General features: G+C 42.1%; 17 protein-coding genes and 2 long non-coding RNA genes across 36 annotated transcripts in view; 12 read left to right on the top strand and 7 right to left on the bottom strand.

Moving 5' to 3' along the window:
- Positions 1 to 4,865, bottom strand: part of gde1 (glycerophosphodiester phosphodiesterase 1) — a 6,247-nt gene extending 1,382 nt beyond the window's left edge. The window contains exons 1-7 of one of the 2 annotated variants that reach the window (XR_014535255.1): positions 4,355 to 4,861; positions 3,145 to 3,320; positions 2,772 to 2,877; positions 1,535 to 1,627; positions 1,212 to 1,423; positions 522 to 812; positions 1 to 461 (exon numbers count right to left, since the gene is read on the bottom strand). The exon at positions 1 to 461 is cut by the window's left edge and continues 92 nt beyond it. Coding sequence is in view for 1 of the 2 variants with exons in the window: in XM_083551207.1 (XP_083407333.1) it covers positions 665 to 812; positions 1,212 to 1,423; positions 1,535 to 1,627; positions 2,772 to 2,877; positions 3,145 to 3,320; positions 4,355 to 4,618 (999 nt within the window). In the remaining variant the exon portion in view is untranslated. Of the gene's footprint in view, positions 813 to 1,211; positions 1,424 to 1,534; positions 1,628 to 2,771; positions 2,878 to 3,144; positions 3,321 to 4,354 lie in introns of both variants that reach the window. The other variant, XM_083551207.1, reaches the window with a different exon arrangement.
- Positions 4,866 to 5,025: 160 nt separating this feature from the next.
- On the top strand, positions 5,026 to 7,968 carry tmem186 (transmembrane protein 186). The gene is made up of 2 exons (XM_083551208.1): positions 5,026 to 5,160; positions 7,249 to 7,968. Exons 1-2 carry the CDS (start codon positions 5,158 to 5,160, stop codon positions 7,891 to 7,893), a joined length of 648 nt encoding a protein of 215 aa, XP_083407334.1. The 5' UTR covers positions 5,026 to 5,157; the 3' UTR covers positions 7,894 to 7,968.
- Positions 7,969 to 8,981: 1,013 nt separating this feature from the next.
- On the top strand, positions 8,982 to 18,111 carry LOC310731691 (B-cell receptor CD22-like). 2 transcript variants are annotated; one of them, XM_083551471.1, is made up of 12 exons: positions 8,982 to 9,046; positions 11,742 to 11,860; positions 14,371 to 14,706; positions 14,807 to 15,031; positions 15,330 to 15,671; positions 15,745 to 15,969; positions 16,070 to 16,339; positions 16,795 to 16,885; positions 17,016 to 17,052; positions 17,164 to 17,241; positions 17,361 to 17,439; positions 17,925 to 18,111. In XM_083551471.1, exons 1-11 carry the CDS (start codon positions 9,006 to 9,008, stop codon positions 17,400 to 17,402), a joined length of 1,806 nt encoding a protein of 601 aa, XP_083407597.1. In that variant the 5' UTR covers positions 8,982 to 9,005; the 3' UTR covers positions 17,403 to 17,439; positions 17,925 to 18,111. The 2 variants fall into 2 exon arrangements, with proteins under 2 accessions (XP_083407597.1, XP_083407598.1); XM_083551472.1 differs by lacking the exons at positions 8,982 to 9,046; positions 11,742 to 11,860 and adding an exon at positions 13,629 to 13,851.
- Positions 18,112 to 30,050: 11,939 nt separating this feature from the next.
- LOC310730694 (uncharacterized protein) lies at positions 30,051 to 31,809 on the top strand (the record flags this gene model as incomplete). The annotated part of the gene is made up of 6 exons (XM_083549754.1): positions 30,051 to 30,586; positions 30,681 to 30,938; positions 31,136 to 31,226; positions 31,318 to 31,372; positions 31,448 to 31,632; positions 31,740 to 31,809. The coding sequence occupies exons 1-6, from the start codon at positions 30,313 to 30,315 to the stop codon at positions 31,807 to 31,809; spliced, it is 933 nt and encodes a 310-aa protein (XP_083405880.1). The 5' UTR covers positions 30,051 to 30,312.
- Positions 31,810 to 36,909: 5,100 nt separating this feature from the next.
- Positions 36,910 to 41,756, bottom strand: LOC310731695 (sialoadhesin-like). Of its 2 annotated transcripts, XM_083551487.1 has the most exons (8): positions 41,565 to 41,756; positions 40,866 to 41,192; positions 40,547 to 40,771; positions 39,039 to 39,380; positions 38,734 to 38,949; positions 37,779 to 37,872; positions 37,615 to 37,669; positions 37,186 to 37,535 (listed from the first exon to the last, which is right to left on the bottom strand). In XM_083551487.1, the coding sequence occupies exons 1-8, from the start codon at positions 41,608 to 41,610 to the stop codon at positions 37,335 to 37,337; spliced, it is 1,506 nt and encodes a 501-aa protein (XP_083407613.1). In that variant the 5' UTR covers positions 41,611 to 41,756; the 3' UTR covers positions 37,186 to 37,334. The 2 variants fall into 2 exon arrangements, with proteins under 2 accessions (XP_083407614.1, XP_083407613.1); XM_083551488.1 differs by lacking the exon at positions 40,547 to 40,771 and having other exon boundaries at positions 36,910 to 37,535.
- Positions 41,757 to 42,448: 692 nt separating this feature from the next.
- aars2 (alanyl-tRNA synthetase 2, mitochondrial (putative)) lies at positions 42,449 to 52,182 on the bottom strand. The gene is made up of 22 exons (XM_083551486.1): positions 50,977 to 52,182; positions 49,507 to 49,695; positions 49,273 to 49,418; positions 48,792 to 48,983; positions 48,544 to 48,688; positions 48,323 to 48,468; positions 48,105 to 48,213; positions 47,698 to 47,736; positions 47,437 to 47,551; positions 47,071 to 47,198; positions 46,831 to 46,975; positions 46,560 to 46,729; positions 46,339 to 46,452; positions 46,114 to 46,254; positions 45,781 to 45,918; positions 45,391 to 45,494; positions 45,041 to 45,149; positions 43,625 to 43,750; positions 43,428 to 43,538; positions 43,264 to 43,347; positions 43,029 to 43,142; positions 42,449 to 42,930 (listed from the first exon to the last, which is right to left on the bottom strand). The coding sequence occupies exons 1-22, from the start codon at positions 51,223 to 51,225 to the stop codon at positions 42,733 to 42,735; spliced, it is 3,012 nt and encodes a 1,003-aa protein (XP_083407612.1). The 5' UTR covers positions 51,226 to 52,182; the 3' UTR covers positions 42,449 to 42,732.
- A 14-nt stretch (positions 52,183 to 52,196) lies between these two features.
- rrbp1b (ribosome binding protein 1b) lies at positions 52,197 to 65,468 on the bottom strand. 9 transcript variants are annotated; one of them, XM_083551481.1, is made up of 27 exons: positions 65,335 to 65,468; positions 61,183 to 61,827; positions 60,358 to 60,954; positions 59,971 to 60,119; positions 59,698 to 59,820; positions 59,307 to 59,459; positions 59,050 to 59,168; positions 58,594 to 58,747; positions 58,190 to 58,328; positions 57,855 to 58,044; positions 57,395 to 57,467; positions 57,077 to 57,193; positions 56,663 to 56,779; positions 56,543 to 56,577; positions 56,365 to 56,452; positions 56,088 to 56,180; positions 55,907 to 55,999; positions 55,708 to 55,800; positions 55,525 to 55,614; positions 55,326 to 55,418; positions 55,166 to 55,237; positions 54,971 to 55,063; positions 54,800 to 54,883; positions 54,633 to 54,698; positions 53,596 to 53,676; positions 53,348 to 53,503; positions 52,197 to 52,695 (listed from the first exon to the last, which is right to left on the bottom strand). In XM_083551481.1, the coding sequence occupies exons 2-27, from the start codon at positions 61,790 to 61,792 to the stop codon at positions 52,660 to 52,662; spliced, it is 3,714 nt and encodes a 1,237-aa protein (XP_083407607.1). In that variant the 5' UTR covers positions 61,793 to 61,827; positions 65,335 to 65,468; the 3' UTR covers positions 52,197 to 52,659. The 9 variants fall into 9 exon arrangements, with proteins under 9 accessions (XP_083407607.1, XP_083407601.1, XP_083407599.1 ...); XM_083551475.1 differs by having other exon boundaries at positions 53,297 to 53,503; positions 60,358 to 61,827; XM_083551473.1 differs by having other exon boundaries at positions 60,358 to 61,827.
- Positions 65,469 to 65,922: 454 nt separating this feature from the next.
- LOC310731541 lies at positions 65,923 to 67,065 on the top strand. The gene is made up of 2 exons (XR_014535251.1): positions 65,923 to 66,113; positions 66,277 to 67,065. It is a non-coding gene; the product is annotated as an uncharacterized lncRNA (long non-coding RNA).
- Positions 67,066 to 70,871: 3,806 nt separating this feature from the next.
- Positions 70,872 to 71,716, top strand: pet117 (PET117 cytochrome c oxidase chaperone; the record flags this gene model as incomplete). The annotated part of the gene is made up of 2 exons (XM_083550768.1): positions 70,872 to 71,150; positions 71,558 to 71,716. Exons 1-2 carry the CDS (start codon positions 71,055 to 71,057, stop codon positions 71,714 to 71,716), a joined length of 255 nt encoding a protein of 84 aa, XP_083406894.1. The 5' UTR covers positions 70,872 to 71,054.
- Positions 71,717 to 72,027: 311 nt separating this feature from the next.
- Positions 72,028 to 75,700, top strand: kat14 (lysine acetyltransferase 14; the record flags this gene model as incomplete). Its single annotated transcript, XM_083550767.1, has 10 exons — positions 72,028 to 72,286; positions 72,394 to 72,515; positions 72,654 to 72,775; positions 73,126 to 73,307; positions 73,382 to 73,759; positions 73,840 to 74,342; positions 74,434 to 74,567; positions 74,776 to 74,951; positions 75,032 to 75,222; positions 75,313 to 75,700. 10 exons carry the CDS (start codon positions 72,028 to 72,030, stop codon positions 75,484 to 75,486), a joined length of 2,241 nt encoding a protein of 746 aa, XP_083406893.1. The 3' UTR covers positions 75,487 to 75,700.
- Positions 75,701 to 75,919: 219 nt separating this feature from the next.
- dzank1 (double zinc ribbon and ankyrin repeat domains 1) lies at positions 75,920 to 86,172 on the bottom strand. The gene is made up of 21 exons (XM_083550766.1): positions 86,000 to 86,172; positions 85,419 to 85,569; positions 84,209 to 84,362; positions 83,109 to 83,244; positions 82,965 to 83,007; positions 82,684 to 82,799; positions 81,611 to 81,693; positions 80,567 to 80,684; positions 80,209 to 80,322; positions 79,624 to 79,716; positions 79,220 to 79,342; positions 78,791 to 78,955; positions 78,519 to 78,696; positions 78,342 to 78,445; positions 78,132 to 78,215; positions 77,900 to 78,008; positions 77,181 to 77,260; positions 77,004 to 77,087; positions 76,776 to 76,903; positions 76,384 to 76,458; positions 75,920 to 76,267 (listed from the first exon to the last, which is right to left on the bottom strand). Exons 1-21 carry the CDS (start codon positions 86,045 to 86,047, stop codon positions 76,126 to 76,128), a joined length of 2,328 nt encoding a protein of 775 aa, XP_083406892.1. The 5' UTR covers positions 86,048 to 86,172; the 3' UTR covers positions 75,920 to 76,125.
- Positions 86,173 to 86,601: 429 nt separating this feature from the next.
- Positions 86,602 to 90,349, top strand: polr3f (polymerase (RNA) III (DNA directed) polypeptide F). The gene is made up of 9 exons (XM_083549774.1): positions 86,602 to 86,759; positions 86,973 to 87,090; positions 87,928 to 87,995; positions 88,077 to 88,144; positions 88,238 to 88,350; positions 88,448 to 88,591; positions 88,710 to 88,817; positions 89,296 to 89,487; positions 89,886 to 90,349. Exons 1-9 carry the CDS (start codon positions 86,704 to 86,706, stop codon positions 89,961 to 89,963), a joined length of 945 nt encoding a protein of 314 aa, XP_083405900.1. The 5' UTR covers positions 86,602 to 86,703; the 3' UTR covers positions 89,964 to 90,349.
- A 904-nt stretch (positions 90,350 to 91,253) lies between these two features.
- Positions 91,254 to 97,722, top strand: nptxrb (neuronal pentraxin receptor b). Of its 2 annotated transcripts, none has more exons than XM_083550745.1 (5): positions 91,254 to 92,410; positions 93,283 to 93,520; positions 93,906 to 94,147; positions 94,440 to 94,619; positions 96,078 to 97,722. In XM_083550745.1, the coding sequence occupies exons 1-5, from the start codon at positions 91,721 to 91,723 to the stop codon at positions 96,309 to 96,311; spliced, it is 1,584 nt and encodes a 527-aa protein (XP_083406871.1). In that variant the 5' UTR covers positions 91,254 to 91,720; the 3' UTR covers positions 96,312 to 97,722. The 2 variants fall into 2 exon arrangements, 1 of the variants encoding a protein (XP_083406871.1); XR_014535138.1 differs by having other exon boundaries at positions 91,509 to 92,410; positions 94,440 to 95,427; positions 95,872 to 97,204.
- A 2,877-nt stretch (positions 97,723 to 100,599) lies between these two features.
- On the top strand, positions 100,600 to 103,046 carry dnal4b (dynein, axonemal, light chain 4b). Of its 3 annotated transcripts, none has more exons than XM_083550743.1 (4): positions 100,600 to 100,711; positions 101,393 to 101,552; positions 102,142 to 102,225; positions 102,366 to 103,046. In XM_083550743.1, the coding sequence occupies exons 2-4, from the start codon at positions 101,481 to 101,483 to the stop codon at positions 102,528 to 102,530; spliced, it is 321 nt and encodes a 106-aa protein (XP_083406869.1). In that variant the 5' UTR covers positions 100,600 to 100,711; positions 101,393 to 101,480; the 3' UTR covers positions 102,531 to 103,046. The 3 variants fall into 3 exon arrangements, with proteins under 3 accessions (XP_083406869.1, XP_083406868.1, XP_083406870.1); XM_083550742.1 differs by having other exon boundaries at positions 101,396 to 101,552; positions 102,366 to 103,045; XM_083550744.1 differs by lacking the exon at positions 100,600 to 100,711 and adding an exon at positions 100,854 to 101,115.
- Positions 103,047 to 104,841: 1,795 nt separating this feature from the next.
- On the top strand, positions 104,842 to 109,141 carry fam20cl (family with sequence similarity 20 member C, like). 2 transcript variants are annotated; one of them, XM_083550706.1, is made up of 11 exons: positions 104,842 to 105,221; positions 105,303 to 105,656; positions 106,189 to 106,364; positions 106,600 to 106,678; positions 106,872 to 106,964; positions 107,076 to 107,191; positions 107,524 to 107,704; positions 107,888 to 107,997; positions 108,098 to 108,179; positions 108,310 to 108,369; positions 108,710 to 109,141. In XM_083550706.1, the coding sequence occupies exons 2-11, from the start codon at positions 105,304 to 105,306 to the stop codon at positions 108,954 to 108,956; spliced, it is 1,497 nt and encodes a 498-aa protein (XP_083406832.1). In that variant the 5' UTR covers positions 104,842 to 105,221; position 105,303; the 3' UTR covers positions 108,957 to 109,141. The 2 variants fall into 2 exon arrangements, with proteins under 2 accessions (XP_083406832.1, XP_083406831.1); XM_083550705.1 differs by having other exon boundaries at positions 104,842 to 105,656.
- LOC310731200 (sialoadhesin-like) lies at positions 108,708 to 130,391 on the bottom strand. 3 transcript variants are annotated; one of them, XR_014535096.1, is made up of 14 exons: positions 128,860 to 130,391; positions 125,965 to 126,032; positions 125,412 to 125,735; positions 125,002 to 125,214; positions 124,491 to 124,835; positions 124,187 to 124,408; positions 123,823 to 124,089; positions 123,509 to 123,748; positions 123,307 to 123,388; positions 122,737 to 122,785; positions 122,423 to 122,649; positions 121,742 to 121,817; positions 109,137 to 109,356; positions 108,708 to 108,896 (listed from the first exon to the last, which is right to left on the bottom strand). XR_014535096.1 is itself a non-coding variant. In XM_083550679.1 (13 exons), the coding sequence occupies exons 1-12, from the start codon at positions 128,943 to 128,945 to the stop codon at positions 121,778 to 121,780; spliced, it is 2,163 nt and encodes a 720-aa protein (XP_083406805.1). In that variant the 5' UTR covers positions 128,946 to 130,391; the 3' UTR covers positions 117,230 to 117,885; positions 121,742 to 121,777. The 3 variants fall into 3 exon arrangements, 2 of the variants coding, with proteins under 2 accessions (XP_083406805.1, XP_083406806.1); XM_083550679.1 differs by lacking the exons at positions 108,708 to 108,896; positions 109,137 to 109,356 and adding an exon at positions 117,230 to 117,885; XM_083550680.1 differs by lacking the exons at positions 108,708 to 108,896; positions 109,137 to 109,356; positions 125,002 to 125,214 and having other exon boundaries at positions 121,701 to 121,817.
- Positions 111,745 to 118,289, top strand: LOC310731214 (uncharacterized protein). The gene is made up of 9 exons (XM_083550708.1): positions 111,745 to 111,844; positions 112,278 to 112,336; positions 115,166 to 115,519; positions 115,599 to 115,805; positions 115,991 to 116,311; positions 116,394 to 116,642; positions 116,728 to 116,815; positions 116,913 to 116,964; positions 117,761 to 118,289. The coding sequence occupies exons 2-9, from the start codon at positions 112,285 to 112,287 to the stop codon at positions 117,887 to 117,889; spliced, it is 1,452 nt and encodes a 483-aa protein (XP_083406834.1). The 5' UTR covers positions 111,745 to 111,844; positions 112,278 to 112,284; the 3' UTR covers positions 117,890 to 118,289.
- LOC310731257 lies at positions 112,343 to 113,880 on the top strand. Its single transcript, XR_014535133.1, has 2 exons — positions 112,343 to 113,263; positions 113,395 to 113,880. It is a non-coding gene; the product is annotated as an uncharacterized lncRNA (long non-coding RNA).
- Positions 130,392 to 130,847: 456 nt separating the features above from the next.
- LOC310731194 (uncharacterized protein) overlaps positions 130,848 to 136,420 on the bottom strand; it is a 9,153-nt gene continuing 3,580 nt past the window's right edge. Inside the window, exons 9-16 of the mRNA XM_083550664.1 lie at positions 135,695 to 135,958; positions 134,815 to 135,078; positions 134,483 to 134,731; positions 134,313 to 134,391; positions 133,309 to 133,354; positions 132,633 to 132,686; positions 132,322 to 132,515; positions 130,848 to 131,409 (exon numbers count right to left, since the gene is read on the bottom strand). Coding sequence (XP_083406790.1) covers positions 131,370 to 131,409; positions 132,322 to 132,515; positions 132,633 to 132,686; positions 133,309 to 133,354; positions 134,313 to 134,391; positions 134,483 to 134,731; positions 134,815 to 135,078; positions 135,695 to 135,958 — 1,190 coding nt within the window. The 3' untranslated portion in view covers positions 130,848 to 131,369. The remainder of the gene's footprint in view (positions 131,410 to 132,321; positions 132,516 to 132,632; positions 132,687 to 133,308; positions 133,355 to 134,312; positions 134,392 to 134,482; positions 134,732 to 134,814; positions 135,079 to 135,694; positions 135,959 to 136,420) is intronic.

Genomic DNA, 136,420 nt, shown 5'->3' with positions numbered 1-136,420 from the left:
TAAAGTATTAATTATTATGCATTCAGGCTGGTGTATCTGCCATATTAAAGAGCTGTTGCTATAGCAACAGTGACCTATCAGGACATGCGTATGGACCTGCCATTTGTGCACTGTGGTATAAGAGCTTTTACTGTGTTTGCTCTGAAGCGCCTCAAAGGCCTGGAATTAGGATCGCTCTCTGGGTTCAGTAGTTTCTCAGTGAACTTCACTTCCACACTTTACTCCCTGAAAAAAGTGTAGCAGAAATAATGCTTTCTGTGGTTTTTTTTCTGTAGAGACTCCACCAAAAGTGAGCTGATGCACGCCGGTGCTGCCTGGTGGCATACACAAGCCTAGATTTTGCCCGAGGTTATGATAGCACCTTTTTCGGGTCTACCGTGACGATATAACCCAACATTTATGATTTATGTTTAACTTATAGCACACGAGGTTTTTTTCACTGCTTATTAAAGGAAATGTAACTTTTTTTTTTTTTTATTATTAACCAAATACTGTCTGACTTGTGTATCGAAACACAGCACACTACTCACTTCATTTATTGTTTTATATGGTGTTACTAAAAACGAATCATTTATGGCCGAATGCTGCATGCTTTGGAAATGAAATGTTTTAAAAGATGTGTGGAGAAAGAGAGAGAGTAAAAGAGTGTAGGTGTGTGTTTGTGTCAGTAGTGCGGCTCACAGTCCTCTGTCAGACTGTCTGTGATGTAGTTGATGTTCAGTTGTTGCTGGTAGAAGTTCTTCTCCACAGCTGTGTTCACGGTCCAGGCCACAACCTCCACGCCACGATCGGCCCAGTACTGCACCGTGTCCCTAAGACACACGCAAACACACACGCGATTACTACATAGTGAAATACACTCACCAATAGTGTGTTTCCTTGGGGCCCTTGAGCAAGGCCCTAAATACTCAACTGGGAAATGAATGAGTGCGGGCAAACGGCAGAGGTGCCAATACTTTAAAATCACTTAAATTGAAGAGAAATTCTGAATTCAAATGAGTCAAAGTTACAATTTTAACCAGAATACCAATTAGAGTTTCCCATGTAGGGGTTATAACAGATTATATCACACCCTACGTAGGGAGCCAAAACAAGGAAGCCATCCAAAATTGTTCCTGACTTGTGGATGTTGGTTGTGTTAAAAAGTAGCAATTAAATACAAATAAATCCAAAATATCCAAATCAAAGTAGACGATGCGGAGTAGACTCACATGGAGATGTAGTTTTTCTGCAGTAGGAATGCCGACACACCGCACAGTTTCCACAGCAGGTGATGATGCGCCCAGTCCAATACGACATCCAACGCCTGCATCCAGTGCTGTTTCCATGCCGACGAGAACCGCGGCGACCCGTCGCCTAAATGACTCAGGCTCCACGGACGATGAGTCAGCGCAGTCACGACGTCTGGATCGGCCTGCCTCATCTGGAGGAAGACAATTTCTCTTATCGTTAGAATATGGCGAGTTGCTGTGTGGTGTTGCTTATCCAGAGAACCGATGAAGATCAATTTGCCATTGTGTGGTAGAGGTGTTACCCTGTAGATGACTTTGGGCTCGAAGGAGCACACCACGCTGGAGTTGTAGAGCGCCGGGTTTTTCTCATAGAGATGCTTCAGAGCCGTTGCAGCCTGCAGAGAGCGAGAATGAACTCAAACCCTCGGGTCGAGTACTGCTTTTATTTCATCTACACAAAGAACGTGCACAACATACACGCAAGTTTGTGGAGACCCGACCTTAAGATTGGGGTGTGTCTGAACATCCAATTCCACATTTAGTCCTCGTTTATTATTATAAAACCCTCCACTCAGGTCAGAGGTCTATACAGCAGGCCACTCAAGATCTTCCACTACAGCTCATGAAAACCTACACAGGGTCATTGTCATGCTGGAACAGGTTTGGGTGTTCTAGTTTAAGTGAAAAGGGCAATGTCATGCCACCGCACACTAAGACATCCTATACATTTGTGTGCCTCCATCAGCAAATGCAGAAAAAACACATATAGCTGGAAATGTCAGGTGTCCTAATACTTTTGTCCATATAGTGTACATATTTTAGCCTTCAATCAACAGCCACAATTTCAGCAATAGCAAACAGTGGCTTTTAATCTAGGAATAAAAAAGATATTGTAAATGTGTGTATTAAGAGCTCATATGGCCACCTAGTGGACAGAAGTAAAAAATGATGTTGAACCTGAATTTTTCAGCAACGCTACATACATAAAAATGCATCTAAAATACATGCAAATCAGATGTTTTTAAAACCAAAGCTCTTTCTGAGACTCTTCTTTCATTTGGCCATTTAGCATTAACAAAGCTATGAGCAATCCCTATTTTGGACAGAATCACAGGAGCTTCCATCTAATTATCTGATTCCTATTTCTGAAGTGACACCATTTCTTCATCTTTCGCAGGTTTATTAATGTAATGATTGAAACTATTAGCGCTGTATCTGAAATTCACAATATTGCAAATCAATACATTTCAATTATTTCCTCATTCAAGGCTGTTTAGATCATCTCAGATCCTGCGTGTTTTATATATATATATATATATATGTGTTTCCACAAAGAGTTGAAATTAATTGGAGGGAAGCACTGAGGTAGTGTTTTTACACATGAAGGCTACAGATGCAGCAAAAAGACGCCAAATTACACATAACTAAAAAGATCCTGAATAAATTCTCTGGACAGTTTGAACGATTGTGTAGGCAGGTCTTGATGTAGTAACAGCAAGTAACGAAAACACACACTGTTCATCTCGGAGATGACCCTACCTCATCTGGGTGACCTTTGACATCGAAATAGATAATCAGCTGGTGTCTGATGCATTCCTCCACTGCCTCCTGCAGAGTCGGAACCTTCTCGCCACGGAAACGGTCCCTGCGGGAAGAACGGATAAACGTTGAATTTATGGAGGTTAGTCAACGTTCTCACGCATTCCCAAAAGAATGATGATTCCCTGCTTATTATCTACATACAAACGCCACCAAGCTCCTGGAAAACGAGCCTTTCGCAGGCTATAAACACATCTTTCAGTGCATCTTAAGGCTGGGATTAAACAGGGATTGTCAACACAGTGATGACAGTAAAACAAACAAAAAAACTACTGAATGTCATGATCTGAAAACTCTTCTGTAGGTCTCCTACCCGAGTCTGTGTTTGGCGGCGGCGTCCAATTTGCTGACCTCAGAGAAACGCAGCTTGCTCAGTGGTCCCGATCCGTTGGTGGTTCGGTCCACGGTATCGTCGTGCATCAGGATGGGAACGCCGTCGGCGGTGAACTCCAAATCCAGCTCCACTCCAGTCGCTCCATTCGCGCTGGCCTAGGAGAAGACGTCAGGAAAAGAACACAACACTTCCTTATGGTGCTTCGGTGTTTAAACTCTCCAGTGTTTGAGGAAATACAGGCTCAGGCTTAGTGAGATAGAGGGTCTTACAATCATTACCTACAGAGTTGGTGTGTTTGTATTGTAATGGGTGTGGTTTAAATTATTGCCATTTCTTGACTTAGGAACGCAACAGAGCCAAAAGTATGCAATCACATCCTCATTGCCTCCTCCTTCGCTTACAAATTTCGTCGGCATTCTACAGCATCCCATAGGGGTTGAGGGTGAGATTCTGGGAGTTCTAAGGAAAGTGTTGGCTGAAAAGAAAGTCATGAGTTCAAATTCCAGCATCACCATGCTTCAACTGCTGGACCCCTGAGCAAAAGGCCCTTAATAATAGTGTCTGCCAAATATATTAAATGTAAATGGTTTTATATCAAAAACATCCAAATGATAGGGGAACACCCAAGATCCAGGGAAGGGGAATTGTACTGAACACGAGTAAAAGTAATGAAGTACAAACACTTTGTTACTGTACTTAAGTAGATTTTTTCTGATATCGGTACTTTACCTCTACTTACTTTTTTCTTTCACTCAATACAATTTTACACAAATATCTATTTTCTACGTCGTACATTTTCAAACCAGACTGTTTACTTTATTTTTAATCTATTTTTTGACATGATCGATATTTTTCCTTTTCATCGCTCGCCGTTTTTACCCCACCAACCTATTTCTTGTCTTTGAGGGCTTTTTTTCAATCTGTGTGTGATGGACGATGGTCAATATTTTTTGAAAATGGGCGTGGTGTGAAAATATAGGTGCGTTCCTGATTTGCATATTCATACACCATAGGTGAGGTGTTCAATCGTTTCCACAAAGAGTAGGCGTGGCTGCAGGTATTCATTCCAACCAATTAACGGCCACACCTGATAGTTATGAATAAATGAAAGGATGCCCCAGGTGTTTAACGGGAACAGGAAAAGGAATTTCTGATGGATTAAAAGTAAATATAAATAAACCGAACCCACCGCTCGTATTGCTGCTATGGTGTTCTCAGGTGCGTCGTGAGCACCGGCACGGTGAGCCACCACAGACACGCCGCCGGGGGCGAGCCCGGAGGGCCGCAGCACTTGCCTGGCACGGCTCGCTGGGATTTGCGGGAAGCGGAAGACGATTAGGAAGAGATAGAGGACCGCGGTGAGGCCGATGGAGCACACGGCGCTCCTGGTGCCGAGCAACACGAGCACGAACAGGGCCGAGAAGCAGGTCAGACCGTCCCCTAACTGCAGCATCTTCTACCACACAAGCACACTGAGGGACAAACGTGTCGCGCGCAGATAAGATAAATAAATACAATTTCAAATAAAAACAGTTCAGTAACTGGAGCGTGTTCTCATTTACACCCGGACAGAGGTCTCACTTCATGTTAGTTTACTGTCCAGGGTCGAATACAAAGCGCAAATGAAGAAGACATTTTTTTTCCTCCACCGGCTGTCAAACTCCATCCGGCCTGGCAGCGCACTGCGCATGCGCGAAACAACACTACGGCTGCTCGGCCTTTGTAGTGCACAATTACATATACTGTGAAATAAAATTACAATCCCAATAAGGATTAATCATTTATGATATTCATAATCATTATCACTCATTTATTTAATATTGGACGATCTGAATGATTATATATAGATATGTACATATATTTTTTTCATTTTTAAACGTTAGATTAACCTTAAAGTCCTAAACAGACACAAGTCTTTTATTTTGATTTTTTTTTTCACGATCTCTTATTTTGAAAGCCGAAGTCACGTGTAGAGACTGCAGTGTTGGGGAAATGGTGAGTGAAAGGTCTGAGTTTGTCTTGGATAAAAGGCTACGAATCAATCTGAAGGTGAAACATTAGTGATGATGAACCCTTTAGCTGTAAAAGACGTGTTAAATCAGATTTGCACCTCAGAGGTTCACCATCATTGTGACCCCGTGCTTACAGAAATCATGAATATACAGAAACGCAGAATCACAGACTGAATGAATGGAGATACTGAAGCAAGAGAAACGAGGACATGAAAAAAGCTTAACGTGATTTAATGCGATAAGACTGTAACTCAGTAAACACATTCAGAATCATTAATACTTGTATTATGTAATGGCAATGTTTTCCCCCCAAGTCCCCTTTAATCTCCCACCCTGGTGCTAACCAACATTACCAATGCAACAGTTACAACAATTATGTAATCTAAAGAAATAAGTTCTTCTTGACTCGCCTCAACATGCTTTCACAGGTTTGAGTTTTAACCACATCTCACACTGCTTCAGAAAGCTGTTGCCTTTCTTGCACTTGAAGTCAAAGTGGTCACTTAGATGTGGTCAGTGTTCTTTTTGTTTTTTTTCCCCTCATAAAAATTCAACCGCTTTTCGCTTTCAGATACACAAATAATCTGATCTTTATGCTATTATGTCATTATCATTCATCGTAACACTTATTGTGTATCCAATCATTGTGTATGTGAGAGACAATAAATAACTAAATTTCTACAGTCGATTAAATTAACTGAAATGATGCATATTGTGTATACAGTAAAGAAATTGACACTATTGTATGGTCTGAGTGATAAAGATGATAAAACAGCAGCTCCAGAAAGAAACGAAGACATTGTATCTCCAATTCAATTAAAACCAACGACTCAAAAGATTCATTATTACAACAATCTAATTGTTATTACCACAACATTTATTCATAAACCATACAGAATGCTGTTCCAATGCTTTCCAAACCTTTATAGATCATTGTGTTGTGATTTTTCAGCCTTTTAAAGTTTAAGGTTGTTCTATTACTGTTGCTCGATTGCATGGAAAATCTTCCAGAGGACAAAAGTCTGGTAACAACTGAGAGAATTTATTTTGTACGTTCATTGAAACAACAACATATGGACTGGCTAAAGAATCATAACACAAAACAGGGAACATAAATCACTTTTTTTATTATTATTATTATTATTGATTTGGTGATTAGCTGATTTTCCTCATCTTTTTCTGTCCCCTTTCTGAAGTTTTTCTTGTCCCATTTGACATCCTGATTTTCTCTGTGCTATTGCATTTTACATCTACAGTAGTTTCTGGGGCACAAGTTTCGCTTTGTTTCTCTTTCTTTTTTCCGTTTTTTTTCTCTCAGTAACGGATCTGATTTTAAGATAAAGCGAAGTACAATACTTTAAACAAAACATACAATTACTGATTTTAAAATTAGAAGTACACAAAAAACTACTCCATTAAAGTAAATGTAATTCATTAATTTCCACCTCTGGCAATAAGACTTTGAATTAGACCCAACCTCAACCACACTGTCTGTGCCTAGTACATGCTTTATTATTAATGTGTTTACTGAGTTTGGTCTTTTAAAAATGCCGTCTCGTCGCATTAAAGCTCGTTAAGCGTTTTTTTAGTATGTCTTTAGCAAGTCTCCTTTCACTGCAGCCACAGCTTCCTGGATACATCATCTGTAGCGGAAGCATGGATATTAATCTCATGAAATGTCAGTTTATCGTGGATTTTCTCAGCATTGCAATTTCCACAGGGTTTTAAAATAAAGGGAAATTGTATGTTTTTGTATACGTTTCATGAAAAAGCTTGACAACTCTTTAGAACTATTTTGGCAGACCTCTCCTCGTGATGTCCGTCTTTTCTTGAGAGGTCCGTTTTATAAATGTCCATGTAAATATATCTGCAATCAAATCGGCTATTAAATCCGCAAATAGTTTTGAGCCTGTGCAGTTTGCAGCTGATCCGGTTTGCGAGGATCAGTGGTATGAAATAAAGAGATTGAACTATTGAGAATAATGTAACAGCCCACCACTGATCTACACCCACCCCATGTTGATTCTGAATCCTCACATTGTAATAGTTTCCTTTTTTCTCTTTCTTCCAGCTGAGATCACTGCGTGCGATCCGTGTGAGTTTATCGTTACTGACACCCAGACTCCAATGTTGCCGCCCGTGCCAGACACGGACAAACCAGCAGCTGTTGAGGGCCAGTTGTCTGTCCGTTCGTTCCCCACAGCGTCAAGCAGCCGTTCCATGCTCTGACCTCGCGTCGAGGAAGTACACCTTAATCTATGCGTTCCCTGCCATCCGAGTCCTTCGTGCGCTCTCCAGGCTCAAACTGGCTCAAACCGGCATCACCGGCGTCCTTCTGCCGGCAGTCTATTGTTTCTACCTTCAGGGCCACGCGTCGTTCGGTCTTCTGAGCTACACCACGGGCATTGCTGCGTTCGCCGGCGTCATGCTGTACGCCATCAGCCACTATGTCCGGCGAGTGGTGGGAATGATGTACCTGGATCACACAAACACCACTCTAAAGGTGGCCCATCTGTCTTTCTGGGGCTACCGAAGGGACATGCATCTGCCTGTGTCAGATGTAATGACTCTGGGAGACACGGGAGACTCGCCAGGCGAAGTTATATTACGGTTGAAGCGCTACAGCTGCTCAGAAACACTCTATTTCTCCACCCGGGTGGGGCACGTGATCGATAAAGATGCGTTTGAAAAAGTGTTTGGGACTTTGTCTCGATAGACTCCTTCTGTGTTCTCATCTATGTCTGAAATGATCATGCATTCCGAATTTGAAATAAATGTTTTAATCACAGGCCGTCTAGTGTGTTTGAAGTTCTTCTGTGATTATCACCACTATGTTTAGTAGCTGAACTCCTGTCAAAGATTTGGAGACACCTAGTCCTTTATGGTTTTTGAGAGACACATGAATGTCCTGGTGCTACACTAAACAACATAGAGCTACAACGCAAAGCTACATAAAGTGCAACCTAGTGCAAACAGTGGAGACGAAAAACAGTACAGACAGACAACACAAGACAACACTCGTAACACAAGATGGTGCCGACCAGTAAACCTACTGTATACTCTGAATATACAGTACTGTGCAAAGAGAACTGTAAAAACTATAACTGGGACTTTGAATGCAATAGCAGAAGACCACAACACGTTTCACTTCTGTCAGCCAAAAACGGAAAGCTGAGGCTGCAGTGGGAACAAGTTCACCCACACTGGACAGTTGCTAGGCCTAATGTGAATATTCCAGGTTAGCGGAGGTGGTGTAATGTGGTGGGAAGTTTTTTTCTTGGCACACTTTTGCCCTTTCAATTCTAACCTTAACCCAAAAACTTTGCGTCCACATGTTCCTCTTCTAACGGCTACTTCGTGAATAGCTGTTTACAGGAAGCTGAAACCGGGTGGCGTCATAAAAACAATTCATTTATCTTCCAGGTCTTTGCTGGAAGTGTCCTAATGAAGATCATAATTGCTTACAAGTGCAGTAGGAGTGAAGGAAGAACAGAATTGAAAGAACTGATTAAAAGAGATTTCACAAAAAGTAAAACATGGATTTTTGCTTTCTTTTCGTTGCTATTCTAACAATATGGTTGCTATGGTGTTCCTAAGTGGATGCTGAGGTATTCCACTGTGCTGAAGGCATGTTGATTATTGGTTGTCATTATAATCCAGGTGGTTGTAGCGTCAAAGGCAAGAGCTATAGAAGCAAATTAATTACAGATAAAAAATAAATTAGGTCTCAGATCATTACCATATTGCTAAACTAATGAATGTATTATGTAATACATTTATGCCCTGCAAAATATTTATTGTCTGTGCAATTGTTTGTACAGGAGACGGATGAGCTCCAGCCTTATCTGGAGTTTACCTTACTGTTACAGGTAACACACGCTCATACAGTTTGGAGTCTTTTATTATATATGGGCCAAAGTGGAAATTGTTTAAGCTTTTAATGCAAGAATTAAAGAAATGTATCTCTGAGACCATTTTAGATTAATTAGCAACTTTGCCCAAGAGTGTCCTAACCTCTTTCTCTATGTAAAGCTGATTTGGGACAATGTCCACTGTTGAAATCACTATACAAATAAAGTTGAATTGAATTGTATGTGTAATTGTGTATATGGTAGACACTATTTGCAGATGTGAAGGTAATTTGATCAGATTTGCAGCGCTGGAGAAAGAAGCTGAGCTGCTTTATCACATGCACTCTGTCTAACAACTCCATATACATCTGGTACAAGAATGGACACCCGGTTGAAGGTGGCTACTCCTGTGAACTAAGAGGACATGAGATCTCTTGCTGTTTGTAGGAACCCAGTTTACACTGTTACAGTAACTCCAGCTGAGATATTTCTTTCCTCTGTCCATAATGAACATGAGGTGATATTCCTCCTAATCTCCTTCTCTCGGGTCTTTTATTGTAAGGGTCTCTCTAAAGTTTGCCTTCTCCGTGTATCTCGCAAGTCCGGCGTAGTCTGAATCTAAAGCTAAATCCTCGAAATGTTTCTTTTCACCATTTAGCTTTGTCCTTTTATACTGAACCGGAAGTCAGTAATTTAACTTTCAGAAAGAGAAGAGCTTCTTATTGTGATCAGACTTTTAATCAAACTTTTGCCACAGTACAACTAAACTCAGCAGCTGTGACAGTAGTACCAGCTATAAACTAAATCAGCTTTAATGCCCAAGTATGACGTTATCTTTTTTGATCTTTGAATGAAATCCGAAATAAATGAAAAATATAAAAAGTGCATTAGTGAAAGTGTTCTTACTCCTGATCCCCCCAAAATCGTACAAAGACGAAGCAGAAATTGGGATACTTAAAATTACACAGTATGCGCTGGTGCCATCTACAGCAGATTCTTGAAATCCAGCTAACAATCCTGTGCTTCAACAAAATGTTAACAAAATAATCTTGTATCATTCCAACAGCAATAGTAATAATTTTAGTTTTTGACTAAAACTGAAATCTACTAAACTTAATCAGGTTTATCTTAATGCGCTCATTTTTTTTATGTGAATACAGTATTTCTTTAGTGAGAAATATCGCAAGCAACTAAATTTAACCAAAGGGAGGTGGTAGCACAGCGGTTAAGGCATCGGACTCTTGATCAGAAGGTAATGAGTTCAAATACGAGCGCCACTGCTTGGTCCTAGAGCAAGGCCCTTAAACCCCACCTGCTCAGTTGTAAGTAAATGTAAATGAGACCACCACCAGAATTGTCATTGTCATTGTGGACCCTTACTGATCTCTCATACTGCATACTGGTTAAGGTCTGAGCTTTTTTTTTTTGTGTGTGTGTGTGTATGAAAGCCTTGCCATGTTTCTGTCCCCTTCATAGACTTGACTATTCTTGAAATTTGTCTTGCTATGGTTTCTGAACATTTTGGGCTTCTGTCTGTTACACTGTCCCTGTGTTTTTTGTAGTTGTTTTTAAGGTTAAAAATTACAGTGAATTATGTTCACTAAAACTGTATAACAAAAATTCATAGTCATTCATAGTTTTATTGATCTTTGGCCATGCCATGAAACTGCAGTAAAAAAAAACCTGTCTGGTTCTGCCCAAGGCTAAAAGCTGAAGATGTGACTGTCCGGCACTGAAAGCAGCTTCCACAGTTTACATCCTGTCTGAAAACATTACGCATTCATACATGTGCGTTTATTTACAAAAATTTTACATTTTAGGGCATGGTGTCCATACTATAATTTTTTTTCCCTAAACGTACTACTAACAGAACACACTATTACCAAAATTTTTATTCGAATAAATTTGGATTAAATCTGCTCAATTCTTAGTCTTTTGCTCTGGCTGACTAATATTAATCCTGACTGTGAAAGCTGTCTTTTCAGTGCCTGTTACTTAAATACCCTGCTCTTTCCTCATTTTGGTTTTCAGTTTTCAACTTCCTGTTACTCATTACTCCTATATTATTCCACCCTTATAAAACCTACGTTAGGAAAATCTCATGCTGACATATTCTATGTTGCAATACAGCTTCATCTCAATATTCAACTTGTACAGTAACCCTACCTGTAATATTCAACAAGAGGATCAGCAACAGCAGCATTATGCATTCAACGTTCACACTCCCAGTTAGAACCCTATATATTTTATATTTTTTTTTGTGAACTGAACATATGGCAATAATCACAGATATTTTTCTTACAACCTGTGTTGTGGAGTGTGCATGCATGATTGGGTGAAAGTATGCGGTGGGATGAAAGAGAGGCCATTTTTCCTTCCTGTTTTTTAGTTTTTCTTTATCAGCAGGTGAACCGGAATGAAACTCCTACACCATAAATATAATAAATGACATTTTACTCCATCTACTTTTGGCAACTTTTCAACAAAATATACCCAGATCACGCTCTCAGGTGGTACTGGGGTTTCTGTACACAAGAAGACAAAATAAAACCTTGCACACAAATTAATTAATAAATTCTGTATAGCTGGAAGTGTAAACTGTTTCAAACTGAGTTGTGTTTCTGGTTTTCTGTTGTTTTTTTTTTTTGTGTGTGTGTATTTCAATTTGTACTTTTTGGCTGTGTGTGTGTGTGTGTTTGTGTGTTTTCAAAAGTTCGGGATCAGCAAAATTTAGGTTTTCCTCTCGGAGTCTCTTTAAAGCAGCAGAAAATCAAGAAGTGACCCAAATGTTGAGCTTGGATTCAGGAGTGAGCACCATCTGCTGGCGACAAGGTGAAATACATCACTTACAGTGTGACAGTAATGTGAGTAAAGGACACGTGTCTCTCGTGCTAATAATACACACTTAAACATTCGCTAAAGTCAATCTGCATAGATTCAATAAATAAAATTGTAACGTATGTAATATTGGGTATCAGCATTCTGTAATAAGCCTGCCCTCTAGTGGTGACTCATGTAGTGATGTAGTAGTAGGTGTAGTTCTGAGTAAAGACTGTAATGTGAGCTAGCGCGACACAATCGTTATGCTGCGTATTATTCTTCTGTCGGCATACACAACAAAAATAATACACCTAGGCTGTTTTTTACTCGCAAATTTGGAAGTTACATGATCGGAAGTTGACCTTCTGAAATTCTGCATCACCACCTGCACTCTGTGTAACCAGCATGGACACCATGCTCTTCACCATATGACATTGACAAATGCCCTCAACACTGTACCCTGCACCCTAAACACTGTACCCTATGCTTTAAATACTATACCATATGCCGTGAACATTATACATTATAGCTTGCATCCTAAACACTATACCCTATACGGTACATTCCAAAAACAATCCCCTACCCTCTAAACATTATACCCTAAACACTACACTATATGCAATAAACACTACACATTACACCCTAAACACTATGTAGCCTACACTTGAAAGTGTGAAAGTGAACAAAGTTAAAACCCAACTAGACTACACATGTAAATGCATCACTGACCAACAGTATTTAAACAATCAATCAATTAAATAGTAAACGTACATTTCTTAAATAAAAACAATTACTGGTGATATGTAATGCCTTGCTGTCCAGTGTAAAGTCTACCTGAGATGTTCCAATATGCTGTATTTGCTTTTAAAGTTGATCCTTTTGGTGAAAAACAATGTTCTCTGTATGACACTATTTTCTGCAATGGATTGTTTAAATAAAGGACTAGTTATCATCAGCAATATCCATTAGCTACGTCCGATACAGACTAGTTCATATGTTTGCTATGAGGAACTGAAAAAATCGAAAATAAAACTACAAATGTAAAATTTCATGAGGTTCAACTCCAGGTCTCGTTGGGCTGACTGACTCATATTAATCCTGATTCTAAAAGTTTTCACTCTGGCCCCTGCTACTTCAATACCCTTTCCTTTCCTTATTTTTGCTTTCAGTTTTCAACACCCTTTTGATCATTTCCTATTTTTTTTAAACTATTCCACCCTTGCTGGAAATGAGCAAATTTATCATATTCGAGTGTTCTAGCACTATCCAGATGCAGTCACGTGACTGTTTTTCTTGTTTTGGGGTGTCAGATATTCTTCCAAAATTCAACTGGTTGTCCATCACCATCTCCATTTACTGCACTTTGGCATTTTATCATGGCGCTGTAATCGAAAGCATTCTAGACTAAACAGGACACGTTCAGCAATCGAATTAATTTAAATCGCAGGCCTTATTTTTTTACCTTTTCACATTTAGCAGTCTAAAAAACTAAAGGTTGACTATTCAGCAATCACAGCCCTTTGAAGGAACTGAGACTGACACACAGCCAAAACAGATTAAACTAAAAAGGACACAAAAACTAAACACAGGACACTGTATATCTTTACTATGAAATAAAGACAAATAGACACTTTTTATAGCATGAAATGAGGCCATTTAGAGTGAGAAATCGGCATTTTTAACACTTAAATATCTCTTATTAAGAAAAGGAAAAAAAAAAAAGAGGGAAGGATATTGTGGGGTAGCAACAATGCTGTGGCAACTTCCTCATCTCTAGTATTATAAAGAAGCTCATCAACTGCTTACAAGGCCAGTGAGAGTGAAGGAGTAAGACCCTGATTACCGCAATTACTGTTAATTAAAATAAAAATTTTTGAGGAGGAGATTTCTACATTCTACACATAGTGGATCTTTAAATATCATCTGTCTGAAGGCCGATGCCACCGTCTTTTACAGAATGTTGAGAAATATCACCATAGCAGCAATCCTCATGTTACTGACAGGTACAAGTTTTCAAAATTCCATCTTTTTTTTTTTTTTTTTATTGTCACTAATGCAAAAGTTCAGAAAAGCTCTCAACATGTTAATGTTTGGAAGGGTATTTTTCTTTTTGTATTTTTATGGTATGTATGCAAAAGGATATTGTACAGTAAAAGACCAGAGTTCTAGAAACAAAATCAAATCTGGGATCATCCTTTCAAATTTAGAGATATCGAGTCATTGTATATGTGAATTTGATAACGTGCCAATCAATTTGTACCTTTCTTTAATTTGTTAATTGATGAAGTTTGAAACATTCCAGACCTGTTTTTGTCGTAATGTTCATATATTACCCAGTGTATGCGGCTCAGAACAGGAGCATCATCATCGGTTGTTATAATTGTAGTTACAGTTTTACTGATCAGTGCGAAAGAAGAACCTGTTTAAGACTCCTTTACGTTTCTGCTTCTGGTGTGTGTGTGTGTGTGTGTGTGTGTGTGTGTGTGTGTGTGTGTGTGTGTGTGTGTGTGTGTGTTTTGCAGGAACTCAGGCTCATCACAGAGTAACTTTCTCCTCTCATAGTGCCTGTGCTGTTATTGAATCTACAGTAAAAATGTCCTGTAGATTTACAACACCTAATCCCTCCAGAGTCACAAAGAGAGAATGGTATCGTGTCCAGAACCATGAAAAAGAGCCACAGGTTCTTGATACGGATCCAAAATACTCAGGACGAGTGTCTGTAAGTACAGTGACGTCTAACTGCGAGCTGACTCTGAGCAACGTGAGTGTGATTGACTCTGGATTTTACAACTTCAGATTTAAAACACAGAGCAGCGACTGGATTTCAGGCTCATTTGGAGTTCATCTGACAGTCACAGGTAACACACAGACACACACAGTTCATTCTATATGTAGCATGTATTTCAGGTACGTATGTGTGTATGTAAAATTGTGCTGCATGAGGTGAAATGTGTGTAGACTTGCAGGTGAAAGTGGATCCTAAAACTATACGACAGAAAGAAGTGAAATTGGCCTGTAGCTCCACCTGCCCTCTCAGCGCATCTCGTTTCTGCTGGTACAGGAATGGTCAATTCAAGAAATGCACAAATGACTCCTCCATTATTCTTGACTCCACCCGTCCATCTAATGTGGGCAGCTACTCCTGTGGAGTGCATGAGATGTCATACCGCTCTCCTCCAGTGTGTAAGTGTCCGAGTCGGTCAGAGATTAAACACCACAGATTTTACTAAAATCTTTACTGTGATCTTGACTCGGTTTTGCCTTTTTTTTTTTTTTTGGTCAGTCAATACATTTTCAGCGTTCATATACTTCATAATTTCCATTAATGTGTATTCAGCTAGCTAATTAGCTCCCCACGTAAGCCACGAAAACATAGACCTGGGCAATACACTGGAACTTCCACTTGCCCAGTAAGTCACCTTTGTATTATGTATTCAATGTATTACTCAGCAGTCATAGTGTGTATCTCTGTGTGTTTCAGGTGTACTGGGAAAAGAGTGTTGGGGTGTGACTTACACTCTTAATCATGTTTGTACTCTGAAAGGCACATCGATTAATCTCTTCTGCTCTTATAAAAATTCTGCACGCCACACAGTGACTAAATCTGTGTGGTTCATTAAACAGCAGACTGATGGTGAGCCTGTGGATGTGAGGGAAGACGAGTCGTATCAGGGCCGAGTGCAGTACCTACAGAGCTCCCAGAATAACTGCGGTCTGAGAATCACTAATCTGAAAGAGACAGACACTCAAACATATAGACTGAGAATCTACAGTGAGGAGGCTCATTACACAGGCGAACCCGGGGTCTCTCTGTCTGTCACAGGTAACACTGTGGTGATCAAATATTAATTAACCCTAGATTTACATTGTACAATTTTCTGTTTTTTTTATTTCAGGTCTGCGGGTGACAGTGGGATCGACCACAATAGATGGAGAAACAGTAACACTGAGCTGTATGACCACTTGCGCTCTGTCTAACAACCGCACTTACATCTGGTACAAGAACGGACAGCGTGTGTCTGACTGTAAATCTGCCTCCTGCACTGTAGCCGCACTCAATAATGCAGTCAGTTACAGCTGTGCTCTTGAAGGCCACGATGGTCTCGAATCTCCTCCAGTGTGTGAGTGTGGATTTTACTCCCTTCAGTCATGGCGAATTTACATCAAATGCACATCCTTAACACACACCACTTGATTCGGGTGTCATTTTTCTTCATTCAGATTCCCCTAAAAACACCAGAGCAGTGGTTCTTTCCTCTGGAGAGACGGTAGAGGGGGATTTAGTGACTCTGAGCTGTAGCAGCGAGGCAAAACCTCCTGTTCACACCTACTCCTGGTTTAAGCAGAGAGCAACTGCAGACACACTGCTGACAACAGGCCAGAATTACAGCATCAGGAACGTCAGCTCTCAGCACAGCGGACTCTACTACTGCACCGCTCACAGCCAGATGGGACGGCACAACTCTACACCCGTACACCTGGATGTGTTGGGTAAAGTTCCTGCTTTTTTTTTTTTAAATAAACATTTAACAATTTTGAAATGCTGAAGTATTGAAGTCTTTTTTTAAATCATAGACATTGTTTTCCATATATGGAACAGAATAAAACTGATTATAAACCAGAACAGGTTAATTTTCTATACAACACCATTGTTTTTACAGTAACACTTTACACAAGGACTCGTATGGCGGAGACGCCACGTAATCGAATACTAATTTTAAATTAATGCAAAATGCAAGAAAATGAACATCAGCATTTACGGAAAGAGCCTCCATATTAGCAATCGTTCAATTTTACATGTTTACACTTCTGGTTTTACAGGCTGTGGTTTATTATTATTATTATTATTTATTTATTTTTTCTGCACAAGAGAGACTAAGGAGTGAATGGGCTGTTTATAGCTGTTGTAGTAGAAGTGATAACAGGAACTAACTTGTTTTACGTAGCCGTGGCGTGGAAGCTGCATGCTGTATGGGGAGCTGCTGCACTCATTACTGCTCTGCTTCTTTCGCTTCTTGCTGCTGCGCTGTGCATTAAGTGAGTGACTAAATTCTTTCTTTTTTCTTTCAATGAATCTGTATCATAAACTTAATCCAGTGTGAAGCATTAGCTGAATGAAGCAGGGACAAATTGAAGAGTTGTGTTTCTATGGCATTTGTGTGAATAGGAGGAAGAGAAGAGCAAAGAAAGTGACAGACATTCAGGTACTGAAAGAACTATTCACTTTGTGTTCATCTTCATCAATCGCTACAAAAAGTTCCTATAAAACCACTATTAAACAAATACTAAAGAGATTTTCTCTTCATTTCTCTCAGTGTGTTCCAACGTCTGAAGATGACACATACACAGCAATAAACCCAATAAATATGTCCCCGGATTATGACAGTCTACTGGTAATCGTGTGTGTGTGTGTGTGTGTGTGTGTGTGTGTGTGTGTGTGTGTGTGTGTGTGTTAGTTACCATGCACCTTTTTATATCATGTTTGCCATATTCTTATTTACACTTGTTCCAGATTGTCCAAGACTCTGCTAATAACTCCCCAATACGACAATGAAACCTGTGATCAGGCCTTGTGAGCAGGCACAGTGACGGTAAATTTATACGATGCTAATTTATACTATACTAATCAACTGGGAAGATTTTTTTTTTCCTGTTCTGCTGAAATAATAAACGCCCTTCCTTTTAGTAAATAGTAAGATTAAGTAAGATTAGCTACTGATATTTTATCAAAGACAGAAGGACAATTTATCAGGTTTGCACCTCAGTGAGATTTTTCCAGTTCCAGATGTTCCTACGTTTTGCTTAATAATAAGTTTTATAAATGAAATTTAATGTTAATGGGTTTTTGTTTGAGTAGCAGCTGTGATATTTCTAACAAAACCGCGCCACGTGTGTAACAGGAGACGTGTAGAGATTATCCGTTTAAAATACCAATACTTATTATACAGAACTGACACATTCAGATGGTGGAAACCTGTAACTATGTCCTCTGAGAGTAAATGTAAAGCCTGTAATTGTATGTTTGTGCACCATATGTTTGTTATAATGTAAAATGTGATCCGTGTGTCGTTTGCAGGACGCGGCTACTCGACTCGGTGAGGAGAAGAACTGGAGAATGGGAACTAAAAGTTGGGTTTGGTTTGTGACTTTAAATTAAGCATCATAACAAACACAGGACGGATGCTCTGAGTGAGTTTTAATATCAGAATTGAGGATTTGAGCTTAGCAGCTTTTTAGATCACAATAAACTAATTTCTGTCTTATTTGTCATTCATTTATATTACTTTTTAAAATTGTCTGTCAAACTGTCACACACACACACACACACACACACACACACACACACACACACACACACACACACACAGTCACACAGTACATATACTATCTATCTATCTATCTATCTATCTATCTATCTATCTATCTATCTATCTATCTATCTATCTATCTATCTATCTATCTATCTATCTATCTATCTATCTATCTATCTATCCTTTTAATATTAACATCTTGTTTTTTGAACTGTTGTATAAAATATTAAATGTTGTATAAAAAAAATCACATTTGTAATCATGCTGATTTTGAGAGATAAAAACAGCACTGTGTGATAATGATTAACTATATGAAATTATATAAATGTACATATTCTGCCCACATATCTTGAATTTTGTGATCATTGTAAATGCGTTTTAATAGACTGAATCATGCAGTGAAACAGAGGCACTCACGCGTGCACTGGTCTAACCTACTAGACTTCACGTAATTGGCGCGTGCACTCTGTCGGTGTGTTTTGTTTGGGTATTGCGATATACTCAATAATGTCAAAACGCACATCGTTAAAACCACAATTGCGATTATCATAGTCTACATACATCGTACACCCCTAGCAGCCTGGACAAACCCTTCACATTGTTATGTTGTTTATATAGTATTCTGTCTTGGTGTACTGAAGTGAAAAGCTGGCTAACGATGATTAAAAACTGATAATGATGACCTCCATGAAGGTTGACTTCTACTTTGCTTAAACTGTTACTGTCAAATTGTACTGTCCTGTGAACAATAAACCTCTGAGGACAGAATACTGAACATTGTTTGTATTTAGTCCTGTAACAACTGTTATCCTAAAACATGTGAGTGACATGAAGCTCTGCAGCTCTGAGAATGGATGATCTTGAACCTAAACCCAGAAAGTCTGGAATACTACTTATTTTAAACCACGGAAGCACCTTTTAATTGTTTGAACTTTTTAAAACCACAATCAATATTAAGAAGACGACTTTATATAAATGTAAAGAGTTGGACTAAACTATTAGTACCAGTAATTCGGTTGTTAATGTTTGATTTGGCCAGTGGAGGGCAGCAAAGCCTTCTCTGCTGGCCTAAACACTATCAGAAGCACTGACCTATATTTACAATATAAATTCTACTATTTGTTCTATTAAATTTTATTAATTTATTCCCAACAGTTTTTTTCTCTTCATTTCGTAGCATTTCTCTTGGCTGCACTGCTTCCAGTACGTGTATGTGGATGTTAAATTTTCTTTTCGATTAAGATTTCAGCCTCTATGTGCTGCCATGTCAATCTAATCTGCCCAGGGCCTTCAAAGTCAGTACTGCTGGCCTTTTTACCTTAGAGAATAGGTTTGTTCTTCACTTCCAGACCAGTGAATATGAGCGTTAACACTGGCTTACAGCCTTTGAGGAGCGGTACAAATTATGAGTCTGCATCTTTGGTGAGTAGGTTTTATTTTATTTAAATGTTTTATGTTTTTGTCATGTTATTAGACAAATGTTGATTCTAAACTGCTTCAGGTGATGTGGGAGCACAGTTGTGGTTGAAGTGTAGCGGTTTGGAGCTTGCTTTAGTAAAATGGTATTCCCCCTCCATATGTAAAATGCCTCTCTCTCTGTAATGCCACGCGTTGCTATATTGCGTTTATGTATACTATTGATGGTTTCTATAATTGCAAGGTGATAGTGGTGGTATTAAGAGGTGGATTGAGTCGGGTAAGTTCCCACTGAAGGCCCACGTACCAAATGCTCTCCTCTCTCTCTTCGGCATCCGTCCGTCTTCGAAAGACGATGGTGTAGCTTCCAGTTTGGGTGTCCTTTCTGCACCTTCGCGAGTGGCTGAATGCATTGTCTAATAAACGAAAACTCGGTGGGCATGTTCATAAAAAAACTCGGTGACAGTCATAAAAAACAAAGTGGTGCCTCGATGCCTACGGCATAAGAAAGAAGACATTAGGAACATGCCCACCGAGTTTCGTTTTAATACGCCTCTGGTAACGTTGTCTAACGGGTGCTCACCTTATGGCACAATGGACAGAGACACTGAGGTACAAGTAGTTATAAACGTTTTTTTTTTTTCTTCTTTGTTTAGCGAGTCTACCAAGTGGAAAAGCTATGAATTTTTTTTATTTGACCAAAGATTGAGCTCTTCCACCAAGTTTGGTAAAGTAATCTCATTCCGTTCATGAGTTATAGCCATTTTTGTCATAGTGAATCATCTACTTTGAACATTTTGCCGATCCTTTGAACAGTAAATAGAAAGTGCAATGTTTGTTTTTTGATGATTATTGATAAGCACTGTCCATTATTTCTAAACGGAGTTAGTTCCGATTAGGTGAAAAACCTAGGAGTTGTTTGCAAAAGTAGGTTTTCAAAATAGTTAAGAATGATGAATGAAGGATTTGATTGACATCAGTGGTTCTTGAGGCAGATATTCAGCGTTGTGCTCGTTACTAAAAAATAGTAACTAGTTACAGTTACTCGTTACTTCATTCAAAAAGTAACTCTGTTACTTTGTTGATTACTTTCACCAAAAAGTAATGCGTTACTGTTAAAAGTAACTTTTTAGTTACTTTTTTAAAGAACATTCTTTAATGTTCCCATTAATGCCCTTTTATGCGTTATGATCTATACAAACACAAAACTGACTTAAACACAAAGTAATTTTTAAACACTATTTTATTAAAGTCAGACCAACACAAACTGAATATATCACAAGGATTTCTGAAATAAACAACAAAACAAGCTGAATAATATATTCACAATCAAAAACTAAAGTGGCTTCTGCTGTTGTGTTGAGCTCTAAAACAGAACACACCGGGTTCGCTTCTAGCTTCTAGCTTCGTCGAGGCATGTAGATTCTGAAGGAGCTTCGGCAGATTGGAGTTGCTGTTTATCGCAGTAGATACGAGCTTCGAACCAGAAAGACACAGCTTACATTTGACAGTTTTTGTCTTTATACTCAACTAAAGTGAAATTATGAGCATATTTCCACTTTGAGAAACTCGTCTTGCTCTCGCCTCGACTCGTTATTACTGCCGAACAGACCTGAATAAACGGAGACACGCCCACAGTGCGTCTACTTGAAAAACACAGTATTTGTAATGAAAAATCGAACTCTGTAGAGCAAATATGTCAATAGGCGTTTTCTATGCCAAAAATGTGTGAAATAATTTTTTTTGGACTGTAGCGCCCCCCCCCCCCTTTGGCCAACTGGGTTGATACTTTGTCACCCTCTCCCCAAACTGAGCTCTACCATCTGGCCAAGTTTAAACTCTCTAGGCCTTAACGGTACGGTCTGCACCATCAGTTTTGGGGTGGAATAATAATAATTAATAATAATAATAACAACAACAAAAATTTCTACAATAACAATAGGGTTTCAGCATTTCATGCTTGAACCGCTAATTATAGGACAATCACAGCATGAATAAAATACTCTAATAAATGTACTGCTCTGTTAGTTCTTGTATACATACTGTATTTGTGTTATGTTCATTATATCAGTGCAAATAAAGTTCACAAGATATTTCCATAATACAGAAAGTAACAAAAAGAAAAACATGCAGTAAACATGACTGCATAGGACTGTTAAATTACCCCAAAATGTAAGATTTTATATATGTATATAATTTATCAGAATAAAAACTAAAGTACCTTGTTTTAACCAGATTACTTTTTCGAAGATACTTATTTATTATACACTTTCTAATCTCAAATTTTTATTAGGAATATTTTAAAGCAAGTATTTTGGTTTAGAACAATATTGTATTTTTTCTTTACCCGCCCACTGCACTGCGTGCTGAAATAAATATGCAATATGCAGTGGTCCCCTGGAACTCGTGGGGATGAGGTTCTAAGACCCAGCCAAAATCATCAAAATTAAAAGAAATAAAAACTTGAAATATATCAGTCTGAGTGTGATGAATCTGTATAATATACAAGTTTCACTTTTTATATTGAATTACTACATAAAAAGGCTTGCTTTGATTTATTTATAGTAGATGGTATGTGATAGTTTTGGTCATAAATGAATTGAATGACATGGGTGAGTGATGATAGAGGTGCTTTTGAAGGATGTGAAATGTGTCAATATTTAAAGGGATGCTAGTAGTGATTATTAAATGGAGATTGCCTACTCTCAACTATATCCAAGTTAAATTTGTCTATTATTGTCCTGTGAGAAATCTAAAAAAAATGTTACTGAAATGTGAGTGGTGCACTCTTGTTCAGCAGATTTTGTGTGTGTGTGTTTGTTTATACAGTGTATGCAGACCCAGAGTTCTGGCAGCTGGGGCTGTTCCCTAGTCGAGGAGAGAACGTAGCGTGTCTGATTCCAGCGTGCTCCCTCCAGTGCTTCCCTGAGCGTAGTAGAGTCTCAGCTCCTCATCAGGAGAACGTAAACCGGAGCACTGGACGTTTTGAACTTTTTACATCTCGCTTACATTTATACTTACAATCCCATCTGAAAGGTCCTCGTGTAACTGATTGTCACCTGCAGTCTGATTTCTCAAATTTGTTTGATTGTTTCAGAGCAACTCCCACTTTAATATATTTTTATATATCATACATTATGTATATTTTATGATCATGTGCATTTTAAAGCATATGGGTGTGGTGAACACTGTTTACTCATGTAACATTGCAAAACTGTTTGTGAGTGACTTTTTAGCAACACTCTGTTCCAGTACAGTGTATCACACTTTTATTATCTGCCTGTCCCGGTGTACAATCTCTCTCTCTCTCTCGCTCTCTGTCTCTGTCTATCTTTCATTCTCTCCCTCCCACCCACTGTTCCTAAGACAGTAGAGTTACCTGTTTCTTCTGTGAAAAGTAGCAGGTCTGGTGCAGCTTTTTAACTATATATTTTTGTGCCTGTTTTTTTTACTGAGTCAGATCCTAAACATTGTCTCACTACTGGACACTTGCAGAGCCAGAAGAAGAAGAAGAGCTGATCAACCATAATATGCCTTCTCTCCAGACATTAATATCAAATCAAAAGTTCCTCGTTATTTTAAAGCGTTAAATTGCACTAAGTTCTCCGTCCAACGCTGACGTGGAAGTGCTTGTTTTCATCTCCTCCATCTAATAAATGTATTGGAATGTAGGCAAGGGCATGTACGATAACGGAACTGATAGATAATCATTTGCTCACTTGTTAGGACTTTAAACATTTATCCTGTTCGCGAGCTGGTTTTATGATAAACCGGCTCAAGCAACCTTGGGTGCAGTGGCTTCCCCGTAATTGACGGTTCAAGACTGTCAGAGCACGACCACGCGCACGTCAGTATTATTGTTTCATGCTCCGGCTCTGCTTAATGTTCCGGATTAATGCAAACACATACTTTGTGAACGTGATTTTTGACATCTGTATACAGTGATCGGTATTTAGGAAAAACTGCAACTAATCAACTGTTCAGTGAATTTTTCGTTTCTTTCTGGTTTGGGGATGTGTTTTTCTTTTTTTTTTTTTTACAAACATTTACTGTTCTAAAAATTACATATATGAAATAAACACTGATCTAACAGAACACACCCTTATCCAGCGTGACTTACAAGTGAGCAGGAGAAGCTTAAGGACCCAACAGTGGTAATTTGGTGGTGGTGGGATTTGAACTTGTGACCCGCCGATTCAAAGTCGAATGGCTTACCCGCTGAGCTACCACCTCCCTAGTGGCAAAATTCCCTGAGCATTTAATTAAACATTTAGACACATAAACATACCTTTAGTGTTCAAGTTTTCAACAGGAACATGCTTAACCTTTTAGAGCACCACAAACCTCCTATACACACATGAACACTGCTGAGGAACAGGCAGCAGTCCAAATGGGTCTTGGAATGTGTGGTGTCCCAATGATTGACAAACGATTTGGGTTTTATTTTAGAGGATAAGGCCTGCCCAGAAAGGAGGTGCTTCACGCAGGACTTGGTGGCTCAGTGGTAAGAGCCTTGCCTCTCATGTCTGAGGTTCTCGGTTTGAATCCGACCTCGTCTCTGCGCCGTGTTTGTCTGTCTGTCTGTGTTTGTAAAAGGTAAGTTAGGAGTGTGAAAGAGGTAAGTAGGTGAGGTGTAAGGAGATGTAGGTAGAGTAGCTGGGTGGGGTGAGGAGGAGGAGTGGGTGGTGATAGTAGGGGGCGGTATGTGAGGGTTGAGGAGGGGGCGGTGTAAGAGTAGCGGGTGAGGGAGGAGGGGTGTAAGAGTAGTGGAGGAGGGGTGTAAGAGGAGGGGGCGGTGTGTGAGGGTTGAGGAGGGGGCGGTGTGTGAGGGTTGAGGAGGGGGCGGTGTAAGAGTAGCGGGTGAGGGAGGAGGGGTGTAAGAGTAGCGGGTGAGGGAGGAGGGGTGTAAGAGTAGCGGAGGAGGGGTGTAAGAGTAGCGGGTGAGGGGTGGGTTGAGAAGGGGGTGGAGTAGGTGACAGGCAGGGGTCCTGTCTTCAGAATAAGGAGGCCTGAGTTGGTAAGGTGGAAGGAGGACAGGACCCGGAGGAGGGGATAGAGTAGGAGTAGCTGGGTAGGAAGGAGGGGGTGGAGTAGGTGACAGGCAGGGGTCCTGTCCTCAGAATAAGGAGGCCTGAAGAGGACAGGCGGTAAAGTAGTGGAGGTGGTAGAAGTAGAGAGAGGGGAGGATTATATTATATTAAAAAAAATAATAAATTACAATAAATACAGCAGCAGTTCCACTCTAATTACAGACCAGATTTAAAAAAAAAAAAAAAAAAAAAAAAAAAAAAAGGCGAAAATATACAAGCTCCGGTATGTACACAGCAAAGATAGAAAAATTCATATTATTAACCCACCCAGGTCCAGTCCAGTCCTCCCCCCAACTCAGGCCTCCCCCCAACTCAGGCCTCCTTATTTTGAGGAGGGGACCCCTGCCCCTCACCTACTCTTTCTCCTTTCCCTCACCTATCCAGCTACCCACTCTTCCAGGTGCTGTCCTCCCACCCTCTCTCTACTTCTCTCCACCCTACCCAGCTACTCTTACTCTATCCTCTCCAGGTCCTGTTTTCCTCCCCACTTACCAACTCAGGCCACCTTATTCTGAGGACAGGACCCCTGCCTGTCACCTACTCCACCCCCTCTTTCCTACCCAGCTACTCCTACTCTATCCCCTCCTCCTCCCCACTTACCAACTCAGGCCACCTTATTCTGAGGACAGGACCCCTGCCTGTCACCTACTCCACCCCCTTCCTCTACTCTTACACCACCCCTCCGCCATCACCCGCTACTCTTACTTATTCTGAAGACAGGACCCCTACCCCTGCCTGTCACCTACCCCACCCCCTTCCTCTACTCTTACACCACCCCTCCGCCATCACCCGCTATTCTTACTTATTCTGAAGACAGGACCCCTACCCCTGCCTGTCACCTACCCCCTTCTCAACTCTCACCCTCTACTCTTGCACCACCCCTCCGCCATCACCGGCTACTCTTACTTATTCTGAAGACAGGACCCCTACCCCTGCCTGTCACCTACCCCCTTCTCAACCCTCGCCCTCTACTCTTACACCACCCCTCCTCCCTCACCATTTACTCTCTCACCACCCCCTCCCTATCCTGCTACTCTCACACAACCTTTTTACTTACCTTTTACACAAATAGACAGACAGAAACAGCGCAGAGACGAGGTCGGATTCAAACCGAGAACCTTAGACATGAGCGGCAAGGCTCTTACCACTGAGCCACCAAGTCCTGCGTGAAGCACATCATTTCTGGGCAGGCCTTATCTTCTAAAATAAAACTCCAGCCTTTCTTTAAACACCCAAATTGTATGTCAATCGTTGGGAACACCACAGATTCCAAGACACATTTAGACTACTACCTGCTCCTCAGCAGTGTTCATGTGTGTATGGGAGGTTTGTGGTGCTCTAAACAGTTAAGCGTGTTTCTGTTGGAAACTTAAACAATAAAGGTAGGTTTAGGTGTCAAAATAAATGTTTAATTAACTGCTCAGGAAATTCAGCACTTTGTCACTGGGGAGGTGGTAGCTAAGCGGTTTAGGCATTGGACTTTGAATCGGAACGTTACAAGTTCAAATCCCACCATCACCAACCTGCCACTTTTGAGCTTTTAAACCTCTCCTGCTCAGTTGTAAGTTGCTCTGGAGAAGGGCGTGTTCTGTAAGATCACTGTGTGTGTATATATACAGACTCTGCTCCTCCAACAGCTTGTTAAAAAAAAGATTTTTTTTTTAGATTTTAAAAAGAAATTTAATATTCACTAAACAATTAAATAGTTTATTAATATAGCATATTAATATAGATTTAAAAAACCACGTTAATCCGGAACATTACACAGCGTTGAAACATTAATTACTGCAAGGCTGCGTGGGCCAGTTTATCATAAAACTAGCTCGCAAACAGGCTAGATGTTTAAAGTCCCAACAAGCGAGCAAATAATCATCTATAAGTTCTATTATCGTACACGCCCTCGCCTACATTCCCATCCATTTATTATGTGGATTATATGGATTATACGAAGGAGATGAAAACGAGCACTTAAGGGGGGAGAGCACTTCCACGTCAGCATGGATGAAGAAATTAGCGCAATTTGACGCTTTAAAATAACGAGGAACTTTTTATTTGATAATATATGGAGAGAAGGCATACTCTGGGTGATTAGCTCTTCTTCTTCTTGCTCTGCAAGTGTCCAGTAGTGAGACAATGTTTAGGATCTGACTCAGTAAAAGACCTGCTATCTTTCACAAGAGAAACCGGTAACTCTACTGTCTTAGGACAGTGGGTGGGAGGGAGAGAATGAAAGATAGACAGAGAGTGAGTAATAGAGAGAGGGGGAGAGAGAGATTGTACACTGGAACAGGAAGATAATAAAAGTGTGATACACTGTACTGGAACAGGGTGCAAAAGCTTAAAAGTCATTACAACTGGACACACACACACACACACACACACACACACACACACACACACACACACACACACACACACACACACACACAGTTTTGCATTAGTACATGAGTGAACAGTGTGTAAGGGAGCTTTCACCACAAACAGATATGCTTTAAAATGCATATGAATAATAAAATATACATAATGTATGATATATAGAAATATATTAAAGTGGGAGTTGATCTGAAACAATCGGATGAATTTGAGAAATCAAACTGAAGGTGACAATCAGTTACACAAGGACCTTTCAGATGGAATTGTAAGTGTAAATCTAAGTGAGATGTAAAGCGTTCAAAATGTCCAGCAGGTGAGATCTCCTCCTCCCGCTTCCGATTCACTTTCTCTCTTCGACCAGGAAACAGGAAACTTCGACCAGGAAACACTGTGTAAACACACCTATAACACAGCAAAGTCTATTTATTTTTATAACACACAAACACACACACACACTTAACTCCACAGGAACAACAAAACCTGAAAAAAAAAAAAAGCCACATACATTAGGACAGGACAACATCAGTCCTGATCTAAGAACATTTATTTTACCAGCTGCTAACCTCTGTTCCTCACACAATCCCTCATATATTGTACCATTCTTTCTCTTAGAAACGAGTCCTCTGCAGCTTTGCACTGCTCACACACTGGTTTTGTTGCTAAGTGTCCCTTTGCAATGTGGGCTTGGAAACGTTTGACAGAATTCACTTTATTCGGGTTGCATGGCTTTTTCACAGCTATCCTTGATTTGGTCTCTGAAACCAGTCAACATATATATATACACATTCACATGCAATTTATGGATAAAATTCATTATTTTACTCAAAACATCCACACAGCATGATGCTGCCTTCGCCATAATTGACTGTAGGGATGGCAGCGGATGAAAGCTTGCCATTCAGGTCAAAAAGTTCAATCTTTATTTCATTAGGCCAAAGAATTTTGTTCAGGTGCCTTCTGGCAAACACCAGTCATGCTGTCATGTGCCTTTTACTGAGGAGTGATTCCATCTTGTCACTCTACCACACAGTTTTGATTGGTGGAGTGCTGCATGGATGGTTGTTCTTCTGGAAGGTTCTTCTCTCTTCACAGAGAAACCCTGGAGCTTTTTCAGTGACCATCAGGTTCTTGGTCTCCTCACTGACTAAGGACCTTCTCCCCTGCTATAGGAAGTGTCCTGGTGGTTCCAAACTTTTATTTACGGATGATGGAGGCCACTGTGCTCAATGCTGCAGTACAGATGTTTCTGTACCTCTTCTGTGCTTCGATACGATCCTGTCTCGGGGGTGTACGGACAATTCCTTGAACAGACTGTAAGGCTGTGTGGGGGAGTTTATCTTTCTATTTCTCCTGAGTGAAAGACAGACACAGTGACAGAAGAAATGACAATCTGAAGCAGGGTTTGAACCCTCACTGAGGCCTACAGACCAGACCACAGCCTAACCCACTGAGCCACCAGGGAGGACAGAGTGTCTTTTCGGGGGAGTTTATTTTTCTATTTGTACCGAGCCCAAGAACGACACAGCGACCACAAAAAAGACATCACCTCAAGCAGGGTTTGAACCCTCACTGAGGCCTACAGACCAGACCATGTCTTAAACCACTGGGCCAACAGGGGTTAAGCTTTTGTTTTATTCCCCTTCCAGCAGAGAAAAAATGATTGCTCAAGAAAGACACAAACATCACCAGAAGTACACATACAAACCGGGATCTGAACCACATCTATCTATCACCATTAGAGGGGTCCAGGTCTTAGCCCACTGAGTCTACCTGCTGCCACAATGACTATAAAGTGACAAGACTTGAACTTGGAGTGCTTCAAAGTGACAGGCAGGTGTCCCAAAGACACACAGATATAAGTACACACAATTTGTTACATTGTGGTGGCCAAGTACTCGGATGCTGGACTCGCAGATACACTCTAATCAATCACAGAAGCCAGAATTTTATGTCACAGTCACACAAAGATGGAAGTCTATAAGATGAAACACCTGACTTGCAGAAACTGATGTTTAATAAAAGCCTACTTCATACTTCATTTTTTTAGTTTTCAAATAGATTGTGCTGGTGTTTGTGCTGGCAATTGTAGCCTACAAATACAATCAAAGTCAACTGTTCTTTCTGTTTAGTACTTTGTCTCTCACTTCCACTGTTAATTTGGTTATAAAGTTTATATTTAGCACTATATTTTTAAATCCAATAGATAGCATGACAATGTATAGTCTATATTGCTTCAGTAGGGGAAAAAATTATGTCCATATCAGCTAGAAACGTGCTAGAAAGTGAATTCTTACACGAAGCACGAAAGACACGTGACCTAGAATGACCCCCACAGTCACACTGTGATTGATGCATTTCCAATCATCACCAGCAGAGGCCGGTCGTTCCTAAACTTGGGCACAACCACGGACTCTTGCGGGCTTTTTGGTTTCTCGCTATTTTAAATAAAACTCTGGGAGTAGAGATTTACACTGTGTTAATCCTGAAAAACACACAAAAAAGACATTGTATACACAATTTAAAAGAATACTGAGTACAACAGCTCTCAGTCACACACAGCACAGCAGCAAATATGTGTGAAAACCAAAAAAAAAAGAGCTAAATGGGTGCAGTCCACACTTCAGGATTTATACAATTAAAAGACTAAATAAACTTATACAGATAAAGAAGGTGCAGCATGTTAATGCATTTTGACACCAGTTGCAATAATTTATGTGGTTGCATTTAAAACCCTTTTTCTTTCATTCTTGTCATGTGAGTATTCATTTGGCCTCATCATATAATGGAACTCATAATTTCAGTGTTGAGATAGAAGTTGTTCAAATACTCAGAATAAGTCACCAGATGATGTCATAGAATGAGTTGCTTATTCAGTGTAATGGATCAGTTGTACATCAAACTGGATTAAGAAGAAAAATTATGCTATGATATTATGAAAAATAAAATGGCTTTATCTAAATAGAAAATTATAAGTAAAATTGCTGCATGTTAAAAAATTATAATAAAGAAAAAATAAGTTATGATCCATCACTGCAAATTCAGACTTTATATGCTTTACATTTTTATCCATCAAAAGACACAATCATCAGTAAGCAGGTAATGTTTAACAATGTTGTGTTTTTTTTAAAGAGTCTGTCATCAGGACTGAAACACTGATCTCACCAAAATAACTTTGTAATCAATTTCAAATAATATCTTCTAATCAGATGTTACTGTTGCAGGTGTTGGAAGAAATTGTTGGAATGTGACCTACACAGATAAAAGAGTGTGTGCTATGGAAGGATCTTCAGTGGAATTTGCTGGAATTTACTCACATCCCAGTGATCTGAGTGTTAATAAAGTTTTCTGGCATTATTTTCAGCCTCGTACAAGTATTGATCTGAAGACTGTAACACATGTTGCTAATCGAGTTGAATACAGTAAGAATAATCTAACTTTGAAAATAAACCAGCTGACAAAAGATGACTCTAGAGAATATTGCCTTAGATTCATTACTAATGATGGTAATGGTTTCTCTGGTAGACCTGGAGTGATTCTGAAAGTCACAGGTAATGACCTACACTAAACTGTCTCTAGTTCTGGTCTTTCTGGATCAATGTAAATCTATTACATCACTTTTCTGCATGTTTTGTTCACATTCAGTTCTGCAGGTACGAGTGAGTCAGTCTGCAGTGGATTCAGAAGAACAGACTACAGTAACGCTGAGCTGCATCACCTCCTGCACCCTGTCTAACAATCCCACTTACATGTGGTACAAGAACAGACAGCCTGTTACAAACAAACCCACCAAACACAACAAGCTCTACCTGAGCTCCAGTGAAGATGCAGGAAACTACTCCTGTGCTGTGAGAGGATCTGAGGAACTCTGCTCTCCTGAAGAAACTGTGACATTCAAACCAGGTTTGTTCAGGTGGCCTTTAATGTTCTGACAGTTATAATGTTCTCCAGCTACAAGAGAACCACATCAGAACAATATGTTAATAACAGTGCACACACACAGACAAGTCTATTTGGATCAAATTCAAATAGCAACTCAGCATTTTACTTACAGAGGCAAACCAACTCAACCACATTTTGCTTATGATTTATTTGTGAAGGTTCAGAGGATCACACAGTGTTAAAGCACATCATAATGGGACTGACTGCGTTCCTGGTAGTAACACTCCTCTCAGGAGCTCTGTGTGTGTGGTATGTAAAATGTACTGTGTTTGTTGTAAACATAATAAAAAAAAAAATAGTAATTTGCTTCCATCATGAACATGTGCTTGTGGTTTCTCAGGAAAAGAAAGTCAAGTTCAGCTAATGGCCACAGTGGCAGTGGTGAGAACGGACAGGTTAGTAAGGCTGAAAGGAGCAACTGTGTGATCATGTGACATTATTACATTAACTTATTTTGTTCTCAATTTCAGCATCACTTTGCCTCAGACCTCGTTGAAAGTGTTCCCTCAGACGATCAGGATAATGTTCAGTATGCCAGTGTTTTCTTTAAACACTCCCAGGCACCCAAACCTTGTCCAGACACCAATGAGGAAGATGATGTCCAGTATGCTGCTGTGAACATAAGAAGGAGCGCTGCTGCCACCCAGGGAGCAAAGTATTATCAGTACCACACTAATTGTCATTAGTTCATTAAGTAACTGTTTAGAAATGAAGACTCAATACAGTATTCCTGATTTAAGATCACCTCTTTTCATTCCACAGACTTGTAGCAGATGAAGCGGCTGATGATCCATCTCAGATTTACAGCAAGGTCCAGAAACGCCCCACTTAACCATGTAACCCATCATTAGTTTCTTTTCCTGGGAAATCTAAAGAGATGTTGTAACAGTATCATTGCTTCAGAAGTGTATTTAAATGCTTTTATAATAGTCTATGCTCTTCAACCTAAAACAATCTTTTGATAGGATCTTTATTTAAAATTGTTTTATATTCATCATAAGCTTTGATTAATATGTAATTGTTATTTTTTTACTTGCTGCCTATTATGTTCACTAGTGTAATCATTGTTTTAATTAAAATGCTTTTTTATTTTATGCTGTTTAACAATTAGATTTAAGGTTACTCTAATTTATTTATTTTCTGGTACGACAAACACATAGTTATTATAGTATGCCAAAATAAATGTATGTAAGTCATTTTTACATTACTTATTGGTTATACTTTATTTAAAGGATTTTTAAAAGCTTTTCATGGAACATCAACAGCCACAGCAATGGTGCTCGTCTTTGTGTAATGGGTATAAAACATGTACATGTATGTTATGAGCTCACTTTGATTGACCATATATTCAAACAATGGTGAGGAGTTGTAACATATGATAAAAGATTTGTGTAAAATACACTATATGTGGTTGAATTTTCGATTCTGGTCAAAGGTTTAATATAAATGAGCTCACTGTAATACATTATAGCGTCTATATTGAAAACTCTCAGGTTAATTACACTAAGCGTTTCAGCAGTGTACCCGAGTGACATCTAGTGGGCAAAGGTTGAAGTGCAGTAAAGATATTTAGAAGGTAAATTATGGAATTAACTAGCATATTATTGTTTCTCTTTTCCTAAATCTAACCCGAATTATAATTTTCTGAATTCTACACACAACCATAACTCTGATTTTGCAGTACTGTCAACCCCCTATAATTCGCGGTTTGGAAATCTGGGCTCTGAAAATTTGCGGGTTCTAATTTGTAACATAACTAACAGCAAGTTGCAGATTATTAAAAATTCGCAGGAATCTGCAGTGGGACCGGATGTTCAGGAATGTTAGGAATACCATTTTAAACTGTTTTCACTAACAAATTTCATAAAAGTCTTTAAAACACTATTGTATTATTTATTTCAATTGATAAATAAAGCATTTATGCCCATTACTTCATATTTTCTGTTGAGTATGCTTCAAAAAGGAACAAACTTACTGGTGTAATATCTAGATGAATTCACTAAAGGTACCATAGGGGCTGCAGGGGTGCGTCCAAAATTTTTCCGGATTTTCGGAACTCCAGGGGGTCTTAGAAGCGAGATCTGAGTAACCACTGTAATACAAAGATACTGTTGCTTCAACCAATCAGATTTCGAGTTGGCAAAACCGGGGCCATCTAGCAGGCATACAATAAAAGTGGCATGTTCATGTTCTTTGGTTGGATGGTCAGAGAACGCATCTTTAGCCAACTGCCCAAGCTATATAAAAATATATTCTTTTAGACTCAATGGCAGTATTTTTCAATCCACAATGGCTGACACAGGAGAAAGCATTTAATTTGGTTGCAGATATATTTACAAGGTAATTTTCAAAACAGACCAGAGACTGAATTGTGTTAATCAGGTTTCTCACATAAGTAATGGAATTCACTTGCTGCATGAGATACCTACCCGCAATCCTCTGTTATTGTGACGAGGAGGCAGAGGCAGATGATTTGGAATCCAGTTTTATTGGAGTTACATTGAAAACTAATAGACATATCCGAAAATCTAATCCAAAAGCAGAGTAGTAACAGGCAGGAAAATCCAATATACAAAAGAGACAGTCAGCGAAGCAATCAAATCCAAAATGGTTTTGTGTCAAGGAAGAGCACTACAGATGCGATATTTGCTTTGAGAATGTAGATAGAAAAATCTAGAGAAGGTCTACACTGTGTTTGTGGATCTAGAGACAGTGTACGACAGGGTGCAGAGAGGAGTTGTGGTATTGTATGAGGAAGTCAGGTGTGTCAAAAAAGTATTTGAGGGTGGTGCGGGACATTGTGACAGCAGTGAAGTGTGCAGTAGCAATTTAGAGATGGTCACAAATATAGAGAGAATTTAGAGACTGTTGCATCTTTGTTTTCACGGAACCGTTGCTCAGCGACAGAGTCCCGGACACCACCATTCAGCCAGATGGGCTAACCGTGTTTCGTGCAAACAGAAACGCAGCTCTGTGTGGTAAGACCCGTGGTGATGGCTTGTGTGTTTATATTAACACAGAATGGTGCAAGAACTCTGTGCTCGTCTCCAGCTATTGATAATCGCTAGTGGAGTACGTGACTAATATGCAGGCCTTTTTATTAACCACTGCTTTCATTGTTGGAATGTACATTCCTTCCAGTGCTAATGCTAAGGAGGCACTGTGTGAGCTTTATGGGGCTATTAGCAACCTGCAGATTGCTCACCCCGACAGACTTTATTATCGCCGGAGATTTCAACCATGCAAATCTCAAATCAGCGTTCCCTAAACGCCATCAACATGTGGACTTTGCAACGAAAGGGAAAAACACGTTGGCTCTTGTTTACACAAACATCCCCCATCTCGGCTACTCAGACCACATCTCTGTTATGCTAATTCGAGCATACAGACCACTCATCAGACGCTCTAAACCGGTTCTGAACCGACGACGATCTCATCAACTTCGAGGAGTACACATCATCAGTGACCAGATACATCAGCAAGTGCGTTGATGACATGACCATCTCCAAAACCATCACTACATGCTCCAACCAGAACCTGTGGATGACCTGGCTTTCAGCGCAGGGGACAAGAAGGCCTTAAGAACAGCAAGGGCCAAACTGTCCCAAGCCATCTGAGAGGCCTTTCTCCCAGATGAAAATCTTATGCCCAGTTTGAAGTGCAGAACTACATGGCGGCAAGGAAGACCACCCCTCCTCCCAATGACCAGGTACTCTGTCTATGTGTAGAAAACTCTATGCAGAGTTAACCCATGGAATTCCGCTGGACCAGACAACATAGTGCAGGCAGAGTGCTCAGGGAATTTGCAGAACAGTTAGCTGATGTCTTCATGGGCATCTTCAACCATGAGCAGTGCAATTGTTCCTACAAGCCTCAAGACTACGACCATTGTCCCAGTGGCAAAAAAGTCTAGAGTCTCCTGCCTCAATGACTGTCGAAGTGCTCCGAGAGGCTGGTCATGAGGCACATAAAGACCCAGCCACCACCCTTACTGTACCCCATGCAGTTTGCGTATAGGTCCAAACAGTTCCAGGGACGAGCATATCGGCACAACCCTCCATCTGGCCCCTCGCCCACCTGGACAATAAGGACACATGTACATCACCCCTTAGCACTTGATTGAAAAGCTGGGCCTGAACACCTCCCTCTGCAATTGGATCCTGGACTTCCTGACTGGGAAACCTCAATCAGTCCAGATCGGGAACAGCATCTCCAGCACCACCACACTAAGCACTGGGGCCCCTCAGGGCTGTGTGCTCAGCCCACTGCTGTTCACTCTGCTGACTCACAACAGTGTAGCAATGCACAGCTCGAATCACATCATTAAATTTGCCAATGATAAACCTCAGAAATAACAACAAGTCAGCATACAGAGAGAAGGTGTAGCCTGGTGTAGTACCAACAACCTGTCTCTGAACATTGACAAAACTGGAGAGATGGTTGTTGACTTGAGGAGAGCACAGAGCAGCCATTCTCCACTGATTATCGATGGATCCTCTGTAGAGATCGTCGAGAGCACTAAATTCCTTGGTGTTCATCTGGCGGAGAACTTCACCATTGGTAGAAGAATGCTGAGGATGGAGCCACCAAGCAGAAGAAAAAGAGGAGGTTTATGGATGTGGTGAGAAAAGACATGCAGGTAGTTAATTTGAAAGTGGCAGATGTAGAGGACAGGGTAGTATAGGGTCAGAAAATTCGCTGTGGTGACCCCTAATGGGAACAGTCGACAAAAAAAGAAGTGACTGGGTTGACTTGACAAACTATTTTAAATTGCCAGATGATTCAGAGGCTTAGCATGGTAGCTTGATATTTTGTGTGGAGAGCCATACCATCTGACTTTGTTGTTAGAGGGGATGGGGATGTCTTCAACCCGAAGCTCCTCTGTCTACCTGAGGCACACATGAGCCCTCTCTCACGTCCTAACTATTCGCCTGAGTTACTAGGACGTTGAGAGAGTACGCCCCCAATTGCACAACTGGAGGTGGCCACCTCCACTACAAAAGGGACGCTGATGTCTAGGTGTTGCAGGATACTGGCTGTGGTGAATCATCATTTCAATCCTTCAAATTTTTTGTTTTAGTGGAAAGCAGCAAAATCTGATGCACACTAGAATGTTAGCAAAGCAACTACAACAAGACTGACTTGGTCTGAAAAGAATAGGATCAAGGTCGCTACAAGGCTGATCAATGAACAGAGGCCGGCTTGGTACGCAAAAAATTTGAATACTTCGCAATGATGTTAGTGTGGACATGGTTTAACATTTTAAAATCAGGAAGTACTCAGTATTCAGGTGATTGTCCCCTCCGGTGGAGAGGTGGGGAAATTGCAGATGAAACTGTTACAGCTATACTTTGTTTCTGTATAATATTGATAGTTTCTATATTCATGGCATCATTTATCATGTGGAAGACCACTGAAGGCCAGGGTAAGAAAAGCAGACTATATAATATAGTGGTATATTATAATTGTATATACTGTATTTACATTGAACAATATGATGTATTTTTCACAGAATGGCTGTAAATCTACAGTATCAGACAGTACGGAATGTTGCATTTTAGCTAATTCCATGTCCAGCCAAAACTTTCCATGAGAGAACTTTTTACATTTCCTATTTTAACCAATGAATTTTTTCCTGATACAAAGATACATGGACTTTGGATCATGAAAAACTGACGTTACGTGATACGTTACGTCTACATTTATTTTGGAGGTTTTTATTAAAAGTTATATTTTTTTACTGGTTTGACCTTGAAGATGATAAACAGTTGTTGCTAACTTACCCTGTTCTTAATGCATCACTCAGTAACTCAGAATTGTACAGCAAAATGTTTCCATATTCATATAACCTGCTTTAAAAATGCTTTAGTAATTGCTTTTTTCTTTGTCATTTCAGGCAAAAAAAAGAATATTTACGTAAAACATGTTCATTCCCAGTTCACTTGTGCTGTTTTCTTTTGTCAAAACATAAAAAGTTAATTACTGCATTCAGAACTGCTAGAATTAATTTTTTTTTATTGCAGTAAAATGTTTTTAGCAAATTATAGCGGATATACAAGCAATTTTTTACACTTTGATTTCGAAAAAAAACTCTTAGAAAAGGTTTTGAAATCATACTATGTTTAGTTAATGACAAATATTTTAGTCTAGAAGTACAGTATAAAAAAACAGTAATTGTATTATTTTTATGGTAAAAAATATATATTTTTGTGGAGATTATGAAACAAAGTATAGTAGGATGGTGTATTTGGTAAACACTATAATACTGTAAATGGTCATTACATAGAAGTCTGTTTCCTTGTACCTGAGAAATGCTGCTTGTAGTAATAAAAACTGTCCAGTACAAATCCCTAGACTTCACCTTCTGCTCATACTGAACATCCTTTTAACCCCCGTGCATTTTTTCACAGTAGCGTACTGAACATGATCTTCATCTGTGGTGTCTGGAGGAAGAGACCCTTCTTGAATGTGTGATCGTTTAAAATCAACACTGGCATAGTGAATGGTATCCTGAGCGTCTGGTGTGACTCTTCCTGCGAGGTATAATGCAGACTGACGCTGAAAAGGAGAACACAATCCAGGTTTATATTTGAACACGCCATATGATCAAACATTCGCTCTTTTGAACCGCACTCACGTGTTCACTCTTCGCAGGGCTGCTATGGACATTAGCTGAGCTCGTCTTCCTCGTCCTGAAAAACGGCAACAGCACGTTCACACTAGATGCATACTGGAAGAGTCCAGATGCATATTGGAAGAGTCCAATTATGTTAAAAACATATTATTCGGAAAATTACGTACCACATGCACAGAGCTCCTGAGACGATTACTGTTACTGCCAGAAAGACAATCAGTCCCACTATGATGAGCTTTAACATTGTCTTTTCTTCGGAATCTTCACAAACAAATCATGAGCAACATGAGAATTTTTGTACCTTTCGGTACTTTCTTTTAAAGTTTGGATAAGACAATACAGTAAAACCCTATTGTACGAGCAACTCATAGTATTATTTTGCGAGCAAATTTCGAAGGCATGAGCAAACCCACGCTGCCGGTTCCCCGCTTTCAGCGGAGGGTAGCATCAGTCGCTAAGTTGATGACGTATCGCTCCGTCGCTCTCGTTGTTCAGTGCAGCAAAAACGTACCTTTTTTTGTGTTATATTTTTTTAAACTAAAAACCCCATTGAAACCAAGAAGGAAATAGTGCGAGCGTGGTGCGCGTCTCACAATCACAATCAACCACAACCACATGGGTAAGTGTTAAATTATGTCTCCATTACGGTAATTTGCGGTGTATTTGTTTATTAAAATAGGCTATAAAATACTTTTTAAGTGCAGAAATAAGCGATCGAATGAGATCTGGGAACGGATTAAATCACTTTTACATTCATTCTTATGTGGAAAATTAGTTCGAACGTACGAGCAAATGGACCTACGAGCAATTTTCAAGAAGGAATTACGCTCGTCCAACAGGGTTTTACTGTATTGTTGTGATAAAAGCCTGGGTTTAAAAATCCTGTGCCCCTTTCTAACAAATTGGTTTGTAAGTGCTTTAATTTCAATCTTTTATGATTACTACAAGTGTAGGCTTTTTGTTGATCGACTAAATAATTATTTTCACAGTAGTGCACAATGTCAAAATCCCCTAATAATTCAAATAAAATTTAAAAAACCCAATGGTCTGCTTTTTTTTAGGAGAATCTAAGAGAATAAATAACATCTGATTAAGCTGGAGGAGAGTAAGATTCACACTCACACACCGGAGATCGGCGACTCTCATGGCCTTCAACAGCACAGCTGTACCTGTCCACACCACTGACCTCAGCTACAGAGCAGGAGGCAGATGTACAGTCAGACACACGCTGTCCGTTCTTGTACCAGATGTAACTGGGGTTGTTAGACAGAGTGCAGGTGGTGATGCAGCTCAGGTTTATTTGTCCACTCCCCGAGTCGGGTACAGTAACCTTCAGACCTGCGAATATTAAACTCAGTTCATTATTTTCATCTGCTTCCTCTGCATAAATGTAGTTAATAAAACATTTAAAAGAAATGTTCCATTACCTGTGACAGAAACAGAGACTCCAGGTTCACCGGTGTAATCACCTTGGTCAGTGTAGAATCTGAATCTGTATGTTTGAGCGTCTGTCTCTCTCAGGTTAGAGATGATAAGACCACAGTTATTCTGGGAGTTCTGTGTGTACTGGACTTTGCCCTGATACTTCTCATTCCCTCTCATATCCACAGGCTCATCATCAGCCTGCTTTTTAATGAACCACCCAGATTTTGTCACTGTGTGGCCTGCAGGATGTTTATAAGCGCAGGAGAGCTCAATCGATGTGCCTTTCAGAGCACACACATGCTCACGAGTGTAAGTCACACCCCAACACCCTTTTCCCAGTACACCTGAAACACAGAAGAATTTAAATGGCAGCTATGATGCAGGGATTGAACTCAAGACCTTCTGAGTGGAATTTTAACATCCTAACCACCGAGTTACAACTTCCCGACAATTTCCTGTGTGTGAATAGAGAGTGGAGCTGGGGAAATTAAGTGGTAAATGATCACACACCTGTAACGTAATTTGGGTTCTCTGTTTGAGTAAACGGCAGAAGGGAATAAAAGAGGAGAGATGAGAGACAAGTCCCCTGCTGATATCCACAAGAATCAACATCTGCCCTCATAGAGCTGTGGACCGAGAAGGAACATCGCTTTCTGGCCCTGCTCTACGCCCAGGTAGAGGACCAACAGGTGTTCTGTTGCTTGGTCAAGCAAGAGAGAACTCCAGCTGCAGTCCCTGCAGCCATGCCCCATACCACGCTCAGCGAGATGAGTCCACATGATGACACAAGGCTTTCATCAAGCTGCTTGAGCATGGGGCTGAAGCATGGCGTTGTCCGGATTTAGAGCTCAACTCATGACCCAACAGATTCTGTACTCTGACCTGAAGCTGGCAAAAGTTTGCAACAGGATGGCTAAACCCCTAGGCAGCACTGCAAACCCAGTCACCCATTCACATACACACAGCAGGACACAGTCCCTGCTCCAAGGTCATGGGGCCAATTCCCTTTAAACTGGTATCTATACAACTGGTGCATGAGGGATTCCTGCATCTACTGGTGGTGTGGAGAACCTCAGCATTTCCAGGACAAGTGCCACATGATGGAGGTAGTAGTCTGGATCCCAGATGCACCACATGCACAGTATGGTATGTTGGCAATTTTACCATTAGCATCTTGTCATTATATTTAAATTAGTTTGATGATCTAATTATTTGTGAATAGAAATACAGACTTGTATCTATATAAAGATTCATCATTGCTTATGTATATTCACTAAATCTTTGAGAATGTAAGAGAAATTTTCTTAGATAATATAAACTCTGAAAAGACTAAAATAACTACAGTGTTTTTATATTATTGATTCGATTATCACGACCACTGATCTGGCAAATAACAGCAAATGTTCCCAGATCATATAGTATCCCGTAAGCTCGATTTATTTAGTGTCTTATAAAGAGATTTTACATTTTAGTGCATTTGCTGCCGAGGGACAGACTGAATCTAACTTACACGTCGAAGGAGATCGGTGTGAACTCTCATTCACTTGACAGGAGTAGCTGCCTTCATTAGATGGACGTATGGGGTCAAGCAAAATGGAAGCACTGTGTGTTTTTTTTAGTAATTGGTCATCTCTGTACCAGATAAAACGGGATGTGCTGAGAGTGCAGGCGGAGTTACAGATCACTTCCACTTCTGTATGTTCTAAAAAGTCTGGATCCACTTTCACCTGCAAGTCTACACAGTTCACACCATGCAGCAAAATTCTCTTAAGTACAGCATACCTGAAATATGTGATTCATATACAATTTTGTGTGCGTTTGTGTGTTACCTGTAACGGTCAGATAGACCCCAGATGGGGCTGATATCCAGACACTTTTTTGTGGTTTAAATCTGAAGTTATAAACTCCAGAGTCATTCACACTCACATTGCTCATTGTGAGCTCACAGTTAGACTCCTGGGTACTTACAGACACTCGTCTTGAATATTGTGGATCTTTGTTCAAGACTAGAGGTTCTCTTTCAGAGCTCTGGACTCGAAACCACTCTTTCTGTTTGGCATTGGGTTTTAAAAATCGACAGGGAATTTTTACTATAGATCCAGTAACAGCACAGAGATTCTGAGAGGAGAGTGTTACACTGTGCTGAGCCTGAACTCCTGCAACACACACACACACACAAATCTAAACACTTGATTTACACACAGAACTGTATATTATTCATAAATATCATAAAATCGGTCATTTGTGCACTATGGGTATTGTGAAAACCACACAAGGAACTGATCAGGTAGATAGTTTAAGCCATGCACTTAAATATTATTAAATCTTAAACTGGAATTATGACACATTGTGTGTATATATAATATATACATATATTTTACATACATACGTACATACATACACACACACACACACACACACCCCAGTATCCAACTCATATCACAAGCTCTTAAAACATTGAAAGGTTGCACTATGTGCTGTCAGTCCTGCAACACCACATAAAACATTGCAGAAATATATCAGTTTACCTGTCAGTAACATGAAGATTGCTGCTACTGTGATATTTCCTGCCATTCTGGAGAACGTTGCGACATCAGCCTTCAAACCCGACCGATGTTTTAGATGTTTGGTTTGAAAAATCTTGGCTAAAAATTAAACTTAGGAACCCACCTTACCGTCTCGCCACTCAAAGCAAAACTCTTGCGAGCTGCACTATGATGCAGTTCGGATGATGGATTTTTAAGAACTACAGCGACATGCGAGGCTGAGGAGTCTCTTCTCTTTTATTTGATAGATTGTAGACTTTCCACTCATACTCTCACTTCCTTCACAGACGTATCTGACATTCACAGACGTTCTTTTTCTGGCTCTTCTTTCACCTTTAGCGCTGCAAAATCGACCGTGTCATCTTACTCCACCTTTCTCTGAACCATATTAAATATATGCATGCTTGAACAGTGCCAAATCACTACTCATCACACACTTATCACAGGTGTTGATTGCTCACTAAATTGTGTCTGGTCAATATGTTAACATGAGTTTCTTGTAGGTAAGATAGGAAGCTACTGCAGAAGAGGCTTAGAGTTTAAAATCACTAGTTATATGAGGTCCTTCATTTTGATGGTTCAAAAGTTTTCCAGTATTTTCTTTGGTGATTCATTTATGAAAAAAAATGCTTACTAAGATTATTGCAGTCCATCAATATATGTTTGAAGTATCCAGCAGGAATTGCCTCCTTTTTAAAAATCTCTTGAAAGGAAAAAAGGTTCTTGAGGTACTTGGTGTTGAAAACCTTTTTTTTTTTTTTTAGAAAATGTACTCGAACAAGATAAAAGAAAGGTCAGTCTTTCTTGTGTACATCATTATATTCTGCTGTCTAAATGGAAAACAACAACATCACCACCACCACTTCTGGAGAGCCAAAAAACAATTTAATAGATACTATGACACCTGGTAAAACCCCAGAGAAATGAATAGGCCTTTTAAAACAAAGACATAACAAGCAACAAGCTTTCTACAGTTTATGTCGATTCATTCTCTCTTCTGATTGGTCCGAAAGTGCATTAATATTCCACAACAGCAGATCGGACCGGGCGTTCAGCCAAAACGCACGTCTCAAGTTTATCTTAATTGCTGTGGTATAAAAGGAATAACACACTGCAGGATGTGTGTTAACGGCACACCCGCATTCGGTACCTAACGCACAAACCCGGCATGTGAATGGTAACGTTTGCTGTGGGCAAACTCCTCCGCCCAGCGCAGTGTTTCCAAAAGGCTGCGAGAATCCGCCGCTATGCCGACCCCCATAGCGACGATCGCAGAGCCGCCCGCGTTCCCGCCCAAGCGGTTGCAAACAGCCAGAGCCCATTCGTTGGCGGAGATGGCAGTCTGGCCCTGTGTATATAACACACACACACACACACACACACACATTAGATTCTATGTCTGTACACCTCGACGTAGTTCTTTATTTTGAGTGCGTTTTTTTTTACCTTAGGCACCTGACATGCACAGAGCACTTTCCCTGACGGCTGAAGGTGAGACAGGAGCATGACCAGTGTGTGAGGAACGCGATCACTCACTTGGTTTACGGTTTTCATCACCACCTGCACAATTTGTTTAATACATCAATAGATGGAAGATTCGAATCTCCTGTATTGTTTAATAAAGGCGAAAGTGTCGAATGTTTGTGATTCTCTCTAAAATATTGAACATAAATCTTCTTACAGATATGGAGTCGGTATCCAGCGTGTCCACCAGAACAGCTTTATCTGAGTGTCTGCTCAACACTTCCTGTGCCTTAGCAACTGCCTATGGAGTCACACATACAGGTCTTTCAAAATAAGTTTGTGTACCTATAGGCCAAAAAAAGCAAATTGAAAAATGTGTACCTCTCTGACTTCCAGTTTGCGGACGGTGGTGTTGGTGCTCCTCTGCAAAGCCTTTAGCCCCGTCTGGAGCTCTCTCCTCTGCCACTGTGGTATAGGTGTGTTCTCTACAGCCTGAACACACACACAAACACACACTTAAGGAATGGCTTGACAATTAGGAGGACCATTATAGAGAAAAAGGGGCGGGGCTTACATACATCTGTCAGGAGGCCGACATCTTTAGCGAGCCTCAGCGCAACTGGGAGAGAGGGGGCGGGGCCAGAAGTGATGCGAGCCGCCAGAGAGTCTGCATCCTCCAGCAGTGCTTGCCCCACCTCCCGAGCCTTGATGAGTATTAAAATAAATCAATAAGTGTATACAAATGTTATACAAGTTATATATATGAATATACTAGCAATAACCATTTTAGTATATCTTCCCAAGGGACAATACTATAGAAATGAAGGATGGATATATTTTGGAGTAGTCAATGTGCAGCTTGTATAGCAGTATAGATTTATTGTAACAATAACTCCATGATTGTCAAAATAGCTGGCAACAAAAGTGAATTCATACTAAGTGATAACAGCTGTACATCGTGTAACCATGCAAAGACACATGATCTATTCATCATGTTCATGTTTTGATCTGCTTGACAAGGCCATACAAATTTGCGTATCTTGTATTTGAATAGTTAAAGGAAGCTTCTTCTGAAGGTGGCTAATAAGAACGCCTGCAAACAGTTTGCTGAAGACAACCTGTCCAAGAGCATGACTTACTGAAACCATGTCCTGTTTTCTGATGAGACTTAAAGTTAAACTTGTTCGACTCAGTTCGAGATGTGGTGTCCAGCGTGTACGGCGACACCTTGGTGAAAATAACCAAGAAAATTCTGTTTTGCCTACAGTAAAGCATGGTGGTGGTAGCGTCAAGGGCTGCATGATTGCTGCTGGTAGTAGAGAGCTACGATTCGTTTTGGGGAAACATGGATTCCAAAATGTACTGTGCCTTCTGAAGCAGAACATGATGACCTCCCTTCAGAAACTGGGCCGAACATCAGTGTTCCAACATAGCAATGACCCCCAAGCACACCACTAAGATAATTGCCTTGCTGAGGAAAATGAGGGTGAAGGTGATGGAGTGGCCAAGAATGTCTCCAGACCTGAACCATATTGTTCACCTGTGGGGATCCTCAAGCGGAAGGTGGAGAAGCGGCATGTGTCTAACATCCAGCTGCTCCGCGATGTCATTATGGAGGAGTGAAAGAGGATCCCAGCAACAACCTGTGCAGCTCTGGTGAATTCCAAACCCAGGAGGATTAAGGCGGTGCTACATAACGATGGCGCTCACAGAAAATATTGACACTTTGGCCACGGTTTTGACACGTTCACTGAGGGTGTACACTTTTGTTGCCAGTTATTTCGACAAAAATGGCTGTATGTGCAGTTCTTTTTCAGAGGACAGGATAAAGTATAAATTCGATATACTTTCAAGTATATCCAATTTTCATTGACAGACAGAAAGATAGACAGATCGATCGATTGACAGAGTAACCCAGTATTAACTTTTAGAAACATCAATCAGATCAGATTAATAGCACTAAAAAGACACAGGCATTCGTTTTGTCTTTTTACTTTTTTGGCACCGTCTCCAGTCACAGCTATGATGCGGCTGATTCCCTTCACCATCTGTCGCTCAGACACTATCACAAGGTCTTCGATTCCCCCAGTCCTCAGCAAATGCCTGTATAAAAAAGTAGGGAGTCTACTAATAAAGATATGTTGTTCTACTATTTAAACCCTATTTTAAACTAATATAGTAGTATAAACGCTATTACCCTCCGTTTAACTTAAATTATTTCAGGGTTCGCACCATTATTGTCACTTCCACTCAACATTTGTTGATCATCAGTCATTTCTTGGACTTGCATTAGTGACGGAGTCTTTCGTCATTATTATTTTTTAAATCCCAGATTTAGTCTTACGTGCCGCAGCAGAGCTCGACAGAGGTGCGTTTGTGTGGATGGCCACTGAGCAGCTCGGATACATGAAGGCCCACAGACACAACACGAACCGGGTCAGGATACACCTGAAACACAGAGGGGTAGATCTCCTACACAAACAGGCCTTCTTGATCTGCGGTTCACACAATTAAGAGTGAGATGATGTGACGTGGCCTTGTGAGTTACTGTCACATACTTTTTAAAGCTAAATCTAAACATAATCAACCATAAACGCTAATTGTGACAGGTTCTGCGTACGTTGCACCAAATGTTCATAGTGGTCCGAAGCATCCGAAGCAATAAGCCTGTAGTAGACAACCCCCTGGATGAAAATTCTACCAGTTTGGGGATAAAGCACACAACTCCATTTACCTCATCTACAGTTCTCAGTCCTGCAATCTGACTGGCTTGAGCTAAAGGCACTTCCTGTGTGTGGACCAGGTCGTTCTGTTGGATGATGGTCTGGATCATCTGCTCCACTTCCTGCAGTTGTGATGCACTCAGAGAAGCCTGCGCACACATGCATATAAATATTACATGTATTTGTAGTGGGAATTTATTTTTTTTTAGACCTGCCCTTTCCCTCTAAATCTCACTTTAATTCTCTAGAGGTAACACAAGTGTGGTGTTTCTCAGCACCGCTGCTACTATGTCAATACGACGCATCAAAACACTACGGAGACCGAATATTAACCAACAACCGACCTTGGAGCTGAAGTCGAAGCGCAGCCGATCCGCAGTGACGTGCGAGCCTCTCTGAACGACCTCCGACCCCAGCAGCTCTCGCAGGGCAAAGTTGAGCACGTGAGTGGCCGTGTGTTTGGCCATGCAGGCTAGGCGCTGAGCCTACGCACAGAACGTGGTTCACTCGATTACATCAAGATCGCGTAAGCACAGTTCTTCGTGTGTGTGTGTGTGTGTATGCAGTACCTCGTCCACATAGAGCTCCAAGTGATCTCCTGTTCTCAGAGCGTCAGCTGCGGTGACCTCGTGGACCACGTAGCCTCCGGCCACACGTACACTATCCACAGGGAACAACACGTCCTGAAAACCCCTTACACATTAGTAAATATCTTAAATGCAGGTTGTATATAGGTTTCTGCTGCACTGAAAAACTCCTAATGAATATAACTTGCAGTTGTAAGTGATACCTGCACGCCATTCTTGGTGAAGTAGCCAGTGTCCTGCATCTGGCCACCCTGCTCCGCGTAGAAGCAGGTTCGGTCGAGCAGCACCGAACACCGCTGGCCTTCTGTGACCTTCGACACCAAACCCTGATCGTTATACAGCACCAGCACCGTGGCTCTACATGGAGGGAACGCTGACACAGACACAGTTGCAGAAAAGCAGCAGCAAGTAAATATTATTTTCACAAGTTATTACACAGAGCAGCATCTATTAGAAATCCACAAGAGGAAGTACCGTAAGTTCCGTCATGCTGCAGGGTGTAGCTGTATTTCGGAGAGTCTTCTGTGTGAGGAATTCCTCTCCTCTGCAGCTCTGCGAGACTCTGCAAGTCCGAAAGGAGACCTCGTTCCTCAGCACCCCCTTCAGCCTGACTCTGTAACTACAACACACCAAGATATCAACGGGTGGCAGCCTGGACGATCAACAATCGCTAATGGGGTTTGATTTGGTCGAGCTGCGTGTTTGCCTAAACACCTTTTCGTGTTCAGCTGCGAGCCGCCCCAGTCCACGTTTGTCCACGGTCATGTTGCGCTCCTCCAGCATGAGGTCGATGAGGTCGAGCGGGAAACCCAGGTTCCTGTGCAGGGACCAGGCCACGGCAGCTGGAGAACGAAGAAAAAAAGGAAACGAGATTTAGGTTTCAAGATGATCAAGGCTTTTTTGGTTGGCTCAGGATTATTAAACTATAGAAATAGACCCGAAATCTGAGTGTCCACCAGGCAATCAGAGAAGCAAATACTCTATTCCACTAAGGGTGTATTACTAAACTTGAAAACAAACACAACAATGCCAGTGGTATAAAAAAAATAAACTGGCGTCACAGAACCACCTTACAGTTACCTGGAAACTCAACAGCACTTTCTTCCATCTTCTTCAGCGTCCTCTCAATCACTCTCCGTCCCTGCTTCAGGGAGGAAAGAAACTGCGCCTCGTTTGCATTAACGATTTCCATGATCTAATGACGGGTTCAAAGAGAAAACATATTTGGACACGCATATAGCAGAAGCGGACATTCTTTAAAAAGCGAGTCCTCTGTGAAAAGCAGTTACACAGAGGATCAGAGTGAAGGCTCAGCCCTTTCTCAAATTCTCTCGCACTCACCCTGCCGGTTTCGGCGTACAGCTCGGGATAAGAGTCTCCCTGTGAAGTCAGAGGAGAAGACGGACAAGACTTGACTCGAATTCTCAAATCTGATTGGTCAAAAAGCGTCGGTTCGCCAATCACAGGGATATTGTTTCAATAGTAGCAGCTCACACATTAACCGATTTTAAGCAAGTCTCCACCTCCCACTTTAAGCACTCACTTGGACAGTGTCTCTTTTTTTGTTTTTTAATTAAACTTACAAACAACAGACGTAACTGTGTAACTTAGAGTGTAACTCAGAGGTAAAAAGACCTAGAGTTGACAAAGTGTCACTGTGGCTGCTTACTCCGTACTCTACCGTTACACCCCTAATTTATTGATGTCCATAGTGTTATTTTCTAAAGAGCTGAATTATGGGGACTCACCAGGATGTGGGCCACAGTGGGCACCAGGCTCGCCAGCGCACCCTCAGGAGCCTGCAAGACCTCTGTGCAGAAGCGCACGGCTCGGCGAAGTATGCGCCTCAAAACCAGCCTTAAATAAAAAAACAAACACGACACAAAATGAAACACAAAACTGAGGAGATAACGAGGACCTGAAATGGGGACATCCTTTGAGCTGGTGCTCAAATTATTGTTCTTACTCTGCCCCACTCATCCCGGGATACACCCCATCAGCAATGCACACGCACAGCGTGCGAATGTGATCGGCGACCACGCGGTACGCCATGTCCACTCGGCCCTTATCGTCCTCGCCCATCCTTCCTGCGTAGGCGTCGGCTTTGCTAACCTATCACAGGACACACTGTTAGCTTAGACATTCCAGATCATTTGAGGTACAGACTTTATTACTGCTGACAGAGACCTTATGAATCTCAGAGAGCAAAGGCGTGAACAGGTCCGTGTCGTAGTTGGAGCGTTTGCCTTGTAGCAAAGTGACCAGTCGTTCCAGTCCCATTCCGGTATCCACACTGCACTGGGGGAGAGGACGCAGGCTTCCATCACCCTCCCTACACACACACACACAACAGGGTCACAACCTGGTACTACTTGCTCCCCCTTTCCCTATTATTGTAAATCTAGATGGATGAATAGTATTTAGTATGGGTTTGCCTGTTGTACTGCATGAACACCAAATTCCAGATCTCCACCACGTCCGGACTGTCCGCGTTTACCAAAGGTGCAGCATTCCGGCCGCCGATGTGGTCGTAGTGGATCTCGGTGCATGGGCCACAGGGCCCAGTCTCGCCCATTTCCCAGAAATTATCCTTCATTCCGAATGGAAGAATGTGATCCTGGTGAACGCTGGGAAGAAAATCTCAAGTGAACAATGCCCCTGTCATCATAAAATCATCTATCCTGTTACTCATCCCAGGACCTTTCAGCACATTGAGTACTGCTTGTCCTGAATAAGTGAATAAACCTCATTTCTGTCCCATGTCCCTTTCAGTGGTCACCTGTTCTACCGATACTGTGGTATATTTTTTATAACCTGGACACCGTTCACCTGCTGTTGTCAACAATTAACCAAGTCCGGACCACTGAAACACAAAGTAAAAAGCACACGGCAGTCTGATCTTTTCATTACACGTACCCGAGGCTAAGCCAGATCTGTTGTGTCTCTCTGTCCGCAGGCAACCCGCTCGCCATGTCCCCCGCGAAATAGGACACGTAGAGGCGCTCGACCGGGATCCCGTACACTTCCGTTAACAAGCGCCAGGCCATTGTACAGGCTTCTACCTAAACACAATGGCTACAGTTTCAAACTGCTTCTAAAAAAAAAGACCACTCTAATTACAATTAGTTCTACTGAATTGGTCGGAAGTACCTTGAAGTAGTCTCCGAACGACCAGTTGCCCAGCATTTCGAAGAACGTGTGATGGTACACGTCCCTGCCCACGTCCTCCAGATCGTTGTGTTTTCCGCCAGCGCGTACACACTTCTGAGTGTTTACCACACGCCGGTACGTGGCCATCTCGCTGCGGGGGTCAGCACAGCCCAGCAGCATTGGCTTAAACTGAACAGAGGAAAAACAGCACAATCGCCAACACGAGATCAGAGTCTGCCATCGTCTCCAGGAGTCAGTCTTTTCTCTGTTTATTTTTTTTATCATCATCTGTTAAATTGTAATTCCAATTATCAGAAATTGTGCAATATTTGGCAGTTCTTGTGCCTTCCTGTTTCCTTGGTGTAAAAGAATGAGGTCGCAAGTGTATATAACCACAGGGGGGGTTACATGTCACTAGTCATATGCCATGGACAGGACAAAGATTTTAAAACAGACCGAGGGTTCAAGAGGTGCCGTTTTTGAGAAACCACAAGGCAACAGGCAATGCTGAGGACTGTAGACTCTGTGGTCTGCCAAGAAAACTGAATGCAGTAGAAGAACACTGTTTGCTTCCATTCAACAATGGAGGATGTCCAGCAGTACCATCAGCAAAGAACTGGTGGAAACATGGGGGTGCAACCACGTCGGCCATAATAAAAAACCATAACTCCAACATGGAAACAAGGCTAAGAGACTTAACTCTGCACGGAAATATAGGAAATAGGGTGCAGTAAAATGGCAGCAGGGGCTCTAAACTGATTAGACAATAGAGTTGTTTGCCAAAGAGCTGGACAGCAGTGCAGTAATGAGTTTCTGCAGGGCAACAGTGAAGCATGGTGGAGGTTTCCTGCAAGTAGTTGGAGATTTGGTCAGGATTAATGGTGCAATCTGACCGGCCCTGAATTCACTATGCGGCAGGACAGCGACCCCAAACATACAGCCAATGACTTTAAGAACTAGCTTCACTGTGGAGAAGAATACGGAGCCATGATCTCAACGTCATTGAGTCTGACCGGGATTATATGAAGAAACAGAAGGATTTGAGGCTGCCTACATTTACTGGTGATCAGTAACTTGGAACTTACCTGCCAAGTTCCCCCAAAAACTGTAAGAATATATATTTTTAATTATGTATACACACAATATTGCTGAATGTTCACAGACTCCAGGTGTCCACTTTTTTGGGAAAATGGTCCACTAGACTTTTGCAAGGAGCAGGTGGGCATTTGTGTTCATCAGCCACAAGAGTGTTGGTAAAGTCATTGGTGTAAGTGAGAAGGTCTGGGGTGCAGTCAGCAGTCCAATTCATCCTAAACGTGTTCAGTAGGGTTGAGATCAAAGCTCTATAGAAGACCACTCAAGATCTTCCTCTCCAAAGCATGTAAACCAGATCTTCATGTACAGCTTTGAGAGTGATGCACATTGCCTGGGTAAAATGTATAAACATTTAGACTCTCCTGTGTATCTGACCTGATTCATTCCCGCGTTGACGAACAGCAGACTCGGGTCTCCCCTGGGGCGGACCGGTGAGGACGGGACAACCCTGTGTCCATACTCCTGCTCGAAAAAGTCCACAAACGTCCTTCTCACGCGTTTGGCCGTAAACTCCGGAGTGTGTGACAGCGCCGAACATCTTCTCACACTCGCCCACCAAGTCCTCACAAGGACCGAGTTGAAACGCAAAACGCCTATGCGCGCCGCCATCTTGCTTGTTGACATGGGGCGGGGACATGCCAACTAAAAAAATCAGTACGTAACTAAATCCCGCCTCTTTCCACTGATTGGCTAGTAAACTGTCCTATTGCCTGGCGGGCTGCTGCAGAATGAGCCAATCATGGAGCTTGAAGTGAGTCTGAAGGCGTAATCAATATTAAAGCTAAACATTAAAGAGTGGACTTTCGGTTTCACAATTAAAGTAAATGAAAATGTTGAATATGTTTTCACGTATTCAAATATTAAATACTAAAGCATTAAATCGTTGTGCAACAGGTGATGTGTTGCACTGAGGGTATTCAATATGTGTAAGTAATGCAAGTGGAAACTCAATGAATGAGAATACAGACAGAAAAATTAGATAAACATACAGATAGACAGAGAGATAGATATTGAACGAGATAAGATAGATAATTAATCTAGGGAGAAATTAACATTCCGAAGAAGCACAGAAAGCTAAAAAAAACTACTAAGAGCACTTAAGTTAATAATATACTGAATGTCCCCAGTGAGGCCGTACTGCCCCACACAGTGGGCTTTATAAACTGTAAATTCATTTTGCATATCAACCCTCAAAATGGATAAAATAAACCAACTGGGAGATCTAAACAATATAAAAACATAAGTGATCCTGAGTTTGAAGTATCTAAATTAAACGCCACCATGTCAACTATTGTTCATGTTCTACTGTAAAATAATTCCGTAATGTTCTGAGACTTGGACGAAATGGATCTGTAAATGAAGAACGATAAACAGAAGGAGTGCGTTTATATACAGCGAAGATTCAGCACCGCTCCTCTGGTATAAAAAGATAATCGATCAGAATCAAGAATTCAACAGAGCATGGAGAAGTCGTGTTCACACCCGAAACTTTCAAAGTGCTGTCTGATATAGGAATGTTTTTGAGGAAGGTTTTACACCAATACAAAAAAAGGACACAGGAAACGTCAACAGGTGCAAAATAAACAAAACCCAAATAAATCTCTTAAACCTTTATTTCATTTTTAAATCACATTTGGTCAGCACCCGACTAACAAGTAGTGTGAGGGCTGGATTGCATCTCTGTAACGTGAAATGTTCCTTCCCTTCACTTCCACGTGAAGGACAGTCTTTTTTTTTTGCACGTAATTGCACAGGAGCGTGCGTCTGACGCACATGCACTTTGCCCTTTTCTTCGTAACACTGACAGTCGGAGGAATGTGAACAGTCTTGGACGTGAACAAAAACCAAAAAAAGAACTAACAAGAAAAAAAAAAAAATACAGACAAAAGAATTCTACTAAAAATATTAATCAGTCGTTAAACTTGTGTTTGGACCCCCGTATGTCACTCCCCTCCCTTTGCGCTCCTCTTAACACAGTACACGAACGATTACAGAAAGAAGAAAGAAAAAAAAAGTAAGGCGTTTTTGGTGGTTTGGCTCCTCCTTCCAGCAGAGACGTTAGACTGAAGTTCCTTCCTTCATCTCTTCTCCTTCCTGAAGACACACAGAGAGAAAAAATATCAATTACATGGAAACTTCTACATCATTAATAAGGTAAGGTGGAGAAATGGCCGTCAATAAAAGGGAAAATGATGTGCGTGCAAATGTGTGTGGCCATAAAACGGCTCTAAAAATACAGCCTGAGAAACCTGTTATATCACAGAACGGCGGCTGCACCTTTATTTATGCTGCTATACAATCAAAAGGTCACCAAGCAATTAGAAGGGATGAACCTTCTGCTCCTCAATAAGGCCCAAGTTTAGAATCCAGCACTCAGCCCTGTGCTCATGGTCCTTGTATAGAGCTTTTAACAATGAACATAGTGCCAAAGAAGCTTTATAGAGATAAAGAGGTTATACAGCAGTAATGTAGAAGTTCAGTGTATATCCTTAATGAGCGACTACGGCAAGGAAAGACTCCTGGAGCGAGACAAATATGGGGGAGTCCCTGGAATTCTATTTGGCAACAATGAATAAAAAAAAAAAAAAAAACTAGACTTGTGCTTCCTGTATTCCTGAGAAAAATTCCAAAGTAAATAAATGAAACAAATCTAGATGCATGAAATCAGACATGTGATCAACAGCAGATTAGTTACCAATGAAAGGCAGTCTAACAGACTCAGAGGTCACTGGGAAGAGAACAGCACCTGCTGCTGCACTTTCTCCTGTAGCTCCTCCTGCAGGTTTCTCACCACCTCCTTCTCTTTGGTCAACTCCTTCTGAGCGCTGTTTAGTTTCTGCTGAAGCGTCGCCGACGTCTCGGTGAGCTCCTGCGCCAGCTTCACCTCTTTCTCAAGCCTCTCCTGTTAACCACACACACACACACACACAGATTGAGACTGCAATGTTCTTCTGCTGGCTGTTGTGAATAATTATAACGTGGTACTGCGGGAACCTTGAGCTCGCTGGTGGCTCCTTGTCCTGCTGACTTCAGCTTTGCTACCTGATCCTCCAGGTCGCTCACACAATTCTGGGCCTGCAAGATTGTCACACACGTATACACACACTTCAGTATAAAAATACTGTATCTGTAATCCCAAGAGAACCCTCTGCAGAGTCGAAAACAATTTCTCCGCCTGCTCCAGCTGTGCCTGCACCTGGTACCAGAGGTCAAAGAGGTCAAGTTTCACAATGTCAAGGAAAAAGGAGCAGTGCAGCACAGACCCAGGGATCTAAGTGAAGAGGTTAGATGTTTATTTAGACACAAGGAAACCCACGGGAAAGTCACAGAGCCAGAACACCTTCAGCATCCGAAATCCAACACAACATGCGCTCAGGTTAGACACGTGCCGACGTCACGATGTTTTACGACGTGAATAACACGGATTGTCTCTTCACCGTGGTTAGTGGGTGCGATATTTGAGACAGCAAGTTAACATTTTGTCAGGAAAAAGGGGCGAGAGTAAGAATTTGGGCGAGTTTGACGAGCGGCGACTTGTGACGTCTAGACGACTGGGTCAGAGCGTCTCAAAAACTGCAGCTCGTTTGGGCTGATCCCAGTCTGCAATGCTCAGCATCTATTAAAAGTGCTTCAAAGAAGAAACAGTTTTGAACCGGCGACAGGGTCGTGGGCGGAGCTTCATGCTGTTGATGCTCGACGGGGACCGTTTTAACAGCAAAGGGGGTCCAACACAATATTAGACAGGTAGTCATAATGTTACGCCTGATCGTGTATAATACAATACTGGTACGGTCCTGGGGGGCGTGGCTTACAGGTGAAAAAACAAACCTAGAACACCCATCTTTGTTTTTTTTTTTTTTTAGAACGGTTTCCTTTAGTTTTTGGTTTAACTGATCATCGGCACGTGCCTGTTCCCAGAGTTCTCCTCCAGCGTAAGCCCCGGATGACACTTCAAGTAAACGCAGGCAATAACTAGCATTCTCTCGGTCACACAACACACGCTGCTGAGCAGCCTCATTCCCCAGCCTGACCTGGCTGAGCTGCGTGTCCCCGTTGCTCTGCGCATGCTCGCTCTTTTCCTGCAGGTGCTGTCTGACCTGTAACGCACAGCAATCACGTAAACACTCAGGCCCCGCCTCACGCACAGCTCTCTTCGAAGCTGTACCGAGATCGGTGCGGCAGCGTATTGTGTACGTACCGCCGCGAGCTCGGCGCGCTGTTTCCGAGAGTCCGATTGCGCCGCCTCCAGCTGACTCTGAGTGGCTGTTAACAACGTCTTCAACTGCGAGACAGCAAAAAATACATAAATGAAAAAAGTTTTATCAAGCGCAAACGAGTTGTCGAGTGCGAATGTCGTGTTGAGCGTCACCTGCTCCATCTCCTCAGTACAGCTCTGGCTGAAGCTGATAGACTCCAGCTGTTTCTCCAGCTGCGCTTCTAGCAGCATCACCTGCCCTTTTAGCTGTGAAGGAAAGGAGAATGCCGTCAAGAGTCGCTGCCAGGCTTCGATTCTGTCTTACTTCTTAAAAATTGAAAATAAACACAAACGTTGACTGAAATCCACCTGCTCTGTGCTCTGGTCATCTGTTTTAAGTGCTTCTACACGCTCCTCCAACTCTTTCACCTGAAGCAGAGCCTGGAACACACACACACACACACAGATTGAAACAAAAAAGCTCAGGACATGGATTATTTCACGCGTGTGAGAGCGTACGCGTGTTTACCGCCTGCCGCTGTTCCTCGACTCCAGAGATCTTGGATTTCCACGCGACCTCTCCATCCTGCACGCTGTGCTGCAGGTCCTTCAGAATGCCCTCCTACACATACACGCCCAAACAAAATGAGTACTGGTTTCCCAATCACAGCCGGCGAGCGACTGGCCGTTACGCGAAGAGGAAATGATTGGGCAAGCGTGCATCGTACCGTTTCACTGAGTATGACTCTGTAGTGCTCACATTGCGCATGCAGCGCCGCCTGACTCTCCTGAGCTTCCTTTAACTGCTGTAGAGCTTCCTGTACGGGACACCAGCACACACACACACACAATGTAAACAAGGCCAGGTAGTGTATTATTAAATGGGAGGAGGAAGGGGGGGGGTTATTTACTGTTAGTGCTGGATCTTTTTCTTCAGACGTTTCCTGTTGACTGTGTGAGAGCGTCTCCTGTGCTTTGAGCGTGAACGCCTCCAACCAATTACTCTACGCACAAAAACACACATTTAGCTCCAGATGTTTCTCCACCTCCGGGTATTTGAACAGTTTGCCATTACAGTGTCTGACTGTTTTAAAGAAGGGTTTCCTTTACCTGTTCGGTTTCTATGGCGACGTGAGGGAAAAGGGTTCGGAGAGCGTTCTTGGTGTCCACCTGAAGAGCGTCGAGCTTCTGTTGGACCTCGCTCTGCACGCGCATTCACGCAACAACGTTATAATGTGCATTCATGAGCGCTGATGTGATCAAAAAAGCAAGTGTGTGTGTGTGTACACACCTGAGTGTTAACTGCTTGGTGCAGTCTCTCATCACTCAGTCGCTCAGCTGCAGCCAGAGCCTCGGCGGCAGCGGTGTTCTTCTCCTGAAGATCCTACACACACACACACACACACACACACACACACACACACACACACACACACACACACACACACACACACACACACACACACACACACACACACACAGGAATATGACACAAACCCGACTCGCTCTATAATTACATAAAGAAAAGGATTTCGATTCTTCTGTCCTGCTTCTACACACGCACGGACCTTGCTCTCTGCCTTCGTCTGCTCCACCTGTCCCCTCAGCTGCTGCAGCTCCTCCTCCAGAGTGATCAAACGGGCGTCCTTCTCCAAGCTGAAAAACAGGATCGTGTTTTAATAAGATAAACAAAGGAATCCCTTGGCTGCAGTGTGCGCAAACAGGACACGCGTCCTCGTTTCTTACTTCTCAAACGGCTGCTCCGCTTCTGCCGTCTCGGCCTGTGAATGCAAGAACCGCGTGAGTGAGATCGGCAGTCGCACACACTAATATACGCGTGAGAAGAATGGGCGCGAGTGTTCTTACCGCCTCCTTCTGCTGCTCGACCACTTCTCTGAGCTGCTTCAGCTCCTCCTCCAGTGCCGAGACTTGGCTCTCTCGCTCTGCGAGGCTGCCCTGCAGCTGCAGCACCGAGCTGTCCACCTGAAACACAGGAAGCAAGTCAAAGTTCAGTGCAAAGGTTGACGCGTTCTCACCGAATCGCTCATAAATTGAACATGCTGACTGTCCCGGTTATGAAACATCTGGAATCACCAAATCAAAATCTCGTTCTGACTGTTGGTGTGCGTGTGTGTGTGTGTGTGTGTGTGTGTGTGTGTGTGTGTGTGTGTCCTAGTCAGTGAGTAGAATGTACAGAAAATGAAAAAAGATGCTAATGATTATATTAATAATGAACTTGTGGTTCATTAAAAACATGGGCGTATCTAATAAAAATCGGACCGTAGATTTTTGCTGCTCCATCTGTTCCCTCAGATGTTTCAACTCGTCCTCCAGCGCCGACACCGTGCTCTCTCGCTGGCTAAGACGGCCCTGTAGCTGCTGCGCTGAGCTCTCGGTCTGACAAAAACAAAACACAGATAGGATATGATGCAGACAGGAACGAGGTACATGTCTATACAGAGCTAAAATGACATCATAATAACATAAAACTGTGCAACATGATGAAGACGAGACTCCCAGGGTAATAACTTTCTCTAACTCTAAGCAGGCAGTGTAAACTCGGATATTTTTCTGAAAGTGCTTAAAGTCCCAAGTTACCTCCGAGGCACTTGCTTTCATCTTCTCCAGCTGTTGCTCAAGAGACGCCACCAAATCCTCCTTTTCCTTTACACTAAGAAAAAAGAAAAAAAAAAAAAAAACACAGAAGCAATGAAAGCATGTCGCAACAATAATAGGGGAAGAAAAATAAAATAAATACATTTAAAAAAAATGACCAGTTCTCTGCTATGCAAGTTTGTTTCCCATAATCACAGGTTTACATCATAGTTATCGTTTCCTTAGTAACGACATTTATTGCTTTTTGGCTGTAATGTTTTTTTAATGATTATTAAAACTTGAAAACATACACAATAATGCCAGAGGTATTTATCTATATTATATATAAGAAAAAAAATGGACCCCAAGGTATTTACTGAACCATGAATACTGTTACACCCCTATAATATTTATTTATTTATAAATCTGATATTCTGTGCATCTCAAATCTATTAACCCGTACCTGTCCTTCAGCTGCTCCAGTTCCCCAGAGTTCACCTGTGGTGCAGCGGACTGCAGCGGGGCCTGCGCTTCCACGAGGACTTGCTCCTGTGCGTCCTGCTGAACCTGAGCCAGCTGAGATTTGAGATCCTCCACCTCTGCACATCTGGCCTTGAGGTCCACCTCCGTGGTGCGCACACGCTCCTGCAGCTCTGAATACATGCGCACACGGAATTGATTCTTAGACCGATGTGGTATCCGTATGTGCTCGGTACTTTTTTTTTTTTTTTTTTTTTTTAGATTTCATCAAGTTATATGATAATGCACTAAACTGAAGAGATGTAGAAGATCACTGACCATTGAGCTGGCTGCCTTCCTGTTGTGCTTGCTGCAGCTGGGCCTGCAGGGTGGCGCTGTTGTTCTGCGCCTGACACAACTCGGCCTTGACCTTCTCCAGCGTCTGCTGCAACGTCTGCTCGGCCTCCGCGCGTCCGGTCTGTAAACACGCGTTTATATTCAGCATGCGCATTTAATAGCAAGTTCAACTAGAAAAGAAAAGCTCTCGTGTTCTCTCTTCTGTAACCCGGCCAAGTTTAATGCATTTTTCTGGAGAGTTCAGAACAGCTTATATGCATTAATTCAGATATTTTGCCTTCGGGGGTTTAAAAAAAATAAAAAATAAAAAATCTCAAACAATCTTGAGAAGTTCCCTTAAGAGAAAAAAGAAAAGAAAAAAAAAAACTAAACGGTCATTCACGTACCTTGACCTGGGCCAGCTGCTCTTCGGTGGCGGCCATTTTGGACTCCAGCGTTTTCCTGCGCTCCTCCTCGGCACGTTGCGAGTCCGTGCGGTCGCTCAGCTCGCGGCTCAGACGCGCGACGTCCTGTTGCAGCTTCTCCAGCTCGGCGTTTTGCCTATTTTGTGGGTAGAACGAAGAGAAAACTGTATAAATCGCAGAGAAAGGAAAAAACCGAGCGCCGTTTTAACCGACTGGAACGAAGCAACCATTGGACTCGAGTAGGGTCTATTCTGTCAAGTTTTTTCATTCTTCATGCTGCTGGAGCGTTCCGCAGCCTGAAATCTCTACATGTGACAACAGGAAGGTTTTGGCTGAGGTTTTGATCTATGAGCTTTACTCAAATCCGATCAAATCAAAACAGTGACAAGGTTTCAATGGTTGGCTGCCAGTATGTGTTTTGTGTGTGTGCATATGTACATGCTCTCTGCGCGGCTGGAGGCTTGGTTCAGAGCGTCTCTGAGGATGGTGTTTTCTTGCTGCAGGCGAGCCAGCTGCGCAGCAGGGCCGTTCTCCAGCCGATCCTGCAGGCTCTGGATCTACAACAGGCACAAAACACGTTCATTTAAAAAAAACATCTAATGAAACGCCACGTTGCGCAGTTTCGAAAGAAACACTGGGCAAATCCTTTGAAATGTCTTAATATTCAACTCGGAGGATGTGGTCTGAACTCGGACCTTGCTGTTGAGCTTCTGCGTCTGTTGCGTGTGCTCGTCGTAGGAAGCTTTCATGCGAGCGTGCAGCGCGGCGATCTCCTGCTCGCGAGCGCTCAGCTCCGAGCTCATGCGGGTTTCCACCGAGGCCATCTTGCTCTTCTCGCCGCTCAGCTCCTGCAAAACACAACACGCAAAGCGGACGGAATGAAGGCGCAGAATGCAAGACGACGCAATTAAAAGATCAGAGAGTGAAAAAAGGTGTGCCGGTATGATGTCAAATTATTGCCGGCGTTCGTTCGATTACGCACGACGACCGGCTTTGTGATCGCAAGGTGTGACCAATTCCTCTGCAGGCTTGTCATAGCGTGGCGTGATTACAAACGCTTATTATATTATATAGAGAAAGAAAAACCTTTGTGAGCTCGCGGATGCGCGTCTTAGACGCGGCGCCGTTCTCCTGCTCAGCAGACAGCAGCTTGTCTTTCTCCTCCAGCTGCTTCTTCAGAGCTGCTAGCGGGTCGCCTTTTTGAGATGCCTGGAGGAGCAGAAAGAACAAACGTACATGTAGAACAGGTTAAAAGAGGTTTATCATCCCTGCTGGTGAAATCAAGGAGTAAAGAAGCAGTGACAGGAGGAATCTGAAACGATACAGACAGAGAAGCAGGGTGTGGAAGAGTCAACCTACCAGCTGCCAGGTGTCCGCTCCTGCCTTGTCGCTGATGATCTCCAAAAGCTTCTGCGTCTCCGAGTCGCTGAAACTGGAGCTGCTCAGGGTGGAGACCAGAGTTTTAAACGGCAACAGCAGGGGCACATCTGCACCATCCGCGGCAGCTGCTGGACGCAAACAAAGCAAACGTTAAATATATTCCTATGGCAGCCAATTTAAATTCCTGCACTTGAACTTGAGTAGGGTGCCTCCGGAGGGCTAATTTAAGCACATACCGCAATTACAGAAACTGCTATTAAATAACAAAAAGTACAGGTATGCGTTATGCAATCAAGAACTGGTACCTACAGGTTTGCATTCATTGTTCAGCCTCATTAGTGCAGAATGCTAATCGGCAGCACGTACCTGGCTCTGCCTTCTTTTTTGACTTCTTCTTGGAAGAGGCTTCAGGTCTGGGCGGCTCGGCTTTCGATGGGATAATCGTCACCGGGGCAACTTCTGCCACGACAGCAACAGCTGGCTGTTTCGCGCCCTTGGGAGTCGGCTCCTTTGCGATTTTAACACTCGCAGGCTTAGGACCCGAGTCTTTGGAAGCCTTTGCGGCTGATTCTTTTACCACAGGTTCCTTGCCTGCCTTAGCAGCTGGTTCCTTAGGTGCAGGCTCCTTGGGGGCTTTGGTGGCCGATTCCTTAGCAGCGGGTGCTTTAGAAACTTTACCACCCTGCTGCTTGGCGACAGGCTCCTGGGTACCTTTGGCACTCGGTTCCTTGGCAGCCTTGGTGACTTGCTCTTTAGTGACCGTTTCCTTCACCACCTTTGCGGCTGGTTCCTTTGCAACTTTAGGAGCTGCTTCCTTGGCACCCTTTAGAGTTGCTTCCTTAGCAGCAGGTTCCTTGGCACCCTTAGGAGCTGCTTCCTTAGCAACAGGTTCCTTGGCACCCTTAGGAGCTGCATCCTTAGCAACAGGTTCCTTGGCACCCTTAGGAGCTGCATCCTTAGGAGCTGCTTCCTTGGCACCCTTAGGAGCTGCTTCCTTGGCACCCTTAGGAGCTGCTTCCTTGGCACCCTTAGGAGCTGCTTCCTTGGCACCCTTAGGAGCTGCTTCCTTGGCAACAGTTTCCTTGGCACCCTTAGAAGCTGCTTCCTTGGCACCCTTAGAAGTTGTTTCCTTGGCAACAGACTCCTTGACAACCTTAGGAGATGCTTCCTTAGCAGCTGGTTCCTTGGCACCTTTTGCAGCTGGTTCCTTGGCGATTTTGCCAGCTGAGTCTTTAGGGGTGGAATCCTTGGAGTTCTTATTGGCCACCTCTTTGGTGATGATCTCTGAAGCAATTTCAACTGGTTTAGCAGGGGCTGGCTCTACTTTCGCTACCTTCTTCTTCTTCTTGTCTTTTGGGGAAGGTGCAGGTGGGGCTGCTGCTACATAAGGCTTCGTCACCACTACCTGAACCTCAGCTTTGGGCTCTGGGATCACTGGGGTAACCGGTACAGAAACGGAAGCGGGTACATCAGCAACCTCCGATGCAGATTCAGCTTCTGCATCGCTAGTTTCCGATGCAGGTTCATGGCTAGAGTCGTGCTGCCCCTCCTGTTCAGGAAGCTTTCCGTTCGGCTTCTCGTCCTTCTTCTTGGCTTTGCTTTTCTTCTCCGCTGCCTTCTTCTTCTTATCCACACGCTGGGGCTGAGCTTTGGCCAGTTCGCGGCGCTGCTTAGCCAAGGCTTCTTCGTAAGAGGTCTCCTTCATGGAGAGAGTGGACACCAAGGCGATTCCGATCGCCGAAACCACCATGAAGCCACCGAAAACCATGATGCCGAGGGTCTGAGGGTCGTACACGTCCATCTTTGCTTGGTCCTGTTCCACCGATGATCCTGTTTCTGCAACACAGAGTAGTACGAGCGCTGTTTATTTACATTTCGAATAAACAAAATGGACATTCGATCGTGAGAATATTCACACCGTGAACTACATCAAAAAACAGTTGTGGAAAATCTTTATTTTAAGTGCAAGCAAGAACTTCATTCTACCCACACACAAAAAAAAAATGTTTACTTAACTTGTCCTTGTATGTGCTGGAAAACTATGGTGCTATCTACTCAGGTAAAGAAGCCAAGGTCCAGAAAACCAGACAGTCTAGCCTCCTTCCATTACTCCTACCGGTCTCAAAGGCCTTTTCATCAAAACATGGCAACCGCCCAAGTCTCGACCACCGGAGACAAGGTTATGCAATGCTGTCCAAAGAGCGTGCCGCTCTGATCTCCACTCAGCTTCAAATGGTTCTCCAGTTTCCATGCAATCAGTGTGGAGTAGCAGTAGCACACAATATGGACACACACACACCCCCCACAGCAAGCTGGAATTCCTATGAATATCTTCAGGCCTGAGCAGGAACCCACAGGGACTGCACCTACATATATATTCATTCTCTCTCTCTCTCTCTCTCTCTCTCTCTCTCTCTCTCTCTCTCTCTCTCTCTCTCTCTCTCTCTCTCAGACACACACAGTCACTCACACTACAGGCTGAGATTCCTTCAAAATGCTGAGTGGACACTTGAACGAGAACTCCCTGATAGAAAAGCAAAGATCTAACAGCACAGTTCATATTTCAGACCTTCAAAAGGCACTAAATCACAGAGCATCATCACAAATGCACCACAAAACCGAACTCCAGCAAAAACTGCTGCCTTTAACGATTATTGCCAAATGAGGAGGAAAAGTTTATCTTTACTTCCTTGAGGGGGAAAATCAATTACAAAAGACAGTCTCAAGGCACGAGTGTGTGATTACAGCTCGCTTTCTTAATCGCCCGTTCTGGGTTTTTTTTTTTTTTTTTTTTTTTTTGCCATGATAGGGTTCGGCCTCGGAACGCTAACAGGTTCCACATGCTCGGCTTTGAACAGGGCGGATACGAAGCTGGAAAATCATAAATAAATAGAAATGGTTGTAAATGTTTATTTTGGTATTAGGCTAACCTGTACGCGCCGCTAAATGGCTGCGTTCCAGTGGCAGACGAATAAAACGGGAATGAACCTTCAGGCTTACGACGTCGAGCTCGCGGGTTTATCGGAACGCGTGTCAAAGCTGAACGGGAAACATTTTCCTTTTGGAAATGAAACCTGTTCCTCTTCGAGTTCAGCAGGTTCAGGGGAGAGAAAGAGGTTAAATATGGGGCAATTTCCATTCGTTTTTATACGCTCGCCTATTTTCAGAGACGGTGCGTGCTCGGATTAACTGCTGGCATGGTGCGGTGAACATTGTGGAGATGACAACTGTCTCATTTCAGCCCCCTAAAATAGTCAAGTTATGCCCGACTGGCTGCACTAGCGGGTTTACCCAATCCCAGTATACAGAGCATAGAGGCTACAATTATCGCAGGAAGTCACCTGGTCTGGTTTCTGTTCGGACATAATGGATGGTTGGGTCACGATTTGGCACGGTATTAAATCCACAGACCAACGGATCAAGCTGGTGGTGGCAGTCCAACGATATGAGGAATGTTCTCTAAACAAACTACGAGCCATTTCATCAATCAGAGCATTTTTGGGCAAAGCAAAAAGATATGAGCTTCATGGATCACTTGAAGTAAAGACAATAAAATAATCAGCCAGTTGTGAAAAACTACCCCCAATGGCCTTATATTTTCCTCCACAACCTTACAATTTTATTCGCCCAAAGGCAAAGGAACAACAGAACATCAGATTAGCGTTGGCCTGCTTTAACGCAGCACCGAACCGTTTACTTCCTCCTGTCACGATTCCACTCCAAGAACATGAGTTGGTATCAGTGTGCTTAAGGGGTGTGGGAAGAAGCAGAAGGAGCAGAAGCGTGTCCTACTCGGACGCTTCAGTAACAGAATCACAACCCGTATTCGTTTACTTAACACCTCTGCTGAAATCGGAGTCGTGTTACAGACGGCGCTTTGAAACAGACGCTTCCTTCTCGCTGGATTACTGAACACCAAGTGATCCTGAAATCCAACATGATCAGTCACCGTCGATGAGTTGCATCGTCCTTGTCAGATCAACGTCGAGAAAGACGGGAACTCGCTGGCATTTCACAAACACCGAATGAAGTCACCAAGAGGACGAATGAATGAACGATGAATTGGTTCCATTCGAGCTTCCTGAACTTCATTCCAGGGCGAACGGTTCGAATTCGTCCAGGAGGGAAGACCTTTTCGTCCTTCGCAGTGATTGATAATAATAATAATAATAATAATAATAATAATAATAATTATAAACCATATTATACAAGATCATCATCCCTGAAGTGCAACCACACACTTTTTATTATTTAAATAAATAAATAAATAAATAAATAAATAAATAAATAAATAAATAAATAAATAAAATCCTCCCCTATTAAATGCAATATATTGACAAGTGATTTATTTTTTTTTTTAATAAATATATTTTGGGGAATTTATTTGTAAACACACAGACAGGACACGTTCAACACTCAGATGTCAGTTTCAGTATTCGTTTTTTTTTTTTTTTATGTATATATATTTCTTTTTTTTTTTTATACGAGGTGTATCTTGACGACCCTTGTTAAACAACAAGCTTTTGGAAATGTGAAAAGGAAAATAGATGCATGGATTCGATGATTGATGAATGAATGAATGAATGTTCCTGTCATCATCATCATCATCATCATCATTATGATCATTATCCTGGGCTGAGTTAAAGACTGGCAAAGATTAAGGGGATGGAAAACAAAAGACAATGAAAATTATAATCTTTTTAAAATTGATCTGGAATCAAATCCCAGCTGTGAAATGTGGATCAGCCTGTGCTCTTGTGTGACTTCTTTCCAAAAGCAGCAGCTTCAATGACCTGCCTGATGAAAGGGGGCACAGTTTCCACTTCTACATAATGAAACGTGTCCAAATGGATGAGAGAAACCTTCTGAACAATCTCCTGAAGGCCTGGGGTTTGGAAATGAAACCTGAAATTTATACCAAAATGAAAAATATATATATATAATGTGTAAATCTAAACACTATGTAGAGTGAAGAAGAATGATGATGATGATGATGATGAAGAGACTCAGCGTTCGGAATTACTTTCTTTTCTTTTTTCCCCCACGAGTACTAAAAGTGCAGAAAACACACTTTTAACGAGTTTCTTTTAGTGATTTTCTTTCAGTAAGTGTGTAAGGAAGTGGAGAGAATGAAGTTGTTGGTTAAGGAAAAAAAAAAACTGAAGAGTCAGAAAGATTCCCAGAAGAACAGCACTAAGTTTCGAAACATTCCCAAAGAAGACGAATGAAAAATGAGGGAAGGTTCAGCTCGGGTCGAGATTGTATTAAAAGAAGAAAACGCCATATTTATCGACCATTGTCTTTTAAAAGGCAGAAGAAAATATAAGGAGAAAGTGAACTCACCCGACAGCCGAAGTTTTTTCACTGACTCGGAACAGCCGCTGAGTCTGGAGTCGTGGCACTTTCTGTGAGTTGGCAAAGCGCCCGAGTGGGCGGACAGGACACGAGGAGAAGGAGCTCTCTGAGATCTGATTGGCTCGAACGCGCGTCAATCAAAGCTCGCTAAACGAATTGGGTTACGGCAAGTCTGCGCGAGGCGAAAAGGGGGAGGAGGAGGAGAGAGAGGGAGGGATGAGGAAGGGGGCGGGGCGTCATTCAGCTCAATGAATAGTGATGGAATGTCTGGGAAAAGTCTGCAGGAGAAGAATAGGAATCTAATATAATATATTTCAAAATATAATATGAAATATGAATTCGTGTGGGATTTATTACATTTGTGGGGTTTCATCAAATGGAAAGCAAGTGTGTAAAGGGTTGATTTGAGCTATAAAAAAAGGGTGGGGGGGGTGCCAGTAAAAACGAGCTCGAGCAACTAAGGGCTCGTCATCACTTTAGGGGTCAGGGTCGATGGCCCCTCCTCCGTTTGGACACATACATACACACACACACACACACACACACACACACACCTTCCTGATAACGTTACTAAAGCAGATTCCTGTGTCTAGACCTAAAACTACAAAAAACTTTCAAAAGTGCTTTTGCAAAAAAATACAAAAGATTAAAAAATCCCTACCAGGCATCCCTATCCAGGTCTGCCATATTTACTGAAATCCCATAATGCCAGTGGTGCAGCAAACGCAAAAGAAAGTTCAAACCGAAGCAGTTTTCATCATGTGATCGTTATTATAAAATCCACTTCCAACATCCTCCACCCTCATCAAGTTTGCTGACGACACTGTTGTGGTGGGGCCTGATCTCCAACAACGACGATACAGCCTACCTACGGGAAATTAAAAACCTGGAGAGACGGTGCCAGGAGAACAATCTTCTCCTGAAAGTCAGCAAGACTAAGAAGTTGATAGTGGACTTTAGCACGAAGCAGGAGCGGTCATACCAACCGCTAAACATCAACGGGACCCCCAGTGGACAGAGTGGACAGTTTCTGGTAACTACTTGTTCACATCACACAGGACCTGTCTTGTTCTTGTCACACCAACACCCTGGTGAAGAAGGCCCAGCAGCGTCTGTAGCATCTGAGACGCTTAAGGGACTATAAACTACCTTCTCTGGTGCTAAGGTCCTTTTACACCTGCACCATTGAGAGCGTCCTGACGGGTAGCATCACTTCCTGGTTAGGGAACAGCACCATGCAGGACAGGCGAGCCCTCCAGAGGGTGGTGCGGTCAGCTGAACGTACCATCCGTACCGAGCTCCCTGACCTGCAGGACGTCAACAGCCCGTGGTGCCGGACCAGGGCCAGGAAGATTGTAAAGGACCTCGGCCATCCCAACAATGGACTCTTTTCTTTGTTGCGTTCAGGGAAACGATTCCGCTCCTTGAAAGCAAACACAGAGAGAATGAGGAGGAGCTTCTTCCCGCAGGCCATTCGGAGTTTAAACCAGGAAACACCCAGGATCTAGTACTGGACGTCTCTTTCCATCTTCACTCATTTCTGCACCACTTCCTGCAATATTATGACACTTTACTCTAGACTTGAACAGCACAGTGTCGCTTTATACCACAAAATACTGCACATGGACACTTTAAGGACAATTGCTAAATGTCTTTCATTTGTACTGTCAATATCTGCCATACTCCCTAATGTACATACATATATTTTCATATATTTTATACTTTTTATTGATCTAAATTCTATTCCTTTTTTAAGCTGAAATGTTGTCGTACAAGGCATTTCACTGCACGTCGTCCTCGGTATGTATGTGTACGTGACAAATCAGATCTGATTAGATCAGATTTGATTATTACACCTCTGGGCACTTTTCAGTGTAAGGATTCTGATAGGTGGCCTGCTGTTTGCCGTCGGACCGCTCAAAGTTTATAGGTCACGAGGGGTACGTCCCTTCCCGAACGTCAGAAAGTAAATACACTTCGTTCGGGTTAATCATTGAGCTCCGTTTTAGGAGCGAGAGTGAAGGAGGTGGCGAGTTCTGGTCAAGTCAATACGAGAAGGTGAATGAACAAATGAGAATGATTGAGTGAGGATTTATTAAGAAGGGAGCTGAAGGGAGGACCTGGTCCAATGTGATTTTTCTGGCTAATTGTGGAAGCAGTTCACAAATGCAATTGACTCATTTGTTTTTGAGAGAAAGAGACGAGAGAACTCAAGACGGACCAGGGTTCAGGATTGAGCCGAGGCCGCTGGGAGGTGGCATCGTTACCCTGACACCACTGTGCCACTCAAATCCCTAATCACTCCACCATATTTATTCCACCAGTCAAAACACGTACAGGATTTAGAAATAAGTGTATTAGAGGGACAGTGCATTTGGGACGTTTTGGAGACAAGGTGAGGGAGGCGAGATTGAGATGGTTTGGACATGTTCAGAGGAGGGACATAGGGTATATCATTAGGAGAATGCTAAGGATGGAGACACCAGGAAGGAAGAAAAGAGGAAGACCGGGGAGGAGGTTTATGGATGTGGTGAAGGAAGACATGCAGGTAGTTGGGTTGAAAGAGGCAAATGTAGAGGACAGAGGGGTACGGAGACGGATGATCCGCTGTGGCGCCCCCTAATGGGAGATGCCGAAAGAAAACATGTACAGGAACATCTGTACAACGACTCTGTGACTCCATTCAATTCAATTCATTTTTATTTGTAAAAGAAAGGCAACTTTACTCAGATAAAGTGGTTATAAGGTAGTATAAAAAGGTCTAAGTTTATCGCCTATGAGTTTGTTCCTTATAATTGTTTATCCCTGATAACAAAGTTTGTGTGAATGTGTGAAATTAAATGTCTGAGGAAAAAGTGATTTAATGTAACCGTGAGTTACTGAAAAAACGAGTGAACGGGTCTCTCTGGGTGACTGGATGATGCAGTTGCTGAGGGAATATGTGATGAGTGAAATGAAATGCAAGCGAATGACTGAATGAATGAATGAAATAATGAATGAAATGAATGTAAATGAATTGTAATTAATAATAATGAATGAAATAAAAGAATGAAAAAACGAGTGCACTGGTCTGTCTGGGCGACTGGATGAGGCAGTTGCTGAGGGAATATATGATGAGTGAATGTTGATCTGTGAAATGCAAGCGACTGACTGAATGAATGAAAATGGGGAGTTATTGAGAAACATTAAAGATGGAATAAGACTGAATAAAGTAAAAGAGTGAAGATGGGCGTGACAGAGTTTTGTGTTTAGCGGGTCAATGGATGAATAAATAAGTGGATGAATGAATGAATGATTGAATAAACACTCATGATTTTGTCTTTCAGTCTATGTTGGAGTTGTTGAATGTAAATTTGGGCAAGTAATTGCATTTTAGTCATACACACACACACATACACACACACACACACAACCTGGAGGTGATTTTGTAGGGATCAAACGATTCCAGCCACTGAAGGTCCTTGAATGCTCCTGTAAAAAGTACTGTGTGGGATATACCCGTGTGTGACCCGTCTCATGCTGTTCTATTGGTTTTTGAGATAATCAATGAAAACGGAAGCACGTGTTAGGCAACGTGTTCAATGTACACTTCAGAAAATCTCTGTCCGTCTCTCTCTTTCTATCCATCCATCTCTCTCCCTCGTTTTTTTCAGATAAGCATGATAGATCTCCTCAGAAGTACTCTCCCAGAAACTGCTTCCACCTCATAAAGTGTCTCCCCACACACATACACCCCCCCACACACACACCCAAAACAAACACACATGCTCACACACCTCTGATTTGTGTGGAGCTTTATGGCCGAAACAACAAAGAAAAACTTGAAGGATGAAAATCTTTCACATACGACGTTCCTATTTGCTCAGCTCTGGCGCTTCAGACGCTCACTGCTTGTTCACATTTCTCACAATATTGACACTCAAACACCATCCCAGCTCCTGCTGGGAGGCACTCGGGTCACCCCGCGGCCTGAACTGCGTATTACACACTCAGCTCGAATTTCACTGTTGTTTTTTTTTTGTTTATTTTCAGACATTCGATTTAACAGCAAGTGGCAGAGTAAAGGTGGCCATATTGTTTTTACCTGTTCAAGCTGAATAGCAGCAGGAAGGAGTGGTCGTATTTGGTTACAGCCTCAAATGAAATCAAAATGTATTCCAACAGGTCTAATCTTTAGTATTTACTCTGAGATACAAATGGATAGGTGTTGGAACTGCTGTAAATGAGAGAGAGTAAAAAAAAAAACAGGGACCTCTTTTCTTTGGTAGATCTTGGAGGATCTACAAAAAGAGGAGCAACAACAGGGTTGAACGTACGATGCCGAGAAATCCGAAAGTAAGACCTTGAGCGATTGATAACAGAAAAACCTCGCACTCGTAGGAGGACAACACGACCTCCATAATCTACCCAAGACTGCGTGAGCTCGAAACTGTACGAGAAGTACGAACCGAAGTGATATTAGGATGCAGATGTAAGAATAGAACACAGATTTCCAATTTCCAACTTTTAAGTAAAATTCCAACATCACGTTCCCTCAAATTTCACATGAGAACTATATAATACTATACATTTTATACAACCACTAATCCTGATTGGCATAGGCTCTTCATTCATTCATTCATTCATTCATTTATTCATTCATCCATTTGCTCATCTATGGTCGTCATTCCGAGTTTCGATCAACGTCCTGCTGACCAGTCTCCCAGCAGAGCCTTTCATCATCGCTGATCTGAATCATCAGAGGTCAACCCATAGACCCTGACCTTTCATCAGTGCATAGAAAAGAATAGTTTCAACAGTTCCTGGGTGCATTCCATTCATCTTTTGAAGCAAATGTTTGCAAATGGCAGAAATAATTAGCTAACTAGGACTTGGTAGGATCTTGGTACATTCTTCCAAGGAAAGCATATGAAAGATAGCAGCAGCAGCATCATCTCTATTATTCGATTACCACACTTAGATGTTTCCTTCTGGAACTGTGTTCGTTTTTTTGGGATATTTTTTCATGTCAAATTACACAATAAAACCCTGTATAAGAACAACGATTATTTTCGCCCAACATATACCGGAAAAGTGACCAATGTTACATACATATCTCTTATTAGCAGATACTGGTTTATTGATAGCTGTGTTTTTTTAATTTAAAAAGAAATATGAAAAGAAATAAGACTAGTTAACCACTGTGGTCTACTAGGGTTTTTTTTTTAGAATTGCATAGAATGTGTATTATGTAGAATTCTGAGAAGAATTAAAAAAACATAAGCATAATAAATAGTGTAGAATCTGTATTGTATGGAATTCTTAGAATAATAAATATTTTTAGACTTTATAAATATTTTAGGACTTTTCTATTCAACAATGTCAATAGCCTATCGCATTACACCCAATTATTATTAAAAAGAATAATTATTTAAAAATATATATATAATTTCCCACATGTATCCTCGTGTGTATCTTCCAGACCTGCAGGGGCACTATGCGTCTCCTCCTACAAAAAACATAGCACGAACAAATCCGAGGCTCTCTTCCAAATAGAAACTCATTCCCGTCGTAGGCACACTGCGCTCTGTATTGAACAAAGCGGAAATTAGGGCACTACTTGTCGGAAAAGCGGGCATTTGGAAGGCGTCTTGGTCGTCGCGGTGCCAGAGCGAGTCGAGGGTGCTAAGCCAGCTGCAGTGTCCCTGTCCCGTAATGTCCTTTTCGCGATGTCTACGGCTTCTAAAGTAGTTCTCGGGTTATCCGTAGTACTGACTGTGGGCACCGTGGCTGGAGTGCACTTCAAGCAGAATTGGGAGAGACAGGTATGAGCACTGCATAGGGGTTAAGCAGCGCTAACAAGCGGCTAGCTGTGTTAATATTATTAGCTTGCTGGCTAACATAAAGGGGAATGACCTTTAGAAAATTAACTAAAATATAACACTGAAAACTGCCCGTGTGAACAATAAATTAATATATATAAATAAATACAAATTTCTCATTGGGGCATTAATTTAACCGTTAGTGTAAAGGGGGTGGGGGAAAAAAAATTCCATAGTCACGTGATGTGCACAAGCCACACCCATGCACCACCTGTCCAGCAAGGTGACCATCACTGAGCATGATCTTAGGGTTTGATTGATTGATCAATTGTTAGAATAAGTGACATAAGACCTGTGGCAAGGAAATAAAAAATAAGCGAGTTCCCTGTCATTGTTGTTCTCTTGAACAGAGGCTGCGAGAGGGGGTGCTGCGAGATCTGGAGCGTGTGGAGAGGAAGCGTGAGAACCAGCGAGCCCTCGAGGAGCAGATCCGCTTGACACAAGACTTTGTGGCACGCAGAGAGCAGCAGGACGCTGCCGAGACGCCCAGTGGCGCTCAGGGTTCCTGAATTACCTGATCAGGACAGGTAAATAGGAAAGCACTTACACTAAGGCCTGAGGAGGAGATGATTTGGGACATAGTCATGGCCAGGGGTGGAGCTGGTTCTGGAGATGGTCCTGGCTATGCAGATGGACCTGATCCAGCTTCTCCTATAAGCCTAAAACCATCCTGATTAACCATCAGGATGAAATGCACCAAGTTGTCTCCACCTTCGTGTGTTTGATTCTTAAAGCAGAACAGAAGCAGAACGATCTTGAACTCATCATATTTGAGCTTGCTTGTTGTTGTTTTTTTTCCTTTTTTTCCCAAAGTGGAAAAATGGATGGACTGGAGAAGCGTGGCCTGATGGGACCGGACGAGGAGGCTATGTGCACATCAGCCTCTGACGGCCTGGAGGAGGGAGAGGTCGAGGGCGAGACTCTGCTCATCGTGGAATCGGAGGACCAGGCGTCCGTGGACCTCTCGCACGACCAGAGTGGCGACTCGCTGACCAGCGACCCAGGCGAGGACACCGAGGGGACCTGGAACGAGGACACGGCCTTCTACTGCGAAAAGTGCCGCAAGTGGATCCCCGCCGGTGAGACGTCCTCGTAGTTTACTGAAGATTTGCAGTCGGTCGTGTGATGGTTCTTTTTTTTTTGTGATGAGTCTCTCTTCCCTTCTCTTGTCATTCCTTGGTCTCAGCTCAGCTTCATGGAGAGCAGCCCAGCTACCTGAAAGGAGACAACTTTTTCAAATTCGTCTGCTCAGACTGTTCTGATGAAGGCAAGGAGAGCTTTGAAAGGATGCGCCTCACATGGCAGCAGGTATTTTCTACAATATTGTCCTGTAACTGCCTTACAAACCTTGTAGGATATTATCTAGGCTTCTTGGGACGCACTTGGATTTGGTGCTCCAGGATCATTCGACAATTAACACGTCACAAGTATGGCTTCTGTGTGTAGGTGGTGATGCTCGCTATGTATAACCTGTCTTTGGAGGGGACGGGCCGGCAAGGCTACTTCCGCTGGAAGGAGGATATCTGCGCTTTCATCAGCCGACACTGGATGTTTCTACTTGGCAGCAGGTCAGCGAGAGATAAAACAAACACAATGTGTTTACACTGTTAGGATAAAGGTATTGAGGCGGCCGACTTTTCCAGCCAAACTGTTACTACAAGCTTGGAGACGCACAATTGTGTAGGATGCTTCACTTGCACTGGGAGGTCCAATCCTGTTTCACCATAGCAATGTCCCGGGTTGCAAAGCCAGCTCCATGGTTTTCAAGATCCTGAGTGGTCTGCTTTAGAATGCTGACCTCAACCCTAGTGAACACCTTCGAGAAGAATTGGAACGCTGACTGCACCTCAGGCCTCCTCACCTCACCTACATCAGTACCTCACTTGTGTTCATGTACAATTTTGCTTCTTTTGGATAGGAAGAAGACATCCACATGGTGGAGCACAGTTGCAGGTTGTTTGTCAGTTGGCAGCCCGACATTCTTCCGGTCGGGAGCGCAGGAGTTCGGCGAGCCTGGCTGGTGGAAGCTGGTCCAAAACCGACCTCCGACCCTCAGACCAGAGGGCGACAAGGTGTCCAGTTCATCCCTCAAGACCAAAGGTAAAACTTCTTTCGCACCTCGTAAGTCAAGTGTTGTTAAGTATCGATTCGAATTATGTTTTATTTTATTTCAGCCATTTCGAAGCCACCACCAGACCCCACTATTACAGTTGAGGGGCTCCGGAAGCGCGGAGGACGCAGCGCAGTGGAGAGCGCAATGCGGCTGAAAGAGAAGCGCTCGCGCACGCAGGAGGCCAAGGAGATCCGGCGTGCTCAGAGAGAGGCTGCCTCGTCAGTGCCGATCAGGCCCACCGGACGCTCTTTCACACTGGAGAGAGGCGAGGTGGTGGACTTCGCCTCCCTCAGCTCGTCGGACCGAACATCGCCGTCACCATCACCCTCGCCCGATTTCTCTGCTCCTGGTACCCCCGCCTCACACTCCGCAACACCCAGTCTGCTTTCGGAAGCAGACCTTGTACCAGACGTCATGCCCCCTCAGGCCCTCTTTCACGGTGAGCATAAACGGTAGACGAATTAGCCTTCTTTTAAGTAGTCTGAATTCTAACATTTTTATATCGTACTCCGCCCCTAGATGACGAAGAGCTGGATGCCGACAGCGCGATCGACCCGGGAATCGAGTACCCGCCCCCACCGCGGGGCACAACAGGCGTGATTTTTGCACGCAAAAAGCAAGAGCTCATCAAGCAGGAGCCGGAAAGCGATGACGACGCAGAGGACGCCAGAGACGAAGGCAGGAAAGAGAAAAGCGAGCGCAGGAGGGACAAATGCGAAGTGGGACCTTTGCCCGCCCGGTACGCACCCCTCAGTTTATACGAGGAGCGTATGCTGCTGCGCAGGCTGGAGTCATGTCCCCAAGCGCTGGCTGTAACACCGCAGGCCAATCGGCTGCGACGCAAACTCTTGGTGAGGCAGGCTAAGCGCGAGCGAGGGCTCCCCCTGCTGGACGTCGACCAGGCGGTCAGCGCCACTCTCACTCTGGTCGGTGGTGTGTACGGAGCTCAGGTGTCCACGGTCCATGAGATGGGCAAGTACAGGATGAACAGCCAGGATCTGCGCATCCTCGACCGCTTTCAGGTGACGCATCGCTTTGTGTAACTCGACACAAACTACGATCCTCGACCAGTCATCTAGTGGATGTGCCATTGATTTTCATTCACTTTGACAGGTTCCGTCATCCGGCAGAAAGGGTTTTTACCAGTCCAACGTCTCCTTCTGGCACAGATTAATGGGTTCCGATGCCTGCATGGACCAAGAAATAAAGAGCCCCTACACATCTAGAACTCTGAAACCTTACATAAGGTATGTAATAATCCTAGGCATGAGTTAAAATATCTTTATAAAAATCTGAGATTCTCCTGAGAATCATCAGTCTCAGTCGTGTCTAACACATTTTCAGTCTTTCCACGGAAACGGATGGTACCCAGTAGGCGTAGTTTATAGATGGTTATGCAAGTATAACAGGGTCGATTAAGTATAGAGGTGTTGATACTCGTGTGGGTGCCTGCAGGAGAGACTACGAGACAAGGCCGCCGAAGATGAGCCTTCTAGCCGAGATTCGCGCTCACCCACACAGGAACGACCCGTCCTGGGTTCCAGAGCCCGAATCGCCCATAGACTACTGCTACGTCCGACCGAACCACATCCCCTCCGTCAACTCCATGTGTCACGATATGTTCTGGCCCGGTAAGCCTTCCTATTAATTTCTTTTATAACATTCACACGAGGTTGTATTTGGTAGCGTGAATAAGTATAATATTTTGAAGGAGTGGACCTTTCCGAGTGCCTGCAGTACCCGGACTTCAGCGTCGTCGTGCTCTATAAGAAAGTGGTCATCGGCTTCGGCTTTATGGTCCCGGACGTCAAGTATAACGAAGCCTACATTTCCTTTTTGTTGGTGCATCCTGAGTGGAGGAGGGCCGGGATCGCCACCTTCATGATTTACCATCTCATTCAGGTGAAGTAAATACGAATAAAAAAAAATTAATACGTTTGAAAAACACCATGCTTCCATTTACTCAAAACAATGTCCCCTCTTTGTGGGTAGACGTGCATGGGGAAGGACGTCACGCTTCATGTTTCCGCCAGCAACCCGGCCATGCTGCTCTACCAGAAGTTTGGTTTTAAAGCGGAGGAATACATACTGGATTTCTACGATAAATATTACCCGGTGGACAGTAAAGAGTGCCGTCACGCGTTCTTCCTGCGGCTGAGACGTTAAACTGCACTTGACTGTGTGTGTATATGTATATAGGTACATACATACACAATCAAGGTTCAGGTAGACAAAAGATTGTAGAAGTGTGTAAAAGTGTACATGTTCAAATGTATTCACAGCCACAAGTTTTCCACAGTTAGAAATGTATATATATTTTTGGGGGCACAAAATAAATTCCTGCTGATGGCAGGGAATTTTCCATCACAGACCAATCAGACATGGATCTCTTCTGGTTTATTTTCTTCTTACCATAAAAGTATTTTAGTTTTCTTACTTCTATGACCAACATCTTTCCTAACATGGGGCAAGGAAAGAGGGCGGGGCTTCCAGGAGTATCAGTTACCCACACAGCTGTCAGTCATTTTAACATTCATTCAGGGTTTTTATTTTATTTAAAAAAAAATTATTTTTATATAAAAACTGATATTTGATGCTGTCCAAACCATAATGAAACAGGGAAATTAAAAACGCAAATAAATTTGAATAATGGGTCTAAAACGTGTCTAAAACGTGTCGTGGATTTGGTGATCATTATACAGAAATTATATCGTCCCGGATCTTTTCTGTGCCGCAAATTGGGTCGTGTTCAGGTGCTTCCTGCTCCGTCTGAGGTCTGATATCAGAGACAGAACTCCTGTCTACCTAAGAGAAAGCGTCCAGTCCGGAGGAGCTCCGACTCCTGGGAGCCGTTAACAGCGAGACCATCGAGCTGCAGCCCGTAACCTCAGCCACGTTGTGCGGTGTCTGACCGTGGTTGTTTAGTCTCCTCAAACTGGCGTTGCATCTGAAAAGAAGTGACGATCCGGTAAGTGCACGCTAATATATCCAATACTATAAGAAGGAGATGATCTGCACAATAGAAACATTCCACTGCTTTAAACGCGAAGGCTAAATTCTCACCCGAGCAGGATCTCGGCACTCCTCAAGCCTTCGGTGCCCAAACCTGCAGCCTCGTGCAGGGCGCTGTTATTCAATCTGTACAGCCGGATTTATAATTCATACATTAGTCATTTCTAGCAGTACACAACTATAACAAGTCTGCATTGTAGCTGTCGCTCTCTCACACACAAGCCAACATTTCAGGGTGAAGTACAGCTTGTCTATGCCTTAGATTATACATAACAGTCACCCCTAGTATTAAAATTAACTGTTTACTGCTTCATAAATCTGTGGGTGTGGTCTAGAAATGCATGCAAGACTAGATTTTGCAAAATGGAACCAAAAAGTCGCTTAATTTAAAATAACCATGATCTCACTACACCACCATCATCAAACCAGGATCAGATACTCACGGCCCGGAAAGCTGGTCGACGTCCGCGCCTTTCTGCACCAGCGTAGGGATGACATCGTGGTGCCCGTTTAGGACGGCGATAACCAAAGGTGGGCGCTCGTCGCTGTCCAGGCACGACGGGTTAGCGCCCTGAAGATACACCATGTTCTTAATACATATACTTAATACTAATCGCGTCAAAGCAGTTTGTGGAAGCCGGTCAGCCTAATGGTATGATTAGCATTCTTGCCTCATCCAAGAGCTGCTCCACTACAGTGATCCGGCCCCGGCCCCCCGGCCCCACCTCCCTCAGTAGCAGGCTATCTTTGGACTCCTGTAGACAAAAAAAGAAAAAAACACATTGTAGAGTCTGTGATTTGTAATGCAAGTGGGTGAGGGAATATGTTTCAGAGAGAGAGATACTAACAAGCAGTTGCTCAGCTGTCAGGGGACTGAAGCTCTTTGTCTGGTTCCTAGCACTTGGTCCGGATGCTGTGGTCTCACCCACTGCTCGCACAAACACATTAGTTGACCGTTACTTTTCTGTGCAGGACACAATTTCCTACCATTTGGTCATTTTGTTGATCCTAATCAATAGATAGCAATAAAACAAACGCTAGCTAGCCCTAGCGAGCACGGTCAGTTCAATCGAGTGTATTTTATGTCATTAAATGAGGAGGTTGCATCAATTAATGCAGTCCAATAACATGCAAATATGCTATTTGGAAAAGATTTTTGGGACATCAGATTTTTTCAGCCATATGTGGTTCTTCCAAAACTATTACCACAAACTTAAAGGACGTCTTTGGATGCATTAGCACGAATTTTTCCCGTCGCTTGAACTTTTCCAGGCTCTGACCTCAACCCTGCCGACTTCACCCCAGGCCTCCCCACGTCACCTACATCGGTACCATGACGGTTCCTTGTGTCCGAATGACCAAATATCTCCAAAAGCACACATTTCCAAACTAGTGGGATATTCTTAGCAGAAGAGTGGAGGTACCTCTAAATGTGGAATGGGATGTTCAAAAAGCACATAATCTAATGGTAATCTACAAACTTGTTCATGTAAAGTACAACCAACTATTGTTGGATGTATTGCTAAGATACAAACAGTATGTTGAGTGGTATATTTAGTACGCTTACATGTACGCAGGCTGGTCTGGCTGCTAGTCAGCTTGGACCTCCCTTCAGTAACATCGCTGAGGTTGAGTTTCTCGTGCAACGATCCGTTCAGCTGCCCTGCTGGAGACGACTACACACACACACACACACACACACACACACACACACACACCATTTTAAAATCCACGATAACTTACTTCAGTCCCGGTCCACACAGGTCCCAAATAGGTAAAAAAACAAAAAAACAAGCTACCCTCGATCTGTCCGGAGGCGCCAAGACGAAGTTGACACGCAGGCTGACTTCGTAGCCGTCCTCTTCAATCACAGCAGAGATCATCTAAGGATGAGGAAGAAAAACGTTAAATATGCTAAAATAAGTGTGTATAAGCTGTTATATAAGCATTCATCCAAGACTTTGCTTTAATTTGTGGGCTCTATTTCTAGAGTTCTATTCAGGTCTCACCCTGCCCATCCGCGGTTCTCCAACCAGCGCTCGGAACTCGCTGTTGTTTTGCGTGTAGCTGCGCAGGTGGGAGCAGATGTGGTCCAGCTGCTTCCTCCAGTACCCTGTAAACACGACCTGATTTCAAGCACCTGTGAATGGTTTTTTATAAAATGCTTGCCATGTTAGATGTGTTACCTCGGCCAGGGCTGATAGCCGTGAGCAAAGGCTTCCTGTCGCTCATCTGGCCCTGTTTGCTAAGCTCCGCTCCTTTTTGCTGGCTCCGCTTCTGCAGTTCAGTGCTGGAGGGGTAGAAAAGGCCAGTGGTCTGGGTCTGCGCGTCCACGCTCATCGTCATGTTCGCCGCTTGAGCGTGCTGTGTAGTTGAACCGTAGAGACGGATTTGCCGAAATTATAATGCAAGTTATTGGATTCTTTGGCGATCAAACAAGGTGTGGTGTGTGGTATACCTGTTTAGGTTCCTGTGCACCTTCTGGTACACTCTGGGGTGCACTATGGGTGGACCCTCGAGGTGGACCTTCCATGAATACACCACAGCTTCCACAGAAGTTAGCATACGGGTGACTGCTAGCGCCACATTTAGAACAAGTCAGATACTTGGTTGTGTGGCCAGGCTGGGAATTCGTAAAACAGTCTTAATAAGAATACGTTGTACGCACAAAGTACATAGCTGTATATAGCTGCTCAAACATCCATGTAGAAGGAGGTGGTAGCTCAGTGGTTAAGGCATTGGAATTTGGATCAGAAGCTCACAGGTTCAAATCCCCCCCACCACCAAGCTGCCACTACTGGGCCCTTAACCCTCCTCCTGCTCAGTTAAGTCGCTTTAATAAGGGCGTCTGCCAAATCACTTATCACTATTGTGTTTACATTCTTACCTTGGCACCACACCAGTCGCAGAATCGAGCGTCTGTGTGGTTCAATCGGTTACATTTGGAGCAAGGAACCATCCTCTGTTCTGGGGAGGGTAAAGGAGGAGCGCGCTGTCCGCTCAATACAGGCTAGAGACACGGACACGGAGACACAGACTCAAAACTCTGATTGTTTAAAGCTATATACATATAATTATATACAGTACAAAGTGGTGTGATGGTACACGTATTTGTACCAAACTGTTTCGGTACAGGGCTTTTGGTTTGGTGCGCATGTGTAACGAATGCAATGCCTTTTTACGTGCGGAACATAGTTAACCACCAAACCGTGTATTTTGTTTACTGTGACACCCCTAATACACCTGGTAAACTCATTAAATAGCTAGAAATGCTGATGAGCAGATTCTTACACTGTCGGCTTGAGACAATCTGGTCTCACATGTCACACAGTAGGCGATTTGAGCAGGGTTTCCTGTGCCACATGATGGACAGATCAGCTTGCCCTATGAGAGAGGGAAGAGTTCAATGAATGAGGTGGCTAATGGAGAAAACGAATGTCAGCCTGGGACAGAGCATTTTACCCAATTCAGTATTTGACCTATGACAGAAAGATCACATTTTAATTGAAAACACCCTCGGGACACTTATTAGCTAGCTTGCAAAAAAAATAACAAATTACACACTGTTGCTTCATTCACCAAGGAACAAACTAACCAAGAACAGAATAATTAACACTAAATTATTTTTGCTAGCTTAAAAAAAACTTGTTAACATGCTAATCGCTAGCTCTCTGCCCAAAGTAAATTCTCCTTTACCTCAGATAAGCTAATTTGCTAACATGAACTGTCTATATTGACCCAAGTTCAGTTAATTTCTTTGCTAAAAACAGGATAGACTAGCAGTGACTCCTTTAACTAACATGTTAAACAAGCAGCAAGCCGAATTCTAGTTCTGTGTGTGTGTGTGTGTGTGTGTGTGTGTGTGTGTGTGTGCACCTGCAGCCTCAGGCTGGCCTGTGGTTGAAGCTGTGGGGAAATCGGAGTCTCACAAACCACACATGATGACGTGTTGGCCGGCACCATGCTTTTACACTGCATACACAGAATCATCTGGAATAATACACACGCGCGCACACACGCGCGCACACACACACACACACACACACACACACACACTATATAATATCTGCAACCACATGGACTTTCTTTTTACCCTTATCCTTAAATTAATCCTAGTATAATCCTAGTATACACACTAAGAGTATATATCTTTATATGTAAATCTTAAGAAAAAAAATTTAGTATGACTGGGAACTGCCCAAATGTACATTATGTGAAGCACGGTTCTGTGTACCTGTCCCCCCTCAGTTGGGGGCAGTCTCTGTCCCGGGATAGGAGGCAACGGAGCGCCACACTGCAGGCAGAATCGGGCGAAGGGGTCCGAGGGCCGGTGGCTCAAACACTTAAAGCACCTGCATTCCCAGAGAACCAGACCAACAAATAATACCAGAGTCTAGAGCAGGTTTATACCTGAATTCAATGCAAATTAAAACCCTATTCTCACATTCACTGTAAATCCTGGATAATGGGTTTGAGTGTAGTGAGGCGAATAATCAATTAAAGCCTGTTGTTAAAAGAATTTATAATAATAGTAATAATAATAATAATAATAATAATACGTTAATTTAATAATAAGAACTTAATAAAAAAACTTTATGAAAATGAATTAACACATTTTTTGGTAAATTTCTTTGTCTTTAAGAATTTGACCATTAACAGGCCAATCTTTAATTCTTCTACTAATACTTCTATTATTACTGCTACTACTACTACTGCTATTAGTAGCTACAGCTTCTACTACTGCTACTAAATTGAGGTCGACCGATTCATCAGTTTCGCCTATAAATCGTCACTGATAGTTGATTGCTGGAACCATCAGCTATCGGCAAATATCCATACCGATAGTTTTTCCGGCTTACAATATGCTGCCATTATGAAAGCAGCCACTAGGGGCGAATTACCGACATCACATGATTAGTATTCAATCATTATATAATGATAATTTTTTTTATTAATATATTCATATGTATTTTTATTTAACACATTTTCATGATTCAGTACAGTTTTTTGTAAATCATTTCAAGTTCACTACTACTTTAAATCGGTCTACCTCTTCTACTAATACTCCTAACTATCACTGCTTCTATTATCACTACTACACCGACCAATAATAACCTTATTTACAAAATTACTGGGTTTTTATTTGCAAAGTAGAATCATTTTTTGTTGTCGATGACGATTGACCAATCCGTCTTTTTTATTTTTTTTTACGTTTTATATATACATAAAACATGAACGTCTCCTTTACCTCGTCACTATTATCGTCCATCTAACTCACCTGAGGAAATCGGTTTCTCTCTGGAGCCGAGATATCTGTGTGCTGTTCAGGTTTTTGAGCAGGCCTTCACGGTCGCTTACACTCTGAAACGTCAAGGGGAAGAAATGGAGGAATATGGAGTTTCTATACGTTTCTATACTGTTTATATTAAGTACAGAACACTCCATGTCGTGTAGTTCTAGGGAACAGTATGGTCTGATGCATTCAAGATCCAAGACTAAAGTGGAGTTACTGGTAATGCTGTGAAGTTCATTACTTTCCGATGGCAAAAACCTGGAAGTGTTTCAATAACATTTGGTGCTTTTTATCCATTGGTAGTTTTAATAATGAAAAGGTTCTGGTTATCATTTCAGCCGTTCCCTCAACAGCTCAAATATATGCAGCTTGTTACTGAGAAACACACAAATCCCTTACAAATCCTGCACATGGTCCCATTGATGGACTGACACTGGAGACTCCTTCCAAAAAAAAACCCCCACAGATCTTTTGGCCCATGTGCACGAGGTGGTTTTAATAAGTTTCGAGACCAGTTCTCCTGGCGTTCCTGCCATTCGTGGAATGTGTCCTGGAAGTCTTCTTTTCGAAGTGTGTCGAAATGCGAGCTGAATCTCCGCAATTCTGTCAAAACAGCGAACTTTGAGCTTGAACTCCATCTTCGGGAAGAGGCCAAAAGAGTAGTGTGTGGGTGCAGAAGTGAGATCATGAGGATCGTCCTCTGACGATCGTCATGCAGAGGCTGCCGATTGGTTTCGACATCTCCGGGGGGGGTTTTGTTATCTCTCGTCGTCTTCCAGTGACGTTCCTACGCTCTTGAAGCGTGTGTGCCACTCGAAAGACATCCGAATCATGTCAAACATCTGTGGCAGATTTGCCCAGTTTTAGGCAGAATTTTGCACCAGGTAGCACCATTGGTCTTCGACTTTTGGATGTGCTCCTCATTTTCATGGTTAATTTGATCACCTTTTTAAACCGAAAAGGTCTTGTTTCTATGGCAGAGTGCTGCTTTTTGCGATTCGGCATCGAAACAGACGCAATAAATCAGGTTTGCGTGTTCGCCTTCCCGGTAATCTTACCGTTGAGGATTTTGTGGGTGGAGCTACAGTTGCGCTCTGTAAGCGCTGGGACAGGAAACGAGGGCTTTTCCGAGCTCGCCGGGGTTCTTTGTTGGAGACGTCTGCAGACATCCCTTCTTGTGAGAAAAGAAAATTTGAGTTAAGAAATGAAAATTGCAATATATTTTCAATTAAGTATTAAAATGACTGGAATTCTTCTGGAACTTTTTTATTAATCAGCACCTTCTGACCAACAATGAATTCATTCAACACCACTGTGATGTAATAAATAAAGGCTGTACCTAAACATTTCGTAGAAACATCTCCGGCGCTGTCCACCTGCTCCTGTGGACCATTCAGAAAACATCCACTGTTATATAAAATGAGATGTCTCGTAATAAAAGCTCTTTAATCGCTGAGCTATAGTAAGAAAATACATCACGGACGTGTTCGGCGTCGTTCGGCTCCAAACTCTTCATGGTACCCTCTTGATTTTCTTCTGAAGGCCCCCGTAGCTTGGAGGGGAGCACGCATTCGGTTACGACGAAGACCTTCGTTACAACGGCGCTCTGTCTTCCGTCGCTGCGCCGAAGGAGAAACGATTGAATAGTTTTACTCCTTAACAAAATATAAAAAATACCAACAACAAAACACCCCATCTAAGTTATTTACAGTACATTTAAAGGAGCCGTCCGCAATTTTTCAGGGTCGAAACAAAGTAACACTAAAATGCAGTGACACTTTCCTAACTGACCTTGTGTACGTGAACCTGCTCGTTCTCTTCAACAGCTTTGTTCTATCTACCCGAAGAGCTAATTTCAGGGCCAGAAATTTTTAAACCGAAGCTGAAATAAAATAACCCAGAGAACCCGGACCTCTACATCAGCGGTCCCCAACATATTCAGACAATATTTTCACGGACAGGCGTTTAAGGTGTGGCGGATAAATACAACAAACTAAAAAGATATGTCCGGCATAAAAACTGGTATTTTCTAAATATAATAATAAACTTGAATCCACTGCGTTGTTCATTTTGCTCGCTTGGGGGTCCCAATTTAGCATATTATGTGTATTATGTGTTAGCGGCCGGAGCAGCCCCTTTAAGAAGGTAGCGGATGGAGGTAAGACATGTGACCGTGGCATCATGACATGCATCAAGAGTGAGTCATAGACAGATGTGGAGGGGAAAATCCGGTAATTTTCCAAAATAAAACCGTTCAGAATTAGATAATAAATAAAACGGAAATAATGTAAGTTATGTATTCTTTCTGTGTGGCCCGGTACCAATTGACCCACGGACTGGTGCCGGTCCGCCAGCCCGGGGGTTGGGGACCACTGCTCTACATGACAAGTAATGTGATTGGCTGATCTTTTTTTTTGTTTAGACTTCGGAGATTATATACAATGTTCATGCATTTTTTTTTAAAGATAAGAAGTCACATGAAACCAATTATTTACAGCTTGTGGGTGCACCTGGGGACTGGGGAAAAGATTGTTCCAATTCATTGCCTAGTCACTTTCACATTCATTTCCCTAATCACTGCACCTGGTCACAGCCACGGCCCTGACGTGTACTTTGCCGCAGGGTAAGTGAATGGGCTCGGTGTATCTCATCGTGCTGTTGTCTCCAAACCCGGGTCTCCGCAACAATTCCGGTTTAGTGCCATCCAGTGTGTAGAAAATACTCACACCGGGTGTGTCTGAAACGTAAAAAGATTCCAAATGATATTACGGACACTACTTGAGTTCAAGTGGAAGCTCGGTGGTTAAGAAGTAGGTTGTGAGTACAAATCCCAGGACCACCAAGCTGCCACAATGGGCCCTTAAGTAAGGCCCTTAATCCCCAATGGCTCAGGATAGCTGTGTCTGCCCAATGCTATAAATGTAAAACCTTTACACACTGCAACTGTAACAATAGTACTTGTTTTTTTTAAGGCATATTGGCTCTGGATTGTGTACACAAAGTGTGTACAGAGTTAGCTAACCAGATAACAAGATTATTAGCCTGGAAACCTGGTAAGATTTTGCTACATACGCTGAGGTAAAAGTGCAACAATTCTGTGGTAAAAGTTGAAGCTAGAGCTTTAAACCTTTCGATGAAGTTAAGAAAAATTTATAAACTCCACAATTTATTGAGAAATGTAGCAAAAAAACACACTCTGGGGTTATATTAGGGCTTCCTTCAACAAGGAACACGTTGGAGAACTATAGCTAAGCAAGAACAGGATTATTTAAAACGATCGTGTCTTAAATGATATATACAAGCATATGCTAATAGCTGGATCAATGATCAATGTTTCAAGGTTACACTCATTTGCGAATTATGACCTGCTTAGCCTGCTATTTTTGCCAACACGTGGTGGGGTTGACCGACTGGGCGGCAAGTCAAAGGCTGGTGACTGGTGAACACCAGAGGATTTTAGAGGATCTTTGACTTTTCGGATGAAGCCGTTACAGATTGAATGATGTTCTCAGAGAAGCAAAAAACAAAATTTGACATTAACCTCATAACATCAGCTCAAACGGAAAATTCAAATGATTTACATTCACGTTTGAGTTCATTCGGTTTGGATTTCTCCACTTTTCCGCAGGTGGTTTTATTGATTTTTCCGCCCAAGTACAATTTCTCCCCGTGTCCATCCTATTACAACCCAATCAATGGATTTAACTCATGTGAGATGAGAACGTGAGGTCAAAATACCAACGATAAAAGCAAAATCTGAATATTGGAGTAGAACCGGTTAGCCTGAACCCACCTGACTTGATCTCAACTGGTGTATTGTTGTCAATTTCATGCTTGGCTTTTCCAGGTGTTGGAATCCGAATGGGAATAATGAATGGAGCCACAATGGAGCCCGCGGCCATTCTGAAGCTTTTTGAGGGGAAAAAAAAAATCACAGCCTTTACCTAGGATTCGAATGTGATGGCAGGTTAGGAATATGAACTCTATAATAATCTACTGATCATACTTATTATTCTGGTTCCTCAAGTTCTTCTCAGGATCTACAGGAGTAGTTGTTCAAACAATAACACAGGATGATTATAGGGGGATTATGACAGCTTGGGTTCTGTCTCTGGTGTTTAACAGATAGATCCTGGACCCACTGATCACTTTGGTTAAGACAATGCAGTTCCAGGAGATGAACAAATGGACTGGTTGAGCCTTAATCTTGGAACATGAACCCACATGGCTCCATAAAAGGTCCTATTAAAGCGTTTGTCTTGGCTTTATATTTCTAATAAATAATTTCAGACCATGTGCAATGGGTTTATCTAGGATCTCTGGTGGAATTGATCTGATCTGAACCATACATTAAATAAAAAATTACGGCCATACCTTAGAGATGAGGAGGTTTTTCTTGGTATCCAAAGACGCCGCACTCATCAACTCAGCGGCTCAACAACACGCGCTCCTATTGGGCGAACGCGTAGCCCATAACAACCGCAACTCGCCGTCTTATTGGCTGATTTTGTTTATACATTAAAGCAAATATTTCGATATTCAAATATTTATCGTTACTTTCATTAACCGTGAAATATCTAAAAAAAAAAAAAAAAAAAAAAGTCTTGCTGCGTGTTTCACTGGTTGATCAGAATATTATAATATAAATATTCATTTATTTATTTATGTATTCAAAAAAATATGCATTTTATTTAATAACATGTTTTTATATATTTTATTATGTGCGAAAAATACAATTAATCTCTTTCAAAACGAAGTTTTTTCCTCAAGAAAATTATACAGGCAATATCTCCGACACCTATCTCCCCCCCCCCCCATTACACCAACCCGGAAAAGGACCCACAGCAACACGCTTACACATGCACTCTTCCTCCTCACTCAAATCCCGCCTTCTTTGTTCTGATTGGATGAAATGTCCAGCCTGTAACGGATGTCTGCATTATGATTGGCTTGTTTTTTCAAGCCTAAGGAAAAAAAAAAAAAAAAAAAACACGTCTCATGTTGTGTATTTCTGGTGTATGGTGCAGTTGGAATGGTGCAGTTCATTGCCTCATTATAACTAGTAGGAGATCATAAGAATGACAGATGTGAAGGTGAAAAAGGAGGCCACAGATGTGGCTGAGATCGAAAACAGGTAATTTGGGTGGGTTATGAGTGGTCTAACTCGATTTCCTTAAGTAGTAAGTAAGTCTCTTGGTACTATGATTATCCTGTATTTGGGGTTTTGTTGGTGGATCTAATGATGTCCACCTGGTTTCTATACAAATGCATTGACATGTGCAGTGGGTACAAAGGTAGAAGGTATGGTCATATGATACTTGTGTTTGTGTGTGTGTGTGCTTTGAAGAATTAGGGAGCTGTGTCAGCAGTTTCCCCAAGGCATCACTGATCAGGTCATCCAGAACGACATGCCGCACATCGAGGCTCAGCAGAGGGCCATGGCAATCAACCGGCTGCTGTCGGTGGTAATCGTCTGACAATCGCCGAACACTTCGGAATCAGAATTGGCTTTTATCGGCCAAGTTCGCCTGAGGTTTTCAAGAAACCAACAGTTCGGAGTTCAAAGACCCTGCACAGCACTGAAATAAGACAGACTCATACAACATGTTTACAACTAGACACAACTAAATGACATTATTCAGTATAGTAGTCATTACACATTGACCTGAGACAGAACGTCTGGTACAAATATGGAGTATGATATGAGCTGGGTATTATATTTTAAGACGACGACTAATACAACCACAATAACATAACTAGACACGACTAAATGACCAAGTGTAGAAGACATTACACATGGGCCCGTAACAGAAATTGGCATAATAGCACAGTTAGTTAGGGTGAGAGAAGGGAAAAAAATAATCTTGCACAAATTAGAGGAGCTCGAGGAAGTGTAGTAGTAAAATGTCCAGTTTAGATCAGGGATTAATGGGAAAAATGCCCCTACTGGACCCTTAAGCAAGGCCCTTAATGCTCACTGGTCCTTCTTTCGGCTTCTCTCATTAGGGGTCGCCACAACGGATCATCCGTCTCCATATTCCCCCCCTGTCCTCTACATCTCACTCTTTCAAACCAACTACCTGCATGTCTTCCTTCACCACATCCATAAACCTCTCCCTAGGCCTTCCTCTTTTCCTCCTTCCTGGGGGCTCCATCCTCAGCATTCTCCTACCGATATACCCCATGTCCCTCCTCTGCACATGTCCAAACAATGTGCTCACTGGTCCAGGTGCACTGTATCATGGCTGACCCTCATCAGACACATCAGACAAATAAAACCCCTTTTCTGTCTTTTATATCAGGGCCAGTTGGATCTTCTCAGAAACAGCAACGGCTTGTTGTACCGGATGAAGGACACCCAGTCAGCGAGGTAAGTCTATGTTGTCACAAATTAGTACATTTAATCGAGGAAATAATGACCCAAACTATTACTATCTGTGTCTGTTTTAAGTAAAATGAAGGGTTCTGACAACCAGGAGAAGCTTGTCTACCAGATCATCGAGGATGCTGGGAATAAAGGTGAGTACCATGTGATACAACCGACTTTTGTTCCTATAATAAAGAGCGGGAGGAAAGAGCTTTTGAGATGGTATTGTGCTCTCGTCTTGACAGGAATATGGAGTCGGGACATCCGATATAAAAGCAACCTTCCTTTGACGGAGATCAACAAAATCCTGAAGAACCTCGAGAGCAAAAAACTCATCAAGGCCGTGAAGTCTGTCGCAGTGAGTTCGATCGATTCGAAGCGCATCCAACCTACAAAACCTCTGCGTTCGTATACTTTGGATGAAAAATCCATCGTTTTCATAATGTCTTGTCCAGGCCTCGAAGAAGAAGGTGTACATGCTGTACAACCTGCAGCCGGACCGCTCGGTTACAGGAGGCGCGTGGTACAGCGATCAAGATTTCGAGTCCGAGTTTGTAGAGGTTCTCAACCAGCAGTGCTTCAAGTTCCTGCAGAGTAAGGTCAGGAACATGCGTCTGGAACACCTACATATGGTCTTGGTAGCTTGTTTTGCTTGATCCCATGGCAGTTATGTTGAAAGGAGTTGTGTGTGTGTGTGTGTGTGTGTGTACACTCCAGGCCGAAGCAGCGAGGGACAGCAAGCAGAGCCCCATGGTGCAGAGAAACAGCTCTTTCGCCACGTCGTACGAAGTCTGGAAGTATATCTGCGAGCTGGGAATTAGCAAGGCATGGCATACTTTTGTATAAATCGTGTTCTTCTTTCGGCTTTCCCATTAGGGGTCGCCACAGTGGATCATCCGCAAACATCATCGTCCACGGAGACTCCTATCTGACCTCGTCCATCAACCTGTCCATCACCACTGCAAACAGGAAAGGGCTCAGAGCCGATCCTTGATGCAGGCCAACCTCCACCTTGAACCAGTCTTTCGTTCCTACTTCACACTTCACTGCTGTCACACTGCCCTCATACACGTCCTGCACCACCCTCACATACTTCTCTGACACACCTGACTTCCTCATTCAATACCACAACTCCTTTCTCCCTTATTTTTGAAGAATGGTACCAGCACACTCCTTCTCAGGCATCCTCTCACCTTCTAAAATCTTGTTGAACAACCTGGTTAAAAACTCCACTGCATCTTTTTTATATTAAAAGTGTTACTAAGCTAATTTTTCGTACACTGTTTCGTCGTTTGCTTCGTAGGTGGATCTGTCTATGGAGGACATCGAGACCATCCTTAACACGCTGATCTACGACGGAAAGGTGGAAATGACCATCATCGCGGCCAAAGAGGGGACAGTAGGCTGTGTGGACGGGCAGATGAAGCTTTACCGGGGGGTGAACCCCATTATCCAGCCAACAGGCCTGGTCAAGACGCCTTGTGGACTTTGTCCGGTAAATCCCACGGTTAAGCAAAAGGCCAGAACGTACCCCAGAACCAGCGAATGTGTGTCATTTCTCAAAATTTGGTTGCACAGGTCACAGTGGCCTGAAGAAGACACCAAATGTCAGTAATTACCCCAGTATAGTGATTTACTGTACACCAGATAGCAAATATTTGATTCAATAGTTGTGACTAGGCAAAGACGCCAATTGGAACAATTCACCGAATTGGAACAGACGCCGGACTACGAGTGGGCGGGGCTTACTCTTTTGTAATTGGCCTCATACCCAAATGAGTCCTACATAGTTTTAAAACATCCTGGCCACACTAATAACATCCTAAAAACTCTCAAATCGTCTATCGATGTATTCTAACTTTTGTTTTTTCTTCCGTTCTGACGTTTTTACAGGTGTTCGACGACTGCCACGAAGGCGGGGAAATCTCACCATCCACTTGCGTGTACATGGGAGAGTGGCTAGAATTTTGACGTTTGTTCTGTACGTTTATTATTTTTTTTTCTTTTCTCTGTGGAGAAAGTGGCGTATAGTTTTTCTGCAGTTTGATGCAACCGATGTTTTATTTATATTGAACCGTAATGGGTTCCATACCGTATATTTGAAATGAATAGAAGAAAGAAAAGAAGAAAAAGCAACAGCAGCTGTATTTTTGGAACGATTATTGACTCGGATATTAATCATTTTCCTCTTTCTCCTTATAAAAACATTTCCAACATTTTTTTTTAGATCTGTGATTATTCAGTAATATTTAAATCCTTGTTAAAGGTTTTTTTTGTTGTTTTTTTTAAGAATTGAACACTGTAAACTAAAAAATGTGTGGATTTCTGGTAAATAAATTGCACGATTTAAAACAAAACCTGAGTCATAAATTGTTCTTGATGATCCATGATTGTAAAAAAAATCTATCATGTGACTTATGCATTACGATAAATATTTATCATCATCCTCCTCATCATCATTTCCCAGATGATGTTACTGGTAGCAACAGTTTGAGGTCTACAGAGACTTCAATGCTCCACCTGGTTCATCCCTAGATGTTTCCAAACCCTTAACGTCACCGTTTACATTTTTTCTCAGTTGCTTTGCAGCGTTTTTTTCAGCTCGGAAATGAAATTCTCCAAACTGTTCAACCTCCACATCATAAACGTTTTTCTCATTGCTTTTAACAAATTGCGGGTTAATTTCATTGACTGTACAATTGCATGATGTTTTCCTCAATAAGTGCAATTTCTCCAAAAACAATGAACACAAACCGCACAACACGATGGATTTCTTTCCAAACCCTACACTTTTCTCCAAAAGCAGTTCATTTCTTGAATGTATTTGTGTCAATGAACTTACAAATGCCATCAGAAGTTCTTTCGTCATTGTTCGCAAACGAGATCGTGGAAACGTGTAGGCGTGTCGTCCGAATGACGGCGCATAGTTTTGGTATTTCTTGAATTTCTTCAGCGTGGCGTCTTTAAATTTCAACAACGCAAATGTACACATTACTTGATGTGGGATGTTGATTGTAAGAGACCGGACAGGATTGAGTCTTTAACTCTACTGTACTAATGTTTGTTTATTAGTCCATTCAATAGAAATTCAGTCTCTCTAAACATTTTCTTCGTGAACGGCATTGAGGAGTTCATTGACATGGATATTAACTTTTGAGAGGTGAACTAAGGATTATGAGAAAAGTTCAGGCTCATGTACTAACTGTTTGGAGAAATTCACTTCTTAATGATTCGAGAAATGCTCCAAAGCAACTGATTCCCTTTTAATGCTGTCCTTCATCTGTGGATGTACCTTCATCATTTCAGGTGTATTAATAAACTAAAATTGACTGATTTAAGATCCATTGCATTTCCATGTACATTCCTAGGATTTACGGTACCTTGTGGGAGCCAGACATCATTTCTGGTTATGGCAAATTGGAAAAAAAAAGAAACCTGTAGATGCCATTTCTTGCCTTTCAGCATCACTGTCTGCGTAGCCATGGAAACCGGGTGCTTAGCAACGGAGGAGGAAGAGGAGGGTAGATGAGTGACGAGCTCGCAGGCCAGGATCATCACCGAATCGTTAAAATTACATTCAGGATCCACGGGAAAGGCCACACCGAGGATTACAAGCACAAGAAAAACACGCAAACCGGATTTTTTTTTCTTAAAGGGTCTAAACGCGGTTGGAGATTTTGCGCAGGGCATCACTGCGTCACGAGAAGACTATCGGTGCGGTGCTGAAGATGAAGTTCGTGGCGGTTGTGGCGGGGGCCGGGGCGCTCGCGTTTCTCGGCGCGCTGGTGTGCATCGTGGCGAGCGTGTACTCGCGAGCACCTGCCGCCGCCTCCCCGCAGTCCCCCGCGTCAACCAACGGCACCGCGTCGCCACTGCCGCCGGGGTCGCTGGGTGCGCTGTACGGCGCCGACACGAGCCAGCAGGAGCCCGCAGCGGGCGCGGGCCTCGAGACGCCGCTCCTGGGCGAGCTGAGCGCCGGGGCGAGCCCGCAGCGTTTCGTCTTCAGCCGCCTCCTGTGCTCGCCCGTGCCGCCCGGGGAATGCGCGATGAGGCGCCGGAGACGCGACAAAGAGCGCGAGCAGCAGGCCGAGGGCGATGACCAAGATGAAGACTGGGGCGCGCTGAGCGCCACTGCCGAGGAGCTCCGGCGCACCGTAGCGCTGCAGAGCGAACAGATCGCCGCTGACCGCAGGACCATCGACGAGCTCACCGGCAAGCTGGCCGAGTGCGAGAGCGCGCTGCTCGACGAGCGCAGCGTGGCGGAACGCGGAGCCGCCGCGTCGGTCCCCGCGCGACGCCGCCTCATGGCTGGGGATGGCGTCCGGGAATCCGCCGCAGCGCAGCTGCACACTGCCCGGGCTGTCGAGGAGCTCGAGAGAGCCATCCTCCAGCTCAAAGACCGCATCGAGAAGCTGGAGGTGAGAAACCAGGAACCATAATCTTGTAGCATAATGCTCTAATATCATGTAGAATTATACTATAACCTATAAAAACTTTAACTAGGTTTGTTTTTTTCTCCCCTAAAGATCCTTCAAACACACTTTTTTTTGGAAGGGAAGCATAACCCAGAAGTAGAAAGACATCTTCGTATTTTCCTCTGTCACATCTGGTTCCACAGTCACCTCCAGGCTTCCTTATTAAAGACCAAAATCTAAACCTAATATCTGTATTTTTGGGGAAAAATGCTAGTTATGATGTTTATTGTAAAAAGGCGTATAAGTGAATTGAACCAATCGTTTAGATCTCCTGTGTAAATCAGAAAACTGGATCTTCTGGAGTATGGTATAGTTTAGATTTCTATATAAAGGTAATGCTGCAATTGAACTTAAAAAACGGTGTATCTATGTCATTATTTCTTTTCTCACCTATACACACACACACACACTTTGTCTGGGTGGGGAACAACACATGCATAAATTATAAGCAGTTGTGTGTGTGAGTGTGAGTAAGTGTGAGAGACGGAGAGAGAGAAAGCTGTCAGCTTGTCTACTCTTAGGGTTGTTATATTCACCAGACAAGCCAAATTGATATTGATTCATTTCCTGGCTTTCACTTATTGTATGATGCATTAGTCATGGACAGGATTTGAAGTTCCGGGTTTTGATCCAATTTCCGAATCAAACAAAACGAATTGATGGCCTTCAGCCTGTCCGGTTGAGGCGCGGAAAATCCTTTCTACGTCTTAACTCGTGGTCTCATGCGTTAAATAACGCCGTGTAACCATTTCCGATGCGTTCCGCTCTGCCCTTTCCTACCCAACTCTTTCTTTCTCTGTTTGTTTGTTCCTCAGCTGGAAATGGTGCCTGCATTGCTGAACCACTCGGAGGTGGCAGCAGGCTCAACGGGTATGCGCTTGGCACTGGGCCAGTCCGGTGGGCGAGTGGAGGACGTAGGCGGCGAGCTCGTGCAGAAGGTAAAGCATTTGGAGGAGGAGAGGAAGAACCTACGCAAGGAGACACAAAACCACCACCATCGCATCGACCAGGGCATCAACACTCTGCATGAGCGCATCTCAGAGCTGGAGCAAAGTGAGGATTTCATTCGGGGGGTTTGACATCGTATATACCAGAGAACAATGATTTGCTGGCCTACCCTCTTATTTGCTAAGTCCATAAGGCCGAATTTCTGCTTGTCATATTAACCAGAATTAATAAATTGTTCACTTCTATATTCCAAAGACGTTCCTGTAGGGGAAAACCTCCCTCAATCTTTCACAGTGCTGTAAGACCACTAGAGACTCCTTCAATAATCTATAATCAATCCCTTCTGACCAATCAGAATTCAATAGCCCCCTGCCATATTGACCAAAATCCATTCGGTAATCAGGTGTGATTCATGCATTTATCGATATGTTGTTGTGACAAAACAAGACTTGTTCATGCACCTAAAACTTATCATATCCCCCTCCTCCAGGTTTTACAGGGCAGAGTTACCCACAGGGCTTCAAGCTGTCCTTCCCCATGCGGACCAACTACATGTATGGCTTGGTGAGACGGAACATTCCGGAGATGTACGCCTTCACGGCTTGCGTGTGGTTGAAGGCGACCGAGAGCGGGATCGGGACGCCGTTCTCATACGCCGTGGACAAGCAGCCCAACGAACTCGTCCTCCTGCAAGGCGTCCATAAGCCAGCCGAACTGCTTATCAATGCTAAGGTGGGAGGCGTGAAAAGACACAGCTTCAAGTTTATGTTTCATACCAAGTAGTCTTACTATTGGTGGCCGTTCAACCACGTCCGTGAACTCTGGAGATGTGGATGTGTGCTTCACATTCAAGGTTCAAGGAATAGGCTTCTAGAAAAACTAGCAAAGGCAACCCAGACTAGGAAAAAAACTAGCAAAGAAGGCCAGGGCTTAGTCCTAAATGACAACCAGTCCGTGTGAAAATGTCAACATTATTGCTTGAACCTTTGTGTAATGATGAAACGTTATATCCTCTTTACTATAGGTGGCACAGTTGCCGCTGTCGTTCCCTCCTGGCACTTGGCAGCACGTGTGTGTGAGCTGGACTCTACGTGATGGAGTATGGAAGGCCTACCAGGGAGGAAAGCTGAAGGGGCGGGGCGAAGGGTTGTCATCATGGCATCCGATCAGATCAGCAGGTGTGCTGGTTCTGGGACAAGAACAGGTGAGTTGGACTGTAGGAAAGGAAGCGTGTGGTTGCCTGGGAAAACCCACTGCACGTAGATGAGAGCTAGTGGTGGGTCTTACGAACGAGTCTTTAATGTGACTCAGAAGAACGAGTCGTCTCGAAGAGTGATTCGTTAATTTTTCTACTGGACGCGTTAGACCTAGGCATCACGAACCCTCCGTAAGTTTATGTACGGGAAACAGAATTGAGTAGTTGAGTAGTAGTTTACGGTGCGGTGCATTACACAGGAAACATAACGGAGTCTCACGAGTCCTCTGTCCGAGTCGTTCATGCTTGTATCACGTGACTCCCATATATGCCACACAATGCAATTATTTTATCTTGACATTATTGTTAAAATAATTATGGGAGTCACGTGACAACAAGAACCAGGAGATATGAAGGATATGAAATCTGTTTATCATAATTTGTCCTTAGCTGCATTGTCATATTTTCATTATTGGAGCTATAGTCAAAGATTGTGCATGTAGACGAGTTTGGGGATCTGCCTATTGAAAAGTTACCATTCTATTTGACTTCTGTTCAGAGACATGTAATGAACTAAATGATGAAACTCGAAAAAAAAAAGATTCAAAGGACCAAATCAATAAAATGATCCGATCTTCACTTTTTTTTGGCCATAATAAAAATAATAATTCACAAAAACCAAATTCAAACTGTCAGTCTTCCTACGTAACTGTCTAAAACCCTAGCTAGCTACATAACTGTCTAAAACCCTAGCTAGCTACATAACTGTCTAAAACCCTAGCTAGCTACATAACTGTCTAAAACCCTAGCTAGCTACGTAGCTGTCTAAAACCCTAGATAGCTACGTAACTGTCTAAAACCCTAGCTAGCTACGTAGCTGTCTAAAACCCTAGCTAGCTACGTAGCTGTCTGAAACCCTAGCTAGCTACGTAACTGTCTGAAACCCTAGCTAGCTACGTAACTGTCTGAAACCCTAGCTAGCTACGTAACTGTCTGAAACCCTAGCTAGCTACGTAACTGTCTGAAACCCTAGCTAGCTACGTAACTGTCTGAAACCCTAGCTAGCTACGTAACTGTCTGAAACCCTAGCTAGCTACGTAACTGTCTGAAACCCTAGCTAGCTACGTAACTGTCTGAAACCCTAGCTAGCTACGTAACTGTCTGAAACCCTAGCTAGCTACGTAACTGTCTGAAACCCTAGCTAGCTACGTAACTGTCTGAAACCCTAGCTAGCTACGTAACTGTCTGAAACCCTAGCTAGCTACGTAACTGTCTGAAACCCTAGCTAGCTACGTAACTGTCTAAAACCCTAGCTAGCTACGTAACCGTCGTCTCCTTGCCAAAGTAAATGTTATGCTGCAATAGTGTTGCCGTGTAGCTATTTGTCACAATGACAACGACATAATTCTGAACAATTCAGCTGGTAAATCCGTATTCGTTTGAACCCTCTACCCTGCTATGCTACAGGACATGCCGGGCGGACAGTTCGATGCCTCGCAGGCTCTGGTAGGCGAGCTGTCTCTGTTTAACCTGTGGGACCGCGTACTGTCGCCGGCCGAGATCGGCACCCTGGCGGCCTGCGGCGAGCCTGCGCTCACGGGGAACGTCGTGTCGTGGACGGATCGAGACGTGGACATTTTTGGAGGAGCCACCAAGGAGCCAGTAGACCCCTGCACCAGTGATGCCACAGCCCAGAAATAAAGGCGTGTCAGGAGAGAGAGAAGCCAGAAAATTGTTCGTTAGGAATGTTCACTGTGGTACATAATGCATTCATGTTTTCTCCATGTCAATGTCCGTGTGTGTGTGTGTGTGTGTGTGTGTGTGTGTGTGTGTGTGTGTGGATCTGCAGGGCCAATGACTGCAACGGAACTGCTAAGTGCTTAAAAGCCACTGTGTAATTTCTCCCTGTGTCTCATGCGTGTAATCCTCTTCTCATCGGCTGTGACCCTCATGTCATTCCCGCACTCATTCGCTCTCACGTGGTTCTCAGTAGGATCGATATTTTCCTTCCCGTCCACGCTGACTGTGTTTCTTGACAGTGTAACTGTGATTGTAGCGGCCTTTATTTCAAATCCACTGCACTCTTATTAAAGCAAGCGTTCTCAGACCTTGCACTATTTTCTTTTACTTTTCTTTTTACTTTTAATTGATCAACGTATTTTTGTTGTTGTTGTTGCTTTTTTATGAATGTCAAAAGTTGGCAAACATCTAGTCTTTAATGGTTTTCGAGACACAAGCATTCCTTTTGTAAAAGCGCAAAAAAAACAGAGACAGGAATCGACAGGAAGAAAGTTCTCAAAATGGGACATTTCTGGTTTAACAGAAGAACTTCTGTGTAACGGAGGAAAGAGAGAAGATGTTCGAGGACTCCCTCACCCACCACGGCCAAACGCGGAGTTGTTTTGGAGCAGAGAAGGTTGGAGAATTATTCCAAAAAAATGAAAGGAACCCTAAACCAACATGTCCACAGCACCATTCCATACTTCAGCACCATTCCATACATAAAAAATAATAATGAACACGTATATATTTGTTTGGTCAACATCATTCGTCGTACCGTTAAATGACAGTTTGTTGCAAAGAAACAAAAGAAACGTGCACGCGTGTCTCAAAAACCGTAAAAGACGACGTGTTTTCCACACTATTGACATTAAAAAAAAATAAAAAATCTTCATTTACCCAACTATTTTCTACAAATAACGAATATCGGTTTATATTCTTTACTTCACGCCAACAATTGTTGTTATTATTCTTATTCTTTGTGCATTTTATTCTCTCGTATCCAGTCGACACGGATGGACGTGAATATTTTTTTCACTTCTTCTCACGTCTGCGTATTCAGTATGAATATATTCGGTATAAGGAGCGAACGATATCGCGTATTTTCATCAGGCGAGATTTCTCGATTGCGCCCCGAGAGGAGGAAGTGCAGGAGGAAGTCGCTTTGGGTCCAAACACCCAACTTTACTTTTGCCTCTTTTGGCTGTTAGTCAATAGCGACCGGCTGTGATGTCACTGTAGCGCTTATCCATACACTGTTTCACACCGCACTGGGTTTTTTGATTATCTTGTGAACTATGTGGATGATGATATTAAAACAGTGATGGGGAAATGTTCTGCATTGTAGTGAATTTATTGTGTGTGTGACTTTATGGGAGGCAGATAATCAGGTACAATGTGATGAGCTTTGTGCTTTGAACAACAAGATTATCCAGATAGGTAAAGGAGTTTTTTACGAACCGTCGAAGAGACCTCGGACCCGCAGTCCAAAAGTGTGAACAATAATCCATCAGGCCTGCTTTCCTAATAATGCATTCTAAACCACGAATCTAACACTTAAAGCATAAATAAATGAGAAATTTTGAGAAAAATAAAATCTAAGGTTTCTGCTCAATTTTGGCAAAAGTATCAGGACATGATTTTCCCAGCAATACTCGGTTCTTCCCCGAAAACTGTTGGCACAAAGAGGGCCGAGGGTGCAGTCAGCGTTCCGAATAATGGCAGCGATGTTCAATAGGGTTGAAAATCTCATTGCACATGTAGTCCAAATTCGCTGTTATGGGAAGATTTCGGTTGTGAAGATTGGTGCCTATTCAACCACAAGGGTGTAAGTCAAGCCAGGTACCGATCTAAGCGACGTTATGGAGGCCTGCGGTGGAGTCGGGGTGCCAGACGTGATGTTCAGAAGGTTTGAGAGTCAGAACTCTGTAGCAAAAGATCTACAGCATATCTTCTTGAAGCTGGCTTTTTGCATGCTGAAACAGGTTTGGGTCTCCTAGTTCAAGCACACAGAACATTTCATGATAACACATCCAAAGTCATCCTATGCAATGGTGTGCCTTCAATTTTGTGGTCCCAGTTTGGGCCTTAAATCTATATAGGCATTTGTCTTTTTGTATTATTATTTTATTATTATTATTTCCTTGTCCTCCACGACCTCACTTTTCTCCCTTCCTGGTGCTGCTCAATTATAGATATGCATTAATCATCTCGCTCCGGATCCCTACAGTCACATCTGTCTCTCTCTCTCTATCTCTCTTTCTCCCGCTTTTTCTCTCTTTCGTTTCATAAATCGATTAAGCATCACATATTGTTAACCTGGGGTATATTTTATAGCACAAAGCGGGTCATGATTAATTGTACAGGTAGGAGGTCCTGGCATTTGGCGCTCCCGTAATACTACATTAAAGCGTCCTATGTCTATTATCTTCTCTGTATGTCTATTTGTGAATGAACGACGTCATCCACACTCAAAATAAAATACAGTTAAATTGCCGGTTTAACAAGACCATTATATTCATACAATGATGTCTAGGGCACCAATATCTGAAACTCCTGAAAAGTCCAGTACAGGAGACGTATTTAAAAAACAAAACAAAAAAAGGCATTATGATTGTAATTGTCTGTCTGGTCCAATGCCTTTTTGCCAACCCTAACCCTCCCTTCCTCTGTCTCTCAAACGCACATCTGTGCAAGCACTTAGGTCAAGCGTGTATTTGGGGCAGCAGTGGAATCTTCTGCAGCAGCCAGATGTTCAAGCGGAGAGAATGTAGGGCAGACAGCAAAGGGAAGGACGTGTAACATGTTGGCAATGATGCTGAAATGTACAAGTGCCATCTGCACACCTGTCTAGAATCATGTGACCACCTCAGCATTACAATCAATTACATTCCTCCCTTCGCTGTTACATGAAGGCTTCAGGGATCACTGATGTCCTGGGGTGCAATCTGTTCATGTAAAAGGGTGTCCAAAACAGGACGAGTTCTTATGCAAACTATGTTTGGTTCTAATAAATGGACATTGTAACGTTACAGCACACCAAAGCATTGTAGATGTAGTTGTGCTTTTGGATTTAGGGGCAATTTTACTGTGGAAGAACCACAGATGGGTCCTGGGGGTCGGGTGTCCACAAACGTTGGACCATACACTGTAAAATATTACACTTTGCTATTGATGTATTACGAAAAGGCTTCAGTGTGATTGTGAGAAACCCTGTCCCTCTAAGAAGCAAGCAAACTCCTTTCAGTATATCATTAAGTAATCGTTTTGAGCCTCGTTTAGCTTCTTCACTCCCCTTCCCTCCAATGACAAGATAAAAATACTGTGATGGGTCTCATCAGCAAGAATGACGAGGCAAAGCCAAAGACCTGAATGTAGACAATAGCAAAAGAGATGGTTGTTGCCTTTAGGAGGACACGTCCCGATCGTTTCCTGCTGAACACCCAAAGAACCTCACAAGGTCCCTCAACAACAGCTCCACCCCAAGGAAAGCAAAACAGCGTCTCTAGTTCTGGAAAAAAAAAAGAGAAAAACCCAGTTCACTCCACGTATCCTCACGATGTTCTACAGAGGGACCATTAAAAACAGACTCGCGAATTGCATCTGTAGCAAACTGCACAAACTCCAATACATTCATGTGGATTTAATAGCTGTTTGTTTTTATTCCACTATGGCTGACAGAGGAGGAGAAATTGATTCGGTCACAAATACACTTACAAGGCCATTTACAAGACAGACTTTTCAAGAAAAGCTGGACAGCGTAAGGGGAATTAAAAAAAAATCGAAAGCCAAAACAATTCAATGCAGTTGTTAAGCTTTTTCACTAAGCATTTATTTGTTTTCGTTCCTGTACAATTTGCACAAAAACACAATTTGCCTTCGTGTCAAATCCCCACGACAACTATAACGCACTTGGGAAAAAATGCAGGGAAAACCTGGGGACATTTAATGAGGTTAATATAGATGCTTGTGTTCAGTGCAGTTGTGGCTACAGTGAAACGAGACTTGTTGAATTATGTTCATTGTGTTTCTTGCTTTAGTAATGACATCCCTTCTCACTGTATGCTTGTAAAGTCATACTGCATTTCTGTGGATTGAGTCAGGTTGGACACCAGTGAAGGTCTGGGTGTGAAATTCACGCCCACTTACTTACTATACACTGTTATAGAAAGACTTGAAAGACTTGACTCCATGTTGGCGAGTTCACGCGGAGTTCACGCCGAGTTCACGTGCCCACTTCTCGCGAGATTTCCGGTTGCTAGGCTCACGATGTCTCCTAAACAACCAAACCGTATGTAGCCTTCAGCATCTCCGTTCAACATGTAAGGAACAAGTTCCGCTCCTTCTTTTACATGGATATATTTATATATGGATGTTATTGTATACAAAACTGATGTAGGATGTGAGGCTTGGAAAGCATCACTCATTAGCCTAGCCAGCATGGTGTATACTGTGGACAGCGTTTGCTAGTTCAGTATTGGATTTAATGTTTATCATAATCGATCTCAAATCCGGTGTAAAAAAGGGTTTAAATCCGGTTGATCTTTATTATTAGGTGATCTGGTGCGCTGTATAAGATCATTGGAAGCTCTTGCAAGGCCAACAGGATGCTCATGAAAAACACCCAGTTCATACAAGTACTCATTTCCTTTACAACCTTCATGACCTTCTCCATCAGACACTGGTTCGGTACCTGGTAATGGGGTGATGGAACCGGACTCAGGAAGTCAGGTGGATCCCAGCATTCTGAATTGCAGTGCAAACACACACACACACACACACACAGGTTCACATCTAGGAGTAATACAGTATTCACAGGGGGGGGGTCCTGTGGGTCAGTGAAGGAAACCAGAGAACCCTGAGGAAACCCAGCAAGGGAAGAACGTGCACGTAGACGGGTTCCGTGTTCAGCATGTCGATCGCGGATTCAAATGTAGTCCTAGTGAGGGGGGAAAGTGAACCAGATGTCAATATTCAATAATACAACGCGTTCTTTCTCTCAGCAGGTCACATGATATCGAAAGATATTTTCGTCGCACAAAGTTCTGACGATCAGACGGACCTCTCGTTTTTGTGTGCAAAACAAACGGCATGGCGGAGACGTCCGAGAGCAAGAAGGAGGAGGCGGATTGCAAGCGGCTGCACAGTTTCCCTCTGATTCGGGTAATTTAGAGCATTCAGCCAAAAGTATTGGGACACCAGATCTATATAATGGATTCAGCATGAAGCTTGAACTAGGAGACCCAAACCTGCTCCTGTGCACAAAGTGAGTGCCATGAAGATCTTGAGTGGCCTCCTATAGAGCTCTGACCTCAAACCTAGGGAACATGATTAATGTGAACCCTGCACCCGAGGATTCCTTGTGGGGAGAAGTGGAACATCTTCCCAGAAGAGTGGAGGTTATTTCTAACAGCAAATGGAGCGTAGATGTTGATTGGAACGTTCAGGAAGCACATAATCTTATGGTCAGGTGTCCACAATACTCATACAGTGGATCGATCGATCGATCGATTGATCATCCGTCCATCCGTCCATCCATCCATCCATCCATCCCTCTTCCTCTGCTCTTTGTTGGTTTATTTTAATTTCCTGGCACACTACACCCGAGTAGCACACACACACACACACCTCAGTGAACGTAGGAGTAGTATGTGTGATGTTTTGTGAAGATGACACCCTCACCTCCTTTTTTTTTTTTTTTTAGAACCCTATTCTAAGGTGCTTCATCCTCTCTCACTTTCTTACTCGGTAGCACACAGACATGCCAGAGGAAATGAGGGCGGAGACGATGGATCTGTGCGTTACAGCGTGCGAGAAGTTTGCAACCAACAACGAGGTGTGTGAGACTCAGCGTTCGGTCGAAAGCAGCACATAATTATAACCCAGGTTATATTTACACCACAGCACCACCAAGGATTATTTGCATAACACGCCTCCTCTTATTATTATTGTTTTTTGTGTGTGTGTGTGTTTAAGAGTGCAGCCCGAATGATAAAGGAGTCAATGGACAAGAAGTTCGGCAGCTCGTGGCACGTGGTGATCGGCGAGGGCTTCGGATTCGAGATCTCGCACGAGGTCAAGAACCTCCTGTACATGTTCTTCGGCGGAAGTCTGGCCGTGTGCGTGTGGAAATGCTCCTGACACTCGAAAAGCACAAACCGACTGAGACAAATCCTAAAAATCCCTGATCAATTCGAAATCTCTCAGCGATGAAGAAGGAGAAATATGACATTTCACGTTTTTTTTTTTTCTTTCCTCCCTCTCATTTTTTTTGTTTCCACGACTTTCACGTTCTGTGTAATGCCAGACCATCTGGACGTATGGTGCTGTTTTTTGCTTTTCTGTCTCTCTCATTTTTTCTCTCTCTCTCCCTCTCATTCTACACCTCCTCTCCAACTGTCTCTCTCAGCTTGTCCATTTTTTGATACCTGATGTTCAGGAAATGTATTTTTTTTACAGCGACAAATCTATTTTTCTAGATTGTGAAGATTTCATGTATATAGTTTATATATAATAAATAAATAAATATAATAAAATAATGTAATGCACATACTGAGTGTGTGAAGATGTTCCCACTTTTATCACGAAATTAAAACATTCCTATCGGATTCCCTGTGCCGTCCCTCGTCTCAAATTTCTTGAATGTGCACGTGTGTGTGTGTGTGTGTGTGTGTGTGTGTGTGTGTGTGTGTGTGTGTGTGTGTGTGTGTGTGTGTGTGTGTGTGTGAAAAGTAAAAGTAAATTGATTGTAATGGTACTGAGAGATCAGATGGCACACAAAAATTGCAACCCAAAATAAAATTTGGATTGTGAAACGAGTGTGTGCAGGAAGTCAGGGTGCTGCGACCTGACGGCGTGAGCTTCTCCTGATAAAAACGTGGTTTGCCACGTTTATTTGCGCAATGAGGTCAGTGAAATGGCTGGATTAACCTAGCAGTACAGCAACACACACAGACACACACACACACACACACAGGTCTCCAGTCTTGTGTAAGTAAATAAATAATTGTGTGTGTGTGTGTGTGTGTGTGTGTGTGTGTGTGTGTGTATATATATAAAATATTTTAATGCGATTAATTGCATGGTTGTCATGAGTTAACTGGTGATTAATCGCAACTTAATCAACATGGACGAATATTGATGCTTTATGCAAATGTATGTTTATTATTTGTGAAACCAAACTCAACCTAGAGCAGCTCGTCAAAATACTCTTGCAAATGTTTCAAATGATGGCGTTTGGGATCTAATCTTCAGGACACCAAACGGAACTTTAGCTCTGTTTCCACACGGACGGTTTTAATTGCCGGATGGTAAAACAAAAAATAGATAAAAAAATAAATAGTGATTAAAAGAATCATTTTGAATCGCTATTCGTTTTTTAATATATCTGACTAAAGAAAGGACATCGTGAACAAACGTGTGTCGAGTTGAAGGATTTAATTTCACCTCTGTTCTATTTATTTTGTAAAAATAGAAATGCGGAAGTGATGTTAAAATTAATTAGCGTTGACGCATATTTTTTTTTAAAGCGCTAACTTTTGTTGCCAGTTATTTAGAAAATAATGGCTGTATGTTGAGTTATTTTTCAGAGGGCACTAAATCTGAACTGCTATACAAACTGCACATTGACTACTAAAATATACCCATGTTTCATTTCAATAGTATTGTCCCTGTTCTCTTTTGAGTTTGGTTCCTCTCAAGGTTTGTTTACCTCAGGGTGTGTTTCCTTGTTAATTAGCGATAACCTTATAGGCAATAACATATAAATGCAAGTTTTATAACCTGTTTATCCCTATAAAGCGGCTTTGGTAGACAATGCCCCCAGTGAAAAGCGCAAATAAAGCTGAATTACATTGAGCTTTAAATAAAACGAAGTCAGATAGACAGAAAGTGTATGGTGTGTGTGTGAGTGTGAGACTGAGAAAATATTCTTTTATCCACCTTATCCAAAGTGTACAGTCCAAACCCACATACAACTATTTATAGTTTTCAATTACTTTCAAAGTTCAGCCTTTTTTTTCTCTGCTATTTGCCCACTCTCTACACACACGGTTCAAATAACTGTAATATACAGACGTTATGTCATGTAAGGAGTAAGGAGCGGGAGAAACTAATACAAAACAAAGAAACGATGAAATCTGAACATAAATGACCATGAACATGGACGCGTAAACCATAACCTGAGCAAGAAACTAAAGATATGCTTTAGATTGATTGGAGCGGAAGGTGTGGTTCTTCTCCAAACTGTTACCACCCAATTATAAAGGCTATCTTTGGATGTGGGAGCATGAGAGTTTGCTTTTACTTGTACTAGGAGAACCAAACCTGCTCCAGCATGACAGCCAGCTCCATGAATATATGCTTTACATGGTTGCTGTGGAAGATCTTAAGTGGCCTGCTATAGAGCTCTGACCTCAATCCTATTGGACGATGAATTGGAATACATTCACCTACATCAGTACTTGACTTTACTAACACCCTTGTGGTTGAAACTCCAAAACTAAGAAACTTTGAACCATGCGATCAACCATCCCTTTTTTTATTTATTAGAACACGATCCTGCGCCCCTATGTGCCCCCTAGTGGTTGAGGGCCCCTTTGTAAATATTTGTTTTACTTCCAGCTAGATACTAGTTGTCCTCTGATTGTACTCGTGTGCCAAAAGGGGCAAGTAAACACACTCTGTTCGGTTCAGATCATCCCAACCTGGCAGTGCTTCTGTCCTCTGAGAGAGAGGGGGGAAGACAAAGAGCAAACAGATGAATAAATCAGTGCAAGATACTACAATTTCCTCTCTTGTTCTCTTGGAGCTGGAAGTACTGTGACAGAACAGGTAAGAACATCTGGGACACTATTAACATCTAAATAGTTTGCTAATGAAAGCAACAAATGACTGTCTGCATGTCTCTATCAGCATGAGAGTACGTCGTGGCTGCCGCTTGAAGGGTGTGTGTGCTTTGATGTTGTGTGTGACGCTGGCTCTGCACATGCTGGCGATCGTACTGGTCCTGACGATGTTCCCTTCAACCTGCGAGCCCTTTCAAAGTGCTCGAACTTGCAACACCACCTCAACCAACCTCACGCGCTCCGGCTCCACCAGCGCGGCTAGGCCTGTTAGACAAAGGCGCGTAGGAGCAGCTGATCTCGCCAAGCTGGAGGCTTTGTTCTCCCACACGCTGTACAGCCAGCACGCTCCATCCAGTCCTGATGACGACACTCTGCTGAGAATCCGTACCCAGGGGACAGAGGAGCAGGACGGGCAGCAGTGGTGAGGCACACTCATACAAGGCCATGCAGAACAAAAACTATATAGAGATCAGTGTTACTTTTCCCAGAGAAACTCACTAATATAGCTCACCTAATGTATATTGCTTTTGATGAATCTTTGCATAGAGGTGCCAATATTTACAGTTTAGCTGAAACAAGCGATGTGTTGTTGTTTTTTTTTACTCATTGCTAAGACGATTGGGGGACACTTAAAAACTGATGGCTGACCGGCTACATTTTGGACATTCTTTATCGTTTGAAACTTTAACGGCACCTCCGCCAGTAGTTCTTCTAGTACCTGTGCACTAGTACTACACCACAAAGAGTATACAAGCATTGCAAATCTTGCAAATGTCATCTATGCTCAGGGTTTCGATTGGTGACTGTGCCATGTGGATTCACAGGACTTGGTCTTGTGATCCAATAAAAGCAATGACGAGGAGTATAAATGCTGCTTGTTACTAATGATCAGTTCCACCAGACTTTTGACCCACTGATACATGTGCTATATGCTATATGATTATCTCTCTCAGGTTGAGTAACAGCCAGGAGGGCTACGATCCTATCCAGTGGAAGGGCAGCGCAGATACCCACCCTCCCTGGCTTCGGTTCCACCTTGGCATCACCCGTTGGCAGCTGTATCAACACAGAGACATCAATCTTCTCGCTCTCCTGGAGCAGCTCTCAAATCACCGCATCACCAGTGCAGGTAACTGGTTCTAATTATGTAACTGGTTCAAAAATAATCTTATATCAAGAATGTACTGTTGTGTTTGCCATCAAGACGTCTCATTCTCATAGAGAGAGAGTGAGCGCAGGGAGACCTCTAGTGTAAAAGACTGGCCTCTACATGTTCACCATTTCGGAGTTCAGTTTATTTAAAATTTATTGGAGATTCCAGAACCCAGGCTTGTAACAGTCTGCACGTTTATGCCGTGTTTCAGTTCAGAAATCAGGAGGAACGCAGCTGAAGTTGGTGATTACCTTTTCCAACTATGGACAGGCGCTCTTCAAGCCCATGAAGTGAGTGAAGCCGGCGGTTACAATTCGATTATGATTGGGGCTCACTTTAGTGTCATGGATGGCAGGGAACATCATAGTCCCCCATACGGACCCTGCTATATTAGATCTCACACATGGCTTTATTTTTTTAACACGCTCTTCAATAGGAACTGAGATCATTCTCAATTTGACCCCTATTCTCACATTTTTCCAGGCAAGAGAGATATGACGAGACAAACGTGAATCTGTACTATTTCTCGGACTTTGAGAGGCACAACGCTGAAATTGCCGCCTTTCACCTGGACAGGTAGGCATCGTCAGCAGAGTTACTTTTGGTTTAACACTGTGTAGAGTAATATCAAAACATGTTCACCTTAATTCCCCCTGTCTTTGGCTCCCTATTCCTCATCTCTTAAAGGATTCTGGGTTTCCGGCGTGTCCCTCCGGTTGTGGGAAGACTGGTTGATGTAATTAAGGAAATTAAAGAGATCACCACCGACCACAAGTTGGCCAGGACCTTTTTTCATTCTCCAGGTTTGGTCTAATCATTTGGTTAAGCAACTGTTGTTGAGTATTTAGATTAAAACAAAAAAATTGTCCTTGATATAGGTAACTAATAAAACATGGCATATTGCACTGGAAAAAAAACAACTGAGAAGAAACATCAGGCATAAGTTCATTCCCAGTTTTCTTCATGTGTACTCATCCTGTTTACCAATCCAACCAGTCAAACTCTTGATAATGATGAATGCTAATTGGTGTCCATTGCACACTTGCAAAGTGGCCCACCAAAGTAACTTTTCATTGCTGTCCACTTTTCTGTGATACTTATGCCTTGAATAACTGTGTGTCTGTGTGTGTGCCAGTGGGAAATACTTGTTTCTATGGCCAGTGCTCATACTATTGTTCCACGGAGCATGCGGTGTGCGGTCGACCCCGTGCTCTCGAAGGCTCTCTAGCAGCCATGTTGCCTGACCTTTCCCTCGCACCTCGCCGCTCCTGGAGGAACCCATGGAGGCGCTCGTACAGCCGCAGCAAGCTCGCTCTGTGAGTACAGTGTGTTATATTTTTTTAGTAACAAGTCTAGTAGTGTAGCATAATATGTATCTAACGATAAGGTATACATACATGTGGCTAGAATGTAGGGAGCCTCCTTTAAAAAAAAAAGGGAGTCTCAAAATTGTCAATAATGAATAAACAGTAATTGGAGTGGCCTGGCACATTTTACAGGTGGGAGCAAACCCCAACGTACTGCAACGCTGTGAAAAAGACTCCGCCCTATGACCAAGGCACCCGCCTGTTGGATATCATCGATATGACCGTTTTGGACTTTCTGCAAAGTAACGCCTGCTCGTTGGTTTACTAGACACAATCAATACTAGTATTAATGCGTGAAAGTTTTCGTTTATTGTAGCTTTTTTTTCTCTTATGGAAATGCAGATAACATGGACAGACACCACTACGAAACTTTTGAAATATTCGGCAACAACACGTTCCCACTACATTTAGATAATGGAAGAGCGTGAGTACTTTAATGGCATCTTTGTGCATCTTTTGACTTACTTGGTATACCATATACTGTGTGCGGGGTTGGCTTATGTGGTCGTCTTTGTGTGTTTGTGTGTATTTTTATGTCCTATTCTATGCGATAGGTTTGGTCGTCACTCCAAGGACGAGCCATCAATTCTCACTCCTCTGGTGCAGTGCTGCAGGTAAATCAACATCACTCAGGGGTGCACCAATGCCCGGGCAATTAGGTATTTGTTAGGGAAGCAACCAAAACTGAAGGAACTCAACACTCTTCATTTTAGACAGGATAAATTCGACATGTTAGAAATTCAGCAGCTTTTGGGGCAAAAAGAAAAGAAAAATATTTTTGGCCTTGGCAAAAAGAGCTACACTTGCCACTAACCTAACATCCTAAGAAGCGTGAAGCACGGTGGTGTTAGCCTCATCATAGATGGCCTCTGTAAGGCTGTACCATATTCATTGCATAGTTAATTGAAACAGTTCTGGTTACAGATTAGTGACTCTACCGTATCATACTCACAGAATCCGTCGCTCCACGCTGCTCCGTCTGCAACTTCTTTCATCCCCTCAGTACCGTCTGAGCGACGTCATGCGGGCGTCTCTTTCTCAGGATCCCCTGGATGCCATGGCCCCCCTCCTCACCGAGTCTCATCTAACGGCTTTAGACCGGCGTCTAGCCACAGTGATTCAGATGGTCCAGCAGTGTCTCCTTCGGCACCCAAACCATCACGACGTCATTTACGACGACATTCCGGACTTCTCAGACTAAGAAAATTATGTTCTTGTATTAACGGTGTTGATTGATTTATTCCTTGTAATGACTGGTACTGTGCACTGTGTGCTCACTGGCTGCTCATTTATTTACAAATAGAAGTAAGTAGAAATGCTGCTTGTTGATTTCCATTAAATATAATATATAAAACTTGTTTTTGTTTCTGCATTTTCTCACCCAGCATGTGTTTCCTGTGACACACATATAGTCGGACTTTACATCTTTTTGAACTGCTGCTCATTCCATGTTACAAAGCGTTAAAATGCTGTCCGCCCTCTTCCGCATACAAGAACTCACAGATGTTTCTGATTGGCCAGCAGTGCTGTGATTGACAGTGGAGAGAGTCTATGCTACTCTGGAGAGCACTGTTGCATTGTCTGGTTTCAGACTCATAATCCTGTTGATAGAATAATTGCTTTGTTTTTTGTACAACTAGACTATTTAATTTTACAAAAGATTACACTATATGTATTCGAAAACCTGACAGCCAGATGTGGTTCTTTTTACCAAAAGATGGAGGAGCACAACTGTAAAGGATGTCTCCGAAAGCGGGAGCATGAAATTGTGCTTTTCCCTTCAACTAAGAGAACCAAACCTGTTCCAGCATGACGATGCCCCTGTGCACAAAACCAGTTCCATTAAGATTTGCTTTACATGTACTGCTATAGAGCTCTGACCTCAACCCTATTGAACATGCTGGATTGGAATGCTGACTGCATTCCAGACCTCCTCACCTCACCTACATCAGTCCCTGACTTTACTAACACCCTTGGAGCTGAATGAGCACAAATCTCCACAAGCTCACTCTAACAGCACACTTTTACCAAAAATGGGAACTATATGTGAAATGGGATGTTTAAAAAGCACATACGTATGCACATCGCCCACACACTTTCGTCCGTATAGTGTATGTTGAGATAGCTATAGAAGTTACCAATAATTTGGCAGAGGTAAATTTTTCCAAAGAACGTCATTTTGCTGTAGTGTCGCAAGAAATGTAAACTTCACCCTCTATCTTCTTGTGAAATTGGTTTCAGGATGTTGTTTCCGATGCGCTGCGGTTTTTTAACGTTATTATGTAACACTGAAAGGCGCATCATGGAAAAAAAGCACAGACCCTCTATGTATACTTTTTGGAAATAAAATCACTCAACAGTTGTCAGTTATTGTACTTACTTTAAAACAAATAAGCTGATATTATGGTTTACTCCATAAATTTTATGCTGTTATTATGACTTCCACTCTTCTGGGAAGATGTTCCACTAGATTTTGGAGTGTGCTTGTGAAGATTTTTGCTTATTCATCCACAAGCATGGTAGTAAGGTGAGGAGGCCTGGGGTGTAGTCAGCATTCACATTCATTGTATAGGGTTAAGAGCTCTATAGCAGGACATGCAAGGTCTTTCACTCCAACCCATATCTTCATACAGCTGGCGCCAAAACCAGTATATATCATTACACACTATCTATAAACACTTTATTTAGTCATTAGTGGAAGTACAGGCCTCCGACTTGCACAAATCTTCTTCTTCTTCTTTCGGCTGCTCCCATTAGGGGTCGCCACAGCGGATCATCCGTCTCCATACCACCCTGTCCTCTATATCTGCCTCTTTTACACCAACTACCTGCATGTCTTCCCTCACCACATCCATGAACCTCCTCCTTGGCCTTCCTCTTTTCCTCCTACCTGGTGGCTCCATCTTCAGCATTTTTCTACACAAATGTCTACTCTAATTTCGGCAACATTGACATATTAAGCCCATTGCATCAGCCGGTGAGACGCTCGGACAGACAGAACAGCGTGGGCAGACTGAAGGAAAAAAAAGAACATTTTAATAAATAAATATATAATATTAATAATAATTTTGGCTGCTCCCATTAGGGGTCGCCACAGTGGATCATTCGTCTCTATACTTCTCCGTCCTCTACAACTGTCTCTTTCAAACCAACTACCTGCATGTCTTCTTTCACCACATCCATTAACCTTCTTTTTTGGCCTTCCTCTTTTCCTCCTTCCTGGCGGCTCCATCCTCAGCATTCTCTTACCGATATACCCCATGTCCCTCCTCTGCACATGTCCAAACCCCAAAACGTCTTACATGCGCAGTCCCTCTAATAAACTTGTTTCTAATTCTGTCCATCGTCGTCACTCCTGTTGAAAACCTCAACATCTTTAGCTCTACTACCTTCAGCTCCACCTCCTGTCTTTTACTCAATGTCACTGTCTCTAAACCATACAACATCTCAGGTCTCACCACAGTCCTATAAACTTTCCCCTTCATTCTTCTATCACAAATCACTCCTGCTATCACTCTTCTCCACCCATGCCACCCTGCCTGCACTCTTTTCTTCACTTCTCTAACACTTACTTTGCACTGTTGACCCCAGGTACCTGAACTCCTTCTCCCTCTCCACCTCTTCTCCCTGCAACCGCATCCCCTCCACTGCCCTCCCTCTCATTCACACACATGTACTCTGTCTTACTCCTACAGACTTTCATTCCCCTTCTCTCCAGCGTGTACCATCACCTCTCCAGGCTCTTCTCAACCTGCTCCCTACTCTCACAACAAATCACAATATCATCTGCAAACATCATAGTCCAGGGAGACTCTTGTCTGACCTCGTCTGTCAGCCTGTCTATCACCACTGCAAACAGGAAAGGGCTCAGCATTATCTTCTGTGCATCCGCCTTATGCCTTTTTAGTGACATTATGCAACATCTTTCGGCTTTTCACTTCCTATGCACCACGTGTCCAACCCCCCCACACACACCCCTCCCCCCCACCCCCTCAAGACAGACAGACACACACACACACAGACGACTCTGCTATAACACCAGTGCCTAATTCCAGTAAGCTAGGACATTTTTAAAGGGCCAAAGACGAGGTAAGGAAAAGAAAGAAGTACTATCCTATTCAGTATTTTTACGGAAGTCTCATTCTTGTGTCAATAATTAGATTATTTTATTTACACACCTTCCTTTGTGCTTTCACTACCAGCTTGAAAATGTTGTGTAAGAAGCCTGTTGAACAAATACAGATATTATATATATATATATATATATATATATATATATATATATATATATATATATATATATATATATATATATATATATATATATTTACTTGGATTCGGGTGGTAAAACAAGGGAACTGATTTCCCTTAATTTGTTTCTATAAGCAGGCCAGCTGACGAATGGAAGCGTAGACCTGAGTGTTTCATCAGATAGTTACAATAATACATTTCTCCCAGCATCATTTTTCACAAGTTTGGTCTCCACTTATATATTGTTTTTCTTCTCCCATATTGTTCATAGTTTAAATATGGACTATGAATCCACCATCCTGCTGCTGGTCCTGTTTGTGTATACCTCAGGTAGGGTTGTTATTTTTGCTATGATATACTGTAAGTCACATGGACACACCATGGATATATGTGAAGATGAAGCTTTCTCTGCCGTTTCTTTTCAACACGACGGAACTAGAGAACCAAAAACGAACCCAATTCTACTATCAGAATTAGCAGCATTTGCCTGACAGTTTATCTTGTGAAACAGCTTCAAGGATGATTTACTCTTCTTTGACTCGATTAGTAAATTGACACACACGATAAAACCATTGATTTGCTAAAGCTATGTTTGTAATGCACTTAAAAGGCTAAAACTTCCCCTATTTTCGTGTTATAAGAGTTTCTTGCATCCGGTGAGTAAAAAAAAGAAAAAAAAAACGCACAAGTAAGCGATACTGAATATAACATTGAGTAATTGTACTGTCATAGGTTACATCTGTTTACGGCTTTGTGTGTGGATGTGGGTGCGAGGGTGAACCTTTTTTAATGTTCTGTCTGACACTTGGAAAATGGTGTATCATGGTTGTCTCGGTAACCCATAGCATTATGGTGCTATGGGTTACCGAGACAACCATGATTCCTCGTGTATTCATTTTCATTCCATGTAGGTGTAAAGGATTCCTGTAGGGAAGTGATGAAGTTTTCTTGGACTTCTATTTGGAAGGTTATGACTTTAAATCAAAGCACCACCAAATGGCCATTACTGGGCCTTTGACCATCAGTTGCTCAAGTATAAATGACATACACTACATAGACAGAGGTTGGTGGACACTTCATTATAAGATCTTTGGATTTTTTTGAACATCCAATTCAACATTGAGTCCCCATTTGCAGAATAACCCCCACTCTTCTGGGAAGATGTTCCACTACATTTTGTCCTGTAGAGATTTGTGCTCAGTCAGTAAATAGAGTGTTAGTAAAGGCAGGTGCTTATGCAGGGTGAGGAGGCCTTGAGTGCAGTCAGTATTCCAATCCAGCATGTTGAATAGAGTTGAGGTCAAAAGCTCTTTAGAAGGCCACTCAAGATCTTTCACTCCATCCCATATCTTTATGGGGCTGACTTTGTGCACAGGGGCAGGGACAAGACGGCACACGTTTGTTAAAGTGAAGAGAAAAGGTCATGCTACTGCATCCAAGATCATCCTATACTATTGTGTGCCTCTAACTTTGTGGTAACAGTTTTGGGAAGAATCACATATGGCTTTATTTTAAAGCTGTGACAGATAATAATTCAGGGTAAAGTCATAACTCTACTCCGGTCCTGCAGTGAGGGAAGAAAGAGAGATTAAGAGACAAGATTATCCTGCTAAAGAACATCTAGGCCATGAGGAACTTCAGTGGTGCAGTACTGAATGTGGCCTCAGGGTGGTTTCAAGCTTCATGAAGAAATTTATTCGTGACTAGAATGCTTCACAATGGGTTTCAAAATTTGTGGTAACAGTTTGGGGGGGCTCATACAGCTGTAAAAGTAAGGTTTCCCAATAGTTTGGTGCTTATAGTGTCATTTTAATTTGCTCTGGACAATGGTACCTGCCAAAGGGTACAACCCCAATTCCAAAGAAGTTAAGACACAACAAAAAGCCATGATTCTCAAATCTTACAAATGCATATTCTATACATAAAACCAAAAACATAGCAAATGTTTAAACTGAGAATATATTAAATTTTAACGTCATTTTGAATTTCATGTCTGTAACACGTCTCAAAAAAGTTGGGACAGGGCCATGTTTCCCTACCGTGTACATCACGTCTTCTACCTGTATAAATCTGGGAACTGAGAAGACCAGTTACTGAAGTTTTGGGATGTTTGGGAGGAATTTTGTCCCATTTTTGTATAATTAAGGATGCTAGCTGCTCAACAGTTCTGGGTGTTCTTTGTTGTATTTTTTATTTCATGATGCATCAAAAGTGTTCAAATGGTCAAAGGTCCAGACTGAAAGCAGGTCAGTTCAGCACCTGGACTCTTCTAGCACAAAGTCATGCTGTTGCAATAGATGCAGTTCGAATAGTCTAGATAAAAAAATAAATAAATAAATAAAAAAAAAAAGAAAGAAAGAAAAAGACATTTTCTGGATGGTAGCAGTTGTTGCTCTAAAGCTTATATGTGCCTCTCAGCATTGCTGGTTATGTCCAAATGTGCAAGCTTCCCATTCCACAGGTCCTAATGCACTCCCGTACCATCAGCGATGTTGCTTTTTGAACTGATCGCTGATAACAAACCAAATGGTCCCTCAGAGATTCTTTGACACTTTTGATGATATTGTGTACTGTAAACGATGAAATATTCGACTGCTTTGCAATTTTATGTTGAACGTTATTCTGAAAATGTCCCACAATTTGTAGTCTTTCACAGATTGGTGAGACTCTGCCTCTCTAAGAGACGTTATTTATACCCACCTGTTGTTAATGAACTTCATTAGTTGCGAAAATATTTCTCGGACTGTTTAATTAAGACTTTAAATGACGTGTAGTTTTTCCAGATTTTTGTTGCCCAAATTTTTGAAGACGTGTTACAGCCATCAAATTCAATACGACCTTCGTTTTTTTCTTTAAAATGATTTTAAAATTTGACATGTTGTCTATGTTGGGTTTTGAATAAAATACGGGTTTATGCGATTTGCAAATCGTTGCATTCTGGTTTTATTTACATTTTACACAGTGTCCCAACTTTTTTGGAATTGCGGTTGTATAAATGCCAATGTCTACAAAAATAAATGTATCGGCTGATTTTAGAACAGTTTTGTGTATTTTTTTAAATTAGAATGATCACTACGATTTTACCAGTGAATTTGCCCAATCGAAATGCGGTACAAGCCTTTTATTGTCTTTAATATTTCTCTGTAACAAAACTTTTAGTTGCAGTATCGGGTATCCAGAAAGTGACGGTGACATGCAGTAAAAAGAAAATCTGTGCTCTGAGAGAGTCATCAGTGAACCTGACATGCTCGTACTCAAATACCAACATCACCACTGGCTTCTGGTTCAATCTAAAAGACAAAGCTAAATGGTGGAAGGAAGAACATCCAGAAGATTTAACTTTAGACTCGGACTATGCAGGACGTGTGAGATACACAGAGATGACAAATTTCAGCTCGACTCTTACAATAACAGACCTGAGAGAGAGAGACTCAGGGGAATATCACCTCATGTTTATTACGGATAAAGGAGAGAAATATCAGAGCTCAGCTGGAGTTACTCTAACAGTTACAGGTAACAGAGAAACTAGTCTGTAATAATATGTGCTCTTATACACGTCTGTGATGAAACATTCACCTTTCACTTCATTCAGATCTGCAGGTGACCCGTGACTCAGCAACACAAACTCTCACCTGCCACACTTCCTGTCCTCTGACCCCTGCTGTTAAAGAGTACTACTGGTTCAAGAATGGACAATACTTACATAAACACACAGACAGAAGTAAATATTTTAGAAATGCAGAAGACGGCAGTTATTCCTGCTTTGTTTCTGGTTTTAATATTTACGCTCTTCCACTGTGTAAGTATTTGTTTTTCTGCCAAATCAAATTACTTCAGTTTTACCAACTCACTAGCACTTGACGGATAAGCGCACAGGATGATCCACATTCTCTTTGAATTTTCATGATTGTTTGAATACCATAAAATACCTTCTAATCACCTGTATCATAAATAATACCTTCTAATCACCTGTTTCTGTTGCAGGTGTTGGCAGGAACTGTTGGAATGTGACCTACACAGATAAAAGAGTGTGTGCTTTAAAAGGGTCTTCAGTGGAATTTGCTGGAAATTACTCACATCCCAGTAATTTGCATGTTAGTCGAGTCTTCTGGCATTATTTTCAGCCCCCAAAAAATGTCTTTGAGGAGTTTGCTAAACGAGTTCAATATGTGAAACATGATAGAAACTGCACTTTAAAAATGAACCAGGTGACAATGAAAGACTCTGAAGAATATCAGCTAAGATTCATTACTAATGATCGTAATGGTTTCTCTGGTAAACCTGGAGTGATTCTGAATGTTACAGGTAATGACCTACACTAAACTATCTCTAGTTCTGGTCTTTCAGGATCTGTTAATTAACTTTCCTTTGTTTTGTTCACATTCAGATCTGCAGGTAAGAGTGAGTCAGTCTGCAGTGGATTCAGAAGAACAGACTACAGTAACGCTGAGCTGCATCACCTCCTGCACCCTGTCTAACAATCCCACTTACATGTGGTACAAGAACAGACAGCTTGTTACAAACAAACCCACCAAACACAACAAGCTCTACCTGAGCTCCAGTGAAGATGCAGGAAACTACTCCTGTGCTGTGAGAGGACTCGAGGAACTCCACTCTCCTGATCAAATGGTGACATGTGAGCTACAAGACTCAGCCGTTTTTGCTAGTTTAGAGTGTTGCCAGAAACACCAATTTTAATATTCTGTTCATTAAAACATCAGTTTCAGAGGGTGGGAACACCACGGCCATCCTAGTAGGAGTCACAGTCTTCCTGGTTCTTATAATCATCGCAGGAGCTCTGTGGAAGTGGTATGCAGAGCCATCTATCTTTTTTTTTTTTTTTTTTTTTTTTTTACACCTAACATTTGCTCAAAACCTTTACAAAATACAGTTTTATTCCACTTAGGTGCAAATGTGCGAAAAGCAATGCCAATGATATTGGTGCCCAGAATGAACAGGTGAGTATATTTGGAGGGCATAACGGTACACACAATTCACAGATCGGTAGGTACCTCGTTTTTTAAGTCACGGTTGGGTTCAATTTCTGTACAGTCAGTAGGACGCAGTTTATTATTATTAACATTTGTGAACAACAGTTTACATTTTAAAACTCATTTTAAATAAAAAATGCCTGCTTGGTTAAATAATCTAGAAAAGAATATAAATTTTGTAAAAATGAATATATAAAAATAAAATAGAATAAATCCACTTAATGCAATACACTTTATATTATATTGATTTAATTGAGTCATCGATTCAATTGACACAAATTATATAGATTAAATAAAATAAAAGGGAAAATGTTATTAAATAGTTGACATTTGTTAGACCCCATTTGGTGATACAAATATGTATATGTGTGTGTTTTACATTTAATATTTGCATTTCAAAAAAACATGTTCTACTTATTTAAGCATTCTTTAACAAATGTCTTCATTCCTTCCATCCTTCATTAATTCGCTCCCTCGATATGTGGAATTGTCAGGATTTCTCAGTTTAAGAGAAATTCTTGAATCTGGACATAAAATGCAAAAGAATCCATATTGCGAGACTGAAAATCAGTTTTACAACGCGCTACAAATCGTATTTCCAGTAGAGAGTCCGGCGCTTAATACATTCCTGAGGAATTTTTACTGTGTTCCGGATGTAAAAAGCATTGAAACGGTTCGGTACAAATACGTGTCCTGTTACACCCCTAATTGAGTCATTGCTTTTCAGGCCTCATTTGATTTCTCTTTCTGTCTCCCACATCAGGTTGACATTCACTACTCCAGCATTCGATTCCCTCAGTCTAGCAGAGGCAAGATCTCTAGGGACACGGTGGAACTCGAGTGCGTCCAATACGCTGAGGTGAATTTCAAACAACCCATCGCTGCCACCTAGTGAAAACAATTATAGTCCTTGATTGCCGTCAAGGTTCAATGGATGGACTTCGTTTTATAACCTTTTTTTTCTAACATGATGTTTGCCCCAATAAAGACTGTTCAGGATGTTGAGATTGTTTGTTTATTGTTAGTTAAAGCCATGCCAGCAGCAGTGGCTATTTCAATAGCAAGATCAAGGTGGGCATGTTGAGCTGTTATAGCATTTTACAGATTTCGATTACGGCAAAGTACAATGGATATATGGAGTCTTTCAGTTTAGTGTTCCATAAATATTCTAGTATTTTCTTTGGTGACCGTATGTTGGATATTGAGTCTGTAATACTGTATATGCTCAGGTGATATCATGTCCTGTTTAAGAGTTGAATAAAATTCAGTTTCTGATACAGCAGGAGACCACAGACACATGCTAACTGCAAAGATCATTGTGCAAATTCAAATCCTTACAGATCAACAGCACACATGTCAAGAAAATCGCAGAATGTGTCCAGTCTCTGCAGATTAAGATTAAAACAAAAGAACTAAGATTTCCAAAAAAAGAAAAGATATATTCTCATTCAGAGTGGGAGATCTTAAGTGGCCTGCTAACGAGCTTTGACCTCAATCCTTTGGAATTGATTGCCTCCTCACCTCACCTACACCCAGTGGTGGGTGGTCAGGGCCAGCAAGGCCTTCTCTGCTGGTCTAAACACTATCAGAAGCACTGACCTACATTTACAACCTAAATTCTAATATTTGTTCTATGAAATTGTATTAATTTATTCCCAACAGTTTATTCTCTTCATTTCATAGCATTTCTCTTGGCTGCACTACTTCCAGTCTGTGTATGTGGATATTAGATTTTTTGTCCAATCAAATCAGATCTCTATGTGCTGCCATATCAATCTAACCTGCCCAGGGCCTTCAAAGTCAGTACTGATAGCTTTTTTACCATAGAGAATATTAGCTGTTTCTTTAACCAATCAGATTTCAGATTCACCTCACAGGGCAGCTCGCTGGCCCAGAATAGTGTCAGCATTTTTCCGTCCTCTGATTGGTTGGTCAGAGGAAAACTTTTACAGCCAAGTTCGACTGGCTAAACACGTGTGTAGCTCTGCACACATTAATACATCTGAGTTAGACTTTTTAATGCCTACAGAGGAAGAGAAATTGATTTGGTCTCAGACATACTTTAAAATAAATTTTCCCTAAAAGCTAGACATCGTGAGGAGGTCGGCCAACCCGAAAGCTAGCTAGCATGTCTCAGCCTAGGAAAGGGTTTGTTCTCCACTTCCAGACCAGTAAATACGAGCTGTACCACTGGATTACAGCCTCTGAGGAGCGGTGCACATTATGAGTCAACATCTCTGGAGAGTAGGATGTATTTTATTTACATTTTTATGTTTTTGTCATCTTATTAGACAAATATTGATTCTGAACTGCTCCAGATGTTGTAGGTGCACAGTTGTGGTTGTAGTGTAGAGTTTTGAAGTCTTAACTGGGTTTCTTGCTTTAGTAAAATGGTATTCACCCTCCATATGTGAAAGTCCTCTCTCTCTGTAATGTGATGCGTTGTTATATTTCGTTTTTGTATCGTATTGATGGTTTTGATAATTGCGACATGATAGTGGTGGTATTAAGAGGTGAATTAAGTCGGGTAAGTTCCCACTGAAGGCCCAGGTACCAAATGCATGGCCTGCCACTGCACCACTACACCAAAACCTGACCTTCCCTTCTTGTGGCTGAAGGTGCACAAATCTTAACAAGTACAGTACAAAATCTTGTGGAACTTTTTCCCAGAATGTAGGTTTGTCTGTGTAGGTGTCGGTTTTTATAACAGAAAACAGCAACTAAAAGTCAAACTGGACGTTCAAAAAGCAAATACCAATTTTTATGGTCTTATAATATATATATAAATATGCTTTTGTGTAATATTTCTAAATGTGACTACTTATCATACAAAATATGCACTGTATTCAATGAACATATAATAATTAAATAATTAAATAATTAAATATATAAGAATATGACTTGCATTAAAATAACACATTAAGCAAAAACAGTTTTTACGCTGCATCGGCTTTTTAATTCATAATATTATTATTTGAATTGAAGCTGTGGACTATTTTCTCGAGATCTGTTTTGTCTATAATTTGGCATTTGTATTCTAGCCCTGGAATTCGTCATATAATCGCCTTTATGATACCAAATTCATCGTTGTTATGAGAGGAAATAAACGCCCTCTGTTCTTTACTCAGAAGGGAACACAGGAAGCAGATACCTTTTGCAGAAGGAGGCTCTATGTTTCCATTACGAAATTATATTTTTTGTCTTACGGCCAAAATCAGGGTTATTTCTGCTATTTGTGCAGATTTAATCTATTGATATATTTTCAGCTACTGATTATGCAAGATTTAGGTGGGACAGTGAGATAAGACTCATCATTGGTTTCATCAGGTTTCGCTAAGTTCATGTTGAGATTCTGGTCCTAATAAATCCAGCAAACAAATATTGGCGGTGTGGGACATGGGTATTTAGAGCGAATGTGTAATTGGTAACAGGTGAGGGTGGTTACTAATCAAATGTCTTTGAGGGAGCATAGGCGCTTGATTGGATGATCATGTGATGAGCTCTGGGGTTGAGGATGGAGGGAGCTGTGGTCTGGAAGTTGGATAACAGGACATTTAATGGAAGATATTTAGACATGCAATTTTAGGCAGACAAAATAACTATACATTATGCTGTCTTACAGTTATTGTTATTGATGGTGGTCATAGTGTCTTGGTCAATGAAAAACCCTGCCAACTAGAGTCCTTTAAAGTTGACAGGAAAGGGAGGATAGGGGTTGGAACTCCTGTTTGGGACATAAGCATTCTGCTTGTAATGACATTGTGTGTGTTATGAAGTGACCAGTGTCCAGCAAGAACCATTGAGAACCACTAGGATTGTAATAGAAATACACCCTGGATGGGAGTGTGCACCATACATACAGCTGAGCTTCACTCAAAGATATTTACTCAATGCCATGTTGAAGACTGGTCTAGCTGAAGAATCCTCAGCTAGACCACCTATACCTTTATATATACAGATTTCTTATAACGATACATCGAATGTTATGTAAAAAAATAAATGAAATATATTTGAGTGCTTATACAGTCGACATTTTTTATTACAATAAATATCTATGTGTCCAATACACCCTAATAATTGAGGAAACAGTGCTACTGAAATCATACACACGACAACGTTTGAGCAATACAAGCACACAAGGCTTTACAAAACAGCCAATGTTAGATAAAAGACATCACAGAGTCAAAAAAGAGAAAACGAGTATCCAATAATGGCGCTAAAATAATTGCACGTGGTATTATACTGTACTATATTCTAATGAATACTAATGATTACAAATAATATTATATATATATATATATATATATATATATATATATATATATATATATATATATATATATATATATATATTTATATAAGGTCTGGGGTTCAAGCCCCGGTATCGCCAAGCTGCCACTCTTGGGCCCTTGAGCAAGGCCCTTAACCCTCAATGCTCGGGGGGTCCCTTACGAGGGAAATATCTAAGTCCATGACGTCGGAGTGACGTGGGGCCGCCTTCCCGTGGGCTCACCACCTGCAGGAGGGACCGTAAGGGACGGTGCTGTGAGGATTGGGCAGCAGTCGAAGGCTGGGGCCTGCTTAGTCTGCTGCCCCTGCGACCCGAATTACGGATAAGTAGGAGAAAATTAATGAATGAATGAATATTTATATATATATATATATATATATATATATATATATATATATATATATATATATTCATTTTTTTTATATTATTACTGAAGAAAAAAGGGGTCTGGACCTTGTCGCTGAATTTTAGAGCCAGTCTAGACTCTGCTTATTTTTGGAATTTCAGATTCTTGTAGATTCCTTCCTCACTGTAAAAAAAAACAAAAAAAACATAAATAATATAAATCAATATATAAATAATATATTTATGGCATATAAATATGACATAATGCTGCCTATATTTATATTTTTTTCAATCTAGACCCTTCTAATATTTCTAGAAATACCACTGTGGATGGACCAAAACCTGCACCTCATGAAAGAATCACTCTTCATTCTTCAATCCAATCCATTATATCCCTTAGGTGAAAATTTGCTTTACTGTGATTACCTCAGCAACAGTCAATGTGCAGTTCATAAGTCTGGGTGCTTGGCCCCCTAAAATTGCTGCTGATTTCCATTTAATTTTGTAATTGAGCTTAAAAGTATGATCTGTATAGCAAATTAGAGGAACTCACTGGCATTTAGATGATTTCGATCCAAACTTGAGAGTCACACACACTTATGTATACATTTCTCTGGTAAGAAACATTTATTTATGAACAAGCCCAATTTTCGAGAATCTCTTATGCAAATGTTTGAAGTTTCCTATTAACTGCAGCTGTGATTGCAAGTATATTAACAGGCTGATGAAAGGGGCAAGTGGAAAGAATGCACAAGGTGTGACAGGACCATTGTAATTTGCATCGCTTACCGAACATCACTGCACGTGACGAGGCTCACTGTAGCATATTCTACTTCCTCCTCCTGACTGTGAGCCTTCGGCAGTTGAACAGTTGAGTAGAGAGGCACCTCCTGTGCGTTCGAGTGGCTGAAATAAACACTGCAGTACTGAACACTGTCCTGAACTTCTGAGGAGGTTGTTTGTGTGGGGTCAGACGTCGAGTCTGAGATGTTCCCATACACAGGAGGGGAGTTATTCTAAGAGAAAGTGAGGAAGTCTTACAATCTAACATGAATATAAAAAACATGTTATTTCGAAGTATTTGAATTATCTGGAAATCTCACTTTGGTGCACTCCTCCCTTCTGCTACTCGACCCTGATGCTCGTCTCCTGCTGGAATAAGTGTAGTAAAATCACTCAAATCACCAACTACATTTGCAGTGTGAAACAAATTTGTCATGAATTCTCCAATTATAAGGATCAAAGATCAGTGGTTCTTGAAGTGGTGTACATGGACCCCCAGGTATCTGTGAAGCATAACTGTCTATTGAATGTCCAATTCCATGTCCCATGCTCCACTTTGGCCTACATACATAGTCTACATGTATGTAGGCCTAGGTTTGTTCCTTTATCCTCATTTAATGAGAGAGCCAGTGGGTACTGCGACAAGGAAAAACTCCCTGAGACGGCATGAGGAAGAATCCAGACCCAAAAGGGAACCTGCTCTCATCTGAGTGGAACCAAATGTCCATTCATTACAGTTCAATATATTAATTAGGGGGTCTTTTCCTGACTTGCCAATTCTTTATTGTTGCGAACGATATTGCAGTTCCTTTTTTTTTTAATTACGAGGCAAACTGGAATATCTAGAAAACGTTCATAAAAGTGAAGGAAATATGATTTCAGGTTCTTACCATATCCAGAGAAATACAGCGAAAAATATCACAACCGAAACAACAGTGACTGCGGATGCGGCGTACGTCACGACTCTGTTATCTGTACAAGTAGGGTATAATCGGCACAAACGAGTAAAACGAATGGGTCTTGAATGGATTAATGGATAATATACAAGTATGTATGTAACACCAACAATACATGCTTGTGAGAAGCGGGTACCTGATTTATGTGCCCATTCGGACGAATTGGAAGCCCCGAGTCGATTTTCTGCTGTACAGTAATACAATCCGTATAAGGATCGTGATGATAAAGTTAATTTGGCACCATCTCCAGTCAGCATCACGCCCCCTTGCGTTTTTCCATACCAGGTGTACGAGCTGATGGGGTTTGAGTCACTTGAGCATGACAGTGTAGGCAAATCGCCAGACACGACAGACAACGATGTGTTTCGAGGAGCGTCTGATCAAAAGAGACACTTGATTAGTTCTTCAAATGTATTACGATCAGTGTGAAACACAATACAATGCACCTACATAAGACGTCCAGGTGTAAGGGTGTAGCGTTGTGGCGTCCCAGCTGGTTGTGAGCAGTGCAGTAGTAGAATCCGCTGTGCTGTGAGCTGAGGTTGCTGATGTTGAATTTCTGGTTTGATGTCAGCAGTATATCTGGATCTTCTCGCTTGAACCAGGTGTAGATGAGAACAGGAGGATTTGCGTCACTGCTGCAGCTCAGAGTCACTGAATCTCCTTCTACCGTGTCTCCAGAGGAAATCACCGCTGCTCTGGTGTTTGTAGGGGAATCTAAGAAGAAACACCTGAATCAACTGGGAAGTGTTCAGGATGAGCATTCGATTTATGTAGATAACCTTTAGTTGAGGAGAGTAAAATCCACACTCACACAATGGAGGAGATCGGAAACTCTCATGAGGTTCAACAGCACAGCTGTAACTGACCTCACCACTGTCTGCTGCTACAGAGCAGGAGGCAGATTTACACTCAGGAACACGCTGTTCGTTCTTGTACCAGATGTAAATTGTGTTGTGAGACAGAGTGCAAGTGGTGTTACAGCTCAGCTGTATGTTCTGATCACTCCAGTCTGACTGGACTATAACCTTCAGATCTGAAAGTAATACGTATGAATTACTTATTTTTCCATCCATACATCGATGCTAATTCACACAAGTGAACGTGTGTGACGTTACCCGTAACCGACAGTAGGACTCCAGGTTCGCCCATGAATTTGTCCTGGTTGGTGAAGAATCTAAATGTGTATGTTTGAGCGTCTGTCTCTCTCAGATTGGTGATTCTCAGACTACAGTTATTCTGGGAGCTGTGTGTGTACTGCACTCGACCTTGATACGTCTTATCCTCTATCATATCCACAGGCTCACCATTAACCTGCTCTTTAATGAACCAGAACTTGCTTGTGACCTTGTGTAAATTAGGGAAGGTATAATAACTGTGAATGTCCACTGACGAGCCAATTAGAGAGCAGATAGTCTGGGTTGAGTAAGTCACACTCCAGCATTTCTTCGAATCAGAATGACCTGAAACACACACAATTCATTTAAACAGAACTAATCACAATAGTACTAATAAAAAAAACTAAAGCATCTCACAGTTATGAATCACTGCATGTGAGTGTATTGTAGTGTAACAGAAGCTGGCAGTGTGATGATGACAGAGTGAGTGTGGTGTAAAGTGAGTTCTTACAAAGAGCAGGAGAGCGACGATACTCATGTCCCTTTACAGCACAGGAGTAGCTGCCTGCACTTAAACTATTGACATTCAGTCCTTTTTTGTTCTCGTAAGTAACACGTTGTCCGTTCTTGTACCAGATGTAAGTGGGGATGTCAGACAAAGTGCCGGTGGTGACACAGCTCAGCTTTTTAATCCCATTACTCCAGTCTGTATCTACAATAATATCTGCAAATGGTGGGTACCATATACATGAACCCAAAAATGAACTCCTCACATCCTCACACAAGGTCTCATTTATATATATATTTTTTTTATTCTATCAAATTTCTTATCCAATAATATTTTATTAAAACTATTATTCATAAATTTCATTTTGGTCCCATATAAAATAAAAAAACACAGACTGTATTTGTGTGTGTTACCTGTAACAGTCAGAGAAACTTCAGATGAAGCAGATATCCAGTAATTGCTGTATGTTTTAAATCTAAAGTTATAAACTCCAGAGTCACTCAGTCTCACATTTTTCAATGTCAGCTCACATTCAGAGCCCCAGGTGCTTACAGACACTCGTCCTGCGTATTGTGGATCTTTGCTTAGGTCAGTATCACTTGAAATTCGATACCACTCTCTGTGTGTGACCCAGGAGTAATCAGGTTGTGTAAATTTACAGGGGATTTTTACTGTAGTTCCAGTAAGAGCACAGAGACTTTGAGAGAAAAGAGTTACACTCTGCTGAGCCTGAACTCCTGAAAAACACACACACACACACACACACACACACACACATACACACACACACACACACACACACACACACACACACACACACACACACACACACACAGACAAAAGGTATGCTAGTCAACAATATTGTCTAATAATTCATCTAATAGATATCAAACAACATTACACACACAGGTACACACAGAAACATAAGACAAGCAAATACAAATGTAATAAAAAAAAATTTTTTACCTGCCAGCAAGAGGAGAATTGCAGCTGCTGAAAAATGTCTTGTTTTAATAACCATGGCTGCATCGTTCCTTAAAAACAGAGTATAATTAGCGGTTAACATGCACAATACTACACTTCTGTTTCTTCCGGTTGCTTCCATTAGGGGGCGCCACAGTGGATCATCCCTGCATGTCTTCCCTCACCACATCCATAAACCTTCTCCTTGGTCTTCCTCTTTTCCTCCTTCCTGGTGGCTCCATCCTCAGCATTCTCCTACCGATATACCCCATGTCCCTCCTCTGCACACGTCCAAACCATCTCAATCTCACCTCCCTCACTTTGTCCCCAAAACGTCCTACATGCACTGTCCCCCTAATAAACTCATTTATAATCCTCGTCATCACTCCCAATGAAAATCTCGACATCTTCAGCTCTGCTACCTCCAGCTCCACCTCCTGTCTTTTACTCAATGCCACGGTCTCTAAAACCATACAACATCACAGGTCTCACCACAGTCCTATAAACTTTCCTCTTTCACTCTTGCAGATACTCTTCAATCACAAATCACTCCTGCTATCACTCTTCTCCACCCACTCCACCCTGCCTGCACTGCCTTACTTTGCACTGTTGACCCCAGGTACCTGAACTCCTCCACCTTCTCCACCTCTTCTCCCTGCAACCACACCACTTACTCCTACTGACTTTCATTCCCCTTCTCTCCAGCATGTACCTCCACCTCTCCAGGCTCTTCTCAACCTGCTCCCTACTCTCACCACAAATCACAATATCATCCGCAAACATCATGGTCCACGGAGACTCCTGTCTGAACTCGTCAGTCAACCTGTCCTTCGCCACTGCAAAAAGGAAAGGGCTCAGAGCCGATCCTTGATGCAGTCCAACCTCCACCTTGTACCAGTCTGTCATTTTTACTGCACACTTCACTGTTGTCACACTGTCCTCATACATGTCCTGCAGCACCATCTACTTCTTTTTCACACCAGACTTCCTCATACAATACCACAACTCCTCTCTCAGCACTCTGTCGTGTGCTTTCGCTAAAACCACAAACAAACAATGCAACTCCTTCTGACCTTCTCTATACTTCTCCATTAACATTCACAAAGCAAATGATGCTTCTATGGTGCTTTTTCTTGGCATAAAACCCATACTATTGCTCACAGATGGTCACCTTCTTTTTTTAGCCTGGCTTCCACTACTCTTTTCCATAACTTCATGGTGTGACTGATCAAACTGATTCCCCTGCAGTTACTGCAGGTCTGCACATCTCTCTTATTCTTAAAGATCGGTACCAGCACACTTCTTCATTCCTCAGGGATCTTCTCACCTTACAAAAGCTTGTTGAGCAACCTGGTTAAAAACTCCACTGCATCTCTCCTAAACATCTCCATGCTTCTACCGGTATGTTATTTGGTCCAACCCACTTTCCACTTTTATCCTCTTAATCGCTGCTCTCACTTTCTCCTTGATAATCCTATCCACTTCCTGCTTCACCATCTCCACATCATCCAACCTTCTCTCTCTCTTAGTTTCCTCATTTATCAGCTCCTCAAAATACTCCCTCCACCTTCTCATGACACTCTCCTAACTAGTCAACACATTTCCATCTCCATCCTTTATTGCTCTAACTTGCAGCACATCCTTCCCAGCTCGGTCCCTCTGCCTGGCCAATCAATATAAATCCTTTTCTCCTTCCTTAGTGTCCAACCTCCCATACAGCTCCTCATATGCCTTTTCCTTGGCTTTTGCCACATCCCTCTTTACCTGCTGCTGCATCTCCTTGTACTCCTGCCTACTTTTCTCACCACTCTGTCGATCCCAATTCTGTTTTTCTGTTTAACCTCTTTCTTTTTATGCTCTCCTGCACTTCCTCATACCACCACCACGTCTCTTTGTCTTCCTTTATATTTCCAGATGTCACACCAAGTATCTTTCTAGCTGTATCCCTTATCACCTCTGCAGTAGTTGCCCAATCACCCAATGCACACTACTACACTACATGTATAAAAGGATTGGGACACCTCATTTTTCCAGTCATAAGTGCTTCTGTTAACACAAAGTTGGAGACACAATTGTGTGGAACGTCTTTGGATGCTGGAGCATGAAATTTTCCCTTCACATGAACTGGGAGACCCAAACCTTTTAGAGCAAGTCAACTCCGTGAAGATGCGGAAGATCTCCTGCAATAGATCTCTGATCTCAACCCTCTCGGACAATGAATGTGAATGCTGACTGCACCCCAGGTCTCCTCATCTCACCTTCATCAGTACCTGCATTTACCCTTTTTTCTTGTGGCTGAATGAGCACAAACCTTCACAAAATCTAGTGGATTATCTTCCCAGAAGTATGGCATTTACTATTTCAGAAAATAGGGAATAAATGTGAAATGGGATGTTCAGAAATAAAAATAAAAGCAGAAATGCAATCTGTGGACCATTATGGAGAGCTAGTTTATGATTGTGACTGATCTTTGACTTAATAATTCGTTATTTAAAGATATTCTCATGGTTTTTTTTTTACAGCCTTTATTTTGATTGTAGCAACACAAGGAAGAAACCTTCAGTGAAATCAGTCTCAAAGCCTGGCCTCATTTTGAAGACACCAGATATTTTAATTATAAATTATTATAAATCATGTCTTCACACAGCTGTATAGTATAAAAGATATATCTATAGTACTACAGGTAGCAAAAAAGTGTTCCTAATAAATATGAGCATCATGGTTATTTTAACTGAAGTACAAATGACAAGAAGTTGTGAGATGATTCTTTGAAATAGAAGCACAATATCTTGCAGTACATGTAATAAGAAACAACTTTTTAATTTTCAAAAAATACCTCAAAATCTTTAAATGTACCACGTGACGAACAAAGTAAAGGAATGTCAGAAAAATGCGTACCTTTCCTCCAGCGAACTCGCACTTGTTGTGTTGTTAAAGTGAAAGAAATGGAAACTTGAGGCAGACATGCCGGTTTCCTTCCTCATTTTCTTCAGTAATTAGAATCGTTTGTTTCATATTCAGTCAAGCATATTGAGTATTTATAGCACACAACTGCTCCCATAAAACCCCAATAATGAAAATAGAAACTCATGTGATGGAAAACATTTCGCATCATCTGACATCAAATACTTGAAGGGTTTTGTGTCGAGGTGCAGCAGATATGAAACTGAGATATGAGAACCCATTTCAGCCTGGATGTCTAAAAATTAGGTAAACAGTTTTTATGCCACGACGACTGCTGCTGGTGAGAAGAACCGCTGCCAAAAAAAGCCTATAAAGGTGTTACGTATATTTGTGAAGGACATACGTTTAGACCCAAAGAGCCACATCACGTAAACTGTATTCAATGCTGGAGTTTATTCAAATTCAACTCTTTATTGGTCACAAACACGACCATACACAATACGACATGCAGTGAAATGCTCGTAAATGCGGTGCCTGTCAGGGAAACCTTCGTCTTTTGTTGTTTTGGAAACACACTATGCAATAAACCAGGTTTTAGATTTAATTTGACCAAACAAATACATATAGAAATGTCCAGATTTTTCATACTCTTGGGACTTGGACAACTTCATTTCTCCAAACATTCAGTTGAATTACTTTGTCATGCCTCTTGTAAAAACTTGCCAAAAACATTTTTGACTACTGGAGATTTTCTTTCTTGTGATCCAGTTCATTGTAGAGCAGGTCAATAGGATTTAGGTGCAGTGACTGGGCAGTTTATTGCATTCTAGAAACACTCCAGACGACTGTTTGCTCTCTGAATAACGCTTACAGAGCTCAGACGTAGGTTTCGCCTCGTCGTCTTGTACGGTGAAGTCGTTCCAATGAGCCGTGGTTCAGACAGAACTGCATGATGTTGATGTGTGGAATGGGACTCATGATGTTGGTTTAGGTTTCCTTTTACTTTCCGGAATAAGTCTCCAACCTTCCCTACTCCAAAACAAACACCAAACCACCATCAAGCTTCCACCCCCATGTTTCACAATGGGTGTGGGGAACATCATCTCTCCTGTTCTCCATCTTATTCTCCATCATCAGTTTTTATTCCAGTCACTGTAGAATTCTTGTCCGTTTTTCTACCCTTTAAAATAGTTTGTCGCATATAAACAACAGAAACGTGTCCATGTCTCAAAAACCATACAGGTGTTTCCACAGTTTTGACAGAAATATAAAGAGAAAGGAATATAGACTTTTTACAATATGAAAAAACTGCAACAAACTAAAAAAGATCAAATAGAATTTACAACAAAACAGAGAAAGAACAATTGAAACTCAATATTGAGTCAACATGTGGGAGTATTTTACATTCACATTCTACTGAAGGTTATAGAATGAATAAAAGAAAGTAGAAAAGGCTTTTACTTGTCACGTTTACAGCACAGCGAAATTCTTTCTTTGCATATCCCGGCTTGTTAGGAAGCTGGGGGTCACAGTGAATCCTGGGAACACCAAGAGTCTAATGGGAGTGCATCCAGGTGGGAGGATGATCCACATTCAAAGCACCATGAACACACTGTTGTGTTATACTGCCATATTTTTGGGAGCTGGGACCCAAAACCACACCCTTTATTGCAGCAGGTGCATTTTTATCTTGATGGTGTTGAATGAAGATGATCAAACATTCAAAACACCCATAAGGTTCTCGACTCTTGTATGATAGATATTAGTAGAATGGTGGGACTTGAGGGGACGTCTTAGTGGTTAGGCTTCTTGAACTTGGGTTGTGAGTTCAAATCTGAGCACCACTATGCAGCCACTACAGGGCCCCTAAGCAAGGCCCTTAACAATCAAATGCTCATAGTGTCAGTTTCTCTGTATAAGAGCGTCTGTCAAACACCCGAAATCTAATTTCAATGGCTCAAAGTCATGTTTTAAAGAATCAAATAATATGATTTAAGTCTGATTCGTCGTTTGTATGGATACGGCCACTAGAGGGTGATGTTGATCACATTTTCTCAGCCGTACATGGACGTTGGTGACGTAACTTAATTAGCGCGAAATGTTTCACCAGATCGCCGATTTATACATAAAAACTTACTATACAATACACTTTAAAAAATCAGTTTTAAAAAAGGAACAATACTATAATCATACTTACAAGGACATGGATAAACATATACACACACACAAAATCATCTCAAAGGATAAAAAAGAGAACAACAAAGGAAAATATAAATAGAAAGAAAAATAACTTTTACCAAAAATTATACCAAACACTGATTATTTGCTACAGATTTTGATTGTGGGTCACTGATATGTTTAGAAAAGGATGATTAAATTAATCTGAAATTTAATGATAATTCAATCAATAAATAGAATTCTTTGAGGGGAAAAGACCTGGACCTCATTTTGCTGAGGGAAATTTCTTGGAGAAGTTGGATTTCTATCATCAGTGCAGACTCGTGTTATTCTGTGGATCTCAGATTGTTGTAGATTTCGTCTTCCCTGGAAGACAAAGGCAAATTTTGAGCAATGGGTTATTTTTTACTTATATTTACCCACAAAAACATTCTTTAGTACCAGTATTAGCCTCACAAAAGATCTCAAAAAACAGGAAACTGTATTCTATCCAATCAGATTTCAGCCGTCATCACGTATTGCCAGGGTTAAAGGAAAGCAGCAACCATTTCATACCGCTTGAAGGCTGCTGTTTTAACAAATCAGGTCTAATAACATCACTATATTCACATCTTTCGATCGGCCGGTCAGAGCAAACACTAGTCAGACTCGCAAACTGCATCTGTAGCAAACTGCACAAGCTTAAATATATTCCTGCAAAATGAACAGCTGTTTTTCTTTCTTTTTTTTTCAAAGAAGAAGAAATAGGTTTGGTCACAGATACACATACAAGGCGGACCTTTCGAGAAAATCTGGATGTTGTGAGGAAAATTCGGTCAAAACAGTTCAAAACACAATTTTCCTTAATTTCAAATTCTCAGGAAAACCGATTCACAATTCATTTTATGAGGTTGTGGCTACAGTGAAAGGAGACTTGTTGAATTGTGATTACTGGGATTCGTGCTTTAGTAACGACATTCATTCTCGCTGTATGAGATTTCTCTCTGCGTATAATATTGACGATAGTTTCTATAGCCGTGGCGTCATAATGATTGTTTCGATTTAGGTAGGACACCATTTAAGAACCAGGTTTGAAATGCACTGCGCGCCAGCGATTTTTCCACACGATCTACATGCATGCGGAAAATTAGCGAAGCAAATCGAGTAACAATCATGTGTTCATGTACATTCTCGATTAATTGCAGCTGTGCCTGAATATTTTCTTTCTTTTTATTTTCCGAATCACAGTGCAAAGAAATCAGAAGGTGTGACAGAACCGTTGCCATTTGCATCACTTACTGTACAGCTCTTGGTGTGACGAGGCTCACTGTAGTATATTCTACCGTCTCGTACTCGCTGAAGTCCTTCGGCAGTTCGGCGGTTGAGTAGAGAGGCACTTCCTGCATGTGGGAGTGTCTGAAATAAACACTGCAGTACTGGACGTCGTCAGGGGTCATGGCTGAGACGTTACCATATACTGGAGCAGAGTCATTCTAAGAGAGAGAGTGAGATTTGTGGATTTTTACTCACTGGTATACCAATGAACACCTTGAAACATTAGTTCTCAATAATTTTTTATTGGGGTATAAACGATCTAGATGATAACTTGCCTGGCTTCTATTCTGAGTGCAGGGGTTCGGGATTGAGTGGTTCGTGGATGCACGCTGGAACGAGGAGAAGTTAGTGGTAATTATCAGACACCTGTGTGTAAGTATTTTCTCTCTATTACTGACCAGTGGCAAAGGTAGAGCAGGGTTAGAAAGCCTTTTGTTTTTACACAAAGATAGACTGTACATCAGATACAAGCTTCTTCTGCGAGAGAGGAAAGAACAGCAAGACAGAGGAGTGTCTGGCATTCGAATGGGTGGTCCTCACCCTCTAATCGCTGGGGGCGTCGATCATTAATGTTCACTCTGTTTAAACCACAACCTCTTTCCAGTGGTTTACCACATGGTGTTCATTCGATGGTATCTGACAATTTAAGGGCAAGGATGAACCACAGGCCAGAGGTGCAGATGGTTATGGCAGCTGCAGACTGGTTGGGCAATGGACATGGATACAGAGGCATGCTTGAGCGCTGGTTTGTGAATAGAGGGCTGAGGCGAGTGATTGAAAAGCATCACACACCTGTCCAGAATTTGACTAACCATTTTGCAGCAGCCAGAATAAAGGATAGAGATGAGAGCCTCAGGAGATACAGAGCTAAACCAGACAGAGCACTGTGTTTGTGTTTTTTGTGTGTATTTGTTTAAAAAAAGACCAATTGTGAAATTCTTTCACACTCACTTTGTTGCCCTCCTCAGTCCTGTTGCTGGCAGCTGATCCTCTTCTCCTGTTGAAATATAAAGATGCTGTATTTGATATGAGTGTAAATGACCTCCTTGATCTAAGGGGGAAACTCTGAACTGTGCCCTGGAGAGATTCTAAAGATCAGTGATTCTCAATATGATGTAGCTGAAAATCCAATCCTGTCTGAATCATACTCCATTTTCATTTCCTTTTGGTAGGAATCCCAACCCACCAAACCAAAGTCTTCCTGATTACTGAGTTCTTACAGCTATAAGTCTGTTTACCAGTCACCTGTTTTCGAATTGGTTTAATCCATAACCTCAATACTTCAAACACAACAAATAGGAATTAATGCTAAGTGCTAAGTGAGTGGAAAGTTTAGGAACAAAAAAGGACACAATATATAATATGTAAATCTATGTAAATTCTTCTTCTTCTCCATTAGGGGTCGCCACACTGGATCATCATCATTCTTCTAAAGATGACCCACATGTCCCTTTTTTGCACATGACCAAACCATCTCAATCGTGCCTCTGACAGCTTGTCTCCATAACGTCCCACCTGCGCAGTCTCTCTAATAAACACGTTTCTAATCCCGTCCTTCTTTAATCACTCCTAATGAAAGTCGCATCTTTGAATTTGTCGCCTCCTGTCGTGATATTTATTATTACAATTATCATTGTAATCCAAGAGTCCAAAACCTTTTCAACTACTTAAAAAAAATCGTGCAATTAAGGCCACGAGTGATGCGACGAGTTCGAATCTGGAGTTCCTTTCATCATTTATTCCTCTCAAAATGTTCTTCTTGCTGTTGAACCATTGCTGAACTGTATGCTTGTGATAAGTAGATACCACCAAGCGCCAATCGAAACAGAGCTTGCGCTCGACCCTGATCTTCTGATTTTCTAATTCGAAGGCAGAGCTTTTTAAAATAATGCGCATCACATTTAAAGAGATACGTTCTGATTTGAATGCATTATGAAGTAAAAGTCATTTCTTACCTCATGAACACCAAGACAGGAATGATAAAGAGAAGCACAGCAACGGTGAATCCAGTAGCTGCATATTTAACTCCATTAGCTGTATCAGTAAGCAATAATCAGCATGTTAAATAAATGAATTGCAGGATCCCATAAAACAGACACCAACAAATCACACGAAAAGCGAGTACCTGATGCATGTGTCCATTCGGATGAATTTGAAGATCCGAGTTGATTTTTGGCCGTACAGTAGAAAAATCCCGAGGAGGATCCCGAGGATAAAGTTAAATTGGTACCATTTCCGGTCAGCGTCACGCCTCCTTCAGTTTTCCTGTACCAGGCGTACGAACTGGTGGGGTTCGAGTCGCTTGAGCACAAGAGCGTGAACAAATCATCAGAAACCGACGGAACGACAGTCAAAGATGTGTTTCGAGGAGCGTCTGATCAAAAGAGACACTTGATTAGTTTTTACGGAATGACATGACAAAGGAGTAAATACCTCCCGCGTAACAAATGCACCTACATAAGACGTCCAGGTGTACGGGTGGAGAGTCGTGGTGTCCCAGCAGGTTGTGAGCAGTGCAGTAGTAGAGTCCGCTGTGCTGGGAGTTGATGTTGCTGATGGTGTAATTCTGGGTTGTGGTCAGCAGTGTGTCTAGTGCTTCTTTCTTAAACCAGGAGTAGGTTTGAACAGGTGGGTTTGCATCACTGCAACAGCCCAGAGTCACTGAATCCCCTTCCACTGTTTCTCCAGAGGAAAGAACCACTGCTGTGTTTTTTGGGAGGTCTGAAACAAGTCATACTGTTAAAACCAAAAACAGAAAAAACTGGGTCTCATGAAGCAAGCTGGGTATGAATGAATTTATTCATAAAGCATGAAAACATAGAACGGTAGCCATTCAAATATGATAAAAGACACGCCAGTAACTAGGAGGAAGCATCAATTCGTCACAGTTAGCGTATTCTAACTTTAGCGGAATCAATACTCCAACATGTTTGTGCCACAACCTGCAAAACCCCTACAAAATGGTTTTGGGTTTTATTTGAAGGCATGGGCATGTAAATGACAATGCCTCAAAACATCAAGTGGAGATGTCACATGAAGGCTTTACTCGCTGTGGAATGCACAGGACAGTAGCATGAACACACCAAGTGACCGAGCCTGTGATCATTACCCAAGCCAAAACATTTAAAGATGGCCGAACTAATGGAGCAGAAGTCCTTGTGGAATTATTATCGAATTTGAATATCCAGCACATGCAATACATAAGACGTTTATGGTATGGTCATTTATGGTAATTGGCCTGACGTTACATGTAATATACAAAGATATTTAGACACATGCATGGAAGAAAAAAAAACTTTGTTTTAGAAACGTTATAAGATCAACACATGACACTTACATAACACATCCAGGTGTATGGGTGTAGAGTCGTGGCGTCCCAGCTGGTTCTGAGCAGTGCAGTAGTAGAGTCCACTGTGATGGGAATCGAGGTTGCTGATGCTGTAAATCTGGTCTGTGGTCAGCTGTATGTCTGGAGCTTCTCTCTTAAACCAGGAGTAGGTTTCAACAGGGGGGTTTGCATCACTGCTACAGCTCAGAGTCACTGAACCTCCCTCTAGTGTTTCTCCAGAAAGAACAACTGCATTGGTGTTTTTAGGGGAATCTGGTTGAGAGATTATGAAAAGTATTGGCACAGAGAAGTTGGCATTTGGTCCCCACCAGTCTGTTTCTCCAAAATCAGCATGACAGAAAGAATGCTCTGTGATTACCCACATACTTCCATTCACTGGGAATAAAACGCCACCATCTGGAATGTCTTGATAAGCAAGCGCTACTGTTAAAAAACACTATTTCCCATAATACACAGATGAAAATTTACCAGCATATATCCAGAAAATGTAATTAGATGGAAATAAAAGCACAGCTACACCGATCAGGCATTGGTCCGCCTGTTGCTACCAAAACAGTCGATCATTAACAATATGAACTTCTTCAGCATTTTTGATCTACAGAAGCTCGTCTGATGGTTCAGACCACACGGATCAGCCTTTGCTCTAAATGTGCATCAACGAGCCACTGTTCCTTCCTTGGTTCACTTTTGATAGATACTGACAAGTGCAGACCA

Source organism: Silurus aristotelis (assembly GCF_946808225.1).
Source record: "Silurus aristotelis genome assembly, chromosome: 9".
NCBI classification, from domain to species: domain Eukaryota; kingdom Metazoa; phylum Chordata; class Actinopteri; order Siluriformes; family Siluridae; genus Silurus; species Silurus aristotelis.
The sequence above is the reverse complement of the archived record's forward strand: the minus strand, read 5'-3'. Positions and strand labels throughout refer to the sequence as shown.

What these genes read in the sequence shown, in the direction of transcription:
- LOC310731691 (XM_083551471.1), top strand. Translation starts at nt 9,006, where the DNA reads ATGAGCTCCAGCCTTATCTGGAGTTTACCTTACTGTTACAG. An exon ending in CACCATCTGCTGGCGACAAG is followed by an intron (nt 11,861 to 14,370) that starts GTGAAATACATC and finishes TGTGTTTTGCAG; the next exon opens with GAACTCAGGCTCATCACAGA. An exon ending in AGTTCATCTGACAGTCACAG is followed by an intron (nt 14,707 to 14,806) that starts GTAACACACAGA and finishes AAATGTGTGTAG; the next exon opens with ACTTGCAGGTGAAAGTGGAT.
- LOC310731695 (XM_083551487.1), bottom strand. Translation starts at nt 41,610, where the DNA reads ATGGCAGGAAATATCACAGTAGCAGCAATCTTCATGTTACTGACAG. An exon ending in AATCTTCATGTTACTGACAG is followed by an intron (nt 41,193 to 41,564) that starts GTAAACTGATAT and finishes TGTGTGTTGCAG; the next exon opens with GAGTTCAGGCTCAGCACAGT. An exon ending in ACACCGATCTCCTTCGACGT is followed by an intron (nt 39,381 to 40,546) that starts GTAAGTTAGATT and finishes TCTGTGTTTCAG; the next exon opens with GTGTACTGGGAAAAGGGTGT.
- aars2 (XM_083551486.1), bottom strand. Translation starts at nt 51,225, where the DNA reads ATGTCAACAAGCAAGATGGCGGCGCGCATAGGCGTTTTGCGTTTCAAC. An exon ending in GTCGAGCTCTGCTGCGGCAC is followed by an intron (nt 45,150 to 45,390) that starts GTAAGACTAAAT and finishes TTTTTTATACAG; the next exon opens with GCATTTGCTGAGGACTGGGG. An exon ending in GCAAACTGGAAGTCAGAGAG is followed by an intron (nt 43,348 to 43,427) that starts GTACACATTTTT and finishes GTGACTCCATAG; the next exon opens with GCAGTTGCTAAGGCACAGGA.
- rrbp1b (XM_083551473.1), bottom strand. Translation starts at nt 61,792, where the DNA reads ATGGACGTGTACGACCCTCAGACCCTCGGCATCATGGTTTTCGGTGGC. An exon ending in AAAAAAGAAGGCAGAGCCAG is followed by an intron (nt 60,120 to 60,357) that starts GTACGTGCTGCC and finishes GTTTGCGTCCAG; the next exon opens with CAGCTGCCGCGGATGGTGCA. An exon ending in TCCAGCCGCGCAGAGAGCAT is followed by an intron (nt 58,748 to 59,049) that starts GTACATATGCAC and finishes CCCACAAAATAG; the next exon opens with GCAAAACGCCGAGCTGGAGA.
- dzank1 (XM_083550766.1), bottom strand. Translation starts at nt 86,047, where the DNA reads ATGAGTGCGGCGTCTTTGGATACCAAGAAAAACCTCCTCATCTCTAAG. An exon ending in AAAACCTCCTCATCTCTAAG is followed by an intron (nt 85,570 to 85,999) that starts GTATGGCCGTAA and finishes TTCGAATCCTAG; the next exon opens with GTAAAGGCTGTGATTTTTTT. An exon ending in GCGACTGGTGTGGTGCCAAG is followed by an intron (nt 78,956 to 79,219) that starts GTAAGAATGTAA and finishes ACGAATTCCCAG; the next exon opens with CCTGGCCACACAACCAAGTA.
- polr3f (XM_083549774.1), top strand. Translation starts at nt 86,704, where the DNA reads ATGACAGATGTGAAGGTGAAAAAGGAGGCCACAGATGTGGCTGAGATC. An exon ending in AGGCCGTGAAGTCTGTCGCA is followed by an intron (nt 88,351 to 88,447) that starts GTGAGTTCGATC and finishes TGTCTTGTCCAG; the next exon opens with GCCTCGAAGAAGAAGGTGTA. An exon ending in CGCCTTGTGGACTTTGTCCG is followed by an intron (nt 89,488 to 89,885) that starts GTAAATCCCACG and finishes ACGTTTTTACAG; the next exon opens with GTGTTCGACGACTGCCACGA.
- nptxrb (XM_083550745.1), top strand. Translation starts at nt 91,721, where the DNA reads ATGAAGTTCGTGGCGGTTGTGGCGGGGGCCGGGGCGCTCGCGTTTCTC. An exon ending in ACCGCATCGAGAAGCTGGAG is followed by an intron (nt 92,411 to 93,282) that starts GTGAGAAACCAG and finishes TTTGTTCCTCAG; the next exon opens with CTGGAAATGGTGCCTGCATT. An exon ending in AACTGCTTATCAATGCTAAG is followed by an intron (nt 94,148 to 94,439) that starts GTGGGAGGCGTG and finishes TCTTTACTATAG; the next exon opens with GTGGCACAGTTGCCGCTGTC.
- dnal4b (XM_083550743.1), top strand. Translation starts at nt 101,481, where the DNA reads ATGGCGGAGACGTCCGAGAGCAAGAAGGAGGAGGCGGATTGCAAGCGG. An exon ending in ACAGTTTCCCTCTGATTCGG is followed by an intron (nt 101,553 to 102,141) that starts GTAATTTAGAGC and finishes CTTACTCGGTAG; the next exon opens with CACACAGACATGCCAGAGGA. An exon ending in AGTTTGCAACCAACAACGAG is followed by an intron (nt 102,226 to 102,365) that starts GTGTGTGAGACT and finishes TGTGTGTTTAAG; the next exon opens with AGTGCAGCCCGAATGATAAA.
- fam20cl (XM_083550705.1), top strand. Translation starts at nt 105,265, where the DNA reads ATGAAAGCAACAAATGACTGTCTGCATGTCTCTATCAGCATGAGAGTA. An exon ending in AGCCGCAGCAAGCTCGCTCT is followed by an intron (nt 107,705 to 107,887) that starts GTGAGTACAGTG and finishes CACATTTTACAG; the next exon opens with GTGGGAGCAAACCCCAACGT. An exon ending in CCTCTGGTGCAGTGCTGCAG is followed by an intron (nt 108,370 to 108,709) that starts GTAAATCAACAT and finishes TCATACTCACAG; the next exon opens with AATCCGTCGCTCCACGCTGC.
- LOC310731214 (XM_083550708.1), top strand. Translation starts at nt 112,285, where the DNA reads ATGGACTATGAATCCACCATCCTGCTGCTGGTCCTGTTTGTGTATACC. An exon ending in AGTGATTCTGAATGTTACAG is followed by an intron (nt 116,312 to 116,393) that starts GTAATGACCTAC and finishes GTTCACATTCAG; the next exon opens with ATCTGCAGGTAAGAGTGAGT. An exon ending in TCCTGATCAAATGGTGACAT is followed by an intron (nt 116,643 to 116,727) that starts GTGAGCTACAAG and finishes TTAAAACATCAG; the next exon opens with TTTCAGAGGGTGGGAACACC.
- LOC310731200 (XM_083550679.1), bottom strand. Translation starts at nt 128,945, where the DNA reads ATGAGGAAGGAAACCGGCATGTCTGCCTCAAGTTTCCATTTCTTTCAC. An exon ending in AATTCTCCTCTTGCTGGCAG is followed by an intron (nt 125,736 to 125,964) that starts GTAAAAAATTTT and finishes TGTGTTTTTCAG; the next exon opens with GAGTTCAGGCTCAGCAGAGT. An exon ending in TCGTCGCTCTCCTGCTCTTT is followed by an intron (nt 124,836 to 125,001) that starts GTAAGAACTCAC and finishes TGTGTGTTTCAG; the next exon opens with GTCATTCTGATTCGAAGAAA.